The sequence below is a fragment of the Monodelphis domestica genome, chromosome 2 (assembly GCF_027887165.1).
Source record: "Monodelphis domestica isolate mMonDom1 chromosome 2, mMonDom1.pri, whole genome shotgun sequence".
NCBI lineage: Eukaryota > Metazoa > Chordata > Mammalia > Didelphimorphia > Didelphidae > Monodelphis > Monodelphis domestica.
In genome coordinates this window covers 480,101,645-480,245,823 of record NC_077228.1, presented here as the reverse complement: position 1 = coordinate 480,245,823, position 144,179 = coordinate 480,101,645, and the positions used below count along the sequence as shown (strand labels likewise).

General features: G+C 41.2%; 3 protein-coding genes and 3 long non-coding RNA genes across 9 annotated transcripts; 3 read left to right on the top strand and 3 right to left on the bottom strand.

The window, feature by feature from the left end:
* The first annotated feature begins 12,382 nt into the window (after positions 1-12,382).
* Positions 12,383-14,191, top strand: KCNA10 (potassium voltage-gated channel subfamily A member 10). Its single transcript, XM_001381943.5, has one exon. The coding sequence runs from the start codon at positions 12,383-12,385 to the stop codon at positions 13,919-13,921; it is 1,539 nt and encodes a 512-aa protein (XP_001381980.3). The 3' UTR covers positions 13,922-14,191.
* A 19,152-nt stretch (positions 14,192-33,343) lies between these two features.
* LOC103092210 (uncharacterized) lies at positions 33,344-53,175 on the bottom strand. Of its 2 annotated transcripts, XR_001627295.2 has the most exons (5): positions 50,631-53,175; positions 49,157-49,455; positions 47,226-47,344; positions 45,829-45,915; positions 33,344-34,224 (listed from the first exon to the last, which is right to left on the bottom strand). It is a non-coding gene; the product is annotated as an uncharacterized LOC103092210 (long non-coding RNA). The 2 variants fall into 2 exon arrangements; XR_008916767.1 differs by having other exon boundaries at positions 45,829-47,344.
* Positions 53,176-60,563: 7,388 nt separating this feature from the next.
* On the top strand, positions 60,564-63,614 carry LOC130457506 (uncharacterized). The gene is made up of 3 exons (XR_008916766.1): positions 60,564-60,894; positions 62,308-62,518; positions 63,478-63,614. It is a non-coding gene; the product is annotated as an uncharacterized LOC130457506 (long non-coding RNA).
* Positions 63,615-67,948: 4,334 nt separating this feature from the next.
* Positions 67,949-74,062, top strand: LOC103092031 (uncharacterized). 3 transcript variants are annotated; one of them, XR_001627294.2, is made up of 7 exons: positions 67,949-68,035; positions 68,386-68,590; positions 68,899-69,005; positions 70,048-70,113; positions 72,758-72,854; positions 73,456-73,548; positions 73,892-74,062. It is a non-coding gene; the product is annotated as an uncharacterized LOC103092031 (long non-coding RNA). The 3 variants fall into 3 exon arrangements; XR_001627292.2 differs by having other exon boundaries at positions 73,855-74,062; XR_001627293.2 differs by having other exon boundaries at positions 73,440-73,548; positions 73,855-74,062.
* A 426-nt stretch (positions 74,063-74,488) lies between these two features.
* LOC100030263 (chymosin-like) lies at positions 74,489-88,033 on the bottom strand. Its single transcript, XM_001372646.4, has 9 exons — positions 87,943-88,033; positions 85,276-85,438; positions 83,667-83,784; positions 83,087-83,205; positions 80,229-80,428; positions 78,561-78,674; positions 77,112-77,256; positions 75,847-75,945; positions 74,489-74,731 (listed from the first exon to the last, which is right to left on the bottom strand). Exons 1-9 carry the CDS (start codon positions 87,996-87,998, stop codon positions 74,594-74,596), a joined length of 1,152 nt encoding a protein of 383 aa, XP_001372683.1. The 5' UTR covers positions 87,999-88,033; the 3' UTR covers positions 74,489-74,593.
* Positions 88,034-121,981: 33,948 nt separating this feature from the next.
* Positions 121,982-128,904, bottom strand: PROK1 (prokineticin 1). Its single transcript, XM_001372630.4, has 3 exons — positions 128,803-128,904; positions 125,874-125,999; positions 121,982-124,463 (listed from the first exon to the last, which is right to left on the bottom strand). Exons 1-3 carry the CDS (start codon positions 128,872-128,874, stop codon positions 124,344-124,346), a joined length of 318 nt encoding a protein of 105 aa, XP_001372667.2. The 5' UTR covers positions 128,875-128,904; the 3' UTR covers positions 121,982-124,343.
* Between the last annotated feature and the right edge of the window lie 15,275 nt (positions 128,905-144,179).

Here is a 144,179-nt window from a genome sequence, read left to right as displayed (position 1 = left end):
GAGACAGGATTTGAGTTCAAATCTTCCTAATTCCAAGCCCAGTGTTCTATTCACTGTGATACCTAGTTGCTATCGGGACTCTATAAGCTAGAATAGTAACATCTTGTTGAATCAGAGAAAGTTCTGGCCAGTAGATACTTTGAGGCAGATTGCATAAATGGAATGACCAATGGTTAGCCTTCTCCAAGTACTTGTTGCCCCTCATTTAGCTTGTATTATAAGTAATATATGGGCATATATACATACATACATATATATATATACATATATATATATATAGTCTCCCTTGATAGTCAATAAACATTTATTAAGGCTCTACTTTATATTAGGTGCTGGGCTGAGGGCTGGGGATACAAAGAAAGTTAAAGAGAAGATGGAAAAAGTCAGGGAGGTGATTATAGGAGGAGGTTCCAAAAAAATGGAGGATACCATAGACGGGAACTTGTATCTAATATTCTTGAAATTAGACATTGTTGACTTAATAAAAGGAGCTGGAAGGGCTTAAGAAGAAAGTTTCTAGGTAGCTCAGTGGATTGAGAGTCAGGCCTAGAGATGGGAGATCCTGGGTTCAAATCTGGCCTCAGACACGTCCTAACTGTGTGACCCTGGGCAAGTCACTTAATCCCCATTGCCTTGCCCTTACTACTCTTCTGACTTGGAACCAATACACAGTATTGATTCTAAGACAGATGATAAGGGTTTTTTTTAAAAGATAAATTGGAAATAGTCCTATTTATTACATTATTATTTATAATAATATAAAATACAAATATTTTATATCATAGAGAAAACTCATTTCTAACCTCTCAGCCGAAGGAAGGCACTAGAATTAAAGGGAATTAGGAAAGGCTTCCTACAGGAGGTGAGATTCTAGCTGGAATTTGAAGGCGGCCAAAGAAGGCAAAAGGTAGAGATGAGAAGGGAGAGCATCCAGGCATGGGACACAGCCAGTGAAAATGGCCAGAGGTGGAAGATGGGTGTCTCACTCAAAGGACAGCAAGGAAGCTGGTATCATGAGTACATGATGTGTTGTGAAAAGATTGGAAGGGTGGGAGGAAAGGGCAGGCTATGAAGACCTTTGGCACCAAACAGAGAATTTCTTATTTGGTCCTGGGGTAATAGGGGGCCACCGGAGTTTGTTGAGTTGGGGGTTAACATGGAAACACCTGAATTATGGGAAGCTCACTTTGATGGCTGAATGGAGGATGGACTGTGGCAGACAGATATCAGATTATTGCAATAATTCAAGCACAAGGAGTTGAGGGTTTGTGACAGGGTGGTGGCAGGGTGAGAGAGAGAAGGGGGTCTATGTGAGAAATTTTAAAAGGGCAAAATTGCCATGTTTATATAGGAGATTGGATAGAAGAAGTGAGAGTAGGTGAGAAATTGAGGAGGACACCAAGCTTTGGAACCCAGGTTTTACTGGAAGATGGTGGTGTGCTCAGCAGTAATAATGAAGTTTGGAAGAGGAGATGTTGGTAGGGATTGGGACAGGGGGAAAGGGAGATGATGGGGAAACGACAATCAATTTAGTTTGGCACACGTTGAATTTAAGATGGCTATAGGACATGTGGTTCAAGACATCTGAAAGGAAATTGGAGACTGGTAGTCAGCAGAGTGGTTAGGATTGTAATATAATAGAATCATTTTGATAATAGATTATATAATTTCTTGTTTTTGTATCATGAGTGTCTAATCCTGTGGCAGTCACATAGTAGGTGCTTAACAAATGTTTACTGATTTATTAACGGATTTGAAATCAGAGCACCCAATTCCAGATCTCCACTCTGCCACTTACTATGACTTTGGGCAAATTATTTGGCCTCTGGAAGTTAATTTCCCATCTGTAAAATTAAGAAGTTGTTCTAGAAAGCTTCTAGATCATTTCCAGCTCTAAATCAAGGTATGCACCTATGATTCTTTTATGTCTCTAAGAAGTTAGATCTGCTCCCCCACAATCTCTGACTTACAGACTCATAGATTTTGAACAAGAATGAATGAAATTCAGAGATCATCCAATGAAACTCTCCCCCTCACTTCACAAACAAGGAAACCAAGGTTGAGTGAAAATATTTTGTCTGAGGTCAAACAAAGAATAAATAGGAATGCCTGTGTTCAAATCCAGATCCCTATGAGCAAATTTAGGCTCTTCCCATCCCATCATACTGTATTACTTTTCTCCTCTTGATTTATTTTGGGAAAATTTGTGTTGATGTGGGCCCTTCCAAGATCATACCTCATTCTCCATATATTATAACATGATGTTCTATTATAATTTTTTATTTATTTTGTTAAATATTTCCCCATTACATTTTAATTTAGTTTAGGTTGATTGGCTGTTTGACAGTTCTCATTCTCCAGAAATTCTAGCCTATTTCAGGTGAAAGAGGAATTGGGGATATTATTCACCCTCCTCCCATGATTATCCTGAAAGCTCTCAGGCTTCTTTCACTGGTATTCAGTTTACCTTACAGGGCACAGCACTCAGCTGCTAAAGTTTGATCTCTTCCTGATGTTTCCATGGATCCTATTTCCTGGCTCTACCTTTAGCTGACAAAAGCTAAAGAGAACCAGGTCACCAAACTTACTCATGATCCCATCTCCCTGAGGATAGGAAAGTTTGGCTGAAAGTCTGATCTAAGGTTACTCCTTCCTATTACAGATGGAGAAACTGAGAAGCTGAGTTGGGGGGGAGGGGGAAGAGTAGGAAGAGCTTCATCGCAGTCACAAGAAAAACTGAGAAAGGGCAAGACTTTAGGCTTTTCTAGTCCCTAACCAAGGCAGAAGCATCTATTTGTCTATTTGGCCATCCCCAGCTCTGAAACCATTCTCCTTGATCATCTGAGTTTAGCTACTGGTCCCAGAGTGTTCTGGTCCCTGAGCAGCAGCAACAAGGCAGCATGAAGAAATAGGACATATGAGAGAGAGTTAGGTGGCTCAGTGGATAGAATGCCCAGCATGGAGTCCAGAGGACCTGGGTCTAGATATTTACTATGTGACTCTGGGCAACTCACAACCCTATTTGCCCAGTCCTTGCCCTTCTGTCTTAGAGTTGTTACTAAGACAGAAAGTAAAGTGGGGGGGAGAGAGAGACAGAGAGAGAGGAAGGAAGGAAGGAAGGAAGGAAGGAAGGAAGGAAGGAAGGAAGGAAGGAAGGAAGGAAGGAAGGAAGGAAGGAAGGAAGGAAGGAAGGAAGGAAGGAAGGGAGAGAGAAAGAAAGAAAGAGAGAGAGAAAGAAAGAAAGAGAGAGAGAGAAAGAAAGAGAGAGAGAGAAAGAGAGAGAGAAAAAGAGAAAGAAAGAAAGAAAGAAAGAAAGAAAGAAAGAAAGAAAGAAAGAAAGAAAGAAAGAAAGAAAGAAAGAAAAGAAAGAAAGAAAGAAAGAAAGAAAGAAAGAAAGAAAGAAAGAAAGAAAGAAAGAAAGAAAGAAAGAAAGAAAGAAAGAAAGAAAGAAAGAAAGAAAGAAAGAAAGAAAGAAAGAAAGAAAGAAAGAAAGAAAGAAAGAAAGAAAGAAAGAAAGAAAGAAAGAAAGAAAGAAAGAAAGAAAGAAAGAAAGAAAGAAAGAAAGAAAGAAAGAAAGAAAGAAAGAAAGAAAGAAAGAAAGAAAGAAAGAAGAAAGGAGATTTATGATGATCAGCCCCCCAAACCCACCAGATTTTAAACACAGAAACCCTAGTATCCTAGGGACATTGCTCCCCATCTTCAGGATTCAGACCAGTGCTTTTTTCATATGCTTTCTCTGCCTCTCCAAGTTGAGACTAGAATTTCACCTATCAGGGCAGTTGGTTCCTTCAGTGGCAAGAGAAGTAGAGAAGCATGAGAGGCTAATCCTTCAGTGCTCATGGAACCATCTTTAGGGGGCAGCTAGGAGGTTCAATGGATTGAGAGGCAGGCCTAGAGATGGGAGGTCCTGGGTTCAAATGTGACTTCAGATACTTCCTAGCTGTGTGACCTGGATAAGTCATTTTACCCCCATTGCCTAACTCTTATTGCTCTTCTGCCTTGGAACCAATACACAGTATTAATTCTAAGATGGAAGATAAAGGTTTAAAAAAATTATTGATAACTGGATTCAAATATTACTGATTTCCTTTGTAATCCTATGTATTTTATTTAATGCATTTAAAAACATCCCTGAGAAATGATCAATAGGCTTCTCCCAGACTACCCCAGGGTTCCATCCATGGCACAAAAAAAAAGGTCAAGGATGCCTAGGCTAGATGGACTCTGAAGCATCTCCAAACTCCAGATCCTTTCCTTCCTAAAAAAATAACCAGTCGCTCTCAAATAGGTCAGTGTTGTTGCTGCTATTTTTAGTATGGTAATTTTGCATAATAATTTTCAGTGTACATCTACGTATTTTTCTATGATGCTATTTTTTTCTTTCGAAGAGGTTTCACTTTAGGAATATTTTCATTATTCAGAGATGGCCTATATGTGGACCAAAACATGATTTATTCTGCAACAAGGAACTTAAAATAACTCCAAACTCCCAAAGCAGGCTTCTTGATTCACCAGGCTTTAGAGTAAGACGGTCTAAGTTCAAAGTCTGGCCCTTGTGAGAGCCTAGATAGGTCACTAGAAAGGATTTAAGACCTCTTCTAGGTCTAATGCTTTGGTAGTAAAATATAAAGTCCTTGTATTTTCCAGGGTGTCAATTCCAGTAGGAAGGGGTCCTCCCACTGTTATCTGTCCAGGTGAATGGCTAGTCAGCTATTCAGGGTTAGTTCCAATAGCTTTCCTGGGTATGCTAGAGACTAATGTGGGAAGGGACAACACTGGTCTTCCCAGTGGTTATATCCAGAGGAGAACTGGCCAATCTGGTACCAGAACACATGCCCAGAGAAAGCATTACAAGAGGCTTCCTTATATGTACATTTTAACTCAAATTCAGTCAAGATGCGAGAGAGTCTAGGAAGAGACCCCAGACCTTGTGGCCCAAAGTCTGTGAAGGGGAAACAAAGACACCAGCCCTGTAAGCAGAGATGAGACAGTTTTGGGGAAGACTGATCAAGGAGAAAGTAGGATAGAACCAGGCAAGGGAATTCTTCTGGCATGTGGATGCCTGGAGTTGGGGAAATGGGAAGGATGCTTCCACCTGATGACATTCTATTAGAATTATTATTCCTACTAACTAGATGCTAGATTCAATTCAAATTCTTAGGTGCTGAAAGAGTACAAGCATTGTGAATGCCCTTTAAAATTTCAGCATCCTGGAACAATGCTCCAGTTGCTGAGCCCTAGTTACAGCTCTCATCTTTGAGTGTTTTTATTGTCTGTTCCCCATGTCCAGAACGATCTCCCACTTCATTTCCTACTTCTAGCCTAACCCTGACTTACTTCAAGTTTCAGCTAAAGTCTTACCTTCTGCAAGAAACCTTTCCCAGTCATTCTTCACTTTAGTGTCTTCTCTCACAGATTATTTATATTAATTAAATTAGTTAACTAATTGATCATTCAATTAATATGTAATTCACCCTGCATGTATCTTCTTTCTACACAGTTGTTTGCATATGGTCTCTCCCATTAGATCATAATGTCCTTGAGAGCAGATATCTGTCTTTCTTTGTATCCCCAGCCCTTAGCACAGTGCCTAACACTTGGTAGGTGCTTAATAAATGCTCACTGACTCAGTAATACTAACCAGAATAAGTTCTTTCCTGAAAAGCACAAATATCCAGGAGAAGACTTCAAGGATTTTTATTTATTGAAGCTTTTTCCAATTTTCTGCATATCCTTGAACTCTGTACACATGCTCTCTCTCTCTCTCTCTCTCTCTCTCTCTCTCTCTCTCTCTCTCTCTCTCTCTCTCTCTCTCTCTCTCTCTCTCTCTCTCTCTCTCTCTCTCTCTCTCTCTCTCTCTCTCTCTCTCTCTCTCTCTCTCTCTCTCTCTCTCTATCTCTATCTCTCTCTCTCTCTCACACACACACACACACACTATATTCCTGCCTTGCATGATACACTAGTAAGAGCTGAAGTGGGAGGTGCTGGGTTCAAATCCCACCTGTGACACTTAATATCTGATTGACCTTAAGTAATCAGACTTCCAGTTTTTTATCTATAAAATGAAAGTATCAGATAAAATGGCCTCTGAAATACCTTTTGGCTCTAAATCCATGATCCTATAATACTGCACTAGAATTTCTCTCCCTAGGGCTACTTCTACTTGACTAATGATTTTAATAGAGGAAGATATGGAAAGGAGAAAGCTAGGGGTCAGAAATGCTTGACCCTTTACTTAGGATAAGTGGTGCCTCTCCCTAGCCCCATTTGTCCTTCCAAGCCTACCTGGAAAAAGGTGAGATGTCCATCCCCAAAAGACCACCCCCAAGTCCTCCAGGGCTGCCAGTCACCCTGGCTTATTCCCATGAGGCAACAGGAACAAAATGAAAACTGAGTGTATCTGGGCAAGGATCAGAGACCCTGACAACAGCTAGGCATCCTACAATTCCTTAGTAAAGGCTTTTTGGTGATGGTGATGATGGCAACAGTCATTTCAGCTCTATGGACCACTCCATAAGCAGGAACTTGGTCAGACAGCAGAAAATGCCAAGGTCATCCACTGCATCCTGGGTCATCCCAGTTGCCTTGACATTTGGCTTGCCACTGGACTTTGATGTCTCTAGGAGAGGGAATGAGGCCAATGCCTTTGAGCGATTCTCACTCACTTAAACCCAATTCCCTGGCATTGGTCCTCTTCAAAAAAAAAGGGAGAACAATAACTCTGATTCTCATTAGCTGTGCCCCAGCTTAATCAGCTTCAGGAAGACACAGAAGAATACAAACACTGATTAAAGGCCCCAAACACTACCCAACAGGGTGGGTAGACCCTGTGGACTCCAACCTCCCTTCCCAGATGACCCACCACCTCCTTACTCCCACTAGCAGCCCCACTTAAGGCAGGGGCTCTAAAGGGACACCAGCCAAATTGCCTGTGATCTACTGACCCTGTTCCCAGCTGACACCCTCTATGGATTTCTCCACATGCCAAGCAGCAGCTTCAAGGCAACTCATCCCTGGAGGATGTGAAGTTTGGAGCAGATGATGCTTTCCCAAGTTAGCAGTCTGTGGGGCCGGAACCTGCTCCAGGATTTTTGTTCCTATAAAATATTAATTACAAAGGGCTATTTTAAAAAGGGTGAATCATAGAGAAATAAATATCTCCCAGTGATAGAAATAAAGGAATTTGTTTTGTTATTGTTGTTGTTGTTTTCTCTGTAAAGCAGCCTAAACATCTAATATGAAACTGAATGGAAATCTCCAATGGACTTGAACTCTTTCAGCAGTTAACTCTTTAAAAACTGTCAGTAATAAATAGCAGGAGGATTGTAACTATTATTAGTAGCTGGCCTTTGTATAGTGTTTCATAGTTCAAAAGAGCATTATATGCATCATCTTATTTGATTCTCCCAATAGCCCTGTGGTTAATGTCCTCAGCATGAGTATTATTATCCCCATTTCACAGATAAGGAAACTGAGGATCAGAGAAGAAAGGAAGGAAGAAAGCATCTAATTTGTGCCAGTCACTGTGCAATGTGCTTTACAGATATTATTTCATTTGATCTTCATGTCAACCCTGGGTAGTAAGTACTATCATTCTCTCCATTTTATAGGTGAGGAAACTGAGGCAGACAAAACTTACATGACTGACTAGTAGTACCTAGGTGGATCAGTGGATAGAGTGCCAGACCTGGAGGCAGGAGGACCTGAGTGACCTTCAACACTTCCTAGTCGTGTGACCCTGGGCACATCCTAACCTTGTTTGCCTAGCCCTTGCCCTTCTGTTTTAGCATTGCTACTAAGACAGAAGAAGGGGTTTAAAAAATAAATATTCATTCATTCAAAATAAATAAATAAATGAGCAAATAAATAAATGAATAAATAAATAAATAAGTGACTTGCCCAGGGTCACTAGAGTACTAATTATTTGAGATCAGATTTGAACTCATCTTCCTGAGTACTCCGTCCTCTGTGCTACCACCCAGAGAAAAGTGAGGTGCTCAAGACAGAATTGTCAGGAAAAATGATCATAGTATGGTTTCCAAATTGGCTCTCAGCCCTCCTCACAAGGGATTGCACCCTTCTAGAATCCTTTCTTTTATTTTTGTAACATTCTAGCACTTTGCCCATATAAAACCATAGAGGGTTTCCACTAAGTGCATCCTTAAGTTCTGACTGTACCCAGTTCTCTGATCCAGACCACCCTCATCCTATCTGCCAATTTGGTTTGGGAGTAAGCTAGGGGCACTAGGTGATACAGGAAATAGAGAACCAGACTTGGAGTCAGGAGGATCTGAGTTCAAATCCAGATTCAGATACTTACCAGCTGTGACCCTAGAAAACTCCAAATGGGGTCCCAAAGAGTGGAACACAACTGAAAAAAAAAATGACTGATGAAGCATAAAATAGGGGAAGAGGAAGCCTGGATGGGAAGCCATTCTCTTTTTATCTTCCTGTAGTTTGGATCAAAGGGGATAATGGACTAAAAAGTCCTTTGAAAAGTAAGAATGTCTTATTTTCCGTTAAATTTCGAGCTCCCAATTGGAGCTCTAAAGATGGTGTAGCCGATGTGGAATGGCCCCAGGCTAGAAACCCTGGAGTGTTCTCAGGCTTCATAGTTTAAGTGATGCTAGAAAGGGGCTAAGAAAGTCCTGGAAAGGGTCTAGGACAGGCAGTTCTTCCCCAAGCTAGAGAATGCCCAGGCTGAAATGTCTTCCTCCCTGCTTCTCTTTTTGGCCAAGGAATGATCGGATAAATACAATCATTCTTAGGAAAGAGCTCTGGCTTTCAGAAAGTCCCTCTGACAGCTGAGTGGAGGAGCATGGTTTGGAAGGGGGGAGAGATGTCAAACACACTGTCTTGGGCCCACAGCACTCTGAAATGTGACTGAGCCAGACTCAAATGGAATGGAATTAAAATGTAAAGAATAAGGAAAGCTTATGTAATAATGTGGAATTTTTACATGCATAATAGTTATTAGAATGATGTAATAAGAATGTAAAGAATACAGAAAGGCTAGAGCTCTGACTGGGTACCAACTGGGTTATCCTGGGCAAGTCATTTCTGGCTTCTGAAACTGCTTTCCTTTATCTGTAAAACAGTGATTATTGTTTTCTGTAAAATAGGCAGGGGCTTTGCCACAGCCCTGTCTTAGGGAAAGTGACTTGTACATCCTTAAAGGTCTAAGGGAGGCAGAGCACTTTTAGTGGATTCCTAGAGTGAGATAGACCTGGGTGCAAGTTCTGCCTCTGGTACCTATTAGCAGCATAACAGTGGACAGGTCAATTAGCCTTTGTTACAGATAAAGGGCTAATGTCTATTGCTAGAGAAGTCATGCTGTTCTTTCCTACCTGATAAACTATGGGACCAAAATCCCTCTTCCCTCCAATCCCTACCCAAACTTAACAAGTCCTTCCTCCCATGTAACAAAACCCCAGCAAAACCTGGCAGAATACCAGGACTTTTCTCTCAGGTCCGGACAAATGGCCACCTGCAGGATTGGCCAACAGCATGGGAACTAGCTTCCCATTCCCACCACCCCAGTGGCAGAGGTTTACCACCCCTCAGGATCATCCACTAAACTTGACCCAAGTAGCCTAACTGAACCAATAGAGGCAACATAGGTTACCTCATTCCTGACAACAATCCTACAAGAGGCTAAACCTATCTCCACTCAGGTGGAGACTCATCAGCCATCTTTGCTGATGCTGATCACCCCCTTTCCCCCTTGCCATTCCCCCCTCAGGGGACTCTGCAGCCACCTCTCCTGGCATCAGGTCTCTCTCTCTCTCTCTCTCTCTCTCTTTCTCTCTGCTCCTTTCCTCCTTTTCCTCTCCTTCCCTTTATTTCTCTACTCTTCCTCTCCTGCAATAAAGCTTTTGCTATAACACCATACCCTCTTCTCATTAGTCTCTCGAATCCCTGTCAGTCAGCACTGACCCTACCACCACCACCCCTCTTGGAGTTTCCTATCCTAAACACTTAGAGACAGAAACATAGAAAGAGAGGAGGAGAGAAGAGACACAATGTAAGAGAGGAAAAAGAAGAGAGACATAAAAAAGACAAGACCAATAGTGAGAGAGAGAGAAGGAGGAGGAGGAAGGGGGAGAGAGAGAGAGAGAGAGAGAGAGAGAGAGAGAGAGAGAGAGAGAGAAGGAAACAAAGAAAGAGAGAAAGAAGAAAACAAAGAGAGAAACAAAGAAAGAAGGAAACAAAGAAAGAAAGAAAGATTATATGAACTACTGTTATCATAGAGGGTGGCCTCTATTCTTCTGTGAGTCCCCATGGCATAGTAGAAACTGAACTGGGAGGACCTGAGTTCAAGTCCTACCTCTGACTCATATTAACTGTGTGACCCCAAGGCAACCACTCCACCTCTCATTACTCTCTAAAACTGTAGTTTGCTGAGAAAGTGTTGTGCTTAGGAATGCTAGCCAGAACCCATGTCTTTTATTGAATTAGTATGCCCAGAGGATTGGGGACAAAGCTAAGATTTAGGTACAGATAAGTCAGTCAAGAAACATTTATTAACAATAGCTAATATTTGTATAGCACCTACTCTGTGCCAGACACTGTGCTAAGGACTTTACAAATACTAGCTCATTTAATTCTTATAACAATCCCATGACTTAAATGCTATCATTATCATCCTTCTTTTACAAATGAGGAAACTAAGTCAGGGTCACATAACTAGTGTCTGAGGCCAGTCTTGAACTCAGGTCTTCCTGACTCCAGGTTGAGTCTTATCTACTGAATTGACCAACTGCACTATGTATCTATTATGTGTCAGAGACTATGCTAAATGCTGGGAAGACAAAGAAAGGCCAAAAAAAAAACCAATTCTGAGAAGTTCACAATCAAATAGGAGACAACATAAAAACAACTATTTTGTTCACAGGGTCAGTTAGGTGGCTCAGGGGTTTGAGAGCCATGCCTAAAGATGAAACGTTGGGGGTTCAAATGTGGCCTCACTTCCCAGCTGTGTGACCCTGGGCAAGTCACTTAATTCCCATTACCTAGCCCTTACTGCTCTTCTGCCTTGGAATCAATGCTTTGTATTGATTCTAAGATGGAAGGTAAGGGTTAAAAAACAACTATATAGGGGGCAGCTGGGTTGCTCAGTGGATTGAGAGCCAGGATCAGAGATGGGAGGTCCTGGGTTCAGATTTGGCCTCAGACACTTCCTAGCTGTGTGACCCTGGGTGAGTCACTTAACTCTCATTGCCTAGCCCTTACTACACTTCTGCCTTGGAACCAATACCCAGTATTGATTCTAAAATGGAAGGTAAGGATTAATAATAACAATAACTGGCATTTTTATAGCCCTTTAAAATCTATGAACCACTCACTACAAATACTTATTAGAAGGCAAGCTTCTTCATAGTAAAAGCTATTTCATTCTTTTTATTTATGTGCCCAGCATCATAGCCCACATGTCTAGCACATAGTAGGGATTTTCATACATTACTAATTATCTTGTTTGAGCCTTGAACAAACCTGTATGATATTATAGGAAGTATTATTCTAACTTTAATTAGTATAATTAATATATTATATAATTTTAATTATATTATTCTGTTATATGGATACATTACAAGTAATAAAAATATAATTCTAATTTTATGAATTTGAACCCACAAACCCAGAGATGTTAAGTAATGTGGCAAAGGTAGATTTCAAGGCCAGGTTTTCCTGACTCGAAACCCAGCACTCCATCCAATCAGCCAGGGTGCTAAAGATGGCCATGTATCCTAAATCATAGTAAAGGAGCTGTGTTGTAATGAAATTGCCTTATACCCTTAAGGCTACTTCTCCTAGATACTAAGACCCATGAGGCCAGGGTCCAGGTCTCCTCTGATCTTTTCCTTCCTCTCAATCCCCAGGCTGGTGATTTATTTGTAATGGGAGCTTGACAAATATATGTTAAATGAATGAACAAATACTTCATGAATGAAATCATGCCCTCTATGCCCGAGCTGTATAAAGCCTTCCAAGTTACCTATCTTCATTATCACCAGGAAATGATTCCGACCGCCAGGACATCTGCCCGTCACCTTTCATCCTTCAAGGCAATTTCTTTCAGTTGGTCAATCCATACCCAGAAAGTACAACCCAGTAGGTCTGAGTAAGGATAATAATAAGGTGGTCTATGTTACCAAAACAATCATACCATATATCCTAACACCTAAGGAAAGTCATTTTTGGCATGTCCTTGGGCATGAATTATTTTTGTGTGCTTCCTTGGCCCCGTTCATCAAACATGGATAAGGAAGAGCAAGATGAGCTCTTCAAAGCCCCTGGATAATGTATCTCTGTCTTTCTCCTCAGGTCATCAGGAGGCAAGACAGGCTGAGCATCTCCATGCTTCGCCCGTGACCCTTGTAGGATGGATGTGTCTGGCTGGAAGGAGATGGAGGTGGCTTTAGTTAATTTTGATAATTCTGATGAAGTCCTAGAAGAGTCTGGGTATCCCGCTGACTTTGACCTTGCCAGCTTAAAGGGACGTCCCAGCTGCAGTAGCCACCTCTCCAACTGGAGGGTCCTTACTAATGATGGCACCAACCATGAAACAATCTTCTGCAAGCTCCCAGGAGATTACAGTGATCCACAGGCATCTGAGCCAGTGGCCATGAATGAGGGCAACCAGCGGGTCATCATCAATATTGCAGGTCTGAGGTTTGAAACTCAGCTCAAGACCCTCAACCAATTCCCCGAAACTCTCTTGGGTGACCGAGAGAAAAGGGTGCAGTTTTTCGATTCCATGAGGAATGAGTACTTTTTTGACCGGAACCGGCCCAGCTTTGATGGAATCCTTTATTATTACCAGTCAGGTGGGAAAATCCGGCGCCCAGCCAATGTCCCCATTGATGTCTTTGCTGATGAAATCTCCTTCTATGAATTGGGCGTCGAGGCCATGGACCAGTTCCGAGAGGATGAAGGCTTCATCAAAGACCCCGAGACACAACTTCCCAAGAATGACTTCCACAGACAGTTCTGGCTGCTCTTTGAATATCCAGAGAGCTCAAGTGCTGCCCGAGGTGTGGCAGTGGTCTCAGTACTGGTGGTGGTCATTTCCATCACTATCTTCTGCCTAGAAACACTGCCTGAGTTCCGGGAAGAAAGGGAGCTAAAGGTGGTCAGGGATCCCAGCCTCAATCTGAGCAAGACAGTCCTCTCCCACAACATGTTCACTGACCCCTTCTTCATGGTGGAATCAACCTGCATTATATGGTTCACCTTCGAGTTGGTACTTCGATTTGTAGTCTGCCCCAGTAAGACAGGCTTCTTCAGAAATATCATGAATATCATTGACATCATCTCCATCATCCCCTACTTTGTGACTCTCATTACAGAGCTGGTACAGGAGACAGAACCCAGTGCCCAACAGAATATGTCCCTGGCCATCCTCAGAATCATCCGACTTGTTCGGGTCTTCCGAATCTTCAAACTCTCTCGCCACTCCAAAGGGCTCCAGATCCTCGGCCAGACCCTAAAGGCTTCCATGAGGGAGCTGGGGCTACTCATCTTCTTCCTATTTATTGGGGTCATCCTCTTCTCCAGCGCTGTCTACTTTGCGGAAGTGGATGAGCCAGAATCTCACTTTTCCAGTATTCCTGATGGGTTCTGGTGGGCAGTGGTGACCATGACAACAGTGGGCTATGGGGACATGTGTCCAACCACACCAGGAGGGAAGATCGTAGGGACCCTCTGTGCCATTGCTGGAGTCCTCACCATTGCCCTTCCTGTGCCTGTCATTGTCTCCAATTTCAACTATTTTTACCACCGAGAGACAGAGAATGAAGAGAAACAGAATATTCCAGGGGAAACAGACAAACTTCTTGCTAGTGTGATCTCAGGAATGGGCAGCACAGATTCTCTGAATAAAACAAATGGGGGTTGTTCTAGGGAAAAATCCAGGAAATGACCACCTGAGTCTGTTCAAGGGATCCCATTCCCTCTTCCTTTCCAAGGACTGCTTAGTTCCTGTAACCATTTGTCCAATTCTTATTCCTAGAGGCTTTTTTCAATAAAGCCATCAATTTTTTCTGCTCTGATTTCCGATCATTCTTTTTCTCAACCCAATATTGGGAGTCCTTAGGCAGGCAATTGTTTGAAGGATGGATTGGAAAGGACCTTTGAGGTCATTTAATCTTTTTTGGTGTCAAGACCCCCTTGGGCAGTCAATCCAGTAAAACTTTCTCGGAATAATGTTTTTTAATTGCATAGAATAAAATGCGTAGGATTACAAAGGGAACCAATTATACTAAGATATAGTTATTAAGGGTTCTTTTTTTTAATTCTCAAGTTAGGAACTTCTTATTGAAGGTTAGTGAAAATAAAAATGCAATTTTCCCCCTCCAAGTTCATAGACCCCCTTGATATAAATACTATACACGGATCTCAAGTTGGGACCTTCTAAGCTGGTCCAACTGCATCAATTTGCTAGTGAGAAAATGGAGGCCCAGGGAGGAAAAAGGACTTGCATAAAGCCACACAAATGACAAAGTTAATAATTCTCCTCCAGACCCCAAAGTTCTTTTTATCATATTATACTGCCCTCTTTTGTGCAACGTGGACTCCTATTATACTACAGAGTACTTGGGACCTGGTATTGAGAGCTAAAGAGGAAGCTAAATGGTACAGTGGAGAGGGGATCAGACTTGGAGTCAGGAAGACTCATCTTCCTGAGTTTAAATCTGACCCTGGGCAAGTCATGTAAGCCTGTTTGCCTCAGTTTCCTCATCTGTAAAATGAGCTGGAAAAAGAAATGGTCAACCACTCTAGTATCTTAGCCAAGAAAACTCCAAATGGGGTCACAAAGGACTGGACATGACTGAAAATGACTGAACAACAAACACCACAAAGAGGGAGCTCGATGGATGCATGGAAGGACACTGTGTCTCTGGTCCCCTCCCCATAGTCACATGCAAAGAAATATTGATGGGGACTATGTTTCTGGAAGGCACCCAACGTGCCATCAGTGCTTTCCTATGGAGACAGCAGCCTTGGCACTAAGGATAACAAATCACATTTCTCATCCATTTTCAGGATGACAAAGCAGTCTCCTCACAACAGCCTTTTGAGGTGAGCAATTAAAAAGCATCCCCATTTTACAAATTAGGAGACTGAGGCCCCAAAAGGTGAATGCCACTTGCTTGTGATCACACAGCTGGTGAGTTTCTGAAGCCAACCTTGGTCATGAGTGGTATTCTGACTCCACCATTCTATGACTTCTCAACACAGAGCAACCCTCTTCACCCCCGTAGTCTCTGCTCAAGAAATGAGACCACCTTCCTCCTTGTTGAAATTCCTGGAAGGCCAAGAATGATATCAATCAATCAATCAATTAATCAGTAATCAACAAGCATTTACTAAATGCTTATTTTGTATGAGGCACTGTGCTAAGTGCTCAGGAAGAAAAACCAACAGTTTTTGCCTTCACGGAGCTTACATTTTATTAGAAGAAAACACGACTTCTCGTCTTCATTGTAATTGTAAGACTTTGCTTAAGTACTGACTTCCTATGGATCCCCATGCTAGGCCCTCTGTAATTTGCCAGTCATAAGGAAACAGAGTTCCTGCCCTCTAGGAGCATGGAGTCTGACAGATGTAATCACACTGGCAGACAATAGATCAATAAACATTTATTTGTTGTTTTGTTTTTTCAGTTCTGTCTGCCTTTTGTGGTTCCACTTAGAGTTCTCTTAGCAAAGATACTGGAGTAGTTTGCCATTTCCTTCTCTAACTCATTTTACAGATGAAGAAACTGAGGCAAATGGGTTTAAATGACTTCTCCAGGGTCACACAGCTAGGAAGTATCTGAAGTCAAATTTGAATTCAGGTCTTCCTGACTCCAGGCTCTGCACTCTATCCAACATACTACTACCTAGCTGCCCAAACATTTATTAATTTTATGCCAGATGTTGTGCTAAATTCTGGGGATCCAAAAGAAACCGAAAGACAATCCTTACTCTGTCTTTCGGGGGAGTCTCATGGAGGAAACAACATGCAGATAACTGTGTATAAGCAAGCTATATGTTCATCCTAAAACTGGAAATAATTACCAGAGGGAAGGCACAAGCATTATGGGAGACCAGGAAAGGCCTCTTGTAGAAGGTGAGATTTTATCTGGGACTTGAAGGAAGCCATTGAAGCCTGGAAGTAGAGATGAGGAAGATAAAGGGCTATGGGAAAAGATATACAAATAGCAGAACAAGACCACTGAATAGAATTAAGAATTCAATTATAGATAATGAACATTTACCAAACACGTATATTACATGCCAAGCTCAGTACTAGGTATAAAAATAAAGCAGGTCCTGAACAGAGAGCTTACATTATTTCGGGGAAAGAAGGAGACTAGGTATAGGGTGCAAAGACAAAAATAAAACAGATCTTCCTATCAGGGAGCTTACATTCTTTTTGAGGGGACTAAGTACTAAGAGTACAAAGGCAAATATAAAGCAGGTCTTCCCATCAGAGAGCTTACATTCTTTTTGGGGGATGAACTAGGTACTGGGGTGCAAAGGCAAAAATAAAGCAGGTTTGCCATCAGGGAGCTTACATTCTTTGGGGGAGTGAACTAGGTACTGGGGTGCAAGACAAAAATAAATCAAGTCTTCCCATCAGAGAGCTTACATTCTTTTGGGGGGATGAACTAGGTACTGGGGTGCAAAGGCAAAAATAAAGCAGGTCTTGCCATCAGGGAGCTTACTTTTTTCACAGTGGTCTATTATTATATAGGCAATAACATACAAACTGTGGGGCGTCCCATGGCATTCATAACTTAAAATTATATTAAGACTTTAGAATACTCTATACGTACAAAATAATTTTGAGGAAAGGACACAGACATGAATGTTCCAGAAGGAAAAATAGAAGAAAAGGATGGAGTGAGATAGAGACAAGTCCGTGAGGCATGGAAAGACATGAAGGATATGAAGGACCACAGAAGGATGATTCAGGAGTCAAGTTAGCTGGCTCTGAGTGGACAGCAGATTGCCAAGTCCTTCATGGCAGCAATGCAGATGCTGGTTACATAGTCGGTCCCTGAGAAGAAGGGGGCAGAAGGATAGAGGCTCCCCCAAAATAAACGACACACTTTTACTACTTCATACTGAGGGAGGCCAAAATGACCAGCCTTGAAAAAACAGGAAGGCCTAACAAGCTGGCTAGCCTTGAGAAGTTTGTCAGAACCATAAATATGCCAAACCCTAACTGCAGTAGGTACCAGATAAAGGCCAGGAAGAGCCCAATAATATAGAATTGTCAAAGTTCCAAGAATAGTAGGAAGCAGATAAGAGCCATACATGCAGGCAAAATTCCAAGGATGGTATGTAGTAGATAAGGGGCTGGAAGACCGTACATGCTGAAAATTATTTAAAGCCCAGCCTGTCAGAAGCAACTTGGAACTCTGATGGCAGAGGTTCCCACTGATGCGTATCAGTTCAATAAATGGCCTTTCCCTGCCTGTTTGCATTGTCCGTGGTCTTCCATGGTGGTGGGTGAATTCCCGGACCTTAACAATACATTGTGAGCATTTCCCCATCAGTTTAGACAATCAGCAAAGTCACCAATCATCTTCTCAAGGAGTGAATGTGCAGCCAGGAAAGTTAATCACCTCTTCTCGGCAGCCTCTCTGAGCTGGGGCCGCAAACTTTAGAGGTAAACTCCTCGAAGCAGAGCACCTGGCGAAGGGGAGCAGACCAGAAAACCAGCCTCATCGCGCATATCCCTTAGAACTGGAGCCGGCCCCCAGGCAAGAGGAGCCCCAGTAACTCCGCATCCAGGCAGAGCTGAGAGAAGCCCTCTGGTTTCTACTGACCCTGTAACAACTGCTGAGGTTTCGGCCCCTCAGACGAACAGTCTTGGACTTCAGCACCCAATCCTAGGTGAGCGCGGACTCGGCAAAGAGCTTCCCTGCTTCCTCAGGTATTTGCCGCATCACCCCCATCCCCATCTCGACCTTGTCTAGATGCTGACAACAACAGCCTGCCTCCATCCAGCTCTCCGTGCAGAGTCTTTGATTGCTATCAAGCACGCTCCTACCCTCCCAGAAAGAAAAATTGGGGGGGGGGGGGGGGGCGGAGAGGAAAGGAGAATGAGCCCCAGGGAGGACAGCTCCGTTTACTAGCTCATTTTCCTCCTGCTTGGCTTTCTTCCTCTGTGAATATTTCCTAAGGATCTCCTGGGGGAAAGCAAGGGTGAAGGAAGGAAAGGAAGTCAGAGCTAACTGGCAGAGTGAGGCCGGAGGAGAAAGTCAAGGTCAGGAGTAACCAGATGAAACACAACCTCATGTTTTTCTGGCAGGATTAACACCACAGAAATTGGCAGGCAAGACAATGTGAAGAGAAGCCTAAAGAGGATTTCTGTGTGGTTTGGCATCTGTAAGGACCCTGTCTAGGCACATTCCTGTCTTTACTGTCCAGCAACGTAATCCTTACACACTGATAAAATCATCTATGGTCTATTTTAGTTTTTTCATTCTAATCTGGCTATTTTTTGGTTTTGCTTTTTAAAAACCCTTCTGGGGGCAACTGGGTTGCTCAGTGTATTGAGAGCCAGGCCTAGAGATGGGAGGTCCTAGGTTCAAATCTGGCCTTGGATACTTCCCAGCTGTTTGACCCTGGGCAAGCCACTTAACCCCCATTGCCTATCCCTTACAGCTCTTCTGCCTTGGAACCAATATATAGTATTGATTCCAAGATGGAAGATAAAGGTTTTAATTAAAAAACAAAACAAAACACCTTCCCTTCTGTCTTAGAATTGATAGTATTGGTTCTGGCTTGGGATCAAATCCAGTCTCAGACACTTCCTAACTGTCTTGGATGCTCTCTGTTTTCAAGGTGGATAAAATGATGGGCTGTTTGGTTGGTTGTTTTTTTAATGATTGAATTAAAGTATTACTATGAGCTTACCTGATACAGGCTTGTGGATGGCATCCCAAATTTCTGGGATTCCCAAAGCCTAGAGCAGCAGCATCCAAGGCCTTCTCTCTACTCCTTCATTCTGGGTGCCCTGGCTTCCCTAGAGGCATCCTCTCTGTGAATAAACAAATATAAAATCCTGTGGTACTAGCTGGAGGGCAGCCATTAGCATGGCTATAGCTTAATTACATTTCCATTATTCCATCCCTGGCCAGACTGGGATTATAGCAATACCTCTATTAACCTGAGGCAATGAGACACCATGGCATAATTCTTTGTTCAACACTTTATAAGCAGATGTAAAAATAATATAGTAGGCATGGAGATGCCTGGAGGTCCAAGTCATCAGATGAGAGGGAGGAAGAGGGTAGGCTATTGGAGGAAAAATCATTAAATTCAAACTAAAATAATATCAAATGGGTCAGAAAACATAAAATACATATTTGTTTGTCTTGGGGCAGAAGGAGGAGAGAGCAGGGAGTGGGGTATGGCTGAAGAGATGGGCACAGGGAAGAAATGAGGTGGGAGGGGAGGAGAGTGTGCCCTGGAGAGAGTGAGACTATAGGTAGGTCTATACTAAGATAAAAGTAGGCTTCCTTTCTGGGGAGAAGTGGGTGAGGAAAGATGGAAGCTTCTTTCCCCCAGCAGACATACAGTCGAGGCCGGCTGTTCTCAAAAGTCTGAGGCCTTCAAGAGGTCTCTGAGACCCATTCAAGGGATCTGTATGGTCAAAACTCTTCTCATAATAATAAGATGTTTCAATGTGGATATAAACCATCTAAACAAAAGCTCTTTGGGGAGGGAGAATCTTTAAAAAATTGGGGGACAGCTGGGTGGCTTGGTGAATTGAGAGTCAGGCCTAGATAGGTTCAAATCTGGCCTCAGACACTTCCTAGCTGTGTGACTCTGGGCAAGTCACTTAACCCCATTTGCCCTTCTGTCTAAGAGTTGTTACTAAGACAGAAAAGAAGAAGAAATTTGTAAGGCGGTCCTAGGACCAAAAAGTTTAAGAATAATTGGTCTAAGTCTCTGAGAAGTTTGACTAACTCTTCCCATGATACTTGAGTTGATCTCCCCCAGATCTCCCCATTTGTTAAGTGACTTTTGAGATCCTTCTAAGAAGGATTTTCATTTCACAATTAGAAATGCCCTCCTACTCCTAATTTATTATTTTTTTCAATGAATATAGCTACTAGGCAGTGTAGTATATAGAACATCAGACTTGAAATACATGAGTTCAAGTCCAGTTTCAAACAATTACTGATATGGGAGTATGGGCTTCCTCTAGACACCCCAAAACCTCCAAAGGTGTCCCAGGTCAGAGAGTACATAAAGAATTCATTTCCTTTGCAATAATGTAATGCAGAGGGAAGGTGACTTGGAGCAACAGAAGCCAAATGATAAGAAGCCTCTGAGACACTCCCTTTTGATCTCTCCTAACTTCTTGATGTTCACAGATAGACACCTCCCAGTTCGCTTCTGATAAGCATCTATTTTGTGTCGCAGATATCTAATCATCCCCTGAACTGGGCAGGTCATCCCTTCTGTCTCTGGGGCACAGCACAACCCCCCATCACCTTCCCATCTGTCTCATAACATGTGTCAACTAGAAAAAACACAGAACTATTAAATAGTCAAAATCACTCTTTAATCAAGGGAAAAGGGGTTAGCACTACTAATACGACAACAGAGCTGCTTTCCAAGACTGCACGGAGTCAAGACGCCCTGGTCACCAGCCCCTGGGAGTGCCACCGACTCAGGATGGACTCCAAGGAACAAAAGAACTTGGGGAACCTATGTACCACTCTAAATGACCTGGAGGGTTTAGGATTAGAGGGACAGTTGATTGACTTTACAGTGGGGAGAAAGGAAAATGAGGAGTTCTAGACAGGAATAATAGTGAGGGGCAGATGCCCTACAATGGACACAAAAGGGAAAGACCAAACCCATGGCTGGGCCACCTTGGTAATGGACCTTAGCCTAGGGGGAGAAACCATTGGGACAAAAGGGATGCTTAATATTGGGTGGGATTAGCTGTTCCCACCCAAACTACCAGGAAGTTCACTGTCTGGTGAAGAGGGACCTTCCCTCAGGGGGAAACCTCTCCTGTGACAAGGTCAAAACCTGGGGTTTCTATACTCAAACTAAGTAAACTGGGGATCTCTAGATTTCCATGTTGACACATGTCACCCCACCATCAATCCATCTCTAGTCATATAGACCCTGTTGTCAAAAGGGTATAATAATCCAAACAACCATCTCCTCAAGGAGGCAGTATTCTACTTGCTCCTGCCGCCCAGCCACTCAACTCAATAATTCAACTTGCATTAAACTTAATAAATTTATTTGTTAATTAAATTAATTAATAAATGTTCTATTTTTAAGCAAATTACTGGAGCCTAGTCATTCCTGAAGAAGGTCCCTTCCATCCCGGGAAGGACACTGGATAGTCTCTCTGATCCTCCATTTCCTCCTCTCTGAAATGAGGATGGCAAGAGCAACCACCTCCCTGGGTTGTTGTAAGGATCAGATCAGATAACACTCATAAAGTACTTTGCAAATCCTAAAGCTAGTTATGATTATTGGAAGAAAAGGAGCCTTGGAATCAGGAATTTGGAGCTGACCCTTATTAACTGGGTGACTCTGCACCTCCCTGAGCTTTAGTTTCATTGGCTGTAAAATAGGAGTGGGGAGACAGAGACAGAGAAATGGGGGAAGGGGAGAGAGAAACAGATAGAGAGACAGAGATAGAGACAGAGAGACAGAGATGAATAGATGGATGGGTAGATAGATGGATGGATGGATGGATGGATAGATAGATAGATAGATAGATAGATAGATAGATAGATAGATAGAGATTGAGAGAGATGGATAGAGAAAGATATATAGACTGATCAAAAGAGAGATTGAGAGAGAGATGGATAGAGAGAGATAGAGACATCAATAGAGATAGAAAAAGAGAAATTGATTGATAGAGATAAGATTTATAGATAGATATATAAATGTATAGATGGATAGGGATATATAGATATAGATATATAATATACATGTACAAGATTGCTATGACAAAACAATTTTATAAATCTTACAGTACTAAATGATGTGTATGCGTCATGATGCTGCTTCCTCCTGGGGATTTCCTTCTTAGTGAGCAAAATTCTTTTCCCTCCCTCCCCCATCCCCCTTTCTTTGTTCTCCTGTTCTTTCCTATTCCATGGCCCAAGACTCCCAGATATACATTTTATCTTCTCTGGTTGGCTGATGTTACTCTTGATAGAATTGAATGGTTTTTTCCTATAGTAAGGGGATCTGGGGGAAAAGAGTCACAAAGAACAAAGTTATTTTTTTCCTTCCTTTCCCAGAAGGCCTCCAGTGGTCAGTCCACCAGTTATGGATTTAGAAGCAATGGAACTGGGTTCAAATCCCACACATAACATGGATTAACTGTAAATTTGGGCATTTTTTACTTTGGGCAATTTACTTCTCTTGGATCCATTGTCCCCACTGGTAAAAGAAGGGGTTGGATTCAATGAGTTCCAAAATCCAGAGCTACATTAGTGGCCTTGTGAATTCGTGTTAACATTGTTATTAATCCTTGTGCTTAGAGCACCTTTAAGCTTTAAGTACCTGGGTAGCCTTCTAGGGCTTATCCTGCTTTTCTTGACTGCCTTACTAACACTGAAATCAAGGAAATCTTTTATCAAACCTAATTCAACTGAATGGAACACATATTTATAAAGTATCAGATGGCACATAGGAGAGAGCACCAGGCCTAGAATCAAGAAGACTCATCTTCCTAAATTCAAATTGGACCTCAGATACAATACAACTGTGTGATCATGAGCAAGTCACTTAATCCTGTTTGCCTCAGTTCTTCATCTGTAAAATGAGCTGGAGAAGGAAATGTCAAGCTCTTCCAGTATCTTTGCCAAGGGGACCCCAAATGGGGTCACAATGAATCAGACATAGCACAGCAACAACTTTTGTCAAAGCACTGTGCTAAAATGTAGGTTACAGGGGCAGTTGGGTGGCTCAGTGGATTGAGGGCCAGGCCCAGAGATGGGAGGTCCTGACTTCAAATCGGACCTCAGATACTTCCCAGCTGTGTGACCCTGGTCAAGTCACTTGATCCCCATTGCTTAGCCCTCACCACTCTTCTGCTTTGGAACCAATACACAGTATTGATTCCAAGACAGAAGGTAAGAGTTTTTTTTTTTTAAATAAAAAATAAAATGTAGGTTACAAAGACAAAAATGAATTATTCCCTGCCTTCAAGGAGCTTACCTTCTACAGGGGAATAGGGGATGGGTGAGTATGAGAAATACCTAGGTTAAAAAGATACGAGGCAAGAAGTGATGGGGCAAAGAAAATATCCAGAATGGGCACTCTAGGAATACTTGGGGAGGAAGAGAACACTTTCAGCTTGGCAAGGATTCCCATCTTAACTAAACAAGCAAACAATTTTCCGCCTGTTGTCCATCCTATCAAGGCACTTGGCTGCCACCTTTTTTCATATGGACCATCCCCCATTCCAAATTACCCAACCTTCAGAAACAATTTTTCCATCCCTAATTTTGCAAACTCCATTCCAGAATTTTTAACCCAACTTTTCAAGCTTTCCCTGAAAGCCTTTGGGAAGGAAGCCCTGTAACACAGTCTAGGTAGACCCAAACTTAAGGATCTTGTTTCTATGATTCCATCATCTTAAGCATCAGGCTCTTGGTGATGAACTCTTTGGCTTTGGTAACCAATGAAACTACCAAGATGAGAGATTAAAAATGCAAACCAGGTGGAAATAATGCTTTATTATTAATGCATACTGTTAGATTTAAAATAGTTTTGAGCGTTAAATAGTTGTAGATAAGAGAGTAGGAGCCATAAACTGTGATAATTTTTTTTTAAAATATATTTTATTTGATCATTTCCAAGCATTATTCGTTAAAGACATAGATCATTTTCTTTTCCTCTCCCCCCCCACCCCCCATAGCCGACGCGTAAGTCCACTGGGCATTAGATGTTTTCTTGATTTGAACCCATTGCTTTGTTGATAGTATTTGCATTAGAGTGTTCATTTAGAGTCTCTCCTCTGTCATGTCCCCTCAACCTCTGTATTCAGGCAGTTGCTTTTTCTCGGTGTTTCCACTCCCATAGTTTATCCTTTGCTTATGAATGGTGTTTTTTTCTCCTGGGTCCCTGCAAGTTGTTCAGGGACATTACACCACCACCAATGGAGAAGTCCATTACGTTCGATGATACCACAGTGTGTTTGTCTCTGTGTACAATGTTCTCCTGGTTCTGCTTCTCTCGCTCTGCATCACTTCCTGGAGGTTGTTCCAGTCTCCATGGAACTTCTCCACTTTATTATTCCTTTTAGCACAATAGTACTCCATCACCAACATATACCACAGTTTGTTCAGCCATTCCCCAATTGATGGGCATCCCCTCATTTTCCAGTTTTGGGCCACCACAAAGAGCGCAGCTATGAATATTTTTGTACAAGTCTTTGTGTCCATTATCTCTTTGGGGTACAGACCCAGCAGTGCTATGGCTGGGTCAACATAAACTGTGATAATTAAAATGTTTGGGAGCAAGGGAAATATATAACAATTATGTCTGCTGAAATATGTTTTCTACTGTGTCTTGGTTTTATATAAATATAAGATGGTCGCCAGGGAATATATTCCCAATTTATGAATATGCCCAAGCCAACTGGGTTTTATAGAGAAATTTAATTTATAATACACTGATTAATCAATAGAAAAAGAGAGAAAGGAAGAAAGGAATAAGAATGAATAAATCAGTCAGTTGGTTTTATCACTCACCCAAGATCTCTCTAGGTAAGGCTTCTCATGCCAACCTCAGGCTCCACCTTCAAGAGAGCCTCCTTTCAAGAAATGTTTCCAGAGAATTCTCCTCCTGACTCCTCCTGAGTTCTCCTTCCACAGCCTCCTTCAAGACCTCTCCAGGAGCTCTCCCCCCAGGACCTCTCTCATCTCAGACCTCCTTCAGAGCAAACCTCCCAGACCTCCTTCAGAGAGCCTCCTCAGTCCTTCTTCAGAGCAACAACCTCTTCTCTCCTCCTCCAAACCTCAGACCTCGATATTTTTAAGCAAACAATCTAAGTTCCCTCCCCTCAGTTCTCACATCTACCAATCACTGTCGATGTTTCCCCTGTGCCAATGGTGGCTTTAGTTTAGCCCAGGACTGCCCAGAGGTCTGTCCCCTTTGCACATGTCTGTTGAAGGTCATGTTCTCAAATAATTAAATCTTGATCTTTGCTGCAGCCCTTCCTAAATTCTGTTACTCTGAGTAGGGTGGAGATTGCAAGTTCCAAGACCTGGTTCTGTCATTCCAAGTATCTCTATTGTATCAATTCTAAAATCAATCATGACTCAAAGAACTTCCTGTTCTATGCTTAAGCATAGGTCAAAGCCCTTTCCATTGTTTAGCAAAAGGCTTCTGTCCTAAAGTAGTCTTAAGTAGGGAGGAGAAGGATCCTCCCATGCCAAGGAGTTTCACATTCCAATAGAGTTCTTACTATCAGTAGAAAAATTTTCAAGTATGAAATTTCCCAATGGGGAAATTTCCAACATTCATAAGTCTAAGACATTTTAAGGTTTACAATACCAATCCACAAGTGTTTCTGACTTAAAAAAGTTTTGCACCCTTTTGCTCTTTTTTTTTTAAAACCCTTACCTTCCATCTTAGAATCAATACAATGTATTCTAAGGCAGAAGAATGGTAAAGGCTAGGCAATGAAGTTAAAGTGACTTGTCCTCTGACAGAGTTGGAGCTAAAATAGATATAAATGGAAGGCATGAAGAGGGTAATTACATTATACTGAAGGGAGTAGATACTAAGGATAATGATGCATTATCAATATTGGACCTGTATATACTAAGTGTTATAGCACCCAGATTTTTAAAGGAAAAACTCAATGAGATACAGATGGAAATATACAACAAAATAATAACAGTGAGGGACTTTAATTTTCCCTTCTCAGAACTGGATAAATCTAACCAAAAAATAAAATAAGAAAGACATTAAGGAGATGAATAGAACCTCGGGTAAATTAAATGTGATAGATATCTGGAGAACTCCCATGTACCTTAGTAGTATATTTAAGCCTGAGTATACATATAATCCACTTTTCTTCAGCTGGGTCAAGACAAATGACAAGTATGCTGAGATATCTGTAAACATCTCAAGGAGAGGGAATGGGTTTTAGGCATCTTTGTATCTCTCTGAATATAACCTTTTTATCTGCAACACTAACAAAACATAAAGGGCTCAGAGACATTTGGGGATGTTTCTCACTTCTCTGGCTCATTGCAATCACCCAGAAGAATCTAGAAGATTCACTACATGATACCACTCAGTGAGCTCCCTTTGCAAGCAGACAGTTCACAAGACCTAAAGAAGGAATGTTTTATTTGCAAGTAGAAGAAAATAAATCTCACTCCGAACGAAGCAAAAGAAAAATATTCACACCTACCCAAGAACAGCCCTTCTTCAGAGATCTATACACATTTAAATATTTCCAGTCATGTAGTAGGTATAACTCCCAGAAATCTTTGCTTCTCATATTTATTCAATATGTTCCTCTTGTAATTGTCCACAGGACCTGACAAGAGGTACAATTTCCATTCTATCATCACTATCTTAATCCTTCAGGAAGATGTTTTCCAGAGTCTTTAGACAAGAGACAGAGTTCTCTCTTCTTCACAGCTTAAACATAATACCAGGGAGACTCCAATTTGGAATCTTTTCCCTTTGCCCAGTGCTTGGCAAATAGTTAGTGCTTAATAAATATTTGTTGATTAATGCTTACAGACAACTAGATTTCCCAGTGGTTAGAGTACTGAACCTGGAGCGAAGAAGACCTGAGTTCAGATCCTATTTCAGACACTTTAGTAAGTAAGTGTCTATACTGTCCTGGGCAAGTCACTTAATCTCTGCCTGTATCCAGATCCACATCTGTAAAATGGGGATTATAATATCTGCCTTACAGAGGTGTTATAAAGATAAAAACAATCAAGTCTTTTGCCACCCTTAGTTCTAGAAATGCTATTTATTATGCAATTCTTGTCAATCTCTAGCCTCACAGAAATTCAATCGAGTCAAGAACATCTCACACTCCTTTTACCTCTAGATAGATAGAGAGATAAAACATTCATTCAGCATTTATTATGTGCCAGGCATTGTAGGTCTCTAAACAAATCTCTATCACTGACTAGATGGAAACATGGTAACTCCTAAGCTTTGATATCCTTCTCCTTACATCACCTACCCCAGGTCATCTAGATGTGGGTCTCTCAGATGAGTAAACATTGCCCCTTCCTTCCCAGAAGTTTGCCAAATCCATCTCATTTCAACTTAATTGTCTCTAAGCCTCAAAGGGGTCTAGGGGGTCAAGGTAGATGGGATTATTCAAATTAGCCAAAACTTGCTTCTCAGGATAAACTGGGAAAGGTATGCCCTGCTGTGTTGCTCTAGCCTTATGTTCCAGGATGGAAGGGAAAAGACTAGGAAGTGGGAAGTCCCTTTACAACTTCAGCCCCAAATAATGTTTATTTAAAAATATTTAAATAAAAAAGAAATAAAATATTATTTAAAATAAAATATTATTAAAATGGTTTTAAATGTCTGAGCTCCCTGAAAGGATCTTGGGAACCTCTAAGGGGTCCCAGAGCACACTTTGAGAACAGTGGGCAAGTGGACATCTTTGCTGTGAAATATGTTTTTAAAACTAAAAACAACACCAAATCTGGTCTTATATAAAGTCGTATATTTTTATGATGGGGAGGAGGGGGAAGAAGAGTCACATCCTCAGGTGTCCACAACTACTGCAGAAGTTGGACAGAAGAGCTTTGGATCAGCTGATGCATTCCTTGTACCCCGCCCCCTAACACTGTCCCTCCACCTTCTCTCCCCTTTCTGTTGTGCATTCATGCCAGAGGTTCAAACATCTGTCTCTCTCAGCAGTTCAGAAAAGTACATGCAAGCAATTTATCCTTCTCTCCCTCACGAGTTGCTATTATTAAGCCAGAATCTCGCCCATTGGTTCTGAGGAATCTGCACCAGGGTCCTCCTCTCTGGAGCAAAGGATGGAACTGACCCCATATTGTCCTCAACCTCAGAAGTTTTCAGACATTTGGAATTCTTTCAGCTGTACAACTGAGATCTCAAAAAGAATCCTTCTCCAGCCCACTCCTTTACATGTCTCAGCATCCCTTCCAAATCCCTTCTATTTCTCAATCTAAAATGTATGATCATATGACCCTCCTCACCCTTTTACTCTCCTTCCAACTAGGCTGTACTGGCTGTTCTCAGTAATGCCAAGAATAGAATCTTGGGATTAGTGATTTAGGGAAGGGATTCCATTGGCCATTGAAATACTATTCTCTCATTTTACAAAGGACCCAGGAAGTTAATGAGCAGTTAGGTGGTAAGGTGAATAGAATATCAAATATGGAGTGAGGAAGACTTGAGTTCAAATCTGGTCTCACACTTACTAGCTGTGTGACTGTGAATGAGTCACTTTATCCTGGTTGCCTCAGTTTCCTTATCTGTCAAATGGGTTGGACAATGAAATGGCAAACCACTCCAGTATCTTTGCCAAAAAAAACCCAAATGGGGTCACAGAGTCAAACACCACCAAACCACAATAAACAAAGTTAAGGGATTTGTCCAAAATATGGAAATAGGTCTTGATCAATGACACATGTAAAACCCAGTGGAATTGCATGTCAACTATGGGAGGGAGGTGGAAGAAAGGGAGGGAAAGAACATGAATCTTGTAATGATGGAAAAAATATTCTAAATTAACTAATTAAATAAAATTTTAAAAAATAAGGATTTGTCCAAGATCACATGGTAAATGACAAGGACAGCCGCAGGTCACTGTGGATAGGGAGCTATCCTGGAGATGGTAGATCCTGGGTTCAAATTTGACCTCAGATATTTCTAGCTGTGTGTACCTGGACAAATCATGTAACCCCAATTTACCTAGTTCTTACTGCTTTTCTGCCTTTGAATCAATGCTTAGTATTGATTCTAAGACAGAAGGTAAGGTTTTAACAACAACAACAAAAAGAAAATAAATGACAGAGGCAGCACTTGAACCCTGGTTCCCTGGCTCTAAATTCTGAGCTCTTTCCACTCTTTCTCTCATTTGGGCTACCTCTCTCCACCCTCAGAATGCTTAGTCAACTGAGAAATATACTACCAGATTGTCTAGGGCAGGGGTAGGGGGTGTGAGGAGAAGAATATTAAAATGGAACAGCATGCCACTTGTCAGGTATCTTCCAAGACCCTGTAGTCTTACTCTAAAAGGAAGAATAGGCAGATAGTCTTTCTATTTGGACCAAACTGACTACTGAAAGAAGGGTGAACTCCTGGGAAAGTCTCTAGATGAACTCTAGGAAATGTATGGACATATTTACTTTTCCTATCTGGCCACTATTGGGAGGTCAAGGAGAGAACCCTTTTCCCTAGGACTCTGCCTCCAAGGCCAAACTACCAACCCCTACTCCTGCTAAAGCAGAGTCAAGGTCCCAGAGGGGCCAGTTGCTTCCAGCTGAAGATGAAAGGTAAGCTAGAATCCCCTACCATGACTGCCTCCTTCCAGCAGTGCCATTCTGATAGCAGACTTTCCCTCAGAGTTGGAGATGAAAACAGATTGAGGGATGGAAGGGAACTGGAGGTAAGTGGGGGTGGGGAAAGAGAGAGAGAATCAGATCAACTTTTGTGAGAGCATCTCAGGGGAAGAGGAGGTAAAAAGCTGTCTGCTAAATGTCACCATTTAATGAGTGATATTTCATTCCCATCACCCAAGTGTCAGTCAGTGTCTGTCGTGCGGAGAAAATGACGTGGCTTTTCATTAGGGATTCTGAACTTGTGAATTTGGAGAGGGCCATGTCAGGCAGAGAGGAAGAAAGAACTGAGACAATGTTGAGACCACTCAAATCTGTACTTCCCACCCCTTCCCCTAAAAATACCCACAGATATATTTTTAATCAATTCTCTGCATAATTCAGACCACAATGATTCCTGGGCGTTGAGTTATCCAGATCATAAAATCATAAGACCCACAGAATCTCAAAGTTAGAAAGGACCATGTAGGTCATCTGGTTTAACCCATGTCAGAACAAGAATGCCTTCTATAACAAACCCAACAGGGTGGTCATCCAGGCTCTGCCTGAAGACTTCAAATGATAGGCAGGTCACTCATTATTTCTTAAAGGGATCCATTCAACTTTTGGACAGCTCTAATTATTAGGAAGTTTTTCTTCAGGTAGAGCCAAAATCTGCCTTTCTGAGACTTAAAATCATTGAGGTTCAAGCTGGGAGAACTGAAGACATAATGTAAACTAGCTGTTATTTTACAAATGAGCAGGAGGAACCCTAGGATAATAAAATGGCTTGTTCAAATTCCCATGGTAAAGAGCAGAGCAGAGATTTGAACCAGTTCTCTCTAAGTCTCAATCCATTGCCCTTTCCACTGGACTACCATAGCTAGAAACAAATCTAAGTCATCTTCTCCATGACAACATACCAATGACTCAAAAACATGGTGGCATTTTCCTTTAGGGTTATAGGATCCCTGGCATATAAAAAGAAAGGCAGCATGGTACCATGGAAAGAGAATGCATTTGCCATCAGAAGACCTTACTTTTATTCCTGGCCTTCCTGATTACTAACTCTATGACCTTGAGCAAATCACTGTTACCTCACAGGGCCTCAGTTTCCCCATCTGTAAAATAAGGGGAGTTGTATACACAGTAACATAAATACTGCATGTTTATCAACTATGAATGACAACTATTAATAGCAATGCAAAAGAATCCAAGACAAGTCCATGATGAAAAATGCTATCCACTACCATAAAGGGAACCAATGGAGTCTGAATACAGATCAAAGCATGCCATTTCCACTTTTATTTCCTTCATGAGTTTTTTCTCACATGTGTGATATGTGTCTTCTTTTACAATATGATGAATATGGAAATATGTATTGCATAATAGCACATGGATAACCTATATCAGATTACTTGCTGTCTCAAGGAGGGGAGATGAGGGGGAGAGAATCTGGATCACAAAATGTCAGAAGACAAATGTCAAAAGTTGTTTCTACTTGGAATTGGGGAAAATATAATAAAGTTACTGGAAAAATAAGGGGATTTGACTAGATGATGTACAAGATTCCTCCTAGCTTTAACTATAATCTTCCAGCCCTAGGACTAGCTCTTAAGACAAGAGCAGAGGCAGCTAGGTGGCTTAGTGGATAGAGAGTCAGGCCTGGAGACAAGACACTTTGGGTTCAAATCTGACTCCAGACACATCTTAACTGTATGACTCTGGACAAGTTAGCCCTGATTGCCTAGCTCTTACCACTCTTCTTCCTTGGAACTCAAACTTAATATCAATTCTAAGACAGAAGGTAAGGGATTTTTTTTTAAAAAGCTAGGAATAAGGTCTTTTATCTTTTAAAAATATCTTTAAATTAATTTAAAATTTTTATATTTTTATATCAATTTATATTTATGATGAAGGTCTCTCCCTTTCCTCCTTCCTAACAGTAAATTTATTCAAAGGACTATATTCCAGAATGGTCTCACTTCCCTTCTTCTCTAATTCAGTATACACTGGAATCATCTCACTCCTTTGTTCCTGACAATTCAAGCCCTGAGCCAACAATGAATGAATGAGTATTTACTAGGTGCCTATTTCTGTGCCAGGCACTATGATAGGTTCTGAGACTATAAGTACAAAAGTGAAAAAGTCCCTGCCCTCAAGGAGTTTACATTCTGTTGAAAAAAAACAAACAAACAATGATATTGACTATGTAATTTATTAGAAGTATCAAGTGGAGAGTCAAATAATTTTAAAAGGCTATAGAACTGGTCTCTTCCTTTTCCACAAAACCCCTCTTCCCAGCCCATCTGAGGTCTTGAAGGAAGGAATTATAACTTAAAGCTTAGGAGGGGATTTTCCCAGCATTATGATTTGGAAAGGCAGGGACGATAAAGAAGCTGCAGACTGAACCATTCCTCTGGCCAAATGCTGAAGTTGCTAGAGGTCAGTACCATCTGCTCTCTACATTGTTGGCCAGCCTCAGTCAATCCCGTGGATCCATCTGCTCTCTGTTTTTGCCCTGGTCTGGTCAATAACTAGCTTCTGAAGGAGCTCAAATTCTGTCCAGAGATTTAGGCAACATGTTTAAAGAAGTGATGGTCAGGGAAGGGAGATTTGGTCTGGGATTAACAAGGATGAGGAATAACGCCATCAGGCAGTTGACTGTCATGCCCTTTCCAGTAGAATGATAATATTGATCTGATTACTACTTCCAGAACAAAAGGTAGAAAGTAAAGGCAAAGGGAAGAAAGGTGGTGCAGTGGATCAAGTGCCAGACCTGCTGTTAGGAAGACTCATCTTCCTGAGTTTAAATCTGGACTCAGACACACTAGTTATGTGACCCTGGATAAATCACTTAACCCTGTTTGTCTCACTTACTAGTTGTGACCCTGGGCAAGTCACTTAACCCTGTTTGCCTCAGTTTCCACATTTGTCAAATGAACTGGAGAAGGAAAGGGCAAACCACCCCAGTATCTTTGCCATAAAAAGCCAAACAGGGTCACAAAAAAGTCATTCACAACTGAAAAATGACTGAACAACAACTGTAAACAGCAGCAGGGGCAGAAGGGGTAGGATACATATATGGCAACAGGAAAGTTGGCAAGACAGCTTGATTTTCTAGTGGATGCCTAGACAGAACATGCTGTGCAGTCTTCTAGTTATGACTCTGAGAGGTTCAGGATAATGATTTCTTTTTGAATCTGAGAGGAAGAAGCAGAAGAGAGACAGCATCTCTTCTCTTCCTAAGGAGATCCTGATTCCCATGAAGCACAAGAGATGTGTGAGCAGAAAGGGACTGTCATTAGCCTCCAAGTGGGAAGAAAAGAAACGCCCTAACCTTGACCACTCACCCTCCCCTCCAGCTAGGAGATGGATCAAAAGAGACAACTGAAGAAGAGTCTGGAAATGAAACCAGAATGGAGGGTGGGGAAGAAAGGCAGAAAAGATTTGCTCTGAAACAGGATCCCCCTTCAGAAATGGAGGGTAAGGGAGGAATTGCAAGGTGGAGATACTCTCCTCACTCTCTGAATCTTTCACAGTTTTCTTCATAAACATTCTGATCTCAAACCCTGACTCGTCTCTAGTCAGAGAAGCTCCTCTAAGACTGGCAATCACAGCTCTGACAAGTGATTTGAAAATGGAAGCTGTTTATTATCCAACTCCTCTAGTGATCTCCTGAGGCTTTTTAGACACCTTGATCCTTACCTCCATTACTGTCACTCTTCCCTCCCCTCCCCTCCCCTTCCCTTCCCACACAATAATCAATAATTTCAAAATGGGGAACTAAGAGGCAGCTGAAGCTGCCTAAATGGTTGGGGGTACCATCCTTCCTCTTAACCAGAGATGGGGGCTCCAGGAGAGAAGACCAGCTATTCTCTTTTAGGAGAGAGAGTAGATGGAGTGCTGGGGCTGGAGTAAGGAAGATTCATCTTTCTGAGTTCAAATCTGGCTGCAGATATTTACTAGCTAAGTGATCTTAAGCAAGTCACTTAACCCTGTTTACCTCAGTTTTCTCATCTGTAAAATGATCTGGAGAAAGAAATGGCAAGCCCCTCTAGTATCTCTGCCAAGAAAACCCCAAATGGGTCACGAAGCGTTGGACATGACTGAACAACAACAAATTCTCTTTTGAGAATATACAATGGGAGAGCAGCTGGGATTCAGGCTATGAGAATGGAGGGCAGTCAGAAGTAGGTGATGTCTGCCAGCATAAGCTTCTAGGTATTTTCCAACAGGCGAATGCATACTTTCCCTATGTCATCACTGTCATCTAGGGAAACAGAGAACTTCCAGGCCTCACATTTGTCTGTCGAGAAAGTACCTTTTGCTTTTGTCCCTCTAGGAAATAAAGCACTCAAAAAAACCCTTTGCAGAGTCTGGTTTCATTCTAGGCTGGGTCTTTCCATCTATTTCCTCTGATCAGGCATTACCCTGGAAATGTGGTGAGCTTTGGACCCATGAGGATGTCAACCCCAGAAGGATCAAAATCTTCTTTCTTAGTTTCAGGGAATAATATGAAACTTTCAAATCCACTCTCCAGGTTCCAAAGGTCGTACGTTAATTTGTGACTCAGATACCCAGAATCACAAAGTCTTTGAGTGGGAATAGAGCTTTTTAAACAGGTACAGCTCCAAAGATAACTCTGTTCAATGATCCACTGAGAACTGAAAAACAAAACAAAAACTTTTTTTTATAAAAAGAGAGATACATACTCTCCAATAGTGTTTACCAAAATCATCTTTGACACTTACCACTTATATGGCCTTGGACAATTTATCCTAGCTTGCTTGGCCTCAGTTTCCATGCCTCTACAATTAGACCAGAGAATATGAACCTTTTCCTTAGATCTAGAATTCTATATCCTGCCTGGAATCCAAACAGAGGGGGAAAATTCACCATGATAGGGATGTTCTCTAATATTCCTATTGAGAGATCATATTGTTCTAATTGGGTTAAGCACCTCAGAGCCTTTGCGGTGAAATCCATCTACTTTGGAAAAACAAAGTGGATAAAAATGCACATTTTCTGGACAGGTAGCTGGATGAGCAGATTGTTGGGCTAATTCACCAATAGGTGAATGGATGGAAAGAAAGAAAAAAAGAGAGATGCCAAGACAGAGGGATGGGGAGAGAGGGAGAATGTAACCCAGGGAAGTTAAGTGATTAAGTGACTTATCCAAGGTAGAGCCAAAAACAATGTTTAAACCCAAGTCCCCTGGTAATCAATGCTCATTCCACATTATATCACATTAGAGTTAATACCAACACAATGATAGGAATAGCTGGCATTTATCTAGCATATTGGGGCAGCTAGGAGGCACAGTGGATAGAGTGCTGAGCCTGGAGTCAAGAAGACTCATCTTTTTGAGTTAAAATCTACCCTCAGATACTTCTCTAGCCAAGTGACCATGGGTAACCCATTTGACTCTGTTTCCCTCATTTTCCTCATCTGTCAAATGAGCAGGGGAAGAAAAAGGGAAACTACTACAGCATCTTTGCCAAGAAAACCCCAAATGGGGTCACAAAGAATCAGACAAAACTGAAACAACTGAACAGCAATAATAATATACAGTGTTTTAGAGTTTGCAAAGTACTTTATAAATATTTCCTCATTTAATATTCAAAACAGTCCTGGAAGGTAGATACTATTATTATGCCCATTTACAGATGAGGAAACTGAGTCAGGCAAGAGTTAAACAATTTGCTCAGCCAATAAATATCAAAAGCTGAATTTGAACTCAGGTTTTCCTGACTCCAGGTTCTGCATTCTAGCTTGTGTCCCCTATTTTATTCAGAAAGGCATTGGGATAGGTGGGTGGGATAGAAATGGAACAATCCCTTTTTTCAAGGAATTCATATTCTTCTGAAAAAGTCAAGATTGAGAATAAGAAGTAACAACTGGAATTCTACTATGTTATCCTAAGATATGAGATGAACCAGAGGACATCTGCACATGGAACCCATCCCCTAGAAAGGGTTTCTAGAAAGACAAAGGGTGGAAATCTCACCCAATGAGATGAAATGGAAGGACTTAAAACTGCATGAAACAGCTAGTGCCCTCTTTCCTTAACCACTTTGTATTTATATTATATTTATTCTAAATGTAAGTATACATTGGTGTCTCCACTAATAGACTGCAAACTTCTTAAGAATAAGATCATTTTCTTCTTTGTATCTGCAGAGCCTAGTTTAGAGCCTGGCCCATAGTAGGTCCTCAAGAATGTTGATTGAGGGACTGCATGAATGGAGGGAAACTGCACTAAGATTAAATTGCAGAAGCATCAAAATTTCAAGTTCTCCTTCCTGGCTCCACTTTTTTTTAATCTTCTATATTATTTCCTTAGCTCAGAGGCACAGCTGGATAGAGCACCAGGCCTGGAGACAGGAAGACATTTTCTGAATTCAAATCTGGCCTCAGATACTTTTTTTACGGTATAACCCTGGGCAAGACACTTTAACCCTATTTGCCTCAGTTTCCTCATTTGTAAAATGAACTGGAGAAGAAGTTGCAAACCACTCTAGTATCTTTACCAAGAAAAATCCTAACTGGAGTCAGACATGACTCCTCATGTTTCTTTATCATTTACTATATGCACATCATAGTCTCATGCTCCTCTTCCTCTCATATCAAAACTTTCAAGAAAAGATGAGCAAAATACATTTGTTCTAAAAATTCAACTCAAAAAATGTTATCAGGCCCTTACTTTGGGCTAGACATTGTGCTGGGTACCGAGATATAAAGACAAAAATGAAGCAATCCCTCCTCTCAAGGAACTGACATATTTCTGGATGATTTAAATGGCATCACAATTTTAGAGGTAGCGGGGACCTTTGAAGCCATCAAGACCACCCCTTCCGCCATTTATATAGTGAAACAGACTCAAGAGGTTAAGTGATTTGTCTAGTATCATCTAGCTAGTCAGTTTCTATCATTGCATTTGAACCCAGCTCCTTGGACTCTGGAGTAGGTCTTCTTTCTATTGAACTAACCTGCCTGGAAGAGTTGGCTAGCCAAGCCAAGAGGGAGAAAAGGCCCCAGCTTTCCCATCCATCCATCCATCCATCCATCCATCCATCCATCCATCAGTCCATTCATTCATTCGTTTTCCTTGGACAAACACTCAGTCTCCCTTTTGTTCTTTATTCAGAATCATGCTGTCATTCTTCTACTGATGGTGATTGATAAATGAATTCTAGTCAGGAAATGGCTAAAAGCAGAAACCTGGAGTTGGATTTCCAGCTTTGTGGGATTAGAAATGTCTTTCTCCATTGTCATCTTCTTGGAGCTTTAAATGGATTATTGACTTATTGCAACACTGGGTAACAATGGATTCCAAGCACAGGATCAGCCAGCAGCCTTGGCTGGCCAAGAGGCTCTCTTTGTTCAGAAAGAAAAATCATTTAGATAACCTCTAGAAAAAGCAATAGGAAACAGGCAGACCTAGGGGCCTAAAGAGACCTCAGAAAACTCTATAAAATGTTTGGAAATATATTAATATTTAAATATATATTTGTATATAAATGTCTACACTGCAAACCATAAACTCTTATCATCCACTCAATCTCAATGGACGGGGAAGCATTTGTTAAGCCTCTACTATATGCCAGGAACTTTGTAGATATTATCTCATTTGATCTTCACCCAACAAATGGTGCTGTTGTTATTCCCATTTTACAGTGGAGGAAACTGAAGCAGATAGGTTAAGTGACTTGTCCAGGGTCATGCAGCTAGAAAGGATCTGAGGCTGGATATGAACTCAGATCTTTCTGACTCTAAGTTCAGGAGTCTATCCAATATTCCCCTAAGCTATCTCCTATAAAAAGAGCAGAAACAAGGAGTGGAACTTTTTTTTTTTTTTAACACAGCCCACATTTATAGTTAGAAGACTTGGGTCCAAGTCCAGGTTCTGCCAATTACTATGACCTGGGAAAAATCATACCCTTCCTGTGCCTCCATTTTCTCATCTGTCAACTGTAGGCAATAATGCTTGCACTGAAGGGAGACAGGAGAGGAAGGAGTGCACCTTAGGAAATGACCCATCTCCTAGGGTTGCAAACTAAACTGGAAAGTCTTTTGTAAATATAAAACCTTTATCAGCAGGAGGCGTTGATAAAATTGGCCATTTATTATGGTCATTTCCAGCACCAGCCAATAGGAGTCACACATTAATGCTATAGGCAGTAGATAAGATAGAAAATATCTATAATGCCATTATAAAAAGCTCATTATCCCATAAATTCAGCAATATCAAGATTCAAATCAGGTCCCTTGAAGCGTAACCACGTACTAAAGTTCTAAGTGAACACAGTTAGCTGAAGGGGCAGATGCCAGCCGTGTGTGCCCACCCCTACCCCCAATTCCCTATGGAGGGGTTAATTTACAATCAAGTGCTTAGGAAACAGGTCTTAGAGGGTCAAAGCAGATGGAGGAGAATGAGGAATGGAGAAAGTGTGGAAATAAGGAAAAAGAAGGAAATGAGCATTCATTAAGAATCTACTATGTGACAGGTACTATGTTAAAAGCTTTAAAATTATTTTCTTATTTGATTTTCCCAACAACCTGGGAAGGTATTATTGCCCTCATTTTATAGATTATGAAACTGAGGCAGACAGAGGTTAAATAATATTCTGGGAGTCAACAGCTAGTAAGTATCTGAGATTGGATTTGAACTCTGGTCTTTTTGACTCCAGTCCTGGCACTCTATCCACTGTGCCATCTATGTGCCTCTGGGGGGAACACATAAGTGGATAATTCTGGAATTTCCCATCACACCTTTTTAAAATATAAAAATTTGCCTGCCTGGTTCATCACCCTTGAGTTTTATGAAAGGGTATGAAGTGACACCCCAAATATTCCTGCTGTCCCTTAGTAACCCGTCATGGATCTGTCCTGAATGAACCCATCTATCTAAACCTTTTTTCATCCACTTAATGATAGGAATGAAAAAGTTCCATCAATGTATTGCCCACTCTATAGTGTAACGCATCCTTTAAGGGTTAAAAATGAGCCACTCACAGGCTTTGAGGACTGTGACTTTTTTCTGGTATTTCCTGATCTGATGAATCCATATTCAAGGTAAAGTTCCTCATCTTGTCACCCAGGATGGCTGCCCATTCCTCTGGTCTCACAGCTCTCATTCCAGTCTCAGAATGACTTCAATGGGACCTTCACTTACCAAAAGTCAGCCCTGGTCAAATTGGGGGACTGGAGTTTGTCTTCTATCTCTATTCTCTTCATTCCATACTATTTTGCCTCCTCAATGGGAACCCCACTTCTACCCCATATACCAAGTTAATGCCATCTTCGTTTTCCCCTTATCAAAACCTAAGAAATCTCAGAGGCAGCTAAGTGGCTCAGTGGATAGAGAACCAGGTCTGGAGATTGGAGGTCCTGGGGCCAAATTTGACCTCAGGCACTTCCTAGCTGTGTGACCCTGGGCAACTCACTTGACCCCCATTGCCTAGCCCTTACTACTCTTCTGCCTTGGAATCGGTACATTCTAAGACAGAAGTTAAAATTTCTAAAAATAAATTTATTTAGTTATAAATTTATAAAAATAAATAAATGATTCAACAGTTTAATGTGTGGGCTCAATTCTATAATAATCCATTACTTCTCCCATTTTAACAGAGGACAAACCGAATAAAAGGAATAAAACTCTAATGGCAGAATCTCAGCATTTAATGGAGGTAGTATTAAGGGGCAAAGGAGACCTTCTCAGCTTGCCCAGCATTTAGCACAATGTCTGGCCCATCAGCATTGAACAAATATTTGCTTGATTGTTGATTGATCTCACCCCAACAACCATAGAAAGCTGTTTATTGCATCTATTCATTGAAGGGGAGAAGTGACCATTGTCCTTCATTGAATGGTTTGCAGGGAAAGGATCATAGGGTCTTAGTGGAATGCAAGTTCAATATGAATCAACAGAGTGATACCATAGCCAAAGAAGCTGATGCAATATTAGGTTGCATTAACAGAAGCAAAGTGTCTGGGACAGGGCAGGTGATAATACCATGAAACTACCTTGGTCAGGTCATTTCAAGAGTCTTGTGTTCAAATGTGAAAGCCACGTTTTAAGAAGAGCTTTGACCAGCTGAGGAGTGTCCAGAGGAAGAGAGTAAAGAGGACTGGAGAATATGTCACAGAGCAGATAAGTTGGGGAATTGGGAATATTCAGCCTGGAGCAAAAGAAAACTTTCTTGAAGAAGGGTGAGGAGGGGAAGGACATCATACTTTTTAAATTTGTAATTGGGAAGCTGTTGTGTTGAAAAGCATTAAATTTGTTTCGTTTGACCCTGACTTAGGGCTAAACTAGGAACTTTGGTGAAAGTCAGAGAGAGGCAAATTTCAGCTGTATATAGAGGAAAACTTCCTAATGATCAGATCTGTTCAGAAGTAGAATGGGCAACTCCTGGGGCCTGAGGTCTCTGTTCCTGGAGGTATTCAAGTGGAGGCTACTTGGCTTCTTATCAGACATCTTTTAAAGTGGATTTTATTTGATTGGGGACTGGATGACCACTGATTTCCTCTCTACTTCTCATAGTCTTGGGTTTTATGAATGCAATCTGTCCATGGGTACAATGCCAGGTGGGGCGCTGGCACAAGGGCATTGGCATGTGGCAATAGAGGACTGGAGGAAGCAGAGGACTATAAGGAAACCATCTCTAACAGATTCCTTTCTTCAATACCAAATACATCACAAGAGGTAGAGAGAGATCTTTGTACCCTCCAAGTAGCTTAATAAATAGTGAATCAAGTGGGGCATCCCAGGAAATCAGCTCTGAGCAGAGAGGCAGCTCTGGTCCTTTGTTGTCTGGGATCTCCATGTCTTTGCCATCACCAATGGGGCCAGGTGACTAGAGATTTCCCAATGAGAAATAATTGAGAAAGAGACGGGAAAGCACTGCCCACTGATCAGAGCTAAGGATCAAGTCAGAGACAAGCAAAGCTGCTGATTAATGGACTTTTTCCTTTAAAAAGTAATTGCTGTAGAAGGACTTATGGCTCACTTTTCCCTCCCCAAAGACAGAATGTGGGTCCAGGTAACATGGCCAGTGGTCTGTGGGCTTGTTTCAAAAGGAACAGGAAGACTCTCAGCACCTCTGGTTATTTGAGATCACACCTCTTAGCTACCCTTGGGCAAACTTCTATGGGACTAACTTTTCTTTTTCTTTTTTCTAACCTTTACCTTCTGTCTTAGAATCAGTACAAAGTATTGATTCCCAGGCAGAAGAGAGGTAAGGGCTAGGCAATGGGGGTTAAGTGACTTGACCAGGGTCACACAGCTAGGAAGTGTATGAGGCCAGATTTTGAACCTAGGACCTCCTTTCTCCAGACCCAATGCTCTATCCACTGAACCACCTCACTGGCCCTTGATAGAACTACCTTAAAACCTTCAACTGTCAATATATCTGGGGCACATCTACAGACCACATATCATCCCAGATCCCACCAGATAATATATGTGAAAGGGCTCGGCAAATCCTGAATCACTATATAAATATCAGCTGATGGCATCTTGTCCATGTGCGGGAGCCCTTGATGTATCATTGTCACCCCTGAAATAGAAAACTCTCTACATTCCACTTGTTGCGTGTGATGGGACAAGGACACTTCTGCCCCTTGCTTATTCATATGCTGAAATGACTTCCCTCCCAAGCTGGGCAAACAACTTCATGATTCCAAGCCAATAACCAGAGCTTCTAGTCTCTCATCTCTGTGGCAAAACAAAAATAAACAAAAAAGTGACAGCTCTAGGCTGTTGGCAAATGCTTAAAAACCTTCGGAGGAGACTCATCCTTCTTGAATCCCAGCTAGAGGCAGCTAACTGGTTCAGAAGACAGAGCATTGGGCATGAAATCAGGAAGATATGAGTTCAAATCCAGCCTTATTCTATGACTCCCTGGGAAGTTATTTAACTTGACTCAGTTTCCCTGACTGTGAAATGAGAACAATAAAATCATTTACCTCTCAGGATTGTTTTAAGGATAAATGAGATGTTTTTAAAGTGCTTTGCCTGGCACATAGTTGGTGCTTAACAAAACTTTATTTCCTTCCTTCTAGTTATCTTGTACTCCAACTTGGCTGTCACGGATATAAGGGAACCTGTCATACATACATGAAAATGATTCTGCAATTCTCTGATGCTGTCTTTTTGCATTTGGGGTCAAGTGACTTGCCCAGGGTCACACAGCTAGGAAGTGTATGAGGCCAGATTTTGAACCCAGGTCCTCCCATCTCCATACCTAGTGCCTCTGCCCCACTTTCCTTCCTGGGACACCTCTTTATGGATGGCTCAGTAATCCCCCTAGAGCTGTCTGATCAAAGTGAAGGGGTGATTTATAGCAGTAATCTCCAAAACTTTAGTGATCACATTTCCTATCAATTAAAAAAAAACAAACCTTTACTCACCTCCTAATATGTGTATATTTACATATCTATAAACATGAACTTCTGTGCTAATAATCATGTACATTACACATTCACATAAAATAGAAACATAAAAAAATTAAAGTAGAATAATATTTTATTCTAGAATCAATTAGGAGCCATTGGAGTTTATTGAGAAAGGGCAGTAACATGGTCAAGAAGATCACTTTGGCAACTGTGTGAAGGATGAATTGGAGAGGAGAGAGATCTCAGGCAAGGAGGCCAATTAGGAAACAGCTGGAATAATCCAAGTGAGAGCTAATGAGAACTTCAGCTAAGAACTGTGGATAGCTGTGGGAGAAGAAAGAAGGGGACAGAAAGATGAGAGCTGTTGGAGAGGGAGATATGACATCTGGCAACTACCTGGATATGTGAAGTAAGGGAAAAATGAGAAGTAACGGAGAACACCAGGACTGAAAATTGGGGCTATTTAAAGAATATGAGTAAGGTAGGAAGTTTAGAAGAAGAGTGGTTTCAAGGGTAAAGGCAAGGAGTTCCATATTTACTAGGTTGATGAAAAAGGCCATCAGCCTTCAGAGAAAGAACTGATGAAGTCCAAATGCAGGGTGAAACATACTATATTCAGTTTTCTTTTTTTGTTTGAGATCTCTTTCACAAAATGACTAATATGGAAGCATTTTTTGCAATATTGCACATGTCAAATCTATATCAGACTGCTTACTATTTAGGGGAGGGGAAAAGGGTGGGAGGGGATAAGAGAGGGTGGAAAGGAGGAAGCGAATTTGGAACTTAAAAATTTTTAAATGAAAGTTAAAATTGTTTTTATATGCAATTGGGGGAAATAAAATATTAAAAAAAACTAAATATAGAAGTTCCAAAAATGGGAGGAGTTTTAGGAGAAATATAATATAATCCCAAATCCATTCAAGTCAGTTTATTCTGTGCCACTCCAAAACTGAAAATTATGTGTGTGGGGTGGGGGAAAGTGTTGTTTCTCACTGGGCACTGTTCCAGAAGTCAGAACCTAGAATTTTCTCTTCCAAGTGAACCAGGAAACAGAGTATGGAGGATGCTGGGGTGTAGATGGGAGGAGAGGGGAGAAATTTGTCTTCCAGTACTTAAAAGAGATCTCTTTCTAGTCCTGAGAAGCCTTTAGAGCCACAGAAGGCTGTCATGTTGGAGTTGGAGGGAGAGGAAAGGGATGTTGAAGAGGGTCATGCCTAGTGATGGAGACTATCCTATGATCAACTAGCAAGAGACTCCTTTAGGGTTGTCATGTTCTCTGCTTTGGAGAAAACTGTTCTAGAGCAATGGATTGGCTTGGATTTTGTGGGAATCTGTGCTCAAAGACTTGGCTTTTCCAGTTACTTCCTAGGCAACTAACTTAGTTCCTGAGCCTCGGTTTCCCTATCTATAAAATTACAGAGTAGAAATAGATGGCCTCTAAGATTATCTGCCAGCTCCAAATTCCATGAGTCTAGAATGCCTGCCAAAGCCAATAGGGTATGCTAAGGGAGGCAGCTTCTCCTTCTCTTTTTCCTTATTAATACAGGCTCAAAAAAGTTACTAAACACTATAGCCTGGATGCCATCTAGTGTTCTGATGCAGTCTACATCTGCATTCTTGATCTAGAGAATCTCTGTAGCCAATCAGAAGATCATAGATTTAGAGATGGCAGAATTCTTAGAGGTCATGTAATCCTACCCCTTTCATTTTACAAATGAGGAAACTGAGGCCCAGTGATATTAAGAGCTTACTTAACACAGTTGGTAGGGAGCAAAGACAGATTTTCCAATGCTTGGATTCCAAGACTGTTCTTTCCATGGTACACCATGCTGTCTCCTAGAGTAATTTTTTTTAGCTGTTCTGGAGATTTCTGGAATTCTTTTCTTTTTTAAAACCTTTATCGTTCATCTTAGAATCAATACTGTGTATTGGTTCCAAGGTAGAAGAGCAGTAAAGGTTAGGCAATGGGGGTTAAGTGACTTGCCCAGGGTCACACAGCTAGGAAGTTTCTCGGTCAAATTTGAACCTAGAACCTCCTATCTCTAGGCCTTGCTCTCTATCCACTGAGCTGCCCAGCTTCCCCTCAATTTCTAGAATTCTTAAAGCACTCAATACCCTCCCAATTTGATCTCTTTCTAGGACTAGGGAAACACCCTATTAGAGGAGAAGCCATAGCTTTGTCTAATCCACACTCCTGCCCTGCTCTGTTAGCCTGGATTAAAAGTATCCGACATGTCTCTGCAGCACTCATGAATGCTGCAAAACTAGATTAAAATGGAATATTTAACAGACTCAATAAAAATATGGCAGAGCATGGATCACATTCTATTTGAAGCATGTCACTGTACATTCACAGGGATCCTTGTGTATAGTTTCATTTCTACTTGACTTTGACACCATTTGGTCTGGACAAGGAAGAGTTGACTGCCAAGCCATTCTGCAGGTTGGGACTTGTTCCCCTGCTTAAGAATGTTGTTCTCAAATTCATAGAACCTTAAATGGAAAGAAGGGGGATTTCCAAGCAGAATCCCCCAGGGTTGAACCCTGTCCTTGATATTGATTGCCCTGGTGGCCTCAGTGTTTCCATCTATTAAATAAGGAGGAAGGGACCTGAAATGTGGTCATCTAGTCTGACCCCTTCGTTGGATGGATGAGGAAACCGAGGCTCCCAAGAGGTTCCATAGTCACATTTCCAGTAAATGTGTTCCAACCTGGACCCTCTGACACCCAGTCTGATGGTTTATTCCATTCTATAGCATCACTAACACCTCCTAGACAGCCATATCCTTGGGGCTTTTTCTGTTTGGCACCAGTTACTTGCCAACATGGATGGTGATTAGACATTCTGCATTTCTCAGCTTGGTTTGGATCCAGTCAAAATCCTGGCTGGGGTCCACACGGGTGCCCCTACCACCCAGGGCTCTCTGAATTGCTTTACTGTTGGAAGACGGGGGCACCATAGATCATAGAGTCTTTGAATCTCTATAACTTCAGAGCCAAAAGAGATGTCAGAAGACATCCCCACAATTTGGAAGAAAGGAGAGATGACTGAAGATCAAAGCTGCACCAGCTGTACCTGGGATCTTTGGTTCAATCAGCTATTTAAATCCCCCTTCCCCTCACCAGCCCCCAGCAGCTTTCTCTTCATCTCTCTCTGCCAACAGGGCTCTAGTCTTTTTCTCCCTTCCACTCAGGAGACACCCCCCCACCCCTAACTCAGGGCTTCTTGTTCCTTTTCTCAAAAGCCCTAAAAATAAAGCTCTGAGAACACAGTTATTCTGGTCTTGCTGCTAAACTGAGCCCTGGGAAAGGAAGGAGTTCTCAAGTTTCCTGGCCCGACCCATCAGAGAAAGCAAGGACAGAAAGCCAAGCAAGAAGGGGGAGGAGGCTCTGGGCTGAAGCTTAGCCCAAGAAACAACCTGGATTTTTGATGCTGAGGAGATGGGGAGGAGGAAAGGATGAATTGTGTCACGGTCTCAAATGAGGAACAGTCCAGAAAGTAGATCCCAGAGAGGCCAACACTAGCTGTTTCCAGACCCTCTAGTCCCTATCACAAACCCCCAACTGCAGAGGGTTTGGACCCCAGAACCCAGAAATAGCATTAATCAGGAATATTAGGAGAGCACTGCCCAAGTATGGGTAGTACTAAATGACCTCTGGGGCATGTCAACACTGGGATGCTAATTCCATAAGTTCCACAGGGATTCCAGTGAAGCAGCTTTTGGAGGGAACAACTCCTGCAGTTTGTGGAGAGATCTTGGGCAAGTAATTGACCTCATGATGACTTGGTGCCCTACTGCCCTGAAGAAGCTACTGTCTCTTCCCAAGTTCTTCCCTCTAACTCCAGGATCCTTTTTTTTTTTTTAAACCTGTCTTGGTCTGGCTTACAATGGAATTCCATGAGGATATCCAGAAGAAAAGGGCAGCCAGGTCATACAGTGGATAGGATGCTGAGTCTAGAAACAATAAAACCGGAGTTCAGATCTGGTTTCACTTATTAGCCATGTGACCGTGGGCAAGTCACTTACCCATTTGCTTCAGTTTCCTCACCTATAAAATGAGCTGGAAAAAGAAATTATGAACCACTCCAGTATCTTTCCCAAGAAAAATAGGGTCACAAAGAGTCAAACACAACTGAGCAACTGAACAACAACAAAGCCTGAAGAGAAAACTAGAGCAAGGGAGAAGGCAGAGAATAGGGACTGAAGAGAGGAGGGACCAGATGGGAGGAAAGAGTGGCATCTGAGAAAAGGGTCCTGGGAAGGCACAGAACAGCTTCCAAAGCTGAACCTTGTACACCCGTCGCCAAAGTATTTTCTCTTCAGTTGCTACAACCCTAAATTTAATCCTCAAGTAGACTAGACCATTTCCCTTCATTCTATGGGCTTGGTCCTGGCAAATTCTGTATGTGGAGAAGTTCCATGGGTAGACTTTCTCCAGGACACCGCAGTTAAGACCCAGGTAGCCAATCTCTGTAAGGAAAAAGCCCAGAATGACCTCCTCAAACCAGTCCAACAATGAATTGACACCGAAATGCCATTTTCTGCAAGCAAAAGAAATCAACTCATCCATCAGCGATGAGAACTGAAAGTGAATGGGGTGGGGTTGTAGAGAATCTTGTATATGATAGTTGAGCTGAGTTTGAGTCTTTTCCTGGGAAACAAAGGGCAAAGATGCTGAGGTACCAACCATGGGGACAATCGATTATGCTATGGAAATATTAACTGTAACTGACACAATTGATATGGAGGAGAACACACCCAAATGGAGACTTGGGCCAGCACCATTAGAAAAGTATCCCAGCCCCTCAGAGACAGCCTTAGAACCTCAAGGGGAAGATGGGAGCCCAACTTGCCAGGGAGAGGTGGGCAGCTTGGATAAAGACCTCAGGGTCTATGGCTAAACTGGTGGTGGCTCCTGACTCCCCAGAGAGAGTGGAACTTGGGGTAAGGAGTCCCAGGGTTTACCCAGGCTAAAACTTTCAAGCCTTTACAGCTTGTGACTTGTTATGTTTTCTGACTCATTGAACATTCTTGCTGTTCCCACCCTTCCTTTCTCCTCCCTTTCACACTGACTTTTCCCCATGCCTAGGATGTGGGCATCGTCACCACCACCTTGAAGAATTCCACTTGTCCTTCAAGAGAGGCCTCAAGTGTTGTGCTCGTGCCCTCCTGCCCAACTACCTTGCATTTAGCTTCTTAGTATTTAGTCTCTTTATGGTTATTCTGTGTATGCATGGATACAGAAGGGAAACGTGTAGACTTACTGTGTATATGGACATACATGTGATCTCTCAAACGTCTCTTGAAATCACACAGACTCAGGGTCCAACTTACTGGATGACCTCAGAAAAGTCATTTAATTTCTCAGTCTTAGCTTCCCCATCTGTATAATGGGGAAAATAATGTGTTGTTGTGAGTACTAAATGAAGGAGAATTTGTTAAATTCTTTGTAAAACTTAAAGCCCTGTATGTTATAATATACAGCACATTACATTATGTAAAGCCTCATATAAATATATTATATACAAATGTTATAATATTATACAATATATTACATTGTATAAAGCCCCATACAAATGTTATTATTCTACTATATGTTGCATTATGTAAAGACCTATACAAATGTTATTATTCTATAATATATTGAATTATGTAAAGTCCTATACAAATGTTATATTATTATACAATATATTACATTGTATAAAGCCCCATACAAATATTATTATTCTATTATATATTGCATTATGTAAAGACCTATACAAATGTTATTATTCTATAATATATTGAATTATGTAAAGTCCTATACAAATGTTATATTATTATACAATATATTACATTGTATAAAGCCCCATACAAATATTATTATTCTATTATATATTGCATTATGTAAAGACCTATACAAATGTTATTATTCTATAATATATTGAATTATGTAAAGTCCTATACAAATGTTATATTATTATACAATATATTACATTGTATAAAGCCCCATACAAATATTATTATTCTATTATATATTGCATTATGTAAAGACCTATACAAATGTTATTATTCTATAATATATTGAATTATGTAAAGTCCTACACAAATGTTATATTATTATACAATATATTACATTGTATAAAGCCCCATACAAATGTTATTATTCTATTATATATTGCATTATGTAAAGACCTATACAAATGTTATTATTCTATAATATATTGAATTATGTAAAGTCCTATACAAATGTTATATTATTATACAATATATTACATTGTATAAAGCCCCATACAAATGTTATTATTCTATTATATATTGCATTATGTAAAGACCTATACAAATGTTATTATTCTATAATATATTGAATTATGTAAAGTCCTATACAAATGTTATATTATTATACAATATATTACATTGTATAAAGCCCCATACAAATATTATTATTCTATTATATATTGCATTATATAAAGACCTATACAAATATTATTATTCTATAATATATTGAATTATGTAAAGTCCTATACAAATGTTATATTATTATACAATATGTTACAGTATATAAAGCCCCATACAAATGTTATTATTCTATTATATATTGCATTATGTAAAGTCCTACGCAAATGTTATATTATTATACAATATATTACATTGTATAAAGCCCCATACAAATATTATTATTCTATTATATATTGCATTATGTAAAGCCCTATAAAATGTTATATATATAAATTATTATATAATATGCTACATTATGTAAAGTCCTATACAAATGTTGTCACGATTATGTGGTATAACATTATTAATTATATTAATTATTAGGATTATGTGATATTACTTATAAATTGCTAATATTATTATTAGCATCTTTGAAGCTTCTCTGGTGCTCCGTCACATTAAAGGACAGGCTCTCCCCATGGTTTCAGGAGGAAGGACTTTCTCCATAGGAGTCCTGTTGTGCAGTTGAAGTGCCCTCCCCACTTAGAAGAGTCTTAGATCTTCAGCCAAGAGATCTGAATTCAAGGCTCAGTCACAACACTTGCTAGACTTATGATAGCACACAAATCATTTCACTCCTCTCTTTTCTTCTCTCTATTAGCAATAATACTAGCCACCATTTATATGCCACTTGAAGGTTTGATCGACCCTCTGTAAGACTCAGTTGGAATCACAGAATTATACAATTTGAGCGCTGAAAGGGACCTTGGCAACGTACCTGATACAGGAAAGGAACATAGCCAACATACAAAGGGAGAAAGCAACTTCTAAGCAGCCCATTGTACTCTGGGATGGTTCTAGTTGGTAGAAAGCTTTTTTTCTGACCTCGAGTCTTAACTTGCCTCTTTGCAGCATTTTTCTTTATTGTAATTTTCTCTTTTAAAAGTATTTATTTATTTTTCATTTGCATGGTGAAGCCATTTGTGATCGTTGTTTTCTGACATTTTAGGATTCAGAAAAGCAATTATTCTCGGAGGCCCACAGAAAACTACAGCCAGGGAGGACTTCATGAGGACTCTGTAAAGGGAGAAAAGGACTTCTGAGTCCAAACGTGTTTCATTTACCACTGTACGTTAATTTGGAGCCTCTCCTACTCAGAGACCTGTTTGTACAGCCCAGTTTAGAGGGAATGTTTTGTATGAACTGCTGTCACTATGCTATCTCAGTTAATTCCTTTTCTAAAAACTAAAAAAAGGTTGATAATAGGGAACACAGCAGTAGGAGCTCAGGCCTGGCCACTAGAACCCTGATGAGTGAAATAGTAACCTCTCTATGGAACCCAGGACTTGTCACCTTGAATATCCAGTTAGGAGAGTGGCAACAGAGAGGAAGATAAGACATTATTTGTTGAAAGTTGCTTGGCTTTTCTGTATCCACTTACAGTGCTCAGCACATAGTTGGTGCTCAATAAATGCTTTTTGATTGATGAATTCGTTAACAGTTGGGTACCCACAGAGCCTCCAAAAGCTACTATTTAATATTGTGGCACTAGAGGGAGCTCCAGGATAAGAGCTGCAAAGCTAAGTTATTGACCTGCTAGTTTGAACCTATTCTCATTCAGATTTGGGTGGCACCATTTTTTTTTAATGCAAAATTTCTTAACCTGAAATTCATCCATGTATTTTGAAAATTATTTTGATAACTAAATTAAAATATTGGGGGCAGCTGGGTAGCTCAGTGGGTTGAGAGTCAGGCCTAGAGACGGGAGGTCCTAGGTTCAAATCTGACCTCAGACACTTCCCAGCTGTGTGACCCTGGGCAAGTCATTTGACCCCCATTGCCTAGCCCTTACCACTCTTCTGCCTTGGAGCCAATACACAGTATTGAATCCAAGACAGAAGGTAAGGGTTTTTAAAAATAAACAAATAAATAAATAAAAAATAAATTGAAATATGATTGTTCCCTTTATTATCTTATACATCTGATTTTACACATTTAAAAACATTCTGAAGATGGGTCGGTGGGCTTCCCCCAGAATACCAAAGGAGTCCATGACACAACTCTTGTTGGATCTTATCCTTATTGTTGGTGATTTGGGGTAGATTCTTAGAATTGGGGAGAGGCAGTCCATCCCTTCATTTAACCAAGACTGCTCTTTGGATTCCCTCCCCCCCCATTCCTCCTTTGCTAGAACTCAGTCTCCTGCAGGGGAGGATCAGCAGTGGGTTAGTGGTGGACGTGACGCCTCTTACCTAGAGCTCATTTGATTGTTTCTTCATCTCACCATCTTTCCCCAATGCCTGCACTTCCAAAGCAAAAAGCTTTCTAAGAAGAGGAGAGGGGTTAGAATGAGTAGACAAGAAGCCTATGTTGTTGTTCAGTCATTTCAGTCATGTTTGACATTTGGGATTTCCTTGGCAAAAATGGAATGGTTTTACCATTTCCTTCTCATCTCATTTTACATATAAGGAACTGAGACAAACAGGATTAAGACAAATGACTTGCCTAGAATTCTATCAAAGGTGGGATTTGAACCCAGGTCTCTCTGATTCCGAGTCCAGTATTCCACTGTACTATGTTGTTTCTCTGAAGTGAGAGATCTGATCATCTCTATTGTCCCATCATTCCTTCTTGACCTCACCTCTTTCATGGATCCTATGATAGTATTTGCTAGACTTCAGCCAATCCTTCTTTCCTCTTTCCACTACCTCATTTAGAGGCAACTAAGTGGTTGTCAGGAAGAATTGAGTTCAAGTCTTATTTCTAGTTGTATGACCTTAGACAAGTCACTTAATGTGTCTTCCTTCATTTCCTTAAATGTAAAATAGGGATAATAATGGCAGCTACCTCCCAGAGTTGTGAGGATATATGAGATAATAATTTCAAAGCCCCTGGCACAGAGTGGGTACTATATAATCCTTTCCTCCTCCATGAAAACTAGAGCTATGGAGACTATTTTAGGCTTTATGCTGTCATGAAAAGAGGAGTCCTAGTGCCATCTCTGCCATTGGCTTATGCAGAAACCTGGGAGAAATCACTTTGCCCAAACAGTCCTCAGTTTACTGAGTCATTAAATGGACTAGATTGAGGAGTTATTAATGAGGATGAGTTAACAAACAGGCTAGATTAAAAGGGATTAGAATTGGATTAGAAGATTGTCTTTTATCTTATCTTTTAGCTCTAGAATTCGACAAGTCTGATTAACCCTTGACAAACAAGGGGTAGGATCAAATGTGGGTAACTTCATGAATGAAGGAACTCCCTCCGCCAAGCCATCTAACGCTGCGAAGATAGTTGCCTGAGACTCAAAAACTTGAGTGCCTTTTTTCTGCAAACGTACAAGTTGTGGTTGTTGGAGGAGTGATTTGAACCCAAAGCTTCCTGAATCCAAGCCCAGTATTCTAGGTCCCATTGTCTCATAACTCTAACTCCCATTTATAGACTGTTTTAAGGTTTACAGAGTCCTTGTCTCACAACCTATCCTTCCTGACAATCTAAAGTATAAGGTGAGAGTTGTAGGGTTTTATAGGACCTGGGAGATATCTGAGAATGCCTGACAAATGCCCTTCCTTGCCTGAACAGAACCTCTTTCTATAGCCTTGACCCTGATGCTTTCAATGGGATTAATGAGGTCCATTTTACCCCATGGCTACTGGGCTACATGGCTAGGGCTGCTGGGGCAGTAGCTGTGCCTAGAGCATTGCTCCTTATCCCATGCATTTCTGCTCACTTGGGGCAACAAGGTGGCAGGTGGGAGGGTGGATCTAGCTCTTGTCTCCTCCATTTGTGGCTTCCTAATCTGATGCAGCTCCTATTTCAGCTCTCTTCCCTTCTGCGGCATGAACAAAATAAACTGTACAGCTCAGAAAAACAATCCATCATTTTGTCAAAACATTTCCATGACAAAAAAAAAAATCCCTTCCAATCTTCTCTCTGGCCATTTTGCTTCAGTCTCATTAGCATGAGAAAAAATACTGTCAGAGAGATGAGTAACATGGGAGGGAGAGAGAAGGCTGAAACCAGATCTGTTCTGCCTAATGTCTCTGCCTCTGTTTAACTTGGTAGTACTGGGAACCTGATATACAGCCACAAAGCTGGTGGAGCCAGGCCAATAATTATTTTCTAATCCCACCCTTTCACTTTACAGAGGAAGAAACTAAGGTTCAAAGAGGGGAAATGATTTGTCTAAGGCCACTGAAGTTCATTTGAGTGTTTTTCCCAACAGAACAGGATCAGCCCTTAGAACCCAGTTATTTACTAGTTTCAGATCATTTGTGCACCCAATAAAATAACAGCTGAACAAGACATCCATTTACGGCTGGGTCTCTTCCCTAAATGGTTTATATCAGCCTGTCTCCTATTGGTCCTAGCATAGCTCACCACCACATAGTCACTGTTACTATGCTTCTGGCAAACAAAAAGGACAAGAATCCTGGGGAAGAGGCAGGAGAAGGACCCAAGAGAAAACTTAGAAAAATAAACCCAAAGGAAAGATGGCAAGAGCCAATGGGCCAGGGAAGCCCAGACAGTGCCATGACCTCAAGTCCTCCAAATATTCCTTTTAAAAGTCAGTGTTGGGAAGGTAACCTTTGGGAAGAATATTTCCACAAAGGCTGCCAGGACCAGGACGATTTCTGGTTGGCATCATAGCCAATAGCAATGATTGGGTGGATTTCAGCTTTCAGAGTTTGGAAGAAGAAAGCCCAAGAAATGTCAGCTCAGGCCAACTCCCAGGATATCTGTACTCCAGCCACTGTGGGTAACAGACTGATGACTGTCAGGTGGCATCCTGTTGGAGTTAACTTTTGACACATTTGCCTAGTATAACTTTTTAAAATAACCTTTTAAATATTTTAATAATAATTTAATAAATGATTAAAAATATTTTTAACAACCTCATCTACTGTTTTAGAATAGATGCTAAGTATCAGTTCCAAGACAAAGGAGTGGTAAAGGCTAGGCAATCAGAGTTAAGTGACTTGTCCAGGGTCACACATCTAAGAAGTGGCTGAGGCCACATTTGAACTCAGGACCTCTCATCTCCACACCTAGAGGTCTATGCTGAGCCACCTAGCTGCCCCAAGTATATCTTTTAAATATAGGGTAAACACAGATGAATGGGTATATGAGCCAGCTACAACCATGAGATAAGTGGGAACTTTAAAATAAATTTATTGTCCTAGTGTGGCCAATTTGCTGTTAATTAACTAGTATGACTAAGTGAGAAATTCCTTCCTTTATTACTATGTTGATGAAATAATGGATTTACAGAAAGACATCAAGGTTTCCCCTTGTCTTTCCCATTCAGAAGGTTTGTCCTGGAGAATGGAAGGCTTGGGTTGGAGTGGGGATATGATAACTATCTTCAAATGTTTAAAAGGCTAATGGATGGATGGATGGATGGATGGATGGAGGGATGGAGAGAGGGAGGGATGAAACTCGTTTTGCTTAGTTCAGAGGATAGAGGAAGGAGCAATGGGTGGACAATACAAAAAGACAAATTTAGGTTTGATGTCCAGATAAAATTCCAAACAGAGATGTTCAAAAGTGGCATTGGCTGCCCAGAAAGGGAGTGAGCTCCCTCTCCTTGAAGGTATTGAAGCAGAGGCTAGAGGATTATTTGTCAGCTAGATTTTAGTGGGTATTCATTTTGGGGTATGGGATGGACTCAGTGGAGGCTAAGGCCACTTCTGAAATTCTGAGGCTCCAAACACAGCCAAAGACTCACAATGTTCTGTAACAGGGGGTTAGGAAGAGACAAGGTGGCTTGATTGGGACAATGAGTGATAGGAATGGATTTTATCCTTAATATAGCCTTGATTTTTGCCATATCTTTGCTAATCTAATGAAACTGTTGTTCAACTATGACAACATCTGGATCTGGACAGAATGAGAGTGTCTGATAAATGGGAACTGAGTCATGAAGGAAACACAGCTATTGACAGATACTCCTGGACATAGAACCTGGACCATAACAGTAAGGGGCAACAGTATGGAACCATTGAAGACCACCTGCCCATGAGCTTGGCTACTCCTAACAGGATAAACCTTTCATTTAACAGTGAAATAGAAATTCCCTCCTGGTCCCCTTGTTGGGACACAGGGTAACTCATTTTAGCCTCTTTGTGCCTCAGTTTCATCATTGTAAAACTAGGGGATTGGACTTGATACCTCAGAGGTTCTTTTCTAGCTTTAAATCTATGAAATAGGTTACAGACATCTTGGCTTCTCTGAAACACCACTTGAAGCCCTGAAGTTAGCCTCTAAAACTGATGAGTGATCTCCTGTCATCCAGCTTCATTCCCTTCCCTACTCATTTGATCAGAGATGTTTGGAAATTTACCTTTCCTCTGTTGAGGGACATACTAGAATGTAATTTGTGGAATCAATCAATCAACAAGCATCTATTCATCATCTACTCTATGCCAAGAGCAACTAGGTAGTACAGCAGCTAGAACACTGGACCTGGAGTCAGGAAGACTCCTCTTCCTGAATTTAAACCTGGCCTCAGGCATTTCCTAGCTATGTGACTTTGGGCAAGTCACTTAACCCTTTTGGCCTCAGTTTGGAAATGGCAAACCACTCCAGGATCTTTACAAAAAAAAAAAAAAAACCCAAATAGATCACGAAGAGTCAGGCACAACTTAAAAATGACTAAACAACATATTCTATGCCAGGCACTGGAGATACAAAGACAAAAATGAAATCCTCCCTGCCTCCAAGGAAGATTATGTTCTATCAGGAAAACATGGCTACCTGTAATTCCATAATAAGAACTAACATGTATATGATGCCTTTAGTTTTATAAAATGTTTTTATAAATATGTATGAATATGTTCATATATATAATATATATATATATTTGTAAATATAAATAAATACTATATGGAGATAAATCTTTTCATTTGGTTTATTTTTTCAAATATATGTTATACATATTTTAAGTATATATATATATATATACCTATATACATACACATACACACATTTTAATTTTCACAACAATCCTAGGGAGAAGGTGCTATTGTTACCTCCATTTTACAGATAAGAAAACTGAGGCAGCAAGAGGTTAAGTGACTTGTCTAGGATCATGCAGCTAATAAGTATCTGAAGCAATATTTGAATTCGTCTTGTTTTGATTCCCAGTCTAGCGCTCTATCTCAATGCATCACTTAGCCATAACTAAGACAAAATATAGAGCATCTCAGTGTTGCTCATCTTCCTGAGATTAAATCTGGTCTCAGACAATTTACTAGCTATGTGATCCTGGGCAAGTCTCTTAATCTGTTGACCTCAGTTTCCTCATTTGTAAAATGAACTTGAGAAGATAATAGTAAACCACTCTCATATGTGCCAAGAACTTCCCCCAAAAAATGGGGTCACAAAATCAGACACAACTGAAACAACTGAATGACATACAAAATATATGCACTTAAAAGAGTAATTTTGAGAAGGGAGAACCTAGAAGCTGGGTAGATGAGGAAAGACCACCTTTCGGAAGGAGGTGAAATTTAATCTAGGCTTTGAAGAAAACTTGGGATTCTGAGAGATCAGTGAGATGAGAAGGAAGGACATTCCAGGCACAAGTGACAGAAAACAAGTTTTGTTTCAAGAATGGCAATAAAGTCAATTTGACTGGGCCATAGAGGTCTTGGGAAGGAGTAATAAGGATAGACTAATAAGAATAGAAAGGAAGGTTTGAGCCAGATGATAAAGGACTTCCTATGCCAACCTGAGGATTTTGTATCTCATCCTAGAGATAATAGGGAGTCACTTAAATGTACTGAATAAGGGAGCAAGACAGTTAGACCTATGCTTTAGGAAAATCACTGTGTGGAAAATGAATTATAAGAATTTATTAGGCACCTACAAACACCCTGATATTTTCTTTTTTTTAACTGTCTTAGTCTAAAATAGAAGGGCAAGGACTAAATAAACAGGGTTAAGTGATTTGCCCAGGGAGACACAAATAGGAAATGTGTGAGGCCAGACTTAAACCCAGGACCTCTCAACTTCAGGCCTGGCTCTCTGTCCATTGTGCTACCTAGCTGCTCCATTCCTGATACTTTCTACCTCTAGTTAAACACTGGAGTTCATTTAAATCCCATATTCCTCCAAAGATCAAATGAGATAATATTTGTAGAGTACTTAGCACAAGGCTGGTACATTGTGGCACTTAATAAATGCTTATTCCCATCCCCTAACCCTCTCTTCCCCAAGGAAAATGTTGTAAAGAAGCTGTCCATTAGCACACAGGCACAAACTCACATCCAAGGAAGTGGCCAGCAATACTACAGAGTATGGAGCAAATTAGATCAAAATGGAATTGGAAAATGTTTAACAAAATAAACAAAAATGCAACATAAATAATGTGCTTTTGTGGTTTTTCTAAACAAATATGTAACCCATAAGGATCCATTTCTATTTGAGTTTGGTGCCACTGCCAGTCTAGGGTCCATGGCGATGGCCTTTATACTTGCAATGGTTGGCTCCCTAATACTGGGGAGACCACTTGGATAGTAATAATTACTGGCTACTAGAAGAAACTGGGGAGTCAGAAGTTGTAGATTCTAATCCTGAATATGACAGTAATTACTTGTGTCAATCATTTCACCTTTCTTGATCTGTTTTTTCTTCTGCAAGTCCTTCCAACATCACAGAATTATTGGGAAAATCAAATGAAATGATACCTTCCCTCCCTTTCTCTCTTTGGTCACCTGTTGATGTCTTCCCATCCTTTAAAAACCAACGTAAACTTCTTCCATGAAGCCATCCCTGATTCAGTTAGTAACCATGTTTCCCCCTCAGGCCTCACATAATACATTGTTTTCTCACCTTTCAAATGTACTTCTCGTGTACTGTTGCATGTTAAACAGTCAGGAAGACCAGAATTCACATCCCACCTCTAACATCTGCTAGCTGTGTAACCCAGGTTGATCACTTTGAACTCTTTGCCTCATTTTCTCATCTTTAAAGTGAGGAGATTGGTCCCTCCCAACTCTAAATCTTTGATCCTACGTCTATGTTTGTGTTTTATCACCTTCTATGAGCTCAATAAAAACAGAGACTTGGTCTTGGTTAAACTCAGTACCTTCCTTTGCATCTAGCCCAGTACTCTACACACAACACACTCACTTAATCCAAGTTTGTTGAATGAATGGATGCTCTGAACTTGTTGAAAAGCATCAAAGCAGTAAACAAAATAAGTGACTCTTGTCATCCTTATTATTATTAATATTCCTTTACCATTCCCAAAGTCTCCTCACACCAAGTCCTCAGTTAGCTCAGAGGAAGATTCCCATTCTTATGGACGTGCAGATGGGAATCCCATTAGGATGAGATCAGCCCAGCATCTTGGAAAAGACCATGAGCAGCTTCCTCTGAGTTTATCTGCTAGCCCACACATGTGGAAGAACCCTGAGTGCTCCCAGGTGGTCCCAATTTCCTGGATTACATTTCTTGGCAGCTTGCCCAGATGTGGATGATTCTTCTTTTATCCATTAACGTGTCCCCTCACTCCTAAAAAGTCAAATGCCCCACAGTCCCAGAAAGGTGAAGACAAAGCTTGATGTGCTAGCCAATGATGTGTTAGCCAAAGCCAGCATTACTGACAAGAGTCTCTAAAGCTAGAAGGTCAAGTTTCTAACACAGCTTTCATGGTTCTTTCCTTTTCTTGCCAGGACTGGCAGAGATTGGTACCTCTAGGGTCCCTCACCTTCTCCTCTGAAATGCTAAGGAGAGCTGTGAAAGAAGAGGAATATAGATGCTAACAGACTAATAATCCAGCTAGTTAGATGGGTCAGGTCATTCTAGAAATTGCTCAAGACTTGTTTGAGACACAAGAACCCATTCACAACCAAGTAAATAAAATCGGTTTGATAGATTTTCTTTTTCTTCCCTAAGATTTATATTTGTTTTACTGGCTCTTCATTCATAGTGTTGAATGTGTATGTTTGGAAATAACCCAAGATTTTATTCTAAGGGCCAACATAAGACCAAAGTGTTAAATTGGTGAGATTTACTTTGGTGTTCTCCCTTCAGGGTTTCCCTTTTCCTTTGTCCAAAGCATATACCCTCCCACTGAAGACCTTAACCTTCCTTCCTAGGTATCATCTAAACTTATACTGGTAAATATTCAATAAACAGTTCTCGGGGAGGGGGGCAAAAATAATACAATTTAAAGTCTAATCTGCATCTTCAACCTTTTCTCCATTACTTTCTTAAGTCTAGACAATCAACAGTCATTCAAATCCTACATTTGTAGGGTTTTCTGATTTTCGAGATAAAATGCTTGTACTGAACATTTAAGAATCCTTTCCTGCGCCTGTTCAAATTGAATCAGGCCCACTCCTGAATCATTCTACAATCCAAATCTCTTCTACCATCTCCCCCACATTCAAACTTATCTCTTTTTGGACTCTTCCCTCCAGGGCCCTTTTAAAGAATGGAGGCTCTAACCAAGTACACTAATTTATGTCAAATAGTCAGTAATAGCAGATTATGTCATCCTACTTAAGGGAAATACTTGCTTTGGGAGGACATTGCCTTAACCCAAAAAGAAGTAGGAATTTCAGACACTGGGTCAGGCCAGACAGGAGATAGATGGGAACTAAGATGTGTCTCAGTACTCTGCCCTACACAATAGACTGTTACAGTCAGAGGAAGGCAAAACTGGAAGAGATCTGAGAGATCATCCAAGCCTAAGAGTTCTTAAATTTTGCTGTTCCATGGAGTCCTTTGTAACAATTAAAAGAGTGGTTGGTATAAACTGTGACCACGGAAATATGGTTTCAAGATATTGTCTTGAGTTAAATAAAATATAAGTGGTCACCAGGGAAAAATTCCCAAATACGAAATATACCCAAGTCAGCTGGGTTTTTATGGAGATTTTAATTAATACAAATTAAGGAATTAATGAAAGGGGGAGAGAGAGTAAGAGGAAATAATGAGAAAAGGGGTAGGCCAGCCCAGGCCAGCCTAGGCCAGCCTTGGCCCAAGCCCTAAGAGAGATCAGTCAGTCTTTAATCCACTCACCACAAGATTTGTCCCAAGCGAGATTCTAGTGTTCAGAGAGACCCAGCTACTCCAACTAGTCCGAGTTCCAATTCAGCTTTGGCAAACTGAATTTTTCAGCCAGCCACCTTTTGGGCTCCTTTTAAAGAGAATTTTCTCCTATGTCACCTCCCCTAAATTCTCATATCTACCAATCACAGTAGACAGTTTTCCAAAGGACTGACCATTCTTAATTCACACCTTCTTTAGTTCTCAACTTCTCTGGGTAGACTAAAACTTCTGAGTGAGTTCACACATCTTTGCCCCTTACGAGTTTGCAAGTTGCCTGATCTTCATAGGTACTTAGCACCTTTTTGTATTAGATCTAAAAATAGACTTAGCTTAAGGGATTTTACCTCACTATAAGTATGAGTTAAGTACTTTTCATTGTTCAGTAAAATTTACAACTTTATCTTCCCCTAAAGTTTGCTTAAGTATGGGTGAAGTAGAGTTCCCACATTCCTGATCAAGTACCTTCATTGTTTAAATGGGGAATGGTCTTAACCAAATCTTCTGAAGTAGGGTCTGAGAATTTTTAAGATTCACACCTTCTCAGAATAATACTTGCAAATAATTGAAGGAAATGCAAAATTTCAGGTAGAGGTTAGTAAAAATAAAGAGTTTTTCTTTTCATCCAAGAAAGATCTTCTGAAATCTATGGATCCTATAGATTAAGAACCCTGGATCTTTGTCCAGGCTGACCATTTTACAGATGGTGAAACTAAGTCCTAGAGAAGAAACAATTTTCCTACCATCATATATATACATATGTATATTAAATTAATAGCAAAGTCAGGATTAGCATCCAAAGTCTCTTAATGTCAATCTCTTGCTCTTTCCTCTAAATCAGAATATCTCTTGTTAAATTATTTGTTACTAGTTCATTTCCATCATAAAATCATCCACCATGGTAGCAGGGAGGAGTTGTGAGAGGAAATTAAGAAGAAAAAGAGAATATAAGAGTAACTTGCCCCTTAGGGAAAGAGGCCAGAGTCAGAGGAGAATGTAAGGGCTTATCTAGCCAAGAAAACCAATCCACAAGCATCTCAGGCAGTGGCTTGTGCTGATTGGCTAGCTTCCCTATGACCTCATAGTCAGCTAACAATGAAGAGTTCCAAAGAGGTGGCAAAGAAATGGGGTTGGTAACAGTAGAACCAGAAGAACATTCAAGGGGTGAGGGAGGAGGAGGAGAGAAAGTAGAGGGAAAGGGGTGCAGCCTTGGCAGGGGCCATGAAGAATCAGGAGGAAGAAGGGGGCCAAGGAAACATCCATCATTATTAATAGACGTGACTTGAGAAGGAGCTCATGTCTGACCAATGAACTAAAGAGCGTGGGGTTCGGTGTAAGGGTCAAAGAAAAAGTCAAAAGGAAGAAAAGTGAGAAATCTGAAGAAAATCGAGAAATCTGAAGAAAATCAAGAAGGACCAGGAGAACCTAGACCATGCCCCTAGGTCATTCCGGCAGGTAGGGATGCCTTTGGCCATAGTCTATCAAACACACTTATTCATGCTCCTGATCTGCCAGCCAAGGGCCTAGCATCTCATCACCCTGGACTGGACTCTAGAGCTCACTGCCATGTATAATGAACCCGGAAAGGGTCAGGGCATTGAGGATGGGCATACCAGGTCATTTCTCATGGGGGCATGAAACACTGTAATGGGTTTCCAAGAGAACATCTCCCTGAAAATCTTTTAGAGTGGCAGAGACACCACAACTCTCCCCAAGCAACAACTCCCCCCAGATCATCCATTCATCTAAATGGGTTTAGATATAGATCTGTCTAAAAAGTGGAGAAATAGATCATTGGCTACTTAGATTCTTTCCACCCATAATAACACACCATGTTAGAAGTATCTGTGATATAAGTTTCCCTCTGTGGGCAAAGATCACTGAGGATAGACTAAAAGGATAAGGCAAGTCAGTGTTAATTCATTTGTTATTTTTTAAACCCTTACTTTTTGTCTTAGTAATGACTCAAAGGCAAGAAGGGCAAGCTAAGCAAACTTGCCCAGGATCACACAGCTAAGAAGTATCTGGGGTCAAATTTGAACCCAGATCCTCCCGACTCCAAGTCTGCTGCTTTATCCACTATGCTACCTAGCTGCCCTCAGCATTAATCCATTTAGGGAAGCTTTCCACAATTCAGATTATTTGGAATTGGGGAGGATATGATGGGAGAATTGACCTAACAGCTTCCTGTCTCACGCACCTCCTAAGTCTGGAACAGTGAATAAACACCACATACACACACATCTCTCATCCCACCACCTGGCCTCAATGTTGGGTGGAAGCAGCATTGTAAAATGGAAGTAGCTTTGAGTTTGGGGTTCAGGAGATCTGGGTTCGAGTTCTTACTGTCTTGAGCTCTTAATCTCTTTAGTTCTCACTGGATGATTCCTTCCAGCTCTAGCTCAATAATATATCAATATAAGGAGAGGGATAGGGTTAGAGCCTGAGATTTGGTTTCAGAGACCTGCAAAGTAGAAATTTCTTCTATCAGTGTAGATTGGCACCTTCTTTGCCACTTAGAGTCCTAGGACGCTGAGAGGTTTGCCCAGGATTATATTATATGTCACTATATGGCAGAGGTGGGACTCGAACCCCCAGTTTTCCTGACTTTGAAGCTGGTGCCCTATCCACTGTGATCTCCTGCCCCTTATCCATATAACATCCAAAAAATGAGACACCTCCTGGTAGTGACGCACTTCTTTCTTCACCCTCACACCCCCACCCCTGTGTCCTTCTAACATGTACATTATAAATGTGTATGATTATATATGTGAGTGTATATAATATGCATAGATTATGTATACATTTTTGCAAGACTAAATATCATTTATATAGCACATTTTAATTGTTCTCTTTCTTCCTTCCAAGGCTAATCTTCATGCCCATGTTGATGCTTCCTCACCCACAGGTCCCGTCGCCATAGTCGTCTCAATAACGCACATCAGCCCACTGTGTTCGGTGGCTGGGGTGCCCCTCCAGGCAGAGACTGGAGCCATAGGGCTCTCTGTGGTTGCCCTTACCACTGTGAGCCACCAGAAGAGCGACCGAGCTCTCGACCAGTCCACGGCATCATCAGCAGGTGGTGGGGGGAGCCCCAGTGGCTGCGTGGGAATGGGGGAGGCTTGGTAGAAATGGCCAGTATTGAGCCAGATGTACAAATTAGAAAAACTCTTGTCAGAATTTTCTTCTCCCCCCCTTGCCATTTCCCCACCTCCTACCCCTATGGGGGAAGATAGGGAAAGAGCAGCGGACAATGTGGGTGCTCACCAAAGAGTACTATCATTGGACCAAAGTCAAGACCCTGGGAATCACAAGCAGCTGGTGGGTGGAATGAGGCTGGGAATCTCTATCAGTGTTTCTTCCCATCAATTGTAAGCTGCTAGAAGGCAGGAATGGTTAAATTGGGAGGGAGGAGGTCTCTGAATCCTTAGCACACTGTACTAGGAATTTAATAAATGCATAATAATTAATTGTTTGATGCTATTAGGAAACTTTTAATCCACCTCCTTGGCCCAAAACTCTACAACGAAAGGACAAGAAGACCATAGATTTAGAGTTGAAGGCCAACGAATTCAACCTCCTTATTTTACAGATTGAAGAAACTCATCAAGGTTAAGTGATTTTCCCACGGTCATACAGCTAGTGAGTAGTTATCTCAGGCAAGGTCTTCATGGCTCCAAATACAACATTTTGGAAGCTGACTGTCTAATGAGGGACTGGAAGCTGGAGGTCATTTTCCCTAAGCTGTCTGGATCCTCATAGGAGCTCCTTCTATGAACCCTGAGAACCAAGAACTATGGAGCCCAAACTCCAAGGCAAACCATAGCTCCCTTGGGATTTAGACCTGTTCAGTAGCTGACTATCTGTGCAACCCTGGACAAATCACTTCACCTCTATGGGCACTGGTTTCCTCTTCTATAAAAATAAAGGATTTGGACTCCATGAGCTCTACGGTCTCTTCCAACCCAAAATCTGTGAACAGATACTCTCTGAGATCCCTTGTAGCTCTGATATCCTATGCTCTTTGCACCCAGACAGCCATCCCGAGAGTCATCAGGATTAGGCTGCCGGCTCCCGTGCAGGGGTTGGACTCCGGAGCTTCAGCCTTCATTACCACCCCGTCACCATTTTCATTTTCCCAGTCCAACTGGACGTACTCATGGACCTCACAGAGCAGGTACCAGGAAGGGCTGGCCCAAGGGAATGGATGGAAATGGGAAATGGGGTGGGATAGAAAGGATAAAAGATACCCACCTTCCCCTACCCTACTGGACACCATGACTGTGCACAAAACCCTGTGAGAGTGTAGGGGCTAGGGCACGTCTGCACCATCACCTGCCTCCTCCCCTTCTTCTGCTGAAGCATTTGCCCAGGGCCACCTCCACCACAACTACAGCTTGTCTGATTCCTTTTCCCACTGGTTCTTTGAGTACCCAGGTCTCTTCTGCATGATATTCCCCGATTTACCAGGAATCTCAAAAATGTCCTTCCAGCTGGACACGTCCTTTTCCGTGAGCCATATCTTTCCTCCCCACCCCAAATCAAAGCATCCACCCAGGTCCCATCCTCAGACTCTCCCCTAGGTGGCTATGGAAAGCAATGAGGGCATTTGAGCAGACAATTTGCCCCTTAAATAAAGCTAAGCTTTTTTTCTTTTTTGTTGGTCCAGAGCTATGTTTATATGCATGTAGGGAATTCTCCACATGGAAACTTCTTCCATTGATGTAGCTAGGTAACTCATGGGCAAATGCCAGTCTTAGGCAGTTTCCTGGGATAGTGGGAGGAATTGTCCAAGACAGACTAAAATTCGGGTCTTCTTTTTTTAAACCCTTCCCTTCCATCTTGTAATCAATACAGTGTATTGGCTCCAAAGCAGAAAAATGTTAAGGATTAGGCAATGGGGCTTAAGTGACTTGCCCAGGGTCACACAGCTAGGAAGTATCTGAGGTTAGATTTGAACCTAGGACCTCCCATCTCTAGGCCTGGCTCTCCATCCACTGAGCCACCCAGCTGCCCCCTAATTCAAGTCTTCTTAATGCCAATGCTGACTTTCTGGTCAATACTCCAGCTGCCTGGCACTAAAAGCTTAAGCACATGGCTCCCATAGAGACGATAGAAATTTCAGGACCCAAAAAGATATCTAGAGAAGGAAGGGAAAAGCATTAATTAAGCATCTACTCAATGATATGTCAAGTGCTTTATTTATTTACTTTTTTATTCATTACAAAGTACATGTAATAACAAATTTCCAACTCAGTTTTCTGAAGTTATAAGATCCAAATTGTCTCCCTCCCATCTTCCCTTCCTCCTCCTGAAGTGGGCAAGCAGTGCAATCTGGGTTATATATGTGTTATCACACAAAACCTATTTCCATATTATTCATTTTTGGAAGTGAATAATTTTATAAAACCCAAACCCCAAGATTTATGCCCAAATACACAAGTAATAAATCATAAGTTAATTGTTTTAAAAATATATCGTTCGATCCTCACAACAACTTTCTGAGTTGGGTGCTCTGATCCCCATTTTAGAGTTAAGGAAACAGAAGTGGCAGAAGTTAAGTGATTCGCCAAGAGTTACTAGTAAGTATCAGAGAGTGGATTTGAACTCAGGTTTTCCTGCCTGGAGGTCCAGCACTATGTGTGCCATGGTGTCCCCTAGCTGCCCGAGGAGTCCCTTCAGTGTGCCCCAGATCCTAGACTTAATTCTGTCATGTATCCACCCTCCACTAAACAGTGTGGTAGGTAGAGTCCTGGACTTGGGAGTCAGGGAGACCTGAGCTTGAATTTGGTCTTGGCCACTTACTGACTATGTCACCTTGTCGCTCAGCCTCTCTTTCTTTGTTTCCTCATCTGTAAAGGGGGTATAAAAGGACTTCCCTCCCAGAGTTGTTGTCAGGATTAAGTAAGATGATATTTGTAAAGCACTTGTGAACCTTACAGTGCTATACAAATGCTAGCTATTGTTTCAGCCCTGCACAAATCCTAAGAACTGGGGTGATAATGGGGTGGGGGCCGGGAGGAAGATGCCCCATGCAATTATCCTGTAACACATTTAGGAAGTCGTGGAATGTACAGAATGCCGAGCACAGGGCCTGAGTGCCCCCCAATCCCTTCCCGATTTGGAACATGTCCTCAGTCTCCTTGTCAGGCTCCACATGTGGATGGTGAGAGCCCTCTGGGGTTGGGGGGAGGTGAGGGAGGCAGGTGGATGTCCACCTTGTTGTCTCAGAGGGAACCTGCCCTCTCTAGACTTGGCCAAAGTGAGTGAGGAGTAGCATGGACTTTGCATCTACAGCCCTTGTCCCTCGCATGGCTTGGCAGCTAGGGACAGAGTTGGCCCTCTGAATAGGGATCGCCCAGCTTTGCCCAAACTCAATTGTCAAATTTCAGAGTTGTAAGGGGCCTTGCCGGCCACCCTGTCCAATCCACAGCTGAATATGATCCCTTCTGTCATGTTGCAGGTGGCCTGTACTCATCGCTTTATCAGCCACCTACGTCTTCTCGTCTCTTCCGCCTTCCTCCTCGCTATACCCATTACCGGGTACCTCAGAACTATCCAGAGCATCAATACTTTTATCCATCTTCATCTGAACTTTTGCCTTTTCCTCTCCAATCTCCCATTCCTCGCCGGAATGGGCTGGACCCTTAGTGAGGTACCCTTCTCTCTCCACTCCTCTCACCCCATCTCCCTACCCATCCCCTTGGCCTCTGAGATGGTATTTTTTCCTTAATTATCTAACCCATCCAAAGAATGGGTCTGACTAGGTTTTATTCAAGATGACCCTCATATGGTTCCCTTCTAAAATGCCTACAGCCCAAATTAAACTTATTTTTCCTGTACCCAAAACTCAGGTTACCTTAACTCTTAGAATATCAAGGCTTGGTTGCTGAGAATGCAGGCCTATAATATCTGAGACTGATGGGTCACTTGAGTGTGGGAGTTCTGAGCTTAAGTGGACTAAAGTCATTGGGGGTTTATATTGGTACCAATATGGTGAGCCTTTGAGAATGGTGAACCCCCAGGCTGCTTGAAAAGAGACAAATTAGCCTAAATCTGAAAATGGAGCAAGTGAAAAGCTTCTTTACTTCTAGTCTTGGCAAGATAGGGAAAGGAAGGAAGGAAGGAAGGAAGGAAGGAAGGAAGGAAGGAAGGAAGGAAGGAAGGAAGGAAGGAAGGAAGGAAGGAAGGAAGGAAGGAAGGAAGGAAGGAAGGAAGGAAGGAAGAAAGAAAGAAAGAAAGAAAGAAAGAAAGAAAGAAAGAAAGAAAGAAAGAAAGAAAGAAAGAAAGAAAGAAAGAAAGAAAGAAAGAAAGAAAGAAAGAAAGAAAGAAAGAAAGAAAGAAAGAAAGAAAGAAAGAAAGAAAGAAAGAAAGAAAGAAAGAAAGAAAGAAAGAAAGAAAGAAAGAAAGAAAGAAAGAAAGAAAGAAAGAAAGAAAGAAAGAAAGAAAGAAAGAAAGAAAGAAAGAAAGAAAGAAAGAAAGAAAGAAAGAAAGAAAGAAAGAAAGAAAGAAAGAAAGAAAGAAAGAAAGAAAGAAAGAAAGAAAGAAAGAAAGAAAGAAAGAAGGAAGGAAGAAGAAGGAAGGAAGGAAGGAAGGAAGGAAGGAAGGAAGGAAGGAAGGAAGAAAGAAAGAAAGAAAGAAAGAAAGAAAGAAAGAAAGAAAGAAAGAAAGAAAGAAAGAAAGAAAGAAAGAAAGAAAGAAAGAAAGAAAGAAAGAAAGAAAGAAAGAGAGAGAGAGAAAGAAAGAGAGAGAGAGAGAGAGAGAGAGAGAGAGAGAGAGAGAGAAGACACAAAGAGAGAAGGCAGAGAGACAGAATGAAAAAGAAGAGAGAGGAAGAGGAGAAAAGAAGGGATGGAGGGAGGGAAGGAGGGAAGGAAGGAATACTAAGACCTAGCATATTGTTGTCTCTGCCTAAGCCCACCTTCCTGAGGCTTACCTCTCCTTGGAGTCCTGGCACATTCCCCTCTTTCTCTCCATATTGAGAATGTCAAGAGACCCAAAGAAATGGGGAAGATACTAGAGAGAACTCAGGTAGAACAGGGTTCTAAACTCAGAGTCTGGATTTTTTTTTTAAATCCTTACCTTTTGTTTTAGAATCAATACTATGTATTGATTCCAAGGCAGACAAGTGGTAAAGGTTAGGCAATGGGGTCAAGTGACTTGCCCAGGGTCACATATCTAGGAAGTGTCTGAGGCTAGATTTGAACCTAGGACCTCCAGTCTCTAAGCCTGACTCTCAATCCACTGAGTCACCCAGCTGCCCCCTGGAGTCTGGATTTTTTAAAAGTTGGATAGCTATTTCAATATAATTGGTTTCCTATGTAATTCCTTTGCAAAATTCCTGCCATGTTTCTGCAACCCCTACCTATGCCCAGTCCAGCTCCTCAGCCTCCACAGGATTTATGACTTCCCATGTGCTGTCATTGAGGAAGGACAACTGAGCAGGCTGACCCCATCACCCCAAGCAGAGTTTTTAAGCATCCTCCCATTGCCAAATTTCCTACAGGTCAACTCCAGGGGGACAAAGGAAAAATAAATGACAGTGACTGCGTATTCCATTGCATTCTCTTACCCTGTAGAAAAGACTATATAAAAGGTAATGTAGTGTTTAGAGGCGCTGATATTTATACTTGGTCTGGAGAGGTTAAGGAGGGAAAAGGAAGCTTCTAGGAGAACTTTGATCCAAGAGTTGGATGATGTGATCCCCTCTAGATCGTATCAAGATAGTCTTGAGTATATTACCTGACAAGGAGGAAATCAGCTAGAAGAGACTTTAAAGAACCAGGAGGATGTTAAGGCATCCGGAGAAAGGGTCTGGGGAAGATGCTAGAGAGAATACAGCTGGGACAAGAGTTCTAAACCCAGAGTCTAGATTTTTAAAATTGGATAACTATTTCAATATAATTGGTTGCTTTTGTAATTCCTTTATAACATTCTTCTAACAAGGGACCCATAGGCTTTGACAGACTGCCGAAGACATCCAGGGCACAGCAAAGGCGAAGGATCCCAGAGCTAAGAGGAGAAGCACTGTGGTGGAGCCGGGGTTAGGATGGCTGCAAAGGGGCACATTCCATCCAAAATTACAGCGTGCACCTAGGACTGTACCAGGAAGGGATTAGCTACCCCAAGGCCCTGGACTGAAGGAGGCTGGGTAGGGATCCAGATTAAAATTGTTAGATACCAGTTGACTATGTCCTAATTGTTTCAGCAATACGCTAATCTATCCAATATACATAGCATTTGCCCCATCCCACCCCACCCCAAACTCCTCAAGTGTTGTGAAATAGTCATGTTTTTCCAAATCACTGTTCCAGAATTTTTTTATACCTTAACTTTTGTCTTAAACCTTAACTTCAGTATTTACTGTTGAAGGTTCCCTGATCCCTTTCACCTAGTGGGTATGGGGAGAGTGGACCCATTTTATTCTCACAGAAGGATCCTCCATCATCTCCTCACCAGGCCATTCCATCGTGATCTCCTGCATCCTCTACTGCTTGTTCCTCGCTGGCTCCCTTTGGATATTCCTGGGCGGTTTCTGTTTGGACCTGACCTCCTGGGGCGTTAAGGTGATCGAATATTTCAGCACCATTCAGCTAGCTGCGGAAGTGCTGAATTTCTTTGGTTATGGGTTGCTAGATCTGTACATAGGTTTATTTGTTGTCATCGAGACCCAGGGCATCAATAATTAGAACAAGTAAGTGTTGGGGATGTGAAGGATCATTTGAATCCATGGCCCTGGAATTACTTTGGAAAAGTACCTGGAAAAACTTTGATGGGAGTGGAGAGGGGAGTGGGTTAGGAGTTACAAACTCAAAGAAAGGAGCCCTCCAGATGAAGTGGATTAAATGTGTGTGGCAAGGAACACAATACTCACTCCCATCACAAAATGTCAACCTGCTCTCATACAAAATGGGGCACAGCTGGCATTGGGCAAGACCCTATGATCTCTAATGTTCTGGTAGACCATAAAACTAAATAGGACTCATCCCATGGAACTAGCTGCAGTACCGAAACCCATCTGATTGGGAAACAGGATATTTAGTTGATGACTAGCTAGATGCTAAGCTAGCCAGAAAGAATAGAAAGGATAATTTTCCATTCCACAGAGATGAAAATTGAAAACCCACAGATTCTATTTCTTCTAAGTATCCTCCCTCCAAGACCACCCACTATATTCATTACTAGTCAAGATCCTTCAACTATTGGTCACCTTTCCCAAACCTTTCCCTTCCAGATTCCAAAATGCCAAAGACTTTCAGAGGGTTGACATCTTCAGAATGTCATTGCCCTTGTGAGCTTTGTCACCATGTTTTTCCCCCTCCAATGGTCTCAACATTGGCCATAGGCACCATTCCCCTCCTTCCCTTTTCCTTCATTGCCCTTGTGAGCTTTGGCAGCATTGTCCTTTATTTTAACTCTCAAGTGATCTCAGAATTGGCCCTAGATCAAATTTCCCCCCTTTTCCTTTTTCTATGACTATGCTGGGTTCTTCCCCCTTGGTATTCAGATGTTCAGGATGGTTTCACGTAGCATGAATTATTGGAGGCTTTAAAAAATGGGTGATCTGCCCAAGAACCCCAGGAATAGCTTTCCTCTGTCTCTCTCTAGCGATTGGATCAGCCCCATCGGGGACTCAGAACGGAGCTTGTGAGTCCCATCTGCGGCTTAATAATAGTAAGTGACACTCCTTTGACCTGCTCATTACCCCCACCCCAAAGGCAGTGAATGATTTCCCAGTCCTGTATACAAGGCCCTTGGCTTGCTCCAAAGTCAAAGGACTTGAGTTCAAATCTTGCCTCTAATGCCTACTACTTGGATGACTTAAAGCAATTCATTTTTCTTCGTCTCAGTTCCCCAACTATAAAATGAGAGGGTTGGATACATTGATCTCCAATCCCTTCCAACTCTAAATGTCCTAAATGGGGGAGACATGGACCCTGGGCTCCTCACTGAAAGGAGAACTATATGATGCCCAATTCTGAGTCTGAAAGGATAATGCCTAGCCTTTAGGGAGAGGTTTGTAGTGGAGAGGGTTCTTGACTAAGTCAAGCAGGTATAGCATATACTCTGGTAAAGAAACAGACATAATAATAATAGCAACTTGCATTTCTATAGAACTTTATTATTTACACAATGCTATATAGACATTACCCCCATTTGATCCTGGGACAACCCTGGGAAGTAGATGCCATTATTATCCCCCATTTTATAGATAAAGAAACTGAGGCTGAGAGACAGTAAGCGATTTGCTTTGCGATTTCTGATCTCACATTTGAACTTGGGTCTTCCTGACTCTAAGTCCGACTTATTCAACTTATTCAACTACCATTTTCCTCCTGAACTCTAGTCCCATGTCACCAATTGCCTATTGGACAATTTGAACTGAATTATGCCTATAGGCGTCTAGTATAGTAGACCCAAAAAATGGAAATCATCATTATTCCTCCTCTTTTAGACTTCTTTCTTTCTGTTACGGACACCATCATCCTTCTGGTCACTCAAGTTCAAGACCCCCAGGGTCATTACTATTGACTTCTCATACTTCCTTAGTCCATATGTTTAAAAAAATGGCCACATCCTATTAATGTTACCTCTTCACCATATCTCTCAGCTAACTCCTCCTCTCTGCTCACATCACCACCACCCTAGTTCAGGTCTTAGTCCCCTTGCTAGAACTATTGCAATTCTGGATTAGTCTCTCTCTGCCTCAAGGGTCTCCCAACTCCCATCTATCTGTGTAGCTGCCAGAATGGTTTTCCTCAACCACAGATATGGATATGTCGCAAACTCCAGTGGGTCCCTGTTATTTCTAGGATCCAACATAAACTTCCCTGTTTGATACTTAAAGCCCTTCACAGCATGGCCCTAATCAACCTCACTCCCCCTCATTACTCCCCCTCATTCATACTCTGATTCCACTAAATGGACCACCTTACTCTTCCTCAGATAGGACTCTATTGACTTTCTTTGCCTTCGTGTAGACTGGACTACTCTTCCTCCTCAACCTCCACATCTTAGAACACCAAGTTTTCTTCAAGGCTAGGTTCAAATGCCACCTTCTACATGAAACTTCTCCTGATTCCTCCATTTTCTAGCCCCCAAATTACCTTGTGTCTATTTTGTGTATGAACGTATTTTTCCCTATGCTGGATTGTAAACTTCTTGAGGGTAGGGATTATCTTTTCTTTTATTATTGTACAGTTCCTAGCAAAGAGTAGATGTTTGTGTGGCTGGACTTGTGACTTCATTGGTCAGGGAACTACCAGTAAGGAAATTCCCTTTACCAATGTAGATATACAACCATTCAACAATTTCTAGTCTGATGCTAGATAGCATAAATTTTTGGCTGTACATTAATCAATGTGGAGCCTCAATGGCCCAATAAACACCAAAACCAAAACCAAAACAACCCACAAACTTACAGTTGACTGGGACCTCGAGAATTCAAATGATTTGCCCAGGATGACACAGCCTCTGTGTCAAAATGAGAATTGAATCCTTTTCTACTGAACTCTACCTTTGGAAGGTGCTTTGCAAAGCTTAAAGCTCTCTATAAATGTTAGCTATCATATCAAAACAGACATTTATGTGAGGCAAAAGACCAGAGTAGATCTTAGGATCAGTGCTGTGTTCAAATTATTGCCCCGATACTATGGGCCCTTGGACAAGTAACTTGGTCTCTCTGAGCATGTTTCATGTGTAAAGGGAAGGGAGTGGGATTGGATCCCTAAGTTCTTTTTCCTTTCCATATTCATGATTACCTATGAAATATCACCTCAGAATAGGCATTGCTTTACAAACTGACAGAAGTCAAGTAACTAACAATATAAGAGAAGAAAAGGAAAACATCACCCCCAACACACAGAGAAGCCAATATTCTTTGCCCCAGCCTAAAGCAGAAGAATCTGGGTCCTTGATAGGTCTCCATTGCTAGTGAAGACAGAAGGGCCTTCCAGGTCATAAATCCAGAAATGAAAGGATCTTTAACAGCCTTCTGGTCCAACTCCCTGATTTTACAATTGAGGAAACTGAGACTGGAGAACTAAAGTGACTGGCCATGTCTGGGTAACAACCTCACAGCTGGGATGTAAACCTAGGTCTTCTGAGCCCAGAGTCGGTGCCCTTTCCACTCTCCCTTCAGCCCCAGTGCCTGATTTCCTTTGGAACTTACGGATTTCAGCTCATTTCTATTTCTAATTGCACTGAGGCCTTGTGAGCTCTTATCCTGACAACTCCAAGGGGAATTCAGGGAGGAATATGAAGCCAGGTTTTGCTGGATAATGGGGGTGGTGGTGGTGGGGTCTTTTCTTTTGTCAAGATATAGAGAATTCAACACAGTTTTCAAGGATCTGGAGTTAAGATGACCAAAAACTCTCTCCTGATGAGCATCCTGCAGAATCAGCAACGTCTGAAGGGTAAGAGGTGTTACCGGTGGGCAGGCTTAGAGGGTCCAAGATCTATATACCCTGGAGCTTGGACCCTTGTGGCCCCTATACTCTTTGTTTTTAAACCCTTTCCTTCTGTCTTGGAATTAATACTAACAATTGGTTCCAAGGCAGAAGAGAGGTAAGGGCAAGGCAACTGGGGTTAAGTGACTTGGCCAAGGTCACAAAGCTATGGTCCTTGTATTCTTGAGATTCTCAGGAAATATTACCTAGTTAGTGAGGTGGGATATAACTACCTCCCTGTTTGGAGCCATAGAATACAGTAAGACAAAAGGGACTTGGAGAGGGTCAGAGGTTCCAATCAGAACTGTGGCCCAAGGAGACCCAGACGAGGCAAAGAGACCTGGGAGGGTGGAGAAGAGAGCCAAGAGCTCTCTTCTGTGGCCCATGATGGAGTCCTGTCCATATTGTCATGTCAACAATGACATCAGCAACCTCTCCTCCCTTGACCTTCTCCATTGAGCAAAAAAAAAAGAGATGGGGGATTTCTAAAGGGAGGGAAGTAGGTAGTACAAGCCATGGCCATAGGAAGTGGGTATATGAAGTCAGGGGCAGCATCTATTCTTTATAGTCACTAAAACAGGTAAAGTGCCATAGGCTGGACCAAGAGAAGAGGACACCTTCTGTTGCCCCATCTTCCTTCACTTCAGTAAAGAGAAAAAAGGTTTGAGGGCCTGGTTTAGAAATGCTAGTAATTCTAGGCCCATTTCTAGGTTCTCCTCCTGTCCCCAAGGGTGTCGGGGTTTGGAATTACTTGTATCCCTAGGAAATCCTTGGTTGGGGGGCAGTGGGGGGGAGTGGGGGGGCTGTGTTCCAGGTCTCACACAACCTCAGATAAGGCTGTGAAATTATCCCCTGGTCTGTTTCATGTTATCCCTTGCCACTTCCTTCCCCTGCCTGCCTGATGCTATTTTTTGCTTCTGCCATGCTAGTCAGAGGTCAATATCTATCTATCTTTCTCTTTCTCTAGCGGGATAGGGACTTAGATGGATTCTCATTTGTCCCAGGCCCAGCATTCTCCTCAAAAGTTCCTCCAAAGACAGCTGAATAAGATCCAGAAGTCTTCCTGCCAAGGCAAGGGAGACTTCCATCCATCCCTCAATGGTTCCATCCCATCAAGATCTCATCCCCACTACCAGCAGCAGATCTTCTCTCATTAAATTCCTCTTGACTCATGATGCGGGACTATTATTTATAAAGGTTCTCCCCCAGGCCTGACCCTTAGATGCTCATTTTAAATAATCTCATCGGAAAATCCCATCTTTCTGACCCTTTCATCATCTAAATTCCCTGTCCCAGGTTCTGATCCCCTGGCTCCATGACACATCCATTCCCAATGGAGGTCATCAGTTCCATTTCTAGCAATGGAAACAAAGTGCTCCAGAGCAACAACGAGGCAAAGGAATCGGCCTTTGACATTGATCTTTTTTCTAAATGAAGGTTGTCCCCCACCAATCAGGCTCCTCAGTGCCTCAGTGTTCTTCTGTCCCTCTACAAAGGATGGAGACAGCTGCTGAGCTGGACACAGCCATGAGCTACCACTGCCCACCCTTGAAGATGTGTCAGTTGTAGAGGCCCCAGAAAAGGTCAGGAAGGCAAGGCTCTGCTGCATAAGGGATACTTTATTAGGCATCAAGTTATGTCTCTGAGATACATGGTCTAATCCATGGGGGAAAGATGGGTGAGACTGGCTGAGTTCAGTATCTCCATCAGACTGCTGTGGCCAAGCCCACGCGGTTGTTGCCCCTGTCAAAGACGCTGTAGTATTCTCGGATGAAGACATCTCCCAGGATCCACAGCTGGTCACTGCCTTCACTCTGGAAGCCACTGGAACACAGTCCCTGGTCCTGGGGAAGACCAAAGCAAAGCACTCAGTGGAGATGGTACCCACCTCCTCCTAACAATAAGGGCCACCTTGCACAGTCACGAGGGCTTCTTCTCCCATTCCCCTCATCTTTCATATCCATCACCATAGAGACAGCTCTGAGGCAAGCAGGCCATGATCCTCTTTTTAAAGACCAAGAAACAAACCCATAAATAGGGAAATCCAAGAAAACAGCCCTTGAACTAAGCCCAAGCGTCCAGGCTCCCAACTCACTGATCCTTTCATTAAATCATTTCACATCACAAGGGGCAGGCTGCAAGGCACCAAAATGAAAGGCTGGGTTACTGGAAGGCCCAGATTTGTCACTGACTACACTTGTGATTGTGTACTTCCTCTGGTTCCATTTCCTCATCTTTAAAATGGGAATAACAGCTACCTTGGAGAATTTTTGTAAAGGAAAAATAATATGCTCTAGATGAATGTTGGCCATAAACTCTGCAGGGCTATGTGTCCAAATATAATGTCATCTGGTCCCACTCAGCTGTCCTCTGTCTAGCCTGCTCATCTTTAGCTCTCATCCAGGTTAACTTGAGCATCTATCCAAAGAAGCGGAGCCTGGGAGGCCCAAGGCTCCACTGTCCTGCTGGTATGTTGGCTACCAGTTTGTCTTGAGTCTGGTGGCATGATTAGAAGGATTAGAGCCTCCAGACTCTCAAAGGGAAATCAGGGAAGGGTGGGGAGAGGTAGAGGCTCAGTTGGGTTAGTGGCCTAAGTAATGGGCAGGAGCTTACATTTTTTTAATCAAAATCCTGCCTTTCGTAGTGGCCTACTCAAGGACAAGGCCAAAGGCTTCCTGAGTCTTTCTGCATGGTATCTTCAGGGTAGTAATATAGCTCACATTTCAATAAAGCTTCACTAAGGTTTACAAAGCCTTTTCCCCACAAATCCATTAAGCAGACAGTGTGAATGCCATCCCATTTTATAGATGAGGTAACTAAAGTTCAGGGAGCACAAATGACTTACCCCCAAAGCCACGCAGCTAGGGAGGGGCAGAGCCAGGACTAGACCCCAGATTTCTGAGTTCCAAGTCCTGTCCAAGTCACTCTCGATGAGTGCCCAGATCCTGGAGAGTCTTACCTGATTCGTGTAGGCTGAGGGAGGGAGAGGGTACTGTCTGCCATTGATGTGCACCACGACTGTAGGCATGGAGCTCAGGTTGCTGCAGTTGATGTCATACTGAAAAAGAGCCAAAGAGGATTTTCTGAGAGAATGGTAAGATGTGGAATCTCCCACTGAAGCAGTGAAAAGGGGGATCCTGGGTGGAAAAGGAAAGCCTGGAGAAACATCTGAGGCCAAGAAAGTCTGTCCAGTGTTTCCCACTGGTCTAGAGACAGACTGGGGTATGTTGGGAAGGGGCTGAAGGTTGGCTTGATTTCTTTAAATCACAAAGAAAAATCATCCTCCCAGCCCCAGGCAATGGCCCAACTTCGAGACAAGAACCACTATGAAAGAGGCAAACCCAGCTAGAAATTCAAACTCAGAGGGCAATTAGATGGCTCAATGGACAGAGAGCCAGATGTTCAGACAGGAGGTCCTAGGTTCAAATTTGACTTTAGATACTTCCTATCTGTGTGACCCTGGGCAAGTCACTTAACCCCTCCCCTGCCTAGCCCTAACTGCTCTTCTGCCTTGGAACACATATTTATTATCAAATCTAAGGCAGACGGTAAGGGTTTAAAAAAAATAATCCAGCTCAGGACAAAGAGCCAACAGCAATGAAAGGATGTACTTTGGCATTTGGAAGGAGACAATAGCAGCAGCTAGGGCCAGTGTGGATGTATGGGAGGGATCCTGGAAGTGTTTTGCTGACTGAAAGACATAGAATCATGAGCATTTTTAATGTCCACAAACTCCATGATACCTGAGGGTCATGGCAAGAGCTGGGTGGTCCTTGAGAAAGCCTGGCACAGTGGGATGGAGGGAAGAAGGTGGGAGGTTGGTGCAGGTTTACTTAGGATAGAAGCATTTACATTCATGTCACTGAGCAGAGGATAATGTAGAGATTACCTTCCACTTACTGTGTTTAAATTTTGCACAGACAAAGTTTTCCTCCCATGTCATGTCCCCATTAGACTGTGAGCTCCTCGAGGGAAGGGACCATTGTATCCCCAGTGGGTGCTTAATAAAAGCTTGTTGGCTGGCTTCAGGATCCCAAGAGATGGATACCAAGGAGAGCTGGTTCCCAGCAAAACTCCTCCTCTTCCTTCATTTCCCACACTAACTACATTCCCTTGATTAATGTAAATAATTGAGAACTGATTCTTCTTCTCCTGATGGTAAGGAATTCCCAGAACCGGTGGAGATAGCAGAAGAGTCTCTGAAGGCTGAGCTGGGGCACTTACCTCTCCATATTGGCCCTGGGTAGCTCCAATGATGCTCTGGATGTTGGCAATGTCATAGCTTGGACCCACCAAGAGAGAGGTGCCAGTATCCAAGATGGCCTGGCAGCCACCTTCACAAGCCACCACCTGGCCATTGACAGTGATGCTAGAAGAGGTCAGAGGAGCTGTTTAGTTCAACTTTGGGTTTCATCTCCTCCTCCCATCAAAGAGTATTTGTTTGTTTTTTAAACAGTGCCCAAAGCTAGAGCTAATTCATTCTGATGAATGCATATATGCCAATGTCCTCTCTGCACATGGGTCATAAAGATTGTACTTTTGAGAGGGAAGAACTCGGTGGGGTCATAGAGTACCAGACTAGGAGTAAGAAGATTGGTTCTACCACTAAAGTGACCAGAGAAACCCCTTCACTTTTGTAAGCCTCAGTTTCTTCATCTGTAAAATGGGAATGATAATTCCTGCCCTATTTATTTCCCAGAATCATTAGGCTCATCTTCCATAATGTATAGAAATATGAGAGTTACAGTTACAAAGAAAAACAACTATCAACAAGAAAAATCATTTCTCTGGCTCGAGCCATGGAACAAATGAATATAAAAAGGTGGGGGTTAGATGCAACTGGTGGTGTCTTATAATTGCAATCAAACTAAAAATCAGGGAGAGAGGATTTTTTGTTGTCAACAATGAACAATAGGTAAAATCACTACTGAGATAAAAATGTCTTATTCAAATGTCATGTTTCCCTAAAGAGTCTAATATAAATGCTAATAGGAAAGGCCTATAATAACATCTCACTTTTTGTAAAATAGCTATTATGTAATATAATTATATGATAATTATACATAATTCTATAATTATTGTATATTGTAATATGTGATATACAACATTTCTGTGGGACTTTGCCATGCAAATGGCTTCTAAAGGGTTTCAATATACACAATTTCACTTGAAAAGTCTAACTAATCTATAAGAAAAACTAAACCATCAGTCCCATTAATACAGATAAGAAAACTGAGGATCCACAATTTATAAGAGTGGGGCTGGGATCTAGATCTTATGGTTTTCTTTCCATTTTACTTTCCTCTGAATCACGATGCCTAGGACTTTGGTTTTCCTTCTACACTCCATGGTTCAGCCAAACCAGTTACTGGCTGTTCCTCTACCTCCTCTCTGCCTTTGCTCTTGTCTGGTTCCCAGGTACTCCTTTCTCACCTTTTCCTTAGAATCTAATTTCTTTCAAGGCTCAGCTTGGGCATCACCTACCTTGTATTGTGTATCTATTCTGAATGTCCTCATCTAGGGCAGGAGTCTGGTTCATTTTAGTCTTTGTTTCCTGAGCATTTAGCCTAGTATTTGTTGATTAATTTAGTGGGACTTTGCACCAGAAGATCTTGGTTTTATTCTGAGCCTGGTTGTGAGCCCCTGACCAGGAGCCTCAGATCTCTGACTTACCTGTCCACGGAGAACTGCCAGTAGCCCTGCTCTGTGACAGGGACCCAGTGGAGGGAGCCAGTGTAGTAAGATGGGTCGATGGCCCCAAGGATGAGCATGCTGCCCTGGCTATCCCTGAAATGAGAGGAGAGCATATTGATCTGGGCAGCTCCTTAGCTCAAAGTAAAGAACATCTGAAGGACCTCAGCTTTTTGAGGGTCTGGCATTAAATTAAGCCAAATCTCCAGCCCCTCATTTGTCAACATCCACCAATGCTGCCATCATTCAAGGAATGGGATTTCTTTTCCTTCCTCAATGTGTTGAAGAGGAGAGAGCCCTGGGCTCTTCCCAGAGTCAGAAAGATATGCTTTTAAACCCTACCTCAGACACTAGCTGGGGAGCCCTGGATGAGTCACTATAGCTCCCTAGTTTCAGTGTCCTTAGCAGGGAAATGAGGGAATTGGACTGGATGACCTCTAAGTACCTTGACTCTAGCGACTATAATTGTCCTTTTTTTCTTCTGTTAGCCTTCCTCATTAATCTTCATCTTTGTAATCCAAAGCTACTTTATTGGAGTGTAAGGACATTTCAGTAATAAAAGTACATGTGTGCATGTAGTTTATTGGGCCACACCATTTCCTGGTCTAAACCAGCTAGATTCAACTGAACATAACATTCAGAATTTTAAGTTTCTTCTCTCAGTTTATGTATCTCACTCTTCGGCTCCAACCCTTAGAGACACCCAGTTCTAGTCTGCTGGGCTTCAGATATAACTCTCAGATTCAGTTTGGAGTTGTACCCTCTAGGGGCCCTTGAACCCCAATTTAGAAATTCTACCTTTCCCTGGAATCTAAATCACACCCAGGGGTGCAGTCAGGCACACTTCTCTATCAAGGCTCTCTTCCCTATGTCCTTTTCCAGGGAAAAGTCACTCTGGTGGAGAGAGTTGTTCCCTAATTTGGGGCCTTTTTGATCTGAGAATATATATATTTCTGGCTGCCCACTATAGGCCCTCTACCCTCAGCTTTGGAGGGTCTGGCATTAAATCATTTCTGTTTCTGCTTTTCTAACCATTTTTCTCTCCATCCCTGGCTGCCACATGAACTTCTAAAGTTTAACATGACATGTATGAAAATTTTCTTGTATGTAGGGAAGAAGGGAATTTAATTCTAACTGCTGCATTCCTTGGGGAATGTTCAAAAATTCTCAAGTTCCTTTGATGTTCTTTTATTCTCCCAGCTCCTCCTATTCTCCTTTATCTTGATTCCTGATATTCTTCCTGGAATAGCAGGTCCTGGTCTTGTCTCTACCACCATCTCTATTTCCTGTTCATTTTTTTCATCATATCTAGAATCTTAATTACCAACCAAAAATGTTTAATAAGTACATTTTTATATTGTGGCACACTGTTGAGGACACCACAGCAAGGGAGGTGGACACCTTTTTGACTTCTAGAAATGGAAACTGACCATTGAATATCAGAAGTCTCAGATTTTCCATCCACATGATTTGTGTCTTTCCATATACAGTCTCATAACTATGGCAACTGTCCCCAAATTACTAGGTGTTCCCAAAGTATCTGGAAGGAGGGGCTAAAAAATGACAATGGGGGGGGGGACCACCTACTATCCTGCTTAGAGATTCACAGTAAATCAGCTATATCTGAGCCCATTGGAAAGTGTCACTTACCTGCTCATATAAACAGAGAAGAGATCCTGGGCTACCAAGTTCTTATTCATCATGTTGTCAAAGACAGGGGTGGCCTGATCTTCAGCCAAGGAGGGGTAGCCCAGTCCTAAGATTCCATCAAATTCAGAATAGGTAAAGATTTCACCAGGCTCTTGAGTGCTCAGGCCAAAGATCTGGTCAGGGACCACAATCTGAGAGACCTAAATGGGAAGAGGACGCAGTCACTCTGTCTGTCCCACATGCAATTAGCAACTACAAACCATCATCCAAGAAAGGTCCTTGCCCTGCAGTGAGTCCCAGTAAGGGCAGAGTGGGAAGAGCTTGTCTGGAAATTTCTACCTCTGCTCAGACCCCTGCAAAGGACACCAGAATATGTGGGCACTTTTATAACAGTGAGGAAAGTGTAATGGTAGCCTGATACTCTTCTTTTTTTCTAAAACCTTATCTCTGTCTTAGAATCAATACTAAGTATTGGTTCCAAGGCAGAAGAGCAGTAAGGCAATGGGGGTTAAGTGACTTGCCCAGAGTCACACAGCTAGGAAGTATCTGAGGCCAAATTTGAACTTCCATCTCTATCCACTGCACCGCTTGGCTGCCCCAGTCTGATATTCTTGAAAGTCTATCTAGTTATCTAATATCCTGGGGACTTGTCCAGATCAGTGGCTCACACAGTAGAGAGCCAGTGGTGGGTTTGTCAACAGTTCTTCTTTCTAATGCCCTCCTCTCTCTGTGTTAAGCTTTTGGAGGAATTTTAAAGACTTTGGGAATAAGAAAGGAGTGAAATGAGAAGAGAGGAGAGGGAGAAGTAGTACATGCATTTGTTTGCCAATGGTAAGTCCTAGTATTCTTAGGCGAGAGAGAGAGAGAGAGAGAGAGAGAGAGAGAGAGAGAGAGAGAGAGAGAGAGAGAGAGAGAGAGAGAGAGATGCCCAGTTGGAGAAGGAGCCAAGGGAGGAAGGGAAGGGCTCTTGTGTCCTGGATTGGTACCAAGTGACAGGGTCTGATCCCATTGCTAACCCAAGCTGGTGTTCCCTCTACACCCTCCTCCATCCCTGCCAGGCTCAGTTTCCTCTGGCCAAATGAGACTTTCGAGGAGGAGACACAACACCTAGGGTGTCTCTCTCCAGCCTTCCCAGGTGGGTGGGTGTGCAATAAAGGAGGAGCTGAAGCTGCTGTAATTGAATATGACAACAGGCACAGGGTTATTTTTTTAGCCTATGCCTAAAATAGCAAAGAAAAAAGGCAAATTGCTCCAGACTGCAAAGGAAGTAGGACACTCAGAAAGGGGAAATTAGCATTTCAAAGCCATTTAGGAGCAGATGCTATACAGACCAGGGGGGACCAGAATGCTTCAGAAACTGGCTCATGGTCCCAACCTCCTGGTAACTCCCTTCCTGAGAAGCTCTGGGTTCTCTTTGTTGGTCCTCTGCCTCCATGGGATTCCCAAGAGGTCAGATAGAGTGAGTGTCTCCACCCAATCAAAAAAAGAAGATCAGGCTAGTCATGTCAGGAAATGAGGAGCTTTTGATGGGGTTCAAATTAAATTGGATGTGGGGAGAGAGGCATTCAGCTGGACACAAGAAAGAACTCTTTGAGGAATAAATATTAGACTGGATGACTGACGAAGGGCTCTGTATGATAGAATCCCAGATCTCAGAGGCTTTCTACCCCAACCTATCCTTGGTCAAAAGTGCCATCTTCAATGTCAATAGGGCATCACCCAGCCTTCATTCGAAGATTCCTAAAAAGAAGGACCCTGCAACCTCCTTTTGTAGCCAGTCTGCTCCTGAATAGTTCTGGTCCTTAAGAAATCTTCATCAAGGCAAAATCTGCTTCTCTAGAACTTCTAGCCAGAAGGGCAGCTACCTCTCCTAAAGCTCAAGACATTTATCTGCCTAGAGAAAAGGATTTTTCTCATTCCTCTATGATTCTAAAAAATTGCATACTGTCTCCTCTCATCTCTACTTTCTTGCTCTCGTGGAATCATAAGGGTCTTGCAGAGACCGAGAATGCATGTCAGACTTGACATAGGGAAAGAACAGCCAATAAAGGGTGAACGTGGAACTCACGTATTATATCTCTAGTCAACTAGTTAAAACCCAAGCTCCCTGGAAGCCAGGGCATTGGATTACAGTGGCAGTAGACATGCCCTGCAGGTGACATAACAGTGAGCAATCCCAATGGGAGACCTAGCAATGGAAGATTCCAAGAGGAGAACTTTTGGCACAAGTCAATAATCCTGAGACTGCACCCATCTCCAAAAGAATGGTTTACTTCCTGGAAAAGATGGGCAATTGAAATAGAAAGGGTTGTACATAAAGTCAGAAAAGGGCAACCAAGAGAGAGAAGGGCTCTAGTCCTTCAGACATGAGGATTGATTGATTAGTAGGCAAAGGCTGGGGCGGGTAGGACATGTCAGACATGCTCTAAAAGATTTTTTTGGGTCAGGGCTTGGACCAGATGGTTGCTGAGGTCCCTTCCAAATACGGAATTCTGTGATTTTGATTCCTTGAAATAGGAACAGCAGGTGGGAAAACCACAATGAGAAACAATGAGATATGAGGCCCCAGAGAAGGCCCTCTGGCAGTGACCCTGTGTAATTGGCAGCTCAATGGGAATGGGGGTTTATTGGGAAAGGAACACCCTATAGGGCCTCCAGGGTGTTACAGTTTTGCAGGGGGACTTGGTAAATCAGTCAAGAAAACCTCACACTGAATTCAACTTCCCCCACCAGCCTTGTGGCAGGTGTGTGGCAGGACCAGACATCAAACCAAAGTGCTACTTGGCTCAGGAAGCAGCCACTGGCCAGTCCCATCAGAGAGGGGTGGGAGGGAAATCCTCTGGTCAAGCCATACTCACAGTCACAGTATCATAGCCCAGGACTCCTTCCATGCTGCCAGTGCCATACTGGATGGACAGAGGTTCCTGAGTGCTCCGGAAAGTGGTGGAGGAAGCTGGGTTGAATCTGTGGTGGTTTTCTGAAACAAAAAAAGGGGGAGGCTACAAAACTGCCCAAGCTTTATTCTTCCCTATCTCTCATCAAAGCATCAATCAGTTGACTAGTCAACAAGCAGTGGTTAAGTGCCTGTTATACGCTTGGCACTGTGTCTTGAAAACAAGAACTAAAAACTTATTGGATTAAAAATTAAAATTTTAATTTTAAAAATTTTAATTACAAATAATTAATTTTAATTACAATTAATTTTTTAAAAATTAAAAATTTCTTCCTCCCCTCTCTCTACTAAGTCCACAGAAAATCAAATAACGGAAACCATTCTTTCCTACTCCATTCTATACCCAATTTCCCATCTGGCTCTTCCCCCAATAAAAAGTCAGAAAACATGGATAAAAATAGAGAAGATAAAATTCATCTGTCACTTTTGCGTAGGATGAAACCCCAAATCTCCAGCCTGAGCCTTAGGTGAATTGGGTGACTTACGGCAGGCATCACTGTTACAGTAGACTGAGGGGACCCAGAGATTAGAGGAGCCAGTATCGAACACCACAGTGAACTCCTGGGGTGGGGTTCCGATGTAAATCTTCCCAAAGTACTGACTCTGTGGACACAAGAATATCACATGTTGGGATGGTGGCACTAGGATGGCATAGAGTCAGCAAAAGGGGAAATGCAATGAGGAATGGAATGAGCTTGGATTTTCTGTCTGCAAAATTTTCTGTATGAGAAAAATCTGGCCTTGACTTGAACCTGAAGAGAATTAGAGATGAAAAAGGCAGAATAGAGATGATGAGTGAGAGAGGAAATTGACATCTTCAGCATCTCAAGGTCTGGCCTCTCCCAGAGGGCCTGGCCAGGGTCTAGAGTCCAAGCATAGCAGGTCTCACACCACAGCTGATGTTATCTCTGCCTAAGCCTTCCTGCTGGCTAATTCTCTCTGTACCAAAGTTAAAGGTTGGAAGGAGCTGACCTAGATACAAAAATGGAATCACGGACAGTACAAAGCAACAAGATTAGAGAGACAGATTCAGGTTTGAAACAGATGAACTGAGGAAATCCACAGTGGTGAGTGAGACAGGAGGAACATGAGGGCCATGTTCTAGATAGATGGGAGGAGGAGGACCAGCTGTTCTCTACCTCTGCTAAGAGGAGAATAGGAAGAAATGGGTCACTGCCACAACAGGAAGCAGGGAGGGTAAAAATTAGAAGAAAAAAAAATTCCCAGTTTCCAAAAGTATACCTTCCTAGAAAGGCTTTCCGAGGGATTTTTTGAGATTTCCTCTGTTTTGGGAGGTATCAAAAAAGGTCTCAAGGTGGAGTTAGCACCTGAAGTGAGCCTTAAAAAAAGTAGGGAGTGAATGGATTCCAGGTAAGAAAATTAGCTTGTAGGCATAAACAGAGTCAGCAGATGGAGCATTAAATTCATGGATGTTTGTCCAATATGGCTGGAACGTAATGTTTGCAAAGGGGCACAATATGAAAAAAATCTGGGAAAATGGTCAAGAGTGAGATTGTAGAGGGCCTTCATTGCCAGGTTAAGTTGCTGGAGAAGTTTGGAGTTGGCAGAAAGATCATGAACTCTGTTTTGGGCATGTTGAGTTTGAGATGCCCGTAAGGGCTTCCAAAAGGCAGTTGATAATGCGTGATGGACATTCAGAAGAGAGATTTTTCTGGATCTGCACATTTGGGAGTACTTCCTAGACTATGTCATGACCCAGATTGATTCTATAATTCATTGAGAAGTAGAGAAAAGTAGAGTGGGAGGGGACCAGGAGAAGCGGCCCAGAAAACTCAGATGTAGGATTTAAGAGCACTTAACCCCTGGGGGGAAAGAGTCAAGAAACCAAATGAGATAATATATGTAAAGTGCTTTATAAATATCAAAGTTCGGTGTAAATGGCAGCTATTATCATTATCACCTCCGTCATCTCATTATTTTTTATGAGGTTCAAATGAAAATAGTTTTGAATAAGTCCCAACCTTACTATTTTTCTTCTATATTCAATGTAGGCTCACTGAAAGCATCTTAGATACAGTTCCAGTAGCAGACAGAATGAGATTGTTATTATTATTTATTATTATAGCAACTCACATCCAGGTAATTGGTCAAGGGCTCATCTGTAACCTTGGCAGCTTCACCATAGAGCTGGTACTTAGAGCTGGGGGAATACTTATGACTCTTCAGAAAGCTTTCCAACAATCCATGTTCCTTTAGCACCTTTCTTAGTGTCTTCCCTTTCGTCAGCGGTATCCTTCTGCAATTGAAGAAAAATTAGCCATGTCCTTCTACTAGAATTGGCCAACTTTCCCTAAGAGGGTCAGCCAAACCCAAATCCTGAAGCCTGTCAGACCCTGGGCAAAAGCTCCAGGAGATCAGGTCCTTGTTGTTCTTGCCCATCAGGAGAAGTGTAAGTTACCTGACAAATCTATAGGTAAAGGTTCCACCATCCCCTGGAGGGAGTGACCACCCTTTTGCCTGGGCTGTCTCCTTTCCTCTACAGTTTTTATGTTAATGCTAAAGAACTTTCTTTCCTAAGATCCTCAAGAGGCTTCCAATAAACCCCTTTGGGGCATCTCAGTCAAGTGGGAAAAAGTGCGGGGGCTGGAAATCAGAGGATCTAGATTCTGATTTCAATTCTGCCACTAGCTAGCTATGTGACCTTGGGAAAAGTCCCCCAGGAGTCTGTTGTCTTCTCTATAGAAGGGCAATACAAAAAGCCAATCTCTTGGCTATTATATAGTGTTATAACTGAGAGGCAGTGTGGGTTAGTGGGTAGAGAGTCAGCCTTGAAGCCAGGAGAACCTGTACTCAAGTCCCACATCTGAGACAGACTAGCTATGTGATCCTAGGCAAGGCATTTCCCTCTCTGTGCTCTAGGAAACTCTCTAAGACTTGAAATGGCATAAAATCACCTACCTTTCTTCCTGGTAGGAGTTTCATCACTCAGGAATTCTCTGTGCCAATGAAAGCACAGATCCAGTCCCCCCTCTTCCTAACTAGTAAATTGTGGCATAATGGAAAAGCACTGTTTCTAGACCCAGCTGAGCTTTTCTTAGCTATACAACCTTGGACAAACTATTTATTTATTTTTAAACCTTTACCTTCTATCTTAGTAAGGGCAAAGGCTAGGTGACTGGAGTTAAGTGACTTGCACAGGGTCACACAGCTAAAAATATCCAAAGCTGAATTTGAACCCAAGACTTCCTGCCTCCAGGGATGGCTCTCTTTCTACTCTGTCACCTAGTTGCCCCAGCTATTTAAAATTCTCTGTGCCAAACACTACCTCGCAGGTAAAATGGGGCAGATGAACTATATTCTAAGCTACGTTTTAGCTCTAAAATCCATGTTAACTGAAGGTATGGTTTTGCCCATTATACTGGCCGTTGTGAAGCTAAAAAGAGGTACCAGATGTAAAAGGCCTTTGTGAAAGTTAAAACCGTATTGCCAAAAAATAGCAATTTTAATGAAAAAAAATGTTGGTTACTTCTTTTTGCTCTTTCACTTTGACATATGTCTCAGAGGGAACTCAGAATCATCAGCTCTATTCTCTATCACTGTTCTCTCCTCCAGCCCTTCACATGATGACCTCATAAATAAAGGGCCAGGGAATTGCTTCTGAGTCCTTTCCCTCAAACACAGCTGAGGCTAAAAGGACTAAAACAAAGGCAATATCTTGCGAGATGCAGGCCAATTTGAAACTGGCAATTATCCACAAATATGTTGGGGTTTCTCCTACAAAGCACCTAACACGTGGGAGGAGGATGGCTTTTTCCTGGAACTTGCTGCCTTTCTGATCTGAACTCTGGGGGGGTTCTCCTTGGCCTCAGCTTTTTCATTCCCTAGCTCCTCTACCACTGGTTTCCATTTGACTCAGGAACTAATCTGGAATTGGATGGCAGTTCCATGGCCTGGGCCAGGCTCTGCTGAGACTTTTCTGGGAAATGTAAAGACGGACACAAATACAAACTCATCTGAGAATGAATAAAGCATCTGGAAGGCACTCTATAAATCATCTCAGAATGTTATTGCCTCTGCCTTTTATCTGGGCTTGGGTGGGTTGATCAAAACATCTGTGGCATTTTCCTCAGGGCAATCTCTGATGAAAGCCACTGCTTCAAAGTCCTGCCTCTCTCCCTATGTTAGAGTCAATGCATCAAAGTAAAGGGGATATAGTGTCAAGGATGTCAAAAAAGAAGTATGGATAGTCTAAGACCTTCAGATTTTTTCAGAAGTTTTTTTGACCCTCAACCAAAGGAGACCAGACTTTATTGAGTGCTTGGTACCTAACCATGCCTCAGATTTGGTACCTGGGCATGCAGAGAAGGATATCGGATATTTACTTACAAAATATATGTAAGATAGAGAATTCATTCATCTTTGTGTCTCACCAAGCCACTGAAAGTTATATCTTTTATTTTTACCCTTACTGTCTAAGAATCAGAACTAAATATCAGTTCCGATAAGGGCTAGGTATTTGGGGTTATGTGACTTGTCCAGAGTCTCACAGATAGACCAGATTTTACCCCAGAACCCCCTGTCTCTTGTGGATCTCTATTCACTGAGCTACCCCAGAAAGTTACATCTTAAGGAAAAATATCCTAAGATTTAGGGTGTCAAGGAAGGATTTCCAATCATGGGCTCCTCATCTGTCAATGAGAGGAGTCAAAAAAGTCCCCATCTCTGAACTACACCTTTACCTCTCTCCAAGGCTTCTCTCCAACCCTAGGGGATTCATAACACTGAGGCAGCAAGACTTACCTGAAGGCACATTCGGAGATGGCGATGACCGCAAGGAGGAACAGAAGAACCCTCATCTTGTTGCTCTGGCCAAATGCTGCAGGTATGAAAGTGCTAGCTACCTCCTTCTCTACCCTACGCCCATTCCCTGTTTTTATAGCAGAGAAAGGACCCACCTCTGGCTCAGAACCTGGGTCACAGAGATCACCCCAGATTAGAGGCAATTCTGCAAATATCCATTAAGATACCCCCCCGACCTCCAAGGGCTGCCCCACACCTGGTCCCCAAACAGAATGATAAGAAAAATGAAATGACATCAGCTCTGAGAACTTCAAAGATAGAGGGAAAACGTTGGTCAACGTGGGTTTAGGTGGAGGAATGTCAACTAAGGTCTCTCTGATTTGCCTTTCATTTTCTAAACATCTCCCTCCCCCAGTACACCTAAGGTAACCTATTGGAAAAGTGTTATTTGGAACACCAAATGGGCTGCAATGAGACTTGTGTCTACCTCTATGCCAGGCACTTGTGGAAAATCTTCTCAGTTCAGGAATCAATTCCTCAACTCTGCCTCAATAATTATATTTAGTGTGACTTGATCTGCTGTCCGAAGTTGAAGCTCAAGTGTGGAGGGTCGTAGGGATTTTCCCATAACTACATGAGATCATTTATCCTAGCACTATTGATCCAAAGGGGGCTTAGTATACATCATAAAAAACTGACGTGGTCTCTGTTCACAGAGAGCTTCAAGCTGGCATGAACTTCACACACACTCACACACTCTCAGGATCTGACTGTGATTCCACTGAAAACCCTTTCTCATCATCCCCAGGTGTTTTCTTTTCCTCTGAAGAATCCATCAGGGGGTTTAGAATGTCACCAGTCAGATCTGTCACTTTTGCCATGGCTTGTCATCACTGTCCCAAGTTGTTCGAATCAAATGGTGCACCCCGAATCTCACTATCTGAATTTATGGGCTGAGGATTCCTGCCTCGAAATCATGCTCTCATCTCAAAATCTCTTATCTGAAGGCACATAGATAGGTAGTAAGGGGCAGACCTAGACATGCCTCATCACCTCAAGACCACTTTGTCTTACTGCCACGCTTACATACTTAGACAAGAAAGGCAGACAGATTAGTGAACAGAAAGATATTCTTGGTCATTTTATTTTTTATTTTTTTAATTTGTTAATTTATTTAGTCAATTTAGAACATTATTCCTTGGTTACAAGAATTATATTATTTCCCTCCCTTCCCTCGCCCCACCCTTCCCATAGCTGATGCACAATTCCACTGGGTATTACATGTGTCCTTGATCAAAATCTATTTCCATGTTGTTTATACTAGGATGTTCATTTAGAGTCTACATACCCAACCATATCTCCTTGATCCATGTAATCAAGCAGTTGTTTTTTCTTCTGTGTTTCTACTCCCACAGTTTTTCCTCTGAATGTGGATAATGGTTTTTTCTCGTAGATCGCTTCATATTCTTGGTCATTTTAAATGAGTTGAGAGGGCTAAACTCTGGAAGTCAGGGATTGTGAGGATAAGTCAGAGAATGATGTGGACTTGATCTTGGTATCAATGGCCTGGCAGAAGAAGAAAATGATGGTGATCTGGCAGGCAGTGTTGAGAGAGATGGATGGGTATGGATGGTTTGGGCACAGGTTCAAAGCTAGTAGACAGAAGAATACAGGTGAGGGATGAGGTGGCACCAACACCATTGGCAGTCTGGGGGGCAGAAGAAGAGATGAAAACATAGAGATAAGGCAGGAGGCTCAGAGGACAAGACCAAGCCTTTATGTTTAACAGCAGGAAGGCCACAAGGGTTGGAGTTGAATGGTTGTTGACCCTCTCACTAAATGAGGAAGAAACATGAGTCAGACTCCCACTGCCAGTGCCTCCTTATCTTGGATCCACAATACCTTCTGGAATCAGCTACCCTAGCTCATAGGAATCCAGGAAAACTTCTGATTCTCAGACACCATGGACCACTCTACAGAGAAAATGCAAAATGTCCATTATTTGCAAACAATCCAAGTTTTGATTTTCAATAGTCCTCTGGGTTGTCATAAGAGCCCAGATTTAGAGCTGGGGAAAAAACCTCAACATCATCCCCACTCTTCATTTACAGATGAGGAAATTAAGACCTAGAGACATGAAGTGACTTGCCTAAGGCCACCCAAGAAGTAGGTACAGGGTTGAACAGGATTTCATGCTCTCCTGATAACACATAACTCCAGATAACAACATATAACAGATAATAATTTACATACTTTATTTTATTTAGTCCTCACGACAATCTTGTGAGATAAAACCCCACAAGGAGTTATTATCCTTGTTTTTCTGATGATAAAACCAAGGGTCAAAGGGCTTGATTGTACTTGTCCATGATCATACAACTAATAAATCTAAGAGGTAGGATTTAAATGTAGGTGTCTTCAGACTCCAAATCTAACACTTTTCACTAAATCATATTGTTTCTCTAGGAAACTTAGGTACAGAGAAGTTATTTGTCCTAGGTTATACATCAAATCAGTGGGAGAGTTAGGTCTAAGAACCAGGTTTCTCCCCACCTCTCAGTACCTTACCCACCCACCACTTATATTCTCTATATCCTGAGGGAAGGAGGTGGGAAAGGAGGGAGAAAGCAGAGATTAATGAATCTCCATTAAAAAGGAGTTGAATTGGGTTTTTCTTTCTTTTAGAGAATTGCCTTGAAAGAAGTCATGACCTATGTTTCCTAAAGTGAGCCCTACCTTTGTGTAGGACTTTTTTGTTATATGATATTACCTGATCATCCTAACTCTTCTGTTAAGTAGGTAGAGCAGCTATCATTTTACTGCAAAGATGGGGAAACTGAGGCATTGGTAGGATGTGTAACTCGCCCAAAGTCACATAACAAATTAGTGGTTAAGTACAATTAGAAACTGTGTCATCCAAACACACATATTTCCTCTATATTCATGCCCAGCACACCTCTGAGATTTAATAAACAATCATAACAAATAATAGTAATGTCTAATCTTATCATAATAATAAATCAACAAGCTTTTAAGTACCTACTACATGCCAGGCACTGTACTGGGCACTGTGGATACAAATCAATGGGACAATTTATATATAGGAGATAATTTTCTAATAACAAAGACAACAAAGGATATATTCCAGTTTGTACAGGATAAATACAAAGAGAATAAATTAAATATTGTGTAATTTGGGTAAGGAATAAACTAGCAGTTGGGGGGATCATGAAAGGCTTCATGTAGAAGGTGGTACTTGAGCAGAGTCTTGATGGAAGAGGGATTCCATGAGGCAGAAGTGAGGAAAGAATGCCTTTTTGGTGAGAGGACCAGCTAATACAAAGGAGATGATGCTCAGATAGAGGAATCAAAGCTTCTAATTGTGGTAATGGTCAACTCCATGGTTGTGACCACTCTAATGTGTGGCAAAAATGGAATTTCATGGAATTTCAGAAGCCCAAGAAATACAAGATTAAGGAGTTTGAGGGAACATTAATGGGAATGTTGAAGTCTTCTTGTTGTTCATCCTTCATCTTCAAAATGGACCACTTATATCACGGGTGATGTCTTGACTTGAGAGTGAATTAGATTTAAGGGAGGCAGAGTTACACAAAGTCTTTGGCCTCACTCTCTTTTCCAAAGAAATCAAAGTCCAGTGGAAGGACAAAAGCAAACACCTGGCAATGGCCTGGAATGTAGTGAATGACTTGGGCATTACTTCAATGCCTAACCAAGCTCTAAGCACTCCATAGCATCTACTTCAGCCACCTTTATGGCCATTTTGGAATAAATTATTCTCAGCTGCCCGTTCCACTGGGGGGAAGTCTTGAGGTAGGTACCCCCCTAAGTCATTGATGGGTTTGAGGCCTGTTGGTTACCCTCCACTTGGTTTATCCCATCTACCAAGATGGTTTTACCAGAGTGGGGCTGATGTGCATGATTTGGCTTCTTGGAGCCCCAAGTGAGAGCTGGGTGACAAGTGGACACTAAAGGTAAATGAGCATACCTAAAAAGGGCTTGGCAAGCTCTTAAACCAGAGGTGCTAGTCCTTCTCAAACACTCGTATACCCCAAGTGTATAAAATCCTCTAACATAAAGGCAAGAGTCGAGAAGGAAAGAAGAAAGATCCAGGTGTTAGAATTCCTTGAGAAAGGAAAAAGAATAACTAGGGGATAGTATACAGCAGCCGCCACTCTAACAACGTTTCCATAGCACTTTAAATTTTTCCATTTTATTTAAATTATTTCATTTGACCCTGCCAAGAAACCTGTGAAATAGGAACAGCAAGTGTTATATAGTAATCTCCACTTAATAAAGGAGAAAATTGAAAAAAGTTAAGTAACTTCAGATAGATATTAAATGATAAACTATAACCCTGGGCCTCTCCTGAATTGGATCCAAGCTTCTGATTCTTGATAAAAACTAAAGAAATCCCTAGTGGGTGGAAAAGAATAGAGGATCCCTTTTGTGGTCCATCAATAATGACCTGATGTGCAAGATGTAAACATATCCTGGCTGATTGACTCTGGAAGTCAAATTTCATCCCATTCCCCGCTGGAAGGTGACTTCCAAACCCAAGAGCCAAAAGTCACTTAGCCTTCTTGTGCCATGTTTATCCATGAGTTCAGGAACTGTCAGAGGTCATCAGATGGGCTTTTTATCCATAAAAAATGGACTACGAATTGCAAAAAGTTTTTTAGAAGCTGATAAGATTTAATCAATGGTTATTTCATTTTAATATTAGAATGATTTGCTGATGATGTACCATCTGGATTCTGTAGGAAGGGAAAATGCTTCCATTATTTTGAACAGGAGCCCCAGAAGGAAATGCCCCCACCAGGCCAACTGTGGCACTTTTCACTGGGGAATGAAGTGAGTTAGTAGTGAAGTGATTGCATCCTTCTTGCTAGATGGAAATGTGACCTTGTCCCCTCTTTATTTGGAAAAGAGAGTCTAGGAGAACGAGGCGATTTTCTGTAGGGTAAGAGTAAAGAACAGTGGGAGAGGCCCAGGTCTGGGGAAGGGGCCACCTCTGGGAGGGCAGAGGACAGGAGGTCAAGAAAGAATCTGGCAGTACAGGTTTCCTTGCAAGTTCATAAAATACTTTTCCCCCAACGAATAGCCTCCCCCCTTTTTTTAAACTTTGAAAACTTATCCCCCAAGCTTTAAAAAGTCACTATCAGTAGTTAGCCTCAAATATTTAAGCCAAAAACACTGGTGTCTCCTTTCCACTTATTTACTACTCTCAGACTTAGATAAGTGTTTTGGCTCTGTTCCAAAGACTCTGGACCCCAACAAGGACAAGGGAAAGGATGACAAGCTTTGCCTCTTAACTACACTGAACAATTGAAGGAGTAGGGAATGGGAGAAAACCACCTTGGGTTAATGGAGTATTTGTTCCAAGGGTAAATGGAGGGACCTGGACTTTTACCCTAGAGGCAAAGTAGAGCAATGGATATAGGCCTCAACCCCAACTCAAGAAGACTTGAATTAAAATCTGATGTCAGATACCTACTAATTGTGTGAACCTGGGATCACTTAGCCCATCTGCCTCAAGTTTCCCCTCCGTAAAATGGGGATAACAGTAGTATCTCCCTCCCAGGATTGTTGTGAAAATCAGATGGCATAATGTTTGTAAAGTTCTTTGTAAATCTTAAAATACTATATGAAAGCTAGTTATTATATTTAATTATTGTATTTATTTGTATTTGTTCTGTTTATGTTTATTCTGTATATAATACACACCCTTTGCTAGCAATCCCATCTGCAGATGGTAACCTCTGACTTTTGAGGCAGCCTTTGCTACTCTTGGACAGCTCTAACCGTTAAGGACTTTTTTTTTTTTCCACTAAAAGCAATGTAAAAGAATTCACCTCTTTGCAACTTCTACCCATTGCTCCTTACTCTATTCTTCTGGGGCCAAATTGAGGAAAGTTAATCATTCTTTCACATGATAATCCTTAAATACTTTAAGAAAGCTGTCATGTGACTCCCCGAGTTTCCTCTTTTTCAGGACAATAATCTCCAGTTCTTTCAACCAATTCTCATACATCTGAGACTTAAGGCCCTTCTTCTTTCCAGATGCTTCCAATGAAAACCCTATAACTTATAAATGCCCTTTTTTATTAAAATAAATTTTTAATTTTTCCAGATTACATGTCAATGCAATTTTTTAATATTCATTTTTGATAGTTTCCAATTCGTGTTTTCTCCCTCTTTCCAACTCCTTCCCCCTCCCCAAGAAGGCAGATAATATGACATAGCTTGTACAATATTATCATATAATACATATATTCATGTTCATCATATTGTGAAAGAAGACACATATTTTACACTAGAGAAAGATTCATGGAGGAAATAAAGTAAAGAATGGCATGTTAATCTGCATTCAGACTCTGTCTCTTCTTTCTATGGTGGTAGATATTCTTTTTTTGTCATGAATCTCCTAGAGTTGTCCCAGATCCTTGCCTTGTTGGTATTAATTAAGACATTCACAGATCGTCATCTTCATTATTATTGTTACCGTGTACAACATTCTCCTGGTTCTGCTCATTTCACTTTGCATCACTTCATAGAAATCATTCCAGGTTTTTTTGTGATTATCCTGTTTATCATTTCTTACAGCACAATAGCATTCCATTACAAGCATATACCACAACTTATTCAGCCATTTCCCAAATTAATGGCCATCCTTGCAGTTTCCAGTTCTTTGCCATCACAAAAAGGGCTACTATATATTTTTGTGCACATAAACTCTTTTTCCCTAACTTTAATCTTTTTGGAATACAGGCCTAATAGTAGTCTTTCTGGGTCACAATTTGATGGACCTCTAGGAGTGGTTCCAGATTGTTCTTCAGAATAGTTATATCGGTTCAAAGCTCCACCAACAGGATATTAGTGTCTCCATTTTTCTACCTTCCCTCCAACTGTAGTCATTTTCCTTTTTTGTCATGTTAGCTAGTCTTATGAGTGTGATGTGGCACCTCAGAATTGTTTTAATTTGCATTTCTCTAATCAATAGTGATTTAGAGCATTTTCTCATTTGATTAAAGTTTTCATTTCTTCATCTGAGAATTGCCTATTCCTTTGACCATTTGTCAACTGGGAAATGCTTTTTATTATTAAAAAATTCAACTCAGTCTTCTCTCTTTCTCTCTGTCTACACACACACACACACACACATACTTGAGAAATTAAACTTTTGTCAGAAAGACTTATTATAAAGATTTTTTCCCAGTTTTTTATAAGTGCCTTCTAAAAATGCAGTGTCCCTAACTGAACATTATACTGTAGGTAGTCTGGTCAGGGTAGAATGCAGAAACGATCCTTATTCCTAGGAGCTATGCCTTTCATAAGGCAGCTAAAGTTTGCATTATTATTTTTTTGGTTGTCATATCAGACTACTGTCTCATACTGAGCACTAAAAACCCCAGATCATTTCCCAGAACATCTGCTGTCTAACCAGCAATCTGGCTGCCTCCTCCATCTTATACTTGTGAAATTGACTTTGTAAGCCCAAGTATAAAACTTGACATTTATTCCTACTGAATTTCTTATTTGATTCAGCTCAGTGTTATACCCTGTCAAGATATTCTTAGGTCTGGCTTCTGTCAAGCAGCATGTGGGCTATCCCCTCACTCTCTCTCCATCTGTGAATCTTATGAGCATTCCATCCTATGCACTTATCCAAGTCAGTAATAAAAATGTTAAACAGCACAAGGGCCAAATAGTTCCATAGGGCACACCACTGGAGACCTTCTTCTAAGGAAATATAGAATCAGTTATTACTTTTTGAGACCAAACATTAAACCAGCTATGGATCTACCCAACTGTACTGTTATCTAGTCTAATTCTCATCTTTTCCATAAGAACAGTGTCACTTTTTAATTATTAAATGCTTTCTTATTTATATATGCCCTTATTAATATTTCTCAAATGCTTCAAATATTTTGTTCTATTTTCTCCTCTTGCTTACTCTTCAACCCCTTTTAATCTGTCTTTTGACTTCATCATTCAGTAGAAACTATTCTCCCCCAAATCCCAATAATCTTTTTTTCCCTTCTAAAACCTTTACCTTCTATCATAGAATCAATACTAAGTATTTGTTCTAAGGCAGAAGAGCAGTAAAGGCTAAACAATCGAAGTTAAGTGACTTGCCAGAGTCATACAGCTAGGAAGTGTCTGAGGCCAGGCTTGAACCTCTGTGTATGGGGATTCAGGGAGGACTACCACTTCCATCATGGCAGCTTGCCAAGCCCTTTTTTTCCTCTCTTTTTTTATTTAGAATATTTTTCCATGGTTACATGATTCATGATCTCCCCCACCTCACTCTTTCCTCCCCCCTCCTGAATCCAACAAGCATTTCCACTGGGTTATACATGTATTGTTGTTCAAAACCTATTTCTGTGTTATTCATATCTGCAGGAGAGCGATCTTTTAACATCAAAACCCTAATCAGATTCCTATCAGATTAAGTGATCAATCACATATTTTTCTAATGCATTTCCATTTCCATAGTTCTTTCTCTGGATGTGGATAGCATTTTCTCACAAGTTCCTCTGAATTGTCCTGGATCACTGCATTGCTCTTAGTAGAAAAGTCCATCACATTCAATTGTACCACAGTGTAGCAGTCTCTGCGTACAATGTTTTCCTGGTTCTGCTCCTTTCGCTCTGCATCACTTCCTGGAGGTCATTCCAGTTCCCATAGAATTCCTCCAGTTCATTATTCCTTTTAGCACAATAGTATTCCATCACCAACATATACCACAGTTTGTTCATCCATTCCCCAATTGAAGGGCATCCCCTCATTTTCCAATTTTTGCCACCATAAAGAGTGCAGCTACGAATATTCTTGTACAAGTCTTTTTCCTTATTATCTCTTTGGGGTACAAACCCAGCAGTGCTGTGGCTGGATCAAAGGGTAGACAGTCTTTTAGTGTCCTTTGGGCATAGTTCCAAATTGCCCTCCAGAATGATTGAATCAATTCACAACTCCACCAGCAATGCATTAGTGTCCCATTTTCCCTCCAACATTCATCACTTTCCTTTGCTGCCATATTGGCTAGTTAGCTAGGTGTGAGGTGGTACCTCAGAGTTGTTTTAATTTGCACTTCTCTAATCGGGAGGGATTTAGAACACTTTCTCATGTGCTCATTGATAGTTTTGATTTCATGGTGTGGAAACTGCCTATTCATGTCCCTTGATCATTTGTCAATTGGAGAATGGCTTTGCCAAGCCCTTTTCAAGACTGTTCATCCATCTTTGGTGTCTACCCGTCACCCAACTCTCACCTGTAGCTCCAAGAAGCAGCCACACTTAGTACAATTGTCTCAGCAGATGGGCTCAACAAGGTTGGAAGTAACCCCCAGGCCCCAGACCCATCAGGGCCTCAGGAGGATGTCTACCCCAAGAAGTGAAGTTTTTCTCTGAAGGAATGGGCAGAGTCAAACAATCTGTTCCACAATGTCCATGAAGTTGGCTAAAGCAGATGCTGTGGCAAGCGTAGAGCTTGGTCAGGCATCCAAGATGCCATGACCATCTGCTGCATCCCCAGCCATTGCCAGTTGTCCTGACTTCTGTCTTGCCACTGAACTCAGATGCAATTCTGCCTCACTTTAATTCAATTCACATGCAATTCAAGACATCACCTCACTGTCTCCACTTATTTGGCACTTCAGGCCCCTAGTAATCACCCTGGTTCTGTTACTCTAAATCTCAAACTCATTCTCCTCCATAGAGGGGCAGGAGGGGACAGAACCAAAAAAGGGACTGAGTCCTTCTACATCTTGTGGTGTTAACCTTGGCGTGTTCATCCTAAATAACCTGTTTATCTCCTCCTATGCATCCCTCCTCATTTTAAAGCCCCCCTTTTTATGGTCTTGGCATTGTTCTAACATTGGGGGTTTTCCCCAGCTGTGTGACCCTGAGCAAGTCACTTGACCCCCATTGCCTAGCCCTTACCACTCTTCTGCCTTGGAGCCAATACACAGTATTGACTCCAAGACGGAAGGTAAGGGTTTAAAAAAAATAATAAATAAATTAAATTAAATAGGGGGCTTTAACTGGGCTCTGACTTTCATTGCTATTACTGAGAGGTATGTGTGAATGGAGAAATCACAGGGGATAGGAGAGGATTGGGGCCACGAAACCACTTCTGCGAATTAAGGGAGCACCATTAACACATGCTGTCTGGCCTCTCTGGGAATTTGGAAATCCAAATTTGTTTTTGTAACTTCTCTTCCCTTAACACCAACATCTCTCCCCCCCCCCCCACTCTAACCCTCCCAATATACACACGCAAACACTACAATCTCCAGTGATCTAAAGAATCATCTCTATGTATTAGAGTTCTCAGAGCAAAATTAACTTGGATTTAATTTCATTTAAAAAATAGATACCTGACACATGGCATTTTGAGGGAGGAGTGGGGGATGAAATCAAACAGATGCAGGGGAACTGCGATCTCCTAAAAAAATGGGAATCTCCTTTTGGGAGAGAAAAGATTGGGAAGGTCAAGAATAGTGTTAGCGTCTTCGCTGGGTTCTTTCATGAGCTGGTGAGCAGGTGCTGACTGGTCTCTGCATTTTCATTGCAAGCTTTCTTTCGGAGGCAAATGGGATGGTGGGGCTGCAGAGAGAAGAAGATATGAACCTATAGCAGGGGAAGAGATAGATTGGAATATAGTCTTTATCAATAGGAAATGGGCATCTCAGAGCATCCTTCCCAATTCCCTGTATATGGCTATTGGACACCAGGTGTTTAAAAGCAAAATAAAAAATGCAAATAAAAAGATGCAGAAAAATAAAAAAGCAAAATAAAAGATAGAGCCAACTGTTCGTTTATTCAATTCATTAAACGATTATTAAGAGCCTGCTTTGTGCCAGGCATTGTGCTAAGCACTGGGGATGCAAAAAGAGCCAAAAGACAGTCCCTGCCTTCAAAGCTTACAACCTAACAAGGGCCATAAGAAGCAAATATAGAGGGCAGCTGGGTGGCTCAGTGGATGGAGAGCCGGGCCTAGAGACAGGAGGTCCTGGGTTCAAATCTGACCTCAGGCACTTTCCAGCTGTATGACCCTGGGCAAGTCACTTAACCCCCATTGCTTAGTCCTTACCGCTCTTCTGTCTTAGAACCAATATACAATATTAATTCCAAAAAAGGAAGGTAAGGGCTTAAAAAAAAAAAAGAAGCAAATATATACAAAGCAAACTACCTTCAGTTATCCCTTCCACATCACAACTTTCTCCTTTGCAGTTTCGATACATTGTAAGTTGGTGTAAGAAATTAAATAGGAATTTTTTCAGAATTTTGCAGAAACCTCACAGGACAAACAAAGATCAGAAGACAATGCAGGAAAAGTTTAGAAACTCAGAACTGCATACTTAACCCAAAATTTACTTTAAGGTTCTGTAAACACCCTATTTATTTATTTATTTGTTTGTTTATTTGTTTGTTTAAACCCTTACCTTCTGTCTGGGAGTCAATACTGTGTTTTGGCTCCAAGGCAAAAAAGTGGTAAGGGCTAGGCAATGGGGGTCAAGTGACTTGCCCAGGGTCACACAGCTAGGAAGCATCTGAGGCTAAATTTGAACCTAGGACCTCCCATCATTAAGCCTGGCTCTCAATCCTCTGAGTCACCCAGCTGCTCCCTAAACACCCTATTTAAAAAAAAAAATTCAGGCTTTTTCTCTGGTAGGAAGGAAGGCTAAAAAATTTTGTTTGAATATTTGTTTTTGCTTTGTCTCATCACATGATTGCAACTTGTGGTTTTTAAACATTCATTTGATGCGTAGTAATTCTTTTCTGGCCCTTCAGTTTTTAGTTTGCATATATTTTTTTCTTTCTAAAATGTGTTTCTTGTAAGCAATAAACTGTGAGATTTTGTTTTCTTAAAAACAAAATTTTATGCGTCTTTTCCAGATTGCAGTGGGGGGTGGGAGGAGTGGCAGAGAGCCTGTCCCTAATCCCAGAGATGTGGAAAGGATAACTATGAGGGATAACTAGGTAATAAGTAACCGAGGGAAGGCACTAGAATTAAGAGGGGTTGGGAAAGGCTTCCTGTAGAAGGTGAGATCTTAGTTGGGACTTAAAGGAAGTCAGGGAGGACAGTTGTTGGGAGTGGAGAAGGGGGGTCATTCCAGGTTTGGGAACAGCCAGAGAAAATTCATGGAGCTGAATTGATGGAGTTTCTTGTGGATGGAACAGCCAAAACAGGCATGTCACTGGATTGAAGAGTGTGTTTGGGGGAATAAGGTGTAAGAAGCCTGGAAAGGTAGAAGAGGTTAGATTATAAAGAACTTTTTGAAAGCCAAACAGAACATTTTGTATCAGATCCCAGAGGCAATAGGGAGCCATTGAAGTTTATTAATTAGGGAGTGTAAAAATGGAGATTTTGAACCCTAGACTTCAATCCCCAGAAGTCCTTGGTATTTCCCAGAATTCCCTATAATCTCACCTGAGTCTCCACCTGGGTGAGATCACAATGAGTATTTAAACTAGCAGTAACTCCTCCCACACTCTCTCTCTTCTGGGCCATTGCAATGATGTAGTAAGTAAGCTTTCACGTGGTTTATTATTTTGTATCCTTGATTTCTAATAATCCTTAATAAACCTCATAAAATATAATATTTTATTATTAGAGAGATAATTTCATTTTTATAAGGGTGAGACATGGTCAGACTTACATTTTAGAAAAATCACTCACTGGTTCAATGGAGGATGGATTAGAGTGGGGAGAGAAAAGGCAGACTGACCCATCAATATGGTATTGCATGATTCAAGGTGAGAGCTAGTAAGGGCCTGTTCCATGGTGATGGGAGTAGCAGAGGAAAGAAGGGGGAAATTCCAGAGCTGTTGCAAAGGTAAAATTGATAGATTTTGGCAATTGCTTTAATCATCACATTTTTGCTTAAAGCACCAAAAATGTAGAGCTGTTTTTGTTATTATTGGGAATTTAGAGCTAGGCAGATGAGGAAACTACAGCCCACATAGGCCATAGGTCACAGAGAAAGGACTGTAAATCCATGTCTCCTACTTCTACCCACTATAACACACTGCCCACATAAAAGCAAAACATGCAGAGCGCCATATTGGAATTAAAGCTTGCTTGGCCTTTAGTTAAATGTTCCATCTCCGAGGTAGCCAGTTAAATGCTCCACACATACCTCTGGCTGGGAAACACTTTTGTATAAATAATGATTTACCAATTTTTTAAATTACTTATTTTACTTATTTAAATTATTTATTTTACTTAATTATTTCCCAATTTTTCCATTCATGTGTGCCTTAAAATGTTTCCGGGGCCCCTTTAATACAAAACTCTTGCCCACAGTCCATTCAATTTGAGAATCTCAGGCTTTTGTGAGACTTTCAGATTTTTGCCTTAAGGGGCAATCACAGCTTTTCTCTAATCTTATGTGAATATTATGGCACCACAAGAAACTGCCCAGGAGAACTACAGAGATCTTTTTTCTCTCTCTAAGATGTATGTGTATTAGCAAAAATCAAATATTAATCACCAGAAGCATTGATTCGTGATAACATATGTCTCTCTCAGTTTTCATATTGACATCTGGTTTGGCTGCTTCAAAATTAGCAACCGATCCTTGGCAGGAAAATATAAATAGTCGCAGTAAAAATCCTCACCTTGAACTGAACAGACTGATCCTATAAGGTGATTTCCATAATGAAAAGGATTTGGGAGTCTATCCAGATCCCAGAGGTTGTTTCTTGTTTGGTTGGTTGCTGTCCTTTGTCCTTCAGCCCTCCCTTTTCCCAAGAGGACCAACAAGATCCTGGGTTGGTTGGTTGGTTGGTTTTTTAAAAAACAAATCACTGTGACAGCTGGGTAGCTCAGTGGATTGAGAGCCCCATCTAGAGATGGGAGGTCCTGGGTTCAAATTTGACCTCAAACACTTCTCAGCTGAATGACCCTGGGCAAATCACTTAACCCCCGTTGTCTAATCCTTTCTGCTCTTCTGCCTTAGAAACAATGAATAGTACTAATTTTAAGAGTGAAGGCAAGAGTTTTTATTTAAATAATAATAATAATAATAAAGAACAAATCAAGAAAAGAGATGGTAATTAAAAGTACTTGGACCCCCCTCCTTTCAATCACTCCCACTGAGGTGGTAGTCAGATTGGAGGGATTATTTGGTCCAAACCACTCATTTTACAGATAGAAGAAACCGAGGCCCCAAAGATGAAGTGGCTTGTCCCAGATCCCATGGTTAGTCCTAGCAAAAGCAGGATTCTGGTTCTGATATTCATGCTTTCTCCATTGGGCAAGCCTGCTTCTCTTGGTCCTCTCTCTTGCTTCTTTTCACCCTGAAGCAGGGACTTTCCCTATAAGGGCTAAGGCAATTTCTTCCCTAGTTCCTCACTCATAGATCATCTAGGGAGGTTGGCTTGATGTCACACAGGGGGTCTACATATCTGTGTGTGAGAGACAAGAGACAGAGATAGAGAGGGGGGGAGGGAGAAGGAGAAAGAGAGAGAAAAAGATTGAGAGGGAGAGAGAGGGAGGAGAGAGAGGTGAGAGAAGGAGAAAGAGAAAGAGTGAGAGATTGGGAGGGAGGGAGAGGGAGGAGAGAGAGGTGAGAGAGGGAGGGAGAGGTGAGAGAGAGGGAAAGAGAGAAAGAGAGAGAGAGAAGAGGAAGAGAGAAAGAGAATGAGAGGAAGAAAGCGAGAGGGAGGGGGAGAGAAAGAGAGAAAAAAAGATTGGGAGGGAAAGAGAGGGAGGAGAGAGAGAGAGAGGTAAGAGAAGGAGAAAGAGGGAGAAAGAGAGAGAGAGAGATTGGGAGGGAGGGAGAGGGAGGAGAGAGAGAGGTGAGAGAGGGAGGGAGAGGTGAGAGAGAGGGAAAGAGAGAAAGAGAGAGAAGAGGAAGAGAGAAAGAGAAGGAGAGGAAGAAAGAGAGAGGGAGAGAGAGAAAGAGAGGGGGAGAAAGAGAGAGAAAAAGATTGGGAAGGAGAGAGAGAGAGAGAGATTGGGAGGGAGGGAGAGGGAGGAGAGAGAGAGGTGAGAGAGAGGGAAAGAGAGAAGAGGAAGAGAGAAAGAGAATGAGAGGAAGAAAGAGAGAGGGAGAGAGAGAAAGAGAGGGGGGAGAAAGAGAGAAAAAGATTGGGAGGGAGAGAGAGGGAGGAGAGAGAGAGGTAAAAGAAGAAAGAGGGAGAGAGAGAGAGAAAGAGAGGGGGGAGAAAGAGAGAAAAAGCTTGGGAGGGAGAGAGAGAGAGGTAAGAGAAGGAGAAAGAGAGAGAGAGAGAGAGAAAGAGAGGGGGGAGAAAGAGAGAAAAAGCTTGGGAGGGAGAGAGAGAGAGGTAAGAGAAGGAGAAAGAGAGAGAGAGAGAGAGAGAGAGAGAGAGAGAGAGAGAGAGAGAGAGAGAGAGAGAGAGAGAGAGAAAGATTGGGAGGGAGGGAGAGGGAGGAGAGAAAGAGATTGGGAGGGAGGGAGAGAGAGAGAGAGAGAGAGAGAGAGAGAGAGAGAGAGGAGAAGGGGAGGAAGAGAGACACAGAGACATACACAGAAGGAAAGAGAGAGACAGGAAGAGAGACATAAAGTCTGAATTTGAACAGAGGGTCTCTGACTCCCACACCACCTCTAAACAGTTCTAAAACCTACACTGGGACTATGCAGCTATTCTTTATATGTGGGAATCTCAGAAATAATTATAAAGCATCAAAAAAAAACCAAACCACGGACCAAGGCAGGGGTGGATTTTATAATAACCCCAAATGCCCCACTGCAATGGCTGGTTCAGATCACATTCAATACACCCTTAAAGCAGGCCTCTTGTCTGGTGCTTAGGGAATTGTCAAATCAACTTTACCAGCAAACATTAATCAGTTAGCTCTATGCTGTAAATTGAAAAATATGTGGGAGGCCTGTTTATTCCAAAATAATTTCCCCACTGACCTACAAAAGATTAATTCTTTTCCACTGGTTTTTCCCCCTCCTATTTCTTTCTTTCTTTATTTTTTGTTTTGAACCCTTTTCTGTCTTAGAAGCAGCACTAAGAATTGGTTCCAAGGCAGAAGAGCAGTAAGGGCTAGGCAATGGGGGTTAAGTGACTTGCCCAGAGTCACACAGCTAGAAAGTGGCTGAGGCCGGATTTGAACCTAGGACCTCCCATCTCTAGGCCTGGTCCTCAATCCACTGAGCTACCCAGCTGCCCCCTCCTTCTATTTCTAAAAAGGTCTTATTACTATATAAATACTCATATGAGGGCCAGCACTTTAAACCTTCATCTTTTAAAACATTGATTGGGAGAAGTGTTGGCATGGTATTGCCTGCAATGGTAAAAAATAGCCATCGCTAATATTTGATAGAGCATTTGAAGATTTGCCAGCTGCTTGGCAAACGTCATCTCATTTGATATCGCCTATCATCCACTCTGGGCCATCCAGCTGAATGCAAATAGCTTCAAGCAGCATAAAGAATCAAAAGGCCTGGGTTCTAATGCTGCCCCTGCTCCTGTCTAGGCCGGTTAAGCCCAGTTTGCTCCTCTGTGAAACAAAGGAAAGGTTTGGACTTGATTATCCCTGAGACTCCTTCTGGCTTTGAATCTAAGCTCCCTACATTTCACTTTTCCTTGGTGCTGGCAGAGTTAGTGTGTCACACAGCTAGCTCAGACCCTAAGCAGATTGTTAAATGTTTAGAATGAATGGGCATCGAAGCCGCTCGGTGGACAAAGAGGTAGGCCTGGGTTCCAATGTGGCCTCAGACACTTCCTGTTCTAGGAGGGGTCTCCTAGGCCCTCTAGCAGGGGCCCTTGTACTGCAGGAGGAGCCCTGTTTTAGGAGGGGTCTCCCACACCCACGAACAAGGGCCCTAAAACAGCTGAGGAAGCTTTGGCTCCCAAGGAATCCCCCAGACTCCTCTGCAGGGGACATTCTACTGCTGGAGCTCTGCCCCCTAGAGGGTTTCCTGGGCTCCTTTGCAGGGACCCTACTAAAGTAAATAAGCCCTGTACTTCCTAAGGATCTCCCAAGCACCTGAACAGGAAGGGAACAGGCTCTTCTCTAGGAGGGGTCTCCTAGACTTCTCTGCAGGGACCGACCTCGGCCATTCACCTTTTGTGGTTCAGCGTCTTCCTGGGTATTTCCTCTTCTTAAGTTTTAGTGTCTCTAATTTGTTGCTTGAGTTGTTAATATACTAGGAATCCTTTCCAGGGACCTACGTAGTCCTGGAGAAGAAAACTAGGTAGTTAAGTACCCGGGGGAGCATGATGGAAGTGGCAGGGGCGCAGAAAAGCGGACACAAGCCGCAGAAAGACTGGCTTGAGGATAGAGTTCTTGTATTGATTGGTTTTATTTTAGACTTGTTACAAGGATTTTTTTTCCCCTTAATTTTCAATAGGGTGGGGGTGGTCAGAGATAGAAATTAAGGCCAAAAAAGAGAGACACTGAGCGTTTTAAAAAGCAAAGCAAGTGGCACAAACAAGCACCAAGAAACAGGACAGTTTTGAAAGCAAATGTTTAATAGAGTTTATCATATACTTAAATGTCAAAGTGGTATTAAATGAAGATAGACCTGATTGTGGAAATGTTTGGGGGAGATGCTTAAATTCAGAATTAAAAAAAAAAGCTTATATAAATGGAAGAAAAGGAAAGGGATAAGCCAGGAAGATGATGGCCTTAGATACACCATTGAGAGGGAGTTCATTTCCCCCTTCTCTAACTGATAATAGACTAGAATACTGGAGAGTTTCTGCCAGCACTAGGCATAAGGGAAGGGAAAGAAGCTCTTAAAAAAAAACATAAACATCAAGCAAAGGGGTCACCATAAGAAATGTAAGGATCCAAATTCCCAATTAGAGCTCTATCCTCAGAGTTCCTTCTAGAATGAATAAATAACCATTTCTAAAATGCTTAGCCAAGTACTATGTCAAGCAATGATAGAAACAAAAAGCAAAATGGGGCCTTTTCTCTTAAAGAGCTCACAATCAAATGAGGAGACCACACATGTAGAATTTCAGCTGTAAGGCATACTCAATTCTCACTCACTCTCTCTCTCTCTGTTTCTCTCTCTCCTATCTCTCCTCTCAATCTCTCTCTTCTCTCAATCTCTCAGTCTTTCTCTCAATCTCTCTTTCTCTCCTCTCAACCTCTTTTTCTTCTGTCAATCTCTCTCTGTCTTTTTCTTTCTCTCAACCTCTCTCTTCTCTCAATCTCTTCTCTCAATCTCTCCTCTCAATCTTTCTCTCTCAATCTCTCTTCTCTCAATCTCTTTCTCCTCTCAATCCCTTTCTCTTTTCTCAATCTCTCTTCTCTCAATCTCTTTCTCCTCTCAATCTCTTTCTCTTTTCTCAATCTCTCTCTTCTCTCAATCTCTCTCTTCTCTCAGTCTTTCTCAATCTCTTTCTCCTCTCAATCTCTTTCTCTTTTCTCAATCTCTCTCTTCTCTCAGTCTCTCTCTCTCTCTCTCTCTCTCTCTCTCTCTCTCTCTCTCTCTCTCTCTCTCTCTCTCTCTCTCTCTCTCTCTCTCTTTCTCTCTCTCTCATTGTCCCTTCCTCCCTCCCTCCCCACTATTCCCAAACATCGATTTTTGTTTTACTAAAGTTATCAAAATGAGAGCCAGCATAGTTTAGTGGAAAGCTAACTCCATGTGGAGTAAGAGAAACTGGATTTAAATGAGTAGTTATCCTAGATGACTGGTATGGTCCATCTGGCATTTAATCTGTTTTTGATCATGTTAATTAAGTTGTAAATAATGTCATTATTTCTGCTGCTTATATTTAGGACTCCCAAAAGCTGGGTGGGAAAAACCCTTACTGGACATTTGAGCTCACAACGGGCTCCTAAAGTACTATTCTATTATTCTATCTTGTATTATACTTGCATATATCTCATAATACCTTGTAGAGGCCCCATAAATAGCAGTTTTTATCAAGTCATCCGGGCTTTTAGGATGTGATTATGATCCTTGTTCTTTCTATGGAGGGGAGAGAATGGCTTAAAAGAGCTAAATTGAATAGGCAAAGGGAGTTATTATATGGTTAGTATTTGACCAACCTGACCTAGAGTTGCAGGGACAAACCCAGCCTCAGTCTCATCCCTCTCTCCAACAATCAGATGTGTGAACCACTGTTGGGCAGGAAGCAGTTATCCACCCCAAGGTCCAACTGTTGACCTTCTGAGGCCAGCCTCTTTTAATTCCTCTTTTTCCTTCAATAATTTGGTCATTAAGGTGAGATAGTGAGACCCAACATTGCTGTCCCCATACTCCTGCGGATGACTATTTTCCTACTTGAAATCTATTATGCTGTATTTTTAACAAATTCCATGAGTTCCTTATAGAAAATACATCCTCCCTAAGTGTGAAACTATAGATATATGAAAGAAAAGACAAATGAAAATTTTGTTAAAGAAAAAAAAGAGATGTATATTATTAATTATCAAAGGCATGGGGAGAAATATTAGTGGGGAAATATTTTCTGTTAGATGTTAAGCATATAAAGCTGAGGTCCAGGAGGTGGATTAACTTCCCTTAGAAAGCTTTCTACCCCATGGGCGTTGCTACCACAAGGTCAATGTCAGGGGTACATAGGCCTAGTGGTTAGAGTTTAGTGTACGTAACTGAACAGAGGAGATATACTAAACAAGCCAATCTCTTTGTATTTTATCTTTAGGTCCTTATTAGAACATTATCAAGATAACAGCCTTTAAAGAATAAATGTTAATTCTTCCATAAAAACATTGACACAGCTTTCAGCAAGCTATTTTAAAGGGAAAAAACCCCTCAGATATGATTTGAGTACTTTGTTCCTAAGCCCAAAACTGTTATCAAGCTTGGCTTATATAAACCTTTGCTTTCTATTCTTGATAATAACAGAACATAGTTTAAACAAACTGCAATGGTTCCCCCTTCTACTTAGGGTTTTAAAAGTTGAAACAAAGACTTGTTAATTCCTTCTCCTAATAATTTTATCTCATTCTAGTGTACTATTATTGCCAGGCCAGAGATGTGGCTGTGGGTACTCACCTACCCCAAATGTAAGCTACATCATCTACTTAATTCACAAATATAAAACCGTGTTAATCCTCTTAACTAATCTAGCACCTCATGTGCATGTCCCCATCCCCTTTTTTCTGAAATCAAGCTCAAAGATAATCCTTTGGCATTCTCACAAGTTCTCCTAGACTAACATCCTATGTGTTACCAAAAGGAACAATTTATTTTTAAAGGTATTATACATATTTTTAATACTCTGCCAAATCATCTCATTCAAAGCACATGACATTTTTGTGGTGTTTATTTTTAAAAATATACTTTGATTTCTTTTGTTAATTATTTCCCAGTTGTTTTTTAAATGTTTAACATTTATTTAGACAATCTTGAGTAACAAATTCTCTCCTTCCCTTCTACCAACTCCTTGAGAAGGCAAGCAATATGATATGGATTAGACAGCACCTTTGATTTCTAAACAAAGCTAAGTTTTGTGACACAAATGGTCATTTTTTCAGATCAAGTGACAACTGAGCCGGGGAGTGTAGTAGGTGGGTAGGGGCTTTCTGGATCTCCTGTAGCATATGTGGACCTTGTGATCCCTACCAGGGAGCATCCTTGAGTGGGTTCCTGCTTTGTGAGCCATGGGCTAACGTTGAGGCAGGTGCTTATTGGGGGAGATGGCTGATGGGAAGATCTCTTTAATGGCATGACCCTGGTTTGGTACCTCGAGTAAGCAGTAAAGGCATGCCATTAGGATATGAGCTCCTCCTCTATGAATGTCATATGGGATAGCTTCTGGATGGTGGTGTGAATGGGGAAATGGACAAGGCAAAAGCTACTTTTATTGGGTTACTAGTGACTGCCAGCTGTGATAATTGTGGTTTCATATTTTTTGAAGCTATGAAAAAAAACAACAAGATACTAAGAGTCTCCTGACTCTTCAAATGTTCTAATACTTATTGTGTGGGGCAATTAGGTAGCTCAGAAGATTGAGAGCCAAGTCAAGAGACAGGAAGTCCTGGGTTCAACTGTGGCTTCAGACACTTCCTAGCTGTGTGACTCTGGGCAACATCTACTGCCTTGCCCTTACTGCTCTTCTGCCTTGGAACTAATATATAGTATTGAGTCACAGGGAAGGGTTTAAAAAATACTTATTGTGATCACTTGCCCAACTAAGGGAGTAAATCATATCCGTTGAGCTGAAGATATTGAAGAAATGCTCTTTGTGTTGTTGGGAGTGTGATTTCATCAGTACAGGGAGCTCCCCGTGGAAATTTCTCCACCAATGTGGGTTGCTGCTCATCTGTAACTTAAAAGTTTTACAGAGTAACTTGGGACAGAGTGAAGCTGTGACTTTCCCATGTTCTTTCAGCCAATATGGGGCAGAAGTAAGACTTAAATCCAGGCTTCCTGACTACTCTTATCCAATGCTGACTCATAATGACTCACAATAGTGCTCACCTCTGTTGTTTCTATTGTGTGTATGAACCCCACTCTGACCAAGTAACCCCTGATTTACATCATGTTTAATCTTTTTTCTTTAATACGTGATATTTCCATATTATCATGTTGAATTTTCTCCTAATTTATTGTCTTTCTTTGAGGCAAACTTTCTATTAATTGTTTTCTATATGTTATCACCTACTTTGGTATGTGTAAAGTCCTCACCTGAACCAAAAAAAAGAAAGGGAAAAAATAAGCTTCCCTACTTGGGAGAAGTCTGGTTTTACAAGAGCTCCCAAAGGGGATGCATTATCAAAGGTTAAATGGAAGTCACCTTCTCATCTTCAGGTGAGAAACCAAATTTTCCTGGGTGAAAATTATTCTTGGCAAACATGAACAAACATAAAGGACTAAACATCCAATATGGGAAAATGTTCCATGTGTCTCCTCTGAGCACTATCATCAGGATAGTTATTAGAGGGATTTTAATTAGAGGGTGGGAGAATAATTCTGATATCTATTGATCTAAAAAAAATACATAAAGGGTATAGAAGGAAAATGCCCTTGAGGGAGGAAGAGAAAGGGAAAGGAAGGCTAGAGGAAATTATTTCATATAATCAGGTTGTGCAAGTAGAAGTCGATATAAACAGAGAAAGGGAGTGAGGGACTGGATGGCAACTGAACATCACTCATCTGAACTGGTCAAAAGAGAAAATTAGATAGGTACAGAGTTGGATACAAAAATGCATTTTACTCAATAGGGAAATAGGAGAGAAGGGGGAATTAGAAGGAGGTAAGTTGAGGGAGTGGTAGTACATTGAGTAGTCCATCAAACAAACTCTTAAGGACTTACAAAAATATTCATACCTCTATTTGTGGTGACAAAGAATTGGAAACTGGGAGTGCCCATCAGTTACGCAATGACTGAACAAGTTGTGTTATGTAAGTTTGGTGGCATACTATTCTACTGTTCTGTAAGAAATGATGGATGAGATGGTTTCAGAGAAACTGGGAAGATTTGTATGAACATGAACTGTTGTAGATTTAAGTGAGCTGAACCAGGAGGAAAAAAATATATAACAAGTCCACAGCTTTGAAAGATCCAAAGAAGAGGCAGCTGGGTGGCTCAATAGATTGAGAGCCAGACCTAGAGACAGGAAGCCCCGACTTCAAATCTGGCCTCAGACACTTCCTAGCTATGTGACCCTAGGTGAGTCACATAACCCCTATTGCCTACCCTTACCACTCTTCTACCTTGGAATATTGATTCTAAAATGGAAGATAAGGGTTTAAGAAAATGTATCACTAACAAACTCTTACTTGTGCCTTACCATTTCTCTAGTTGACCAGAGGACATAATTAGCTCAAAGCAATGGCATTTACTGAAATGACAAGCACAGTAGCTACTAAACATTTCCCTAATAAATCTGGGGTAGAGTCTCCCACAAACCAGTGTCAGTGGGTAAAGTAGGCACACGCAGAGACCACAGAGAGGCATTCATGTAAGGAATATGTATGACCAAACAAACACATTATTGGTAAGGAAGGACCCTGATGTTTTGGAGACCCTGGCCTGCTCTCTGATAGACCAAAGCTGCTTTGCTGTAAATTGTCATTGTCCCCAAGGGGAGGGGTGTGATGAGGAGATCCAGTCTTCCTTTTCATCCCTCTTCCACTGAACTCTGTAAAAGGCATACAGGAAAAAGCAGAGAATCATGATCGTCTTAGAGCTGAGTTCTTTCTTCCCAGCTGACTAGGAATATTTTCACCTGGGGCAAGAACAGTTGGGGAAGGAGGTACCACAGTTTGGTTCAAAGGACAATATAATTGAATAGAGTTGAATTTGGAGAAAGGTTAGCTTAAACAGTATTGTACAGGTATAAAATGGGGGAGCTGATGGTTGAATTTTCAGTGTGAACATTTATACCTCAAACATCAGCAACCAGCACAAATCAGGGCTTGAGTTATTGTTTGGTTGACTGTCTAGACTAATGACTGGCAAATTTCAAATAGAAATGAGGCCACTACAAAAAATGGAAAATGAAGGGATACCCTTCATTTGGAGAATGAAGGAACAAATTGTGGTATCTGTTGGTGATGGAATACTATTGTGCTCAAAGGAATAATGAACTGGAGGAATTCCATGGAGACTGGAACAATCTCCAGGAAGTGATGCAGAGTAAAAGGAGTGGAACCAGGAGAACATTGTACACAGACTGATACACTGTGGTACAATTGAATGTAATGGACTTCTCTACTAGCAGCAATGCAGTGATACAGGACAATTCTGAGGGACTTATGAGAAAGAACACTATCCACATCCAGAGAAAGAACTGTGGGAGTAGATATGCAGAAGAAAAACCAGTCACATGGGTAGAGAGGGATATGATTGGCAATGTAGACTCTAAACGGTGCAAATATTAATAATATGGAAATAGGTCTTGATCAATGACACATGTAAAACCCAGAGGAATTGCTCATTGGCTGGGGAAGAGGGGAGGGAAAGAACATGAATCATGTAACCATGGAAAAATATTCTAAATTAATTAATTTAAAAATCCAAATCATAAAAAAGAAATAAGGCCACTAATCCATAAAAAGATAATTTCACCCTATTGACTTAGACGACCACATTTTAACTTGTTAACATATTAACCACATATTAATTAATATTTGCTTTATTGTATTAAAATTTCTCTTCTACATTCCCCAATTAGTGGTTCTGGCATTAGGGAGTATTGTTGGCTTTTTGTTTGATACCTCTGGGCTAAGATTTAAGAACGTGAGCTAGAAAATATTAATAATGCAGATTAAGCTTAAAAAGGTATGTGCAAATGTTTTCTAAAGAGTTCGTAGTGAAACATTTACTAGCACACCACTAAGCTCAGAGTGGCATGTCCATGGGCTATGGGGTTGGAGGCCACAAATGTCCCTGAGACAAAGCACCATGAAAACAGGATCCTTCAGCTAGTGGTCTGAGGGTAGAGGGAGGAATAGGGCTGCATTACTCAAACTGGTGAAGGGGATAGTAATCTCCATGCCACTGCAGGGAGAAATGTCTCCTCCTCTTCCAATGTTGGCATCTCAGAGCAAAGCCTGTATCTCCTTACCCTAGTTACCGCTTCAATAGCAAGAAATAAGTAGATTGTGCAGTGGACACGTGGACTTGAGCTGAGAAGGAAGCCTACGTCAACTCTCTAGGTTAGCTAAAAATAATAGATCTGTGTTAAAAGTACTAGAAGTTTTTCTTTCCCTTTTATCTTTAGGATAAAATATAAATGCTTATTTGGCATTTTTAAAGCCTTTATCAATTTGGCTTCAATCTATCTTTCCAAAGCTACTTCATATTATTATTTCCCCTTAAGAACTCTGTTCCAGTTAAAGTGGTCTAACTTGCTGGTCCCTACAGGACTAGGTTCAAACAATGCCCAATTTCTACACACTTCCTAATTAGAGCCTGCTCAGAAACAGCAACATTTGGCTGAAAGTTAACCTTGGAAAAACATCCCATTTATATTGTGGTTTCCATGCCCCTTCTCCCTTCCTGGATAAACAGTGAATCATGGGTAAAGCCAAAGTGACCCAAAGGTTAAGTGGCATCAGTTCCTTGGGTATGGCAGGGCTGCAACTGCCCAAACAATCAACTCCTTTTCTGACAACCAAGCAAGATAAAAAGCATTCCTGGAAACTTCTTGGGTGTTTTCATTGCCAGGACCTTCCCCTCTCTCTAAGTAAAGCTTGTTCCCTCACCATGGAGATTGCCTGAGCTGCCATTTTCTTTGGACAAGACTTCGATCTCATTGCCCACCTCAATTTCAATTCCAGAAGCATTCATTATGAACCTACTACATGGAAAGCCCCATGCTAGATGCCACGGATAAAAAGGAAAGACAGGGGGCAGCTGGGTGGCTCAGTGGATTGAGAGCCAGGCCTAGAGATGGGAGGTCCTAGGTTCAAATCTGGCCTCAGACACTTTCCAGTTGTGTGACCCTGGGCAAGTCACTTGACCCCCATTGCCTAGCCCTTACCACTATTCTGCCTTGGAGCCAATACACAGTATTGACTCCAAGATGGAAGGTAAGGGAAAGAAGAAAGAAAGAAAGAAAGAAAGAAAGAAAGAAAGAAAGAAAGAAAGAAAGAAAGAAAGAAAGAAAGAAAGAAAGAAAGAAAGAAAGAAAGAAAGAAAGAAAGAAAGAAAGAAAGAAAGAAAGAAAGAAAGAAAGAAAGAAAGAAAGAAAGAAAGAAAGAAAGAAAGAAAGAAAGAAAGAAAGAAAGAAAGAGAGAAAGAGAGAGAGAAAAGAAAGACAATGCCCATCCTTAAGGGCTGTACAGTCTATTGTGAGAATGTAACATGTATGAAAGTAAATTAAATGGAATTTAAGGAGGGAGAGAGCACCTAAAAGTAATTTGTTTTTGAGTATCCCAGTCTTCATGATCCCATTTGGAGTTTTCTTAGCAAAGGTACATGAGTAGTTTGCTCTTTCCTTCTCCAGCTTATTTTACAGATGAGGAACTTGGACAAACATGGTGAAATGACTTGCCCAGGATCACACAGCATGTCTGAGGGTGAATTTGAAATTGACTCCAGGACTAAACGCTATCCACTGTGCCACCCAGAAGCATTTAGAAGTAGCCCTCAGAAGCTTTGGCCTCACCATGCTAGATCTCAGACTATAAAATAAATCAGTAATCATCAAAAACAATCTGCTACTAGCTAAGAAAATAGAGTTGTGGATCAGTGGAATGGATGAGGAGCACAATACACAGTATAAAATGGTCATAGCAATTTAGTCTTTGATGAAACCAAAGATCCTGGTTTGAGGCATAAGAACTTACTATTTGACAAAAAAAAATTGCTGGAAAAACTGGAAAATGGTAAGAAGAAATTAGGCCAACATTTTAGACAATTTAGAAATTAAAATTTGGTTAAATTTTAAAGGGTGCCACCATAAGCAAATTAGGGGAGCATGGAACAGTTTACCTGTCAGATCTATGGATAAAGGAAGAATTCATGACCAAATGAGAGACAAGAGGGCATGACAAGATACAAAATGGACAATTTTGATTACATGAAATTAAAAAGCTTTTTCACAAACAAAACCAATGTAATCAAGATTAGAAGGAAGTCAGAAAACTGAGAAAACTTTTATAGCAAATGTCCCTGATAAAGCTTCATTTCTCAATTATATAGAGAATGGAGTCAAATTTATAATCATATATATCATTTCCCAAGTGATAAACAGTCACAGGATATGAACAGGCAGTTTTCAGACAGAAGAAAGCAAAACTATTGATATCCATACGGAAATATGCTCCAAATCACTATTGATTAGAGAATTGCAAATTAAAATAAATTTGAGATACTACCTCACACCTTTGAGACTGGCTAATATGACAGAAAAGGAAAATGATAACTGTTGGGAGGGGGTGGGGCAAAATTGGAACACTAATGCATTATTGGCATAGTTGTGGACTGATCCAACTGTTCTGGAGAGCAATTTGGAACTATGCCTAAAGGGCTATAAATTTGTGCATATCTTTTTATCCAGCAATACAATAGTATTTACAGCAGCTCTATTGTGGTAGCAAAGAATTAGAAATTGATGGGATACCCATCAACTGAGGAATGGCTGAACAAGTTGTGGTATATGATTGTGATGGTTACTACTATGCTATAAGAAATTATGAGCAAGAGGATTTCAAAAAAACTTGGAAAGACTAAAATGAACTGATGCAGAGAGAAGCAAGTAAAACCAGCAGAACATTGTACATAATAACAGCAATACTATATGGTGAATAACTGTGAATGACTTAGCTATTCTCAGCAATAATGATCCAAGAAAATATCAAGGGCTTCATGATGAAAAATTCTATCCACCTCCATAAAAATAACTGATGGAACCTGAATGTAGATGGAAGCAGACAATTTTTTCACTTTATTTTCTTCATGTTTTTTTTTTAATATGTGTTTTCTTCTACAACAGGATGAAGATGGAAATAATGTTTTGCAGGATAGCACAGATATAATTTATATCAAATTACTTACTGTCTCAGTAAGGGTGGAAAGGAAGGAGGTAGAGAATTTGGAACTCAAAATGTTAGAATAAGAATACTAACTGGTTTTACATATAATTAGAAAAAATAAAACATTATTGAAGAGTGGGGGAAAAGTAGGGGATCAGTAAAAGTTCTCCAGTATAAAGTAGCACCTGAAATAAGACTTGAAAGAAACCAAGGATTCCATGTTGCAGAGAATGACTTTTTCAAATAAAAGTGGTTGTTTAAGCTTTTGTAATGGATGGGGTGTATGGGGTGCTCAGGGAGGAGTAATATCTTTGGTATAGAGGGCTTGTCGTGCCTTCCTAGGGCAGTTCTCCAGCCTCTAACCCTCACCTGACACCCAGCTCTCACTTGTGGCTCCCAGTAGCTGCTAGCATGCGGCAATGGCCACACCCTGAGCAACGGCTTCGACAGGCCGGCCAAACCTTGTGAGGGTAGCCATCGGGTCGTCGACCCCTGGTGAACCAGGGCTTTGCTCACCCAGCATGTGAAGACTGCTTCGGCGGAACAGGCGGAAGAAACCAATAAGAAGGTTCAACGGCTGAGATGGCAATGCAGCAAAGCACTGTGGAGTGCTTAGGGCATGTTGGAGCACAAAGGACAACACGGCCATCCAATGCAGCTGAGGAAGTCTCCAGGTGTAACGACTTTTCGTGCCATTGGACCCAGGCTTCCAACGCCGAGAGAGTGGGACTGTCTCTGTGCATTGACTTTTCCACTTAAATCTTCATGCACAAGTGTCTTTGTGCACAAAAACGCACAAAGACAATCGTCATCCTCGGTTACCGAGAGACTACTACTACTACTACTACTACTACTACTACTACTACTACTACTACTAATGGATGCATTTGTCAAGAGAGAAGGGCCAAAACTGGCCTGAGGAATGACATTTAAGAGGCTTAGTTGAGGAAGATAAGAACCCAACAAAAGAGATAATGTAATAGGACAACAAAACATAAAAGCAGAAGAGACATACAAAGAAGGCATGGGCAGCAGATAATGGCAATTAGCTACTTGCTGGTAAACATGGAAGTAGTAGTTCGACTAAAGTATGGATGGACACCAGATGACAAGGGATCTAAGAGTAAAGAAATGTAGACACAAAAGAGAAGACAATATACTTGGGGAAGCAGACTAGAAGGAGCAGCAGTCCATAGGAAAGTGAGCAATAGTAAAGTTCCAGGGAGAATTTGAGGAAACAGAATACTGGGGTTGTTGGAACACCTAGTTGGTATGGCCTCCATATATAACTGAGTGGTAGGGGAAGTTCTTCAGAGGCCATTTGGTCCATCAATTGGGGAATGACTGAAAAGCTGTGGTGTATCATTGAAATGGAATACTATCATGCTATAAAATGGCAAGCAGGAGAATTTCAGAAAAACCTGGAAAGACATATGAATTGATGCAAGATGAAGAGAGCAGAACTAGGAGAGTATTGTACAAAATAACCGCAATAGTGTATGATGATCAATTGTGAATGACTTGACTATTATCAGCAATATATGGACCTAAGACAACGTCAAGGGACTCATGAAAAATGCTTCCACCACCATAGAAGGAATCTGAATGCAGATCAAAGCATACCATTTTTTACTTTATTTCCTCCCTTCATGATTTTTTTTCTTATATGTGTGATCTATGTCTTCTTTCACAACATGATGAATATAGAAATCTATATTGCACGAAAGCACATTGGTAATCTATATCAGATTATTTGTCAGGGAAGGCAAAGGGGAGATGGGGAGAGTATCTGCATCACAGCATATCAGAAAACATGTCAAAAATTGTTTCTACATGTAATTGGGGTAGGGGGATTACAATAAAATAATCCTGGAGAAAAGAAAAAATCCTGACTTTTTCAGCCCTCCAATCATCAGCATGCATCATCATGGTGCCTTTTTTATTCTCCTACATTAGGACCTGAATATGGATTTGACCATAGTTCCATTCTCTCAGAACCAGGTTGCATTGTATTGGAAAGAAGTTGGCTCTAACTACCTGGTATAACTAACTGGTCTCTGCCTTATAAATCACAGCAAATTTAAGAGGATGGATCAGGTGTTGATGGAGTCCTGGATCTTGTACCAGAGGATATAAAATTACTGCCTGGGTTAGCTTGCCCTCTTTGATCCGGTTTCTTTGCCTGAAAATGGGACTAATAGCTAAAGTAATATATACATATAGGTGCTAGACTGTAGCACCCGACAGTGCTGTTTGTTAGGATGAGATGAGATTCTGTATAAAAGGTTGGATTTTTCTTCTTGACATGCTTTCCTCTTTGTCCACTAGATGGGGATAGAAACCGGCAGGTAGGAGGGGAAATGGGTTAGGAGATGGTGTAGTGGGGAGAGTTTGCTAGAAATGATGAATTTTCATCTCCATCCCTCATTCTACATCTCCCACTCCATTTGGAATTATGATGCTAAATTGCTTTATTAATTTAAATATGGCCTCGATTGTTTTTCCATCTAATAATTGTTCTATGATTCTTGAAAGGAAGGAGAGCTTTTAATGCCCTTTGATGTGTCACCTACACCACCCCCCATCCTGCCATTTTTATCCAGGAAATACAGGGAACTCGCAATGAGAAAACACTTTCTAGCAATGCTGATCAGCTCCTTCTCTGCCACACATCACTTTAAGGTTGTCAAGAGCACCAAAGAGTTATGTGACCTGCCCAGGATCACACAGACAATATGTGGGAGCCAGTCACTTGATCTCTTATCTGCCTCAGTTTCCTTATTTGTAAAATGGAGAATAATAATAACACCTTCCTCTCACAGTCCTGAGGATCAAATGAGAAAATAGTTAGAAAGTGCTTTCCGCAATGCCTGGCATGTGGGAGATACTTAAGAAATGCTTGTTTCCTTCATTCCTAAAGTCTGGGATAATTACTAGTAAGTTTCTGTTTGACAGGAATAAGCCATGATTTGGGTAAGTTTGTGAGAATATAAAGTCTTACACAAGACAGAGAGAGGCAAATAGTGCTTTGAAATCCTAAGAAAATATAATTATTGGAGAACTTTATGGAGCTTGAAAAATTATCTAGGTCAGCCTGGTTTGATTTAAAGGTCTCTTAATATTAGATGAATAAAGGAGAAATTTCAGTTTTTAGTTCATTCCCCTTGCTGGTCTGAGAACTATGGTGGGAGAAAAAGCAGTCAACAGAAAAGGTGACATTTTTTGCCAAAGGAGCAGGAGGAAAAGCTTCCCTTTGATTGCCTGGTAGTGGAAAAGCTGTGTCAGTGCAGTGATAAGAGCTAGACAGGGAATCCAGAAAGTCTGGTTTCAAATTTTGTCTCTGACATTAGTCACTGTATGACTAAGGAGCGAGTCATTAGGCTTCTCAGCCTCAGCTTCCTCCCTCTGCTGTAAAAAGGATCCTAGAAGGATGATGACTGTAGGGAGTTGTGAGGCTAAAAGGAGATGGTGTTAGTCAAGGGCTTTGCAAATCTGATCCAGGACTTTTGGGGATGTAGCAGCCTTCACAAAAGATGTAGCATGGACAGTCATGTGAAAAGAGTAGGTTTTTATTGCGGTTACCCAAGTAAAGACTTAAATTCTAAGTCAACACTAGGAGTGGGAAGGGCCAATCAAGGACTTACTGAGAAAAGGGCTATTCATTGATGGGCAATCAGATGGTTTGGAGGGAATAGGCTTGGGCCAAAGCAGGAGGATGAAGAAGGTCATTGAGAGGCATCTTCCAGACTTAGCCCATCCAGGTTGCATCAAGCTCTTAATTGGGTGTTTGGGATAGTCAGATCCCTTGTAGGAAAGAATCTTATAGATCTCAAAAAGGCCCCCCAAAACAGAGATCTCCTCATGTTACAACAAAACTTTATGATAACCTTGTACCCACATGATTCCTTTTATTTTTTATGTTATTTACCTCTGAGCCCATGATGGCAATGATTTGGGTAGAGGAAAACTGGAAGCAGTTTCTGATGCTCCTGGCTCATTGATCTTCCCCAGTTTTGAGAATCTTGGGAAGGACACACATGTGATAGACAAGGAGCCCACAGATAGGACAGCCTCTGCTCTGAGCTCCCTCAATCGCTGGCAGTGTGGGTCCCAAAGAGTAACTGACTCCTATCCCTTTAGGGCTCTTAAGGGTAAAGGAAAGGGGTTTTTGGCTTATAATTCTCTCCTTCATGAGCTGCCATCTAGTGTGATCCCTAATATCAGTTAACTGGCTGTGAATTCAATTGGTTTTTACAAAGGAATATTTCCTAAGGATGTATATAGAGGATAAATTAACTAATTATTCTCCTTCCCTCTATATAGGAAGCACATTCTCCCATTTCACACACATACACACACAATGTCTCGAGAGAGAGAGTAGGCTCAAGTATAAAGTAGTTGGCACAAAAATTTTTGGCACAAACCTAAGGGATATATTCTTCCTCCCGCACCCAGAATCCCTGGGGGAAAGAGTGGGCATGGATTTGACAGCATTATGGTTGTGAGGGGCAAATAGGGAGTACCTAGGTCGATGGAGCACTCCATGACTCCTGGCCCTGATGGTCCTTTTCTCCCTTGTGGAGTACCCATCAATTTCATTTTGGAGTGTTCCTTTGGAAAAGGGTAAATTGTTCCTGTGCTCACCTGGGCTGACTTCTTGCAGGGCATGCATGATGTCTCAAGTTGTGCCAGACAAATTGCTCTGCTAGCCCTGGGGGCCCCTGATACCAAGTTTAGTTGTAAAGGGGACCTCTGACATCCCTTCTGAACATCAGAACCTGAACAATTCTAGCTTCAAATAAGATCATTTGCATCAAGAAAATAAACACGAAAAGAACTGGCACCATCCTATCAGGGACACATGTCAGCATGACGGGAAAAAAAGGCAGCCACATCCTTCTCCTACACGAGTTTACAGAAGTTTTTTCATTACAAGGCCTCTGCAAAAAAAGAGTGAAGAATAGGCTTCATCTACTTTTTATATGCACTCATTTCCATCTCAGCCTCTGCTGTGTTATCTTTTGTGCTTCCATAGCCAACAAGACTTTTCAGCATCACGTAGTATAAGGCCTGAGTCATTATGGCCAAAGATGACTTAGAAAGTTCCATGTTATGGATTGGCTATATATAGGCAGAGAATATTGCCATAAACCAGTAGGGATGGCAAATCTGAACATACTCCAAAGTCAAGTCCCTTCCAGAACTCCCCCATTATATGGAATATGTAATAATGGAATTTTACCATGACAAGAGAAAGAAATGGGGTGGGGAGTAAGAAGCCATATTGAGGGCCAGACCAAGAAAAACAAAGGGTACATCCAGAATTTTTTTAATCCCTTCCTTCCCTCAAATAAGTTATAGCTCTTTGCTGCTACAAATCAACCTTCTGTCCACAGTTTAGACCAAAGGATTTACTGAACCTCCCTTCTAAGACCTGTTCAGACTTAAGCATGTAGAGTTTTGTGTGGGGTCAGTTCAGGCTGGGAAGTTATCAGTAGAACTGGAAATAAAATGGCATGGAGTTTGTGCTTTAAAGCTGGAGTCAGGGATGTGTAGGGATGGTTTCCTCTCCTGTTTTATAGAAAGGATACTAGGGAAGACTTCGCTAAATTATCCAAAGTGGCTAAACTCAGGTATATCACTTCATGGTAACAGAAAAGCCCAAACCTGCTCTGCTTCTGAACATGCTCAGTCCCACTGCCAGTTACCAAGCAATTGCACTTTATTGCAGTTTATCACACTCCAATTCTCCCAGTTTTTGCAGCAGTGCAGAGGTCTGAGATGCTACGTGACTTCCTGCCTGACGCATGAACCAAGGAAGGACAATTCTGCCAATTCTGTATATTAAATACTATTAAAACTTAATTTCTTAAATGTTGAGGCAAAAAGAAATACAAAATAGATGATCTTGGGGGCAGCTGGGAGAGCCAGGCGTAGAGACAGGAGGCCCTATATTCAATTCTGGCCTCAGACACTTCCCAGCTGTGTGATCCTGAGCAAGTCACTTGACCCCCATTGCCTAGCCCTTACCACTCTTCTGCCTTGGAACCAATATACAGCATTGATTCTAAAATGGAAGGTAAGGGTTAATTTAAAAAATAGATAATTTAATCTTGTCCTCTATTTCCTTGAATCATTTTGCCTGCCTTCTGGGGGGTGTGCACCCCACTTTGAAGACCACTGCACTAGATAACCTTTGAAAGCAAAAAGGGACCCTGAAAGTGCTATGTAAATGTCAACTGTGATGATGATTATGCTTGATACCAACTCCTACAATGAACTAGACCCTCGCTGTCAATGGGCTCATAAACACATGTGAAATAAGCCATCAGGAGGGCCTCATATTAAGGCAAGTGCTCAGGTAACCAACAGACAAATCTAGGCCCGATGCCTAAGGGTCTCCAAGTTTAAATTCAGTCCTCCCTTCCCAGAAATGGCAGACCCCACCCAGTTCTGCCTAGTAGAATTATGCTGGGAGAGTAGTTCTCATCTTGGGAACACTGAGGAACACACTCATTCTCTGGCTCTCTCATACACACAGAAACATTTAAGCCTTGTGCTAATCCATTATAGCTGCTTTTGACTTCAACGCATTAACAAAAGCTGCAAACTAGCTGGTGATGTTAATAGCAATTGGCCTTTATTTCCAGGTATTTTTAATTCACACAAAGGAAGACAAAAGGTCTAGCTTGACCATGAAGGAAAATAGCATAAGGTAGTAACAAGGGCAAAAGGGAAAATGGGCTTGAGGATAAAGGCGGTATCTGAGTCTCAAGTGGCTGGAGGAATGTGTGAAATCTCAGAGCACAGCAGGAGAAAGAAGCAAGGGGCTGCCCTCAGACCTTGGAATAAAGTGTACTTAAGCTCTCACCACTCGCATGTTGATAGAGGAGTGCCAGGGTTCTGTCTTCAAAACTAGGCTTCCTCAGCCATTTGTTTTATAGAATGAGTGGGTTCCTACTCAGGTAAGTCTGATTGATTTCTCATCTCTCACGTGGCAGTCCCCAGGGTCTGGTTCAAAGTACCAGAATGCATGGAAGTTTTATAGCATAAAAGATTCCATATATGAAAGAATTCAAAAAAAGGACAGGGTAGGGATGTTGGAAAGGAGGGAATATGTCTAGAGCAGAGGCATCTTGTCATACATGGACCTAAACGATCTCAAAAAAGGCCCTCAAAAATCAAGAGTTTTTCAGGCTATCAAAACTTCTGACTTATGGTAGCCAAGTTGGACACTGCTTCCATTGGTATACATCAAGATTTGACCATCCCTTCTCTCATCTGAAGTGACTTTCATACATAGTCTTCCATGGATGGATCATCATTAAGGATCCACCAAGGTCTTATTCTTGGTGGATGCCAATGTTGTCTCTAGGTTGTTTGATTTCTTACGCTATGAGAGAGTCATCACTTGATATAAGTGCTACCAATTGGCCTTGACTAGCTGGGTCCTCAAGAGTCTTCTCTTCTTGATGCTCTCCATCTCCCAAGGAGACAGAATGGTATGTGAGTTCTAGGAGCTGGAACCAGTGTGGAAGGCTGCATCCATATGGGGAGCCACCTCTCTCTTATCATGTGTAATATTCAGTAAATAATGGATTTGGCATCATTTGTTTTAGTTAAATATTATGCAACTGGAATATTTTATCAATATCAAAACGTCTGCCTCAGATTCTCTGTCTTGATAACTCTTTATATGAAGTTTTTAGTAAGGTTTAACCAACATGTTTTTGATGGAGATGGTGGGTAACAACATTCAGACTTTAATGTTCTGGACTTTTGAAAAATAAAAAAGGACTCAGGAAAGGGGATGTGGGTTAATTGATAGACATTTGAGACTATGTGCTGGCTTACCATGGGAAAAATTGTTAAATTCTCAATGTCCCTTTTATGTGCTTCTCCTTTCTCTACCATCTCTACTTTCAAAACCTCTTCTTAGCTACTTGGAGTAAAACTGACTAAAACTTCACATTAAAGTAGCTATTTAAAATATTAGCTTCTCCCAAAGGTAATAGTATTTGTCCAAGGGTTCCATTAATCCAAAGTAATGAGCCACTAATAGTAAATATTAGGAGCAAGGAAGCAAAGAATTCAAGAATCAGAATTTTCTAACTGGAAAAGAATTTAAAATCATTCAGTTCAAATCATGAAATTAGGTGATTTTGTCCAAGGTCATCTAGTTATCAGAGAATGAGTATATGGGAGTGGGGAAGTAGTACTCAGATCCCCTCAAATATATTTTGTAGGGACAACACTGAATGTAATTTAGTTTTAATTACATTCATCAAACTTCCTCCTTCCTAAGTAGCCAAGCAGTAAAGCTAGGCTCGTGTTTATCCTTAAGCAAAAAAAAAAAATTGAGTATCCTGGGCCAAGAGAATAGGAAATAATCAAATGAATAATTTTCTGTGATTCTCCAGACTCAGACCACCCAGAATGGTGCTGAAAGGCTAAATATTTGAGGGCTACTGACTGTTGGAATCAATTATTCCAGAGGACTTTTCTGCTATTTCCCTATTGGGAAAGAACATTCTTCTAGTGGGGAGAATAGGAAGGAGGCTAAGGACTAACATGGAAAAGAAAACTTTATTTCTAAAGAAGACTGGGTAAAAGCAAACAAACCAGCCTTTTTAATCATTTACACATCTGTCAGTACAGTTGTTACTTCAGGAAAACTAGCAGTCAGTCCCACAAGAAAAAAACAGAAATGGTCCAATTGAAGGACAATCAGTACTTAATTTAGTGGTAAGGTGGCATCAGCAGCTCTGGCAAAAAATAAAGAGATTGGTCCACTAGGGGATGTGGCAATAGTGACTCTATATGACCTCCACCAAATGGCAAAAGTTGTGTTCTTTATGGAGAGAAAGCTTTGACTTTGATCATGGTGGGGCAGGTTGGGGACAAGAGTGAATTGTTGAAGAGCAGAAGGGTGCCTAGATATGTTGAGAGGGAAGCACAGGATGGAGCCCTGGGAACACACTAACTTCTAAAAGTCTATGTTCTTGAAGTCCATGGAACACCGGTATCTGCCATCTATGAACCTGGAACACAGCAAATTCGGCAAGCAGGGGCATGTATGGTGTTGGCGTTTCCCATAGAAAGGGACCTTAGGAGAGAACAGAACAAATGGGAGAGTTGGGACACAGACTCTTGGATTATGAGAGCATGAGACAATTCAACAAACGTTTGTTAAGTACCTACTATGTGCATGATAATACAATGCAATCATCCATTCTGAACAGTGTGGAGCATTCCTAGAAAGAGTTGAATCCCTACCTGATTCCCTTGACACCTCTCCTTTCCAAGGCACTCTTCCTCAGGGAGGGCATTTTCATATTGGCTTAAGCCAAACATAGTAAGCAAGAAGAATCACAGCCCACTTTCCAGATGCAACTGGAGGTCTCTTGATCCTTTCTAAGCATATCAGGGTATGGCTTGGTACATGGCTCTCCCTGCTGCCTTTCTTCCTGGTCAGAGTCCTGCAGGCCTGGCAGATATAATGCCAGCCTTCTAGAAAACCTACTGGGGCATGGAGGTAGCCCCAGAGAGAAGCCTCTGACCTACTCTCGCCCCCCTCCCCAGTACTACTGAAGAAGCCTCAAAGCAAATGTGTGGTTTGGAGAGAGGATGAAGGAGGTTGGGGGGAGAAGAAGAATCTATCCAAATTCCATTGGAGGAAACCTGGGGCTACTTCACTTGCCAAAGGGATACCTTGCTCTGGGGCCTCTGGGGTAAAGTCATCTACATTGTGCATTCTCCTGGGGAAGAGATGGAAGCAGGGGATGCCTCTACGAGAGCTGCAAATTATAGAATCTCTTTAGGGGACAATCTGGCAGAGCTCAGTAAAGAGTACAGGAATAATCTTACTTAATACTTAAATGCTGGGGATAAACTCTGAAAGTGTTTTATATTATTATTTATTTATTATATCCTATATTATTTATTATTATTATTATAAAATAGTAGGAAGGGGAGAGGAAAGGACTTCTGAGGCAACATAATGTAGGAGAGGGCACTGGGTTTGAATCTCAGCAAAGTTAATCCACTAATTACTCTTTGATCACTGGAGGCCCACTTCTGTTTGCCTGGGCATCAAATAAATAAAATCACAAATGGATTGTGTGTGTTTATGTCAAGGATCAGCAGGGCAACCAATAACCCCTATACCTAGAATTTCTATCTCCTGATTGGCATTGCCCAGTGAGGGATGTGGCTGGGGCCAAGGAAATGTGTGTGGATATGAGATGGTGGGAGGGAAATTCAGGTATTCTAAGAAATTTTCTCCTCCACTCTACCTTTTTCTTAGGGCCACTCTGTCCCTTTGTTTTAGAGAAACAAATAATACCAAGAAAAGTGACAATGGGAGCTCTAAAGGGCACTGACATTTGGGCATGTGACTTACGGATAGCTCACCCTTTGCCCTAGAGACCCTGAGGCAATTGGCTCGCCCCCATGGGTCAGAAAGCATGGGGACAGGCAGGTTTATTGCAATAGGAGCAGAGGGAATGCTCTCTACCTTGTGGCTCACAGGGTGACATTCGTCTCCTTCTTGACCCAGCGGGGTACACATCCGGAGCCCTCGGAGCCACAGACTGATGGCACAGCAGGTACCAGCTCCACACTGGAGGTCTCTTTCACAGGCCTGGAGGGAGGGAGAGGAGGCACAGCAACAGATAGCAATAAATGCATGCATCAAAGGTCTTTTGGGGTGGTAAAGGGAGGGAGAAGGAGGGCCCTGAAGGCAAGACGTCGATCAGCATCCCTTCTCCTTTTCTATCTAAGCCCCTGTTCCGTGAACAAGGCAAGACTCTCCCAGGGAGCATTTTGGCATATGGCTTGTTGACTAGTGGAGAAACTCTGATTCTCCTTTCTAAGCACCCATAAGAGGGCTTCTCGGCTGTGAAGCAGCTTTTGTTGTACACTTTTCTGATGGGATGGGTCCAACAATGGTTCATGCTACTGGAAACCGAACAAGCTGCTTTGGAGAGGTCATCTGACGCCATCTGCCTCACTGCATTCAGCCTGATCCTATCCTTCCTCTCCCACTCTCCTCTAAGTATTCCTTGGGTAGCGTGTGACTCTTCTGACCCAACTCTCATGGCCATTTGCCTACACTCGAAGGAGTGAACTTGCTCTGATTTATTTTGTTTGCATTGTGTCGTGTCAACCTGGCTGATTTCTGATTTTCTTTAAGAACCCCATGAATAGTTCCTGGAAAATAATCTTGTGCTGAATGGGAAGAATTCTGTGCTGTTCACTCAGGTAGGGGAATCGGTTCCCACAATGAGGAGGACCCTAATTAGAACAGAAGGCATTTTTAGCTCCTCTCGATACCTGCTTCATTTAACACCTGCTTACAGAGTTGTTACACAGATCAAGTAAGATGATGTATGTAAAATACCTTGCAAACCTTAAAGCACTATGTAGATGGTAGCTACAATTATTACTGTTTTCTATTTCCTGAGTTGTCTTTCTGTGCCTCTGAATGATAGACAAAACTAGGTGGTTCAAGGTCCCACTTAGAATTGAACATTATCTCCCACCACACCATGCTACCATCCCCCCCCAAGTCATTGCAGAAGGTGGTCTTCACTTGCTTGTTCTTGGAAGAGAAATTAAGAGAAGTCCAGTCTCCATTTAAATAAGATTTTTCTCTTCATAAGACCTCATGACTGTGTCTATACACTGAATATAAAGGAGAGAACTGAGACAGATCCAGAGGATGCCAATGGCAGAAACAATGATAAGGCTCTTTAGACACTGCCCCAGTCCTCAACTTACCTTCCCTGAACAGGCACAGCCTTTGTAAGATGGTTCAAAACCAAACCACATACATTTAAGTACTACGGTTATATCGTGGAAGTAAAAGGAGGCTTCGTTTCTGCTTTTCCTCCCAGGAGAACGCTGTACAGTAAATGACTTTGCAGGGCCGACTGTCAAAATACTGGGTGTGGAAAGCATAGCTATATGCCAGTATGTGTGAGAAAGAAACAGGGACAGGTAGAAAAGGACCAGTGGACTTGGCGAGGAAGCTGAGAACTCCCTGTTTCTCCCATCTCTCTCAGGTACTAATTGGTAAGTCCTTTCCTTCCATATCTTCTTTCTTTCTTTTTTATTTAATCTCTTTGCCCTTTCTAAAAAATTACATCAAAAATGTGTTCTTTTTCCATCAAGGAAAGTCTTCATATTTCTTTTCCTGTTTCAATCTCAATCTGCTTCTTTGATTGGCACATTGTTTTCAATGTTATAAGATCCATACAGAAAAAGTAATGACATATGACAAGAACTTTAGCATATACAATTGAGCAGGGACATTAATTCTTCAAAGAGGGCTGGTAAAGAACATGGTTTTTCTCTGCCTTCTACCCTGCCAGGACTTAATGCTAAACAAGAGGACTGGAAATCTCCGCTGTATAACTTCATCAACTATAATTCTCTTTTAAAAGGCTTCAAAAGCATCCACTTGATTTTTATATATTTTAATTCTTTTGAATTTGGTTATTTAGAAATTGTCTTCTCTCCATGGGTATTATTACTAATTCACTTAAAGGAATTGTTCAGAATTTCCCCACATTTTTCCATCCTTTCTAAAATGTGTTGAGATACCAATAAAATTAATTTCCCTTTTGGACCTTTGTCTTTTATCTAGACAACCCTAAGGTTAAATATTCTTTTCTATTAAAAAAAAAACACAGCCACATCAATAAATCATGGTCACAAAATAATGGAATTTTCCCGTCAAGCTGTCTATAGAATGCCCAACTGACGTTAACATGAAAACTAAGACAAAACCTAGTATCGATTATTAAAGGAAATAAGATTTTTTAAACTGCTTTTCCCCCTTTTCATTAGTATATTTGTTTTTGAGTCCTTACAACCAGTTTCAGTTCCTCAGCCTTATTAGATTAGTGTAGGGAAAGAGAATGCATTACTAGGATCTTAGAAAAGGATATTTTAAGGATTTTATTTTCTTAAGGAAAAGAAAAAAACTAAATTAAATTTCCTCCCTAATTTAGGCAAACCTAGAGTATTATATAAAATATCTAAGAGTTCAATCAAAATAAATTAGCTAATATTAATTCACTTTTCATAATTCTCTGGTATATAAAAGGATTCAATACTAAATTTCTTTTAATAGCAAACTCTTCTATTGTATTTAAGATTAGTTTACCTATTTGTTTCAAGAGCAAATATATATAGCATAATAAAGCATAGCAGGACAACCAATTCAGCAATCTTCTGAAGTCCAGAGGGATTCTGTTGAATATTTCTGAAGTGCTATCCAAATTCTGAATTCCATTATTTCTTTGATTTTCATGTGATATGCAAAACCAATAAGGCTAACTTCTTGGTACTTGGTACTAAATTTATATTGCTTGACAGAATATCCCTGATCCTCCCAAACCTTATGGTCAAGAAAATATTAGAATGTTAGATAGACTTACCCCAGTGATCACTGCACATTCAGAAATAGTTACTAAAAGAAGTATAAATAAGACTTGGATGGCGGTTTTCATGGTCACTTGGAAAGCCTGCAGAAATCTTGTCTTCCAAAGTCTCAGTCTCTCTCTCTCTCTCTCTCTCTCTCTCTCTCTCTCTCTCTCTCTCTCTCTCTCTCTCTCTGTCTGTCTGTCTTTTTTCAGCCAGTGATGTCTGGAACCCCAATTCCTCTCTTCTGCTACACTTTATAAGACCAGATTCAGTCCTGCCTGCATATGTAACATCTCCACTCTTTCAGGCTCCATCACTTATGCTATTCAAATGATCTCAGAGCAAGCAGATGAGACCTGAATCCCTAATGACATCAAATAACCATCAAAACCAATAAAAATGAATAAATTAAGGGCTTTGACAGTCACTCTAACTCACCCAAGAACTCCGTGATTGAGTCACTTAGGTATATTTCATACCCTTCTTATCCTTTTTTCCTTGGGATATCAGTTAATCCATCTTGGGGGGAAATTGAGGGAGCCTATTTTAATAAAACAATATTACGTTGATCTTGTTTATCCATTCCTGCATTGAGTCATACAATGTAACATTTTTTTCTCCCTTAACTTTATTCAATAGATTTGGGGGGGGGGGAGCACCTACTAGTTGCTCTGAGGGCTACAATAGAAATATAAAATAAGAGCATCATGACCCCTGAGAAGCTTTGAGTCTCATTGGGAAAACAAATTACATACACAGGACATTAGCAACAATGTACGATATGATAAAATTAATGAAACTGTAGACTCCAGGAGTTAGAAGATCTGGCTTTGAGTTTGAACTCTATCAGCTAAGTGACTAGGAGCAAATCACTTTGTCTTCTTGAACCTTGTTTTATCCTCCTGTCTGACATTTAAACAAGATCCCCTTGTGATTGTTCCCAGGTGAGGAGCTGGGTGGGGACTCTGTAGAAATTGTTATTTCTTTGTGAGGGATACCTGGAAGTAAATGTTCCTAACTTTGGGATCGTGTGGACTTAAGAATCTGGCACCACTTGATAAGCAATGCTGTTAGCTCAATATAAAGTATAAAGGTGAGTGGGGACAGAAACCCTTACCTCAGTCAGTGTAACCAAAGAAGGTTCAGACTCCTTGATCAAATGAATTGATCGATTAAAGCAGACGAACTAGGTTTGAAAGTCCTTAATCAGTTTCGGGAGGAATGAACAATGGATCAAAGACACTGCCACAGACTAAATATCTGTGAGTAGTAGAAGACAATATCACACCGTGTGGCTAAAAAAGCAGGTTTGGAAGCCTGTTGGCTAACAGCAGCAGGCTAGTGGTGAAGTAGCTCCAGCCAGGTCTCTAAGAGGGAAATCACTCTAAGGGAGTGGTGGGGAAGGGGTGCCGATTCAGGACAGTCCACAGCATCTCTGAATTGGAGATCCATCAGAGAGCCAGTAGCCATATCTCCAGTGTAAGTGGCCCGTGGCCCCATCTGCATCAGAAGCTGAAAGGCACACTGCTACAAACACTGAGGACAAGCAGCTTCCTTAGCTATACAAATACAGTAAGTCTCAGGACTCAACAGGCAGTTATATCTGAGAGAGGAACTTCATGAGAATTCCATTAAGGGAGAAATGGACTTCTACTTACCTGGAGCTAGCCATAAGCTACTCTTGAGCATACATTGACCTCACTATTATTGTACCCTTTTAATTTTTTTAAACCCTTACCTTCCATCTTAGAATCAATTCTGTGTATTGGTTTTAAGACAGAAGAGCACTAAGGACTAGGCAATAGGGATTAAGTGACTTGCCCAGGGTCATACAACAAGAATGTGACTGAGTTTAGATTTGAATCCAGGACCACCTGACTCAATCTTCTGAGCCACCTAATTGCCCCCTACAAGTGTACTTTTAAATTTGAATCCAGTCTTCCTCACAGACCTATGTAAGAGTGTATCTCAGACTTTGGGGTAGATGTTTTTATGCTAATTGTTGTTGCTATAGTAATATAGTAATAAATATCATAAATATAAATTTCAGTAAATAACATTTCCTAAAAGTTAATTGAAGGAAGGGGGAGGGAAAAATTTATTAAGTGCCTACTATATGCCAGGTGGTGTGCTAAGTGCTTTAAAATATATCTCAGGGGGCAGCTGGTGGCTCAGTGGATTGAGAGCCAGGCCTAGAGACAGGAGGTCCTAGGTTAAAATCTGGCCTCAGATACTTCCCAGATGTGTGACCCTGAGCAAGTCACTTGACCCCCATTGCCTAGCCCTTACCACTGTTCTGCCTTGGAGCCAATACACAGTATTGACTCCAAGACGGAAGGTAAGGGTTTATACAATTAAAAAAAAAAAAAGATATCTCATTTGAACCTTACAACAACCCTGGGTGGTAGATGCTATTATTATCCTCATTTTATAGTTGAGGAAACAGAGGCAAAGAGAAGTTAAGAGATCTGCCCAGGTCCCACAGCTAGTAAGTGTCTGAGGACAGACTTGAACTTAGATCTTTCTGAGAATGGCCACTAATCATTGGGAGAGCCTAGAATGGCAGCTCATGAGTAACAATACTTCAGCACTCCCAACCCCTCAGGAAAGTTGGAAAAGTAATTAGTCATCTCTGAGGACCTGACCAGCCAGTATTAATGGGAGTTGGTGAAAGAAGAACTTTATAACAGTTACATTTGTCCATTAAGTGTTGGGAGCCTGGATGACAATCTGGTAAGAATGTCATAGAAGAGACTGTGCTAGAGGAACATGAACTAGATGAAAGTAAGGTCTCTTTTGTATTCATGAGCTTAAGTCCCATCCTCTGGCCCCTACCTATAGCTCACTTGCTTTCTCCTAATACAAGATCTATGTACTTGCATTTAAAAAATTTTTATTTTTATTATCATGCAAAACACAATTCCATATTGGTCTTTGTTGTAAGAGCAAAGTCATATATAACCAAAACCCCAAAAGAAAACCATAAGTACATTGTTCTGAAAGATGACTCCAACAATCCGTTCTCAGGAGGTGAATAGCCTTCCCCATCATAAGTCTTTCAGGATTGTCCCAGATCATTGCTGGGAGGGGCCAAATTTTCACAGTTGATCATCCCACAATATTGCTGTTACCATGTACAATGTTCTCCTGGTTCTGCTTATTTCACTCTGCATCAGTTACTCCTGATCTTTCCAGCTTTTTCTGAAATCATCTTGCCCATCATTTCTTAGAGGACAATAGTATTCCATCACCAACATGTACCCCACAATGTGTTCTACAATTGATGGGCATCCCCTCAATTTCCAATTCTTTGCCACTACAAAAAGAGCAGCTATAAATATTTCTATATGTACTTGCTTTATATTAGGTATTGCATGTCAATAGGACTGGTTCCCTTTTGTAATCCTACATATTTAATTTAAGTTAATTAATTTAATTTGAAATCTTAATTTGTAATTAATTCATTTAAATTCATAATGTAATTAATAATTCATTTAATTAAAACATTCTGAGAAACAGCCTGTTATGATTTAAATTATCTCAAAAGACAGATGTTTTCATTGAGAATGTTTTTTATATCAGCTTTCTTATAGGCCAGCATCATAACTGATAAAGTGATATAGTTCTTCATGACTCTCTCATGACCAGGGATGACCTGAGCTGTGTCAGGCAGTTTAATAAATGGATTTTGAGGAGCTCTTTATTCAGCTCTACCTCCAACATCCCAAGACATCTTTAACTGGTGAGAGCTAATTAAAAGGTGGTCCATCAAAGCCTTAGCCCTTCCCCAAACTGACAGATGAGGGTTTGTGCATATCACTGCAGAACTTCCCTGTTAGCCAGAATCTGGAAAGGACCAAATTCCTAAGGACAAAGAAAATGAAAAAAAGCAGCAGGCTGGATGGTATCTCACCCAGATCCCAGACACAGGAACACATAGTAATTCTCCCTATTATCCGATAATTAATGCAGTATATTAAAAATAAATTCTCACCAGACTTTAGGCCTCACCAGACTGCCAAAGAGGTCCATGACACACAAAAGTTAAGAAGTCCTGGAATAAGAGAAGCCTTTCACTTTGTCATAGATCCCGACGACCTCTTCGTCTCCTTCTTGGTAAAGGATCTTCATTTAAGTTCTGAGGTTTTTTCTGGATGAAAAGAGGTCAGGTTGTTCCTTCTGTTGCTCTCCCTATTTCTAAGAATTTTCTGGACACTCCTATCTAGTAGAGATTCCTGCTAATTATAAAAAGATCCTCAAGATGCCAGAAGCCTATTAAATTAATTAGTTTATTTTCTTTCCCTGTAAATAGGAGGAAAGTGGTTTCCTCTATGGGAGCTCAGCAATACCTTTTATTGTTTGTACTTTTTTTTTTAATATTTTATTTGATCATTTCCCAGCATTATTCATTAAAGACATAGATCATTTTCTTTTCCTCCCCCCCACCCCCCATAGCCGACGTGTAAATCCACTGGGCATTACATGTTTTCTTGATTTGAACCCATTACTATGTTGTTAGTATTTGCATTAGAGTGTTCATTTAGAGTCTCTCCTCTGTCATGTCCCCTCAACCACTGTATTCAGGCAGTTGCTTTTCCTCGGTGTTTCTACTCCCATAGTTTATCCTTTGCTTATGAATAGTGTTTTTTTCTCCTAGATCCCTGCAAATTGTTCAGGGACTTTACACCGCCACTAATGGAGAAGTCCATTACGTTCGATTATACCACAGTGTATTAGTCTCTGTGTACAATGTTCTCCTGGTTCTGGTCCTCTCGCTCTGCATCACTTCCTGGAGGTTGTTCCAGTCTCCATGGAATTCCTCCACTTTATTATTCCTTTTAGCACAATAGTATTCCATCACCAACATATACCACAATTTGCTCAGCCATTCCCCAATTGATGGGCATCCCCTCGTTTTCCAGTTTTTGGCCACCACAAAGAGCACAGCTATGAATATTCTTGTACAAGTCTTTTTGTCCATTATCTCTTTGGGGTACAGACCCAGCAGTGCTATGGCTGGATCAAAGGGTAGATATTCTTTTGTCGCTCTTTGGGCATAGTTCCAAATTGCCCTCCAGAATGGTTGGATCAGTTCACAACTCCACCAGCAATGAATTAATGTCCCTACTTTGCCACATCCCCTCCAGCATTCATTACTTTCCTTTGCTGTTATGTTAGCCAATCTGCTAGGTGTGAGGTGATACCTCAGAGTTGTTTTGATTTGCATCTCTCTGATTATAAGAGATTGAGAACACTTCTTCATGTGCTTATTAATAGTTTTGATTTCTTTATCTGAGAATTGCCTATCCATGTCCCTTGCCCATTTATCAATTGGAGAATGGCTTGATTTTTTGTACAGTTGATTTAGCTCTTTATAAATTTGAGTAATTAAACCTTTATCAGAGGTTTCTATGAAGATTTTTTCCATTTGTTGTTTCCCTTCTGATTTTAGTTACATTGGTTTTGTTTGTACAAAAGCTTTTTAATTTGATGTAGTCAAAATTATTTATTTTACATTTTGTGATTCTTTCTATGTCTTGCTTGGTTTTAAAGCCTTTCCCCGCCCAAAGGTCTGACATGTATACTATTCTGTGTTTACTCAATTTACTTATGGTTTCCTTCTTTATGTTTAAGTCACTCACCCATTTTGAATTTATCTTGGTGTAGGGTGTGAGGTGTTGATCTATTCCTAGTCTCTCCCACACTGTCTTCCAATAGTGGATTTTTGTCCCAAAAGCTGGGATCTTTGGGTTTATCATATACTGTCTTGCTGAGGTCACTTTCCCCCAGTCTATTCCACTGATCTTCCTTTCTGTTTCTTAGCCAGTACCAAATTGTTTTGATGACTGCTGCTTTGTAATATACTTTAAGGTCAGGGACTGCAAGGCCCCCATTATATGTGTTTTTTTTCCATTATTTCCTTGGATATCCTTGATCTTTTGTTCTTCCAGATGAACTTTGTTATGGTTTTTTCTAAATCGTTAAAGAAAATTTTTGGGAGTTCAATGGGTATGGCACTAAATAGATAAATAAGTTTGGGTAGGATGGTCATTTTTATTATATTGGCTCGTCCTATCCATGAGCAGTTAATGTTTTTCCAATTGCTCAAGTCTAGTTTTAGTTGTGTGGAGAGTGTTTTGTAGTTGTGTTCATATAGTTCCTGTGTTTGTCTTGGGAGGTAGATTCCTAGGTATTTTATTTTGTCTAAGGTGATTTTGAATGGGATTTCTCTTTCTAGTTCTTGCTGCTGAGCTGTGTTGGAGATATATAGAAAAGCTGATGATTTATGTGGGTTTATTTTGTATCCTGCAACTTTGCTAAAGTTGTTGATTATTTCAATTAGCTTTTTGGTTGAATCTCTAGGATTCTTTAAGTAGACCATCATGTCATCTGCAAAAAGTGATAACTTGGTCTCCTCCTTGCCTATTTTGATGCCTTCAATTTCTTTTTCTTCTCTAATTGCTACTGCTAGTGTTTCTAGTACAATGTCAAATAGTAGAGGTGATAATGGGCATCCTTGTTTCACTCCTGATCTTATTGGGAATCCATCTAGTTTATCCCCATTGCAGATGATATTAGCTGATGGTTTTAGATATATACTGTTTATTATTTTTAGGAATGACCCTTCTATTCCTATGCTTTCTAGTGTTTTTAATAGGAATGGGTGTTGTATATTATCAAAGGCTTTTTCTGCGTCTATTGAGATAATCATGTGGTTCTTGTTGGTTTGCTTGTTGATGTGGTCAATTATGTGGATGGTTTTCCTAATATTGAACCAGCCCTGCATCCCTTGTATAAATCCTACTTGATCATGGTGAATGATCCTTCTGATCACTTGCTGGAGTCTTTTTGCTAGTATCCTATTTAAGATTTTTGCATCTATATTCATTAGGGAGATTGGCCTATAGTTTTCTTTCTCTGTTTTTGACCTGCCTGGTTTTGGAATCAGTACCATGTTTGTGTCGTAAAAAGAGTTTGGTAGAACTCCCTCTTTGCTTATTATGTCAAATAGTTTGTATAGTATTGGGATTAACTGTTCTTTGAATGTTTGATAGAATTCAGTGGTGAATCCATCAGGCCCTGGGGATTTTTTCTTAGGAAGTTCTTTGATGGCTTGTTGGATTTCATTTTCTGATATGGGATTATTTAAGAATTCTATTTCCTCTTCTGTTAGTCTAGGCAGTTTGTATTTTTGTGTATATTCATCCATATCCCCTAAATTGGTGTATTTATTGCCATGTAATTGGGCAAAGTAATTTCTAATGATTGCCTTAATTTCCTCTTCATCGGAGGTGCTGTCCCCCTTTTCATCTTTAATGCTGTTAATTTGCTTTTCTTCCTTCCTTTTTTTAATTAGATTGACCAGTACTTTGTCTATTTTGTTTTTTTCAAAGTACCAGCTTCTTGTCTTATTTATTAAATCAATAGTTCTATCACTTTTGATTTTATTAATTTCTCCCTTAATTTTTAGGATTTCTAGTTTGGTTTTCTGCTGGGGGTTTTAATTTGATCGCTTTCGAGTTTTTTCATTTGCATTTCCAATTGATTGATCTCTGCTCTCCCTAGTTTGTTAATATAAGCATTCAGGGATATGAATTTACCTCTGATTACCGCTTTGGCTGCATCCAAAAAGGTTTGAAAGGATGTCTCGCCATTGTCATTTTCCTCAATGAAATTATTAATTGTTTCTATGATTTCTTCTTTAACTAAACAATTTTGGAGTATCATATTGTTTAATTTCCAATTGGTTTTAGATTTGGTTTTCCATGTACCATTACTAATCATTATTTTTATTGCCTTGTGATCTGAGAAGGCTGCATTCATTATTTCTGCTTTTCTGCATTTGTGTGTTATGTTTCTGTGACCTAATGTATGGTCAATTTTTGTGAATGTGCCATGTGGTGCTGAGAAGAAGGTGTATTCCTTTTTATCCCTATTTATTTTTCTCCATATGTCTATTAATTCTAATTTTTCTAAGATTTCATTCACTTCTGTTACCTCTTTCTTATTTATTTTTTGATTTGATTTATCTAAATTTGATAATGGTTGGTTTAAGTCTCCCACTAATATGGTTTTACTGTCTATTTCTTCCTTCAATTCTCCTAGTTTCTCCATTAGAAATTTGGGTGCTAAATTATTTGGTGCATACATGTTGATTAATGATATTTCCTCATTGTCTAAAGTCCCTTTTAACAAAATATAATTACCTTCCCTATCCCTTTTGATCAGGTCTATTTTTGCTTTGTCTTTATCAGATATCATGATTACCACTCCTGCCTTCTTTCTGTCAGTTGAGGCCCAGAAGGTCTGACTCCAGCCTTTAATTCTGACCTTGTGGGTGTCAACCCGCCTCATGTGTGTTTCTTGAAGACAACATATGGTAGGGTTTTGGATTCTAATCCATTCTGCTATTCGTCTACATTTTATGGGTGAGTTCATCCCATTCATGTTCAAAGTTATGATTGTCATTTGTGGACTCCCTGGCATTTTGATATCCTTCCCTAATTCTAACCTTTTCTTCTTCGGCTCTACCTTTTAGTCCAGTGATTTACTTTGAATCAGTCCCCCTTGTCCCCTCCCTTGATGTTTCCCTTTTTAGTCCCTCCCTTTTTGTTCCCTCCCCCTCCCCCCTCTCTTTCCCTCTTTTTTTTGTTTTCCCTCTCCCCCTCCCCCCCCCTTGGTTTTCCCTTCTCCCTACCCTTGTTGGGTAAGATAGAATTCAAGATCCCAATGGATCTGGATGTTTTTCCCTCTCAGAGTTGATTTCCCTGAGATTAAGGTTTAAGTAAAAAACCCTCTCTTCCTCTCCTTCTTATAGGAGTTTTCTTCCCCTCCCCTTCCCATGTGAATCTTTGTGTGAGAAAGATTATTCTATTTGGTCTTTCTTTACCCCCTATTTACACATTACATTTTCCCCACATGTTAGTATACATAGATTGATATAAATGTAGTCCTTATAGAAGAGAGTTTGAGTAAAAGAAGAAGATAACATTTTTCTCCTTTCCCCTTTCCTTAATATTTACCTTTTCAGGTATTCCTTGCTCTTTGTTTTTTGGTATCAAACTTTCCACAGAGCTCTGGTCTTTTCTTTGCAAAAAGTTGGAAATCTTCTATTTTGTTGAATGCCCATACTTTCCCTTGGAAGTATATAGTCAGTTTTGCTGGGTAGCTGATTCTTGGTTGAAGACCCAGCTCTCTTGCCTTTCTGAAGATCATGTTCCATGCCTTACGATCATTCAGAGTAGAACTTGCAAGGTCTTGTGTGACCCTGATTGGCATTCCTTTATATCTAAATTGTCTTTTTTCTGGCTTCCTGTGGGATTTTTTCTTTTGTTTGAGAGCTTTGGAATTTGGCAATTACATTCCTGGGAGTTGTCTTTTGGGGGTTTAGTGTAGAAAGTGTTCTGTGAGCTCTGTCAGTGGCTGTATTACCCCCTTGTTCTAGAATCTCTGGGCAATTTTCTTTGATTATATCTTGTATCACGATGTCGAGTTTGGTGTTTATTTCTGGCTTTTCTGGAAGTCCAATTATTCTTAAATTATCTCTTCTCCCTCTATTTTCCAGATCTGTCACCTTGTCAGTGAGATATTTTATGTTCTCTTCTAATTTCTTGGTATTTTGGCTTTGCTTTATTAATTCTTGCTCTTTTACACGATCGTTGTCCTCCAGTTGCCTGATTCTGGCCTTTAAAGCCTGGTTTTCCTTTTCAGTTTGGTCACACCGGTTTTGTAGATGTGTGAATTTCTTTTGCATTATTTCCCACTTTTCCTCCCAGAAGGCTTCCATCTTTTTGGTCATTTCTGATTCAAATTCTTCATGGGTTTGTGGAGAGTTTCCATTTCCTTTGGAAGGTTTCGGAGCATTTTCTTGGGTATCATCTTCTATCTCCTCTGTATTTTGTATTTTGGCTCCATAGAATGTGTCCAAAGTCGCCCCTTTCTTCTTATTTTTCTTGGGATTTTGGGGCTTCTGTGCTTCTGTGGAGTTTGCCATCTCTGAATGGGGAGGATTAGCTTTTCTTATCTCTGTCTGGTGTTCAGAGGCTTTAGTCCTGGGCAGATTGTCAGTTCTATGAGCTTTCCCTGGGTTAAACTGAGTATGCCTTAAGGCAATGACTTTCACTGGAACTGGAATGGAAGGGTCTCGGACCAGGGGGCCACACTCTCCCCCGGCTAAGGTGCCCCCTCGACTGGACTGGGTAGGGTTGCTTTCCGGAAGTTGCCTTCAGAATAGCTGGCCGTGAGGCTGTTTTGTCGGCCCTGAGGGTTGCTGTTGTTTCAGAGGACCCTGCTCTCTGAGGGGGACGGGGCCGCGGCTTCCCGGAGCCTTGTACTCTGCGCTCCTACCCCTTAGGTCCGAGTGATCTTGGGTTCTGGTTTTTGAGGGGGGGGGCGTACCTTTTGATCCAGGTCCAGGTCCAGGAGGATTCCCAGGGTCTATGCTGTTGATCGTTTTGAATTTCGGCACCTTAGGAGCTTATATTTTGAGATTGGTCAGGAAGGGTTTTCCGGAGATCTGAACTTTAGCTTTCTCTAAGCCGCCATCTTGACCGGAAGTCCCAGCAATACCTTTTAAATGGAAGCCATGGCAAACCCATCTAGCACCTCAGTAAAGGTTTGGGAGCTCTCAGACACTTAACATGACCAAACTCCTCCTGGGTTAATTACTCCTAGCCAGGAAAATGAGCAGTAAGCACCTGAGCTGGCCATATAAATGAGGAGATGAAAGCCAGAGCCTGGAAATTGGGAAATCTGATACACAGCCAGGATAAGGCTTACTCCCTAGAGCAAGTCCAGAAGATTCTCTGAATGCCAACCCAATAGGCAGAGTTTTCATCCTTATTTCACATTATTCCTCTTTATGCACTCCATGTTCCAAGAAGGCTACATTATTAGCTATTCCTTGATGAAATCCTGAATTCTTCTGCCTCTGGTCATGTGGAGCTATCAGTCAATAACTAGTATTACAAAGCAGTACTTCCTGGAATCCATTAGTCTTCAAATATTTAATAAATACCTCTAATAAATAAATAAATGTGCCAGGAACTATGTTAACTACAATATGGAAATAATATGCAAAAGAACTGCTGTCATAGCTATCTCTGCCCATCATAATCTTTTAATTTGGGGAGCTCGTGGTTTATACCTATTATCTCATTTGATTTTAACATCAACCCTTCAGGAACAAATTAAATTATCCCTATGAAAACTGAAGCTTAGAAATTAAGTGACCTGCCCAAGGTCACAGTAAATATCAAAGGTTTGATTCTAGGTCCTTTAACTATAGAACCGGTGTTCTTTGTAGTATCCAATTCCATATATTGTTGATGTTTCTCTCTACCACAGCAACCTCTCTGAAAGCCTCTCTTCCTTTACCATTTAACTCATGTGTTAATTTCTTCCATAAAACCTTCCTGAAACCTGTCAACTAGAAGTGAATCCCCCTTTCAGAACTCTCATGTACTGACTGACTAATAGGTTTTAAAAAGAAAATGATAAATATTGGAGGGGGTGTGGAAAAATTGGGATACTAATACACTGTTGGTGGAGCTATGAACTGATAAAACATTTCTGGAGAGCAATTTGAAACCATGCCCAAAGGGCCATAAATCTGTGCATACCCTTTGACCCATCAATATCACTACTATGTCTGTATCCCAAAGGATTCTTTTTTTTTTTAAAGGAATTCTTTGTACAAAGCTTTTTTCAGAGGTTGTTTTTTTTTCTGTAGTGGCAAAAAATTGGAAACTGAAGGGATGTCCATTAATTATGAAACAGCTGAAAAAATTGTGGTATATGAATGGAATGGAATACTATTGTGCCATAAGAAATGACTCAGAAAAACATGGACAGACTTATATGAAGTGATTCAAAGTGAAGTGAGCAGAACATGATACACAGTAACTATAGTATTTTAGGATGGTCAACTTAATTGCCAAATCTAGTGACTTTTTTCAGTCCAAATCCTTCTCCACCTATCTACTTTATTTGACATGACTGACCACCTCTTCCTCTTATATATCCTTTCCTTTCTGGAGTTTCATGACATGACTGTCTCCTGATTCACCTTGTACCCATCCTAGTATTCTTTCTCAATCCTTTTTATTGCCTCATCATTAATAGGCTGGCCCTTAACTGCTTGTTTCACAAGATTTTGCCCCAGATTGTCTCTTGCCTCTATATTACCTCTCTTGGTAACTTCGTCATCTTCCATGGATTTACCTATGGTCTCTATTCAGATGACTTGCAGATCTACATATCCAGCCTAATTTTCTCCTTTGAGTTTCATTCCCTTAACACCAATTGCCCATTGTATATTATAAACAAGATATCCCGGTGATATCTTAAATTCATTATCTTTTCCCCTAAAATATCCCCTCTTCCAAATGTCCCAGTTTCTAATGGAGGCACCACCATCTAGTTTCATAGGCTCATAACTTTCACATAATCCTTGACTCTTCACTCTCCCTCATACTACATATTCAGTCAATTCTCAAAGTTTTCCCTCTGTCTTTACAACATCTCTCATCTCCTACCCTTCCTTTTTTACTCACAAAGGGGCAGCTAGATGGCTCAGTAGACTCAAATCTGGCCTCAGAAGTGTCCTAGCTAGGGACAAGTCACCCTCTGTTCACCAGTTTCTTCATCTAAAAAAATGGGGATAATAATAACATCTGCCTCCCAAGATTGTTGTGAAGATCAAATGAAATCATAATTGAAAAATTAGTACAGTACCTGACATATGGCAAGCATTAAATAAAGTTGGCTTCTATTATTACAATTGTTATTATATCTAACAATATTCCATTGCAACATTTTTAGACTTTTTTTGTTCTGTTTGCCCAGTCTGAAGATCATGCAGTATGTTGGGAAGGAAAAGAGAAGGAAGTGGTCTTTATCACTGAACTAAGCTCTTTATGATCACCCATCCACACTAGACTATGCTCCTTTTGTTTCTTTGATCCTTCTCTTGCTCACAACTTAGATTTCAATTTTTTTCCTTGTTGTCCTTAGCATTTCACTTGCCAATCTCAGCTCATTTCAGACTTTGGCACTTGAACAATATGGTTACCAGGCTGTTACTACACTTTGAATTCTCAATACCTTCCACTATGTTATGAAGATAGTACATCCTTAATCATTAATTGCTGGTTGAGATCAAGTGATTAGATAGAACACCTATTCACCACCAGTTTACACCTTATCTGGTATCAGTTACAGCATTTAGACCAGAAGGAACTTCTTTGCAGGCATATGTGTAGACTTTCCTTTACTGGATGTCATGTGGCAATTAGCAAAACAGAGTCTGGTGGGAAAAACATGGAGAGAAGCAAGGACACCAGACAACAGAAATGATCCCTGTGGGTCACATATTGACTTAGAAAACCACAAATTAGCATTACCCATGTTGTATTATATTTTTGTTTTGTCGAACATTTCCTAAGGGATTCACCCAGGAGTAGTTTGCTACCTTTGCTGTAGTAGGTAGCATGTTGTATATATGTCATTACCCCAACAGCTCATTGCTAGATCTGTAAGATTTGGGAGCACTGGATATCAGTGGGTAGTTTTCAGAGGAAGAAATCAAAGCTATCGATAACCATAAGAAAAAAATACTCTAAATAACTACTAACTAGAGAAATGCAAATGGAAACAATTCTGAGGTACCATCAAACACTCAAAAGAAGAGCAAAGTTAACAAAAAGACAAATAGGACTGTGAGAAAATGAATGCATTGTGGATAGAGCTGCAAAGTCATCCAAAAGCTGTTCTGGGAGGCAATTAGAAACTATGCCCCCAAAGCTAGTAAATTGTGAATGCCTCTTGACCACGAAATATTACTGCTAGGCCTTACCTTAATGTACTTTTGTACCCTTATGTATAAAAGTATTTACAGCAGTTCTTTTCATGGGAAGATAAAACTGGAAACTGGAAGCCTATCAACTGGGGGATCATTAGCCATATTATATATGAATGTGATGGAATACTGTTGTGCTGTAAGAAATGATGAAGGGCCCGGCTTCAGAGAAACCTGAGAAGACCTAGATGAACTGATGAAAAAATGAAGTGAACAGGACCAGAACAATGGAAACAATAATAACAATAATGTAAAGATAGACAACTTTGAAAGATTTAAGACCCCTGGTTTGAGAATTTAGGAAAATAGCAAAGGAAGTACTGCTGGGCGGTAGAGCAGGGCTTGTCTGTCCCTTTGCTCCTGCTCTTGAGAGAGGGAGCCCTGAGCTCAAAGATACAAGCAGATGCACCTCTCAGCTTGTCCATTCAGGGAGAGGTCATTTTTTTTAGTCTCAGAAGCAAATTGCAGACAGGAAAAGCATTCGTGACTGCTTGAGTCTCACACCGATGCTATGGAATGATGGCCAATTCTCTTTTCTCTTCTTGTCCTTCCCCAGAATTACAACCACCACCAAATTCTCATCATAGACTCATGAAAAAAACTTTGGGCCCTTTCCCTTCTCTCCTTCATAGAGCTGATTTTGAATTAGTTTCTTCTCTTCTCAAACTGGGAAGAATTATAAATCTGAGGGGGGAGGGGCTTGTGGTCAACTAGCCCTTTGTCAGAGATCATTATGTAAGGAAAATGAAAAAAAGAGGCTACATGGGTTCAGAGTCATCTGCTTCAACCACAGATCAGAGGCCTTTTGCTTCATAGCAATGATTTCTGAAAAAAGGCAAAGGAGGGAGGGAGACTTCTCAGCACTTGTGCCTTGGTGGTTATAGGTTGAGGGTCTTTTTTGGGAGGTGAGTAGAGAAAGACCAACCCCAAGAACTGTAAAGCTCAGATGTATAAATTGGCCTGGACTCAAGCAATCAACATCACTATGACATCCCTGGGGCAACAAGTACCCAGAATAAGACAAGAGAATTATACTTTATTAAGAAAATACAATCAGCTCCAGAACAAAATACTCACTGGGAGCCACAGACCTTTTTGTACTTTTCATAGATGAATATCAAAACCAGAATAAAGTCCTCTTGCACGTGACTTTGTATCTTATCAGCAGCATAACAAAGACCTTTCCATAGGCCAATAAAAGCCTTGGTGGTTCTGGAGCTTGTACCCTATTATTGGCATTGATTGGTAGTATAGGAGTGAGCGAATCTAGAACTGAGCTTTTCACAACTCCTATTTCTCCAATCACATACCTATTTTATCCTTTAATTGTCCTTCCTATTATTGAGAGGAAAGACCCCAAAAGAAAACCAAAGGTCTAGCCTCCAAGCCCAAACTATCTCTAAAAGTCAGCAGGGCCCAGGAAATGAGAAGAAAACATATGAAGTATCATTTAACAATACTGTTAAGACAAACAACTTTGAAAGACTTTCAGAACTTTGATCAATGCAAAAGCCAACCTGTTTCCTCTCTAAG

Coding starts and splice junctions, on each gene's coding strand:
- PROK1 (XM_001372630.4), bottom strand. CDS start 128,874: ATGAAAACCGCCATCCAAGTCTTATTTATACTTCTTTTAGTAACTATT. Junction 126,000..128,802: donor AATGTGCAGTGATCACTGGG/GTAAGTCTATCT, acceptor CCCTCCCTCCAG/GCCTGTGAAAGAGACCTCCA. Junction 124,464..125,873: donor GTCACCCTGTGAGCCACAAG/GTAGAGAGCATT, acceptor TTCTCTCCTAAG/GTCCCTTTCTATGGGAAACG.
- KCNA10 (XM_001381943.5), top strand. CDS start 12,383: ATGGATGTGTCTGGCTGGAAGGAGATGGAGGTGGCTTTAGTTAATTTT.
- LOC100030263 (XM_001372646.4), bottom strand. CDS start 87,998: ATGAGGGTTCTTCTGTTCCTCCTTGCGGTCATCGCCATCTCCGAATGT. Junction 83,785..85,275: donor CCTTGACCAATTACCTGGAT/GTGAGTTGCTAT, acceptor TTGTGTCCACAG/AGTCAGTACTTTGGGAAGAT. Junction 74,732..75,846: donor CCTCAGCCTACACGAATCAG/GTAAGACTCTCC, acceptor GGTCTTCCCCAG/GACCAGGGACTGTGTTCCAG.